Source organism: Bubalus bubalis, chromosome 4, assembly GCF_019923935.1.
Source record: "Bubalus bubalis isolate 160015118507 breed Murrah chromosome 4, NDDB_SH_1, whole genome shotgun sequence".
NCBI classification, from domain to species: Eukaryota; Metazoa; Chordata; class Mammalia; order Artiodactyla; family Bovidae; genus Bubalus; species Bubalus bubalis.
In genome coordinates this window covers 26146451-26290629 of record NC_059160.1, presented here as the reverse complement: position 1 = coordinate 26290629, position 144179 = coordinate 26146451, and the positions used below count along the sequence as shown (strand labels likewise).

Genomic DNA, 144179 nt, shown 5'->3' with positions numbered 1-144179 from the left:
AAAGCTCTACCAGACTTCATGCCATTCAACAAATATCTCCTTTTTCCTGCATCTTTTTTCTATCTCCTGTACATTCTTATTTAGTCAATATCCTCACCAAATCCTTTGGCCCCACCTTCTGTCCCTGTCCAGCCATAAGGACTCTTGCCTCTCCATCTGATTAGGCAAACCCCAGCTCAGCAGGAAGATAGGGTCCATCTGTCTAAACTTGCAGTTACTGCTACAACGATGCTTATTCCATTCTACTATCGTACATGTTTGCATGTCTCTCTCTTTCCCATTTGACCATGCTCTTCTGAAGGGCAATGGTAATGATTTATGCATGTGCCTAGGGCCTAGCCAGGCACCTGGCACACGCCAGCTGCCCCATAAATATAATTCCATAAATAAAATTTCTACCATTTCAACTTAGGGGGAAAGTGGTTGCTATATTAAAATTTTTCATGACCTACAACTTAACATTCTCAATAGCATGCCAAGAGTTTCTGAACCTATAGCTTGGGTTTTCTGGGATATCCCCAAACCAAGATAGTTGATATAATTTTCTGAAATAATTTAATCCCTATGATATCATTTCAGAGAGCCATATTTAATGCATTTTTTTTCAATTTTCCTTAGGGTTTATCAACTGCAATTTTGGTCACACATTGGTGCCCAAAATTCTGAAACATTTCAGAAATTTTAATTATCAATCAACTAACTAAGTCAGTTTATTTTTCAGACCATATGTCCTACTTTGGTGTCAAAAACAAGTATTATACTTATTCTATATAAATAAGAACTTAGATATCTAGTGGCATGTTTCTTTCAACATTCTTGAAATGTGAATGCAACCAGTTCTAGATCTTAAGACCAGTCTAAGCCTTGTTTGCAAATCTCAACAAATTTGACTCCAAAACTTTGATGAGAGATAATTTTACTGAAAGTTTGCTTGAAAAACAAGATTTGTTACTTTACATATTACAGAGCAGGAGTTTCTGAAAAACTTCTTTGGGGGGTTCAAGATCCACCCCTTAAAGCCACTTCTCTCTTTTCTACCTACCCTCAACCTTCTCATACAAGATTCAGTCATTGTGGGTTTTCTCACTCCATTCTCAGGCCATTTTTCTCAGCCTCCTACCCTGTGTTTAGAAACTTTTCCTACAGTTTTCCCTCTTATTTGTTCCCTATTTTTATATCATTTTATATAACTCATAAAACAGTGCTTGTATAAAACTTCACACAAAATTGCTAGAGAGCATACCACTTCCAAAAACGTCCTGGGTTTTTGTTACATTGAGTTTTCTAAGGATGCACTCGGAGAAGGCAATGGCACAATGGCACCCCACTCCAGTACTCTTGCTTGGAAAATCCCATGGATGGAGGAGCCTGGTAGGCTGCAGTTCATGGGGTCGCAAAGAGTCAGACATGACTGAGCGACTTCACTTTCACTTTTCACTTTCATGCACTGGAGAAAGAAATGGCAACCCACTCCAGTGTTCTTGCCTGGAGAATCCCAGGGACGGGGGAGCCTGGTGGGTTGCCTTCTATGTGGTTGCACAGAGTTGGACACAACTGAAGCGACTTAGCAGCAGCAGCAAGGATGCACTTAAATCAATGGTAAAATGCAGACATTATGCAATATTTCATTATCTCTGGTAAAACTTTTCTCATTACCTTGTCTCCTCACAGTATTAACTCTGATAGCCACTTTGCACACTAGGATGTCAGAAAAACATTAAGCTTGAATCTGCGAGAGCCAAGTATCTCCAAATGACATTAAGAGCCCGTTGTCCCCCCAACACCCACTTCTTCTTCTTTCTTTTCTTTTTTTGCCCTACAGCATGTGGGATATTAGGATCCCACATCTTAGGACACAGAGATTGAACCTGTGTCCCCTACAGTAGAAGCAAGGGATCATAACAACTGGACCACCAGGAAAGTCCCACCACTTCCGTCATCTATCTACATGGTGAGGCAGAGTGAGAGCTCAATGGCTTCCAATCCAAGGCCTTGAGACCCTCCTCAGTCAGGCGAGAAGTAAACATTTGGGACAAAAGTGGAAACTGAGGCCATCTCTGCAGGAACCCAAGTGGCCATGCTGTGCTGTGGTCAGGCCTGTGACCCTTGGCATTTAAACTGCTAATCCATTTACCACCATGTAGAGCCACTGGGGGGCTTTCCTAGTGGCTAAGATGGTAAAGACTCTACCTGCAATATGGAAGACCCGGTTCAATCCCTGGATCAGGAAGATACCCTAGAGAAGGAAATGGCAACCCACTCGTTGCCTGGAGAATCCCATGGACAGAGGAGCCTGGTGGGCTATAGTCCACATGGTCACAAAGAGTTGGACATGACTGAGCAACTGACCATTCAATATCACAGTAATCCAAGTCTATGCCCCAAGCAGTAATGCTGAAGAAGCTGAAGTTGAATGGTTCTATGAAGACCTACAAGACCTTTTAGAAATAACACCCCGAAAAGATGTCTTTTTCATTATAGGGGACTGGAATGCAAAAGTATGAAGTCAAGAAACACCTGGAGTAACAGGCAAATTTGGCCTTGGTATACGGAATGAAGCAGGGCAAAGGCTAATAAAGTTTTGCTAAGAGAACGCACTGGTCATAGCAAATACTCTCTTCCAACAATGCAAGAGAAGACTCTACACATGGACATCACCAGATGGTCAACACCGAAATCAGATTGATTATATTCTCTGCAGCCAAAGATGGAGAAGCTCTATACAGTCAGCAAAAACAAGACTGGGAGCTGATTGTGGCTCAGATCATGAACTCCTTATTGCCAAATTCAGACTTAAATTGAAGAAAGTAGGGAAAACCACCAGACCATTCATATGACCTAAATTAAATCCCTTATGATTATACAGTGGAAGTGAGAAATAGATTTAAGGGACTAGATCTGATAGACAGAGTGCCTGATGAACCATGGACAGAGCTTCGACATTGTACAGGAGACAGGGATGAAGACCATCCCCATGTAAAGGAAATGCAAAAAAGCAAAACGGCTGTCTGGGGAGGCCTTACAAATAGCTGTGAAAAGAAGAGAAGTGAAAGGCAAAGGAGAAACGGAAAGATATAAGTATCTGAATGCAGAGTTCCAAAGAATAGCAAGGAGAGATAAGAAAGCCTTCCTCAGTGATCAATGCAAAGAAATAGAGGAAAACAACAGAATGGGAAAGACTAGAGATCTCTTCAAGAAAATTAGAGATACCAAGGGAACATTTCATGCAAAGATGGACTCGATAAAGGACAGAAATGGTATGGACCTAACAGAAGCAGAAGATATTAAGAAGAGGTGGCAAGACTACACAAAAGAACTTTACAAAAAAGATCTTCACGACCCAGATAAGCATGATGGTGTGATCACTGACCTAGAGCTGGACTTCCTGGAATGTGAAGTCAGGTGGGCCTGAGAAAACATCACTACAAACAAAGCTAGTGGAGGTGATGGAATTCCAGTTGAGCTATTTCAAATCCTGAAAGATGATGCTGTGAAAGTGCTGCACTCAATATGCCAGCAAATTTGGAAAACTCAGCAGTGACCACAGGACTGGAAAAGGTCAGTTTTCATTCCAATCCCAAAGAAAGGCAATGCCAAAGAATGCTCAAACTACCGCACAGTTGCACTCATCTCACACTCTAGTAAAGTAATGCTCAAAATTCTCCAAGCCAGGCTTCAGCAATACATGAGCCATGAACTTCCAGATGTTCAAGCTGGCTTTAGAGAAGGCAGAGGAACCAGAGAGCAAATTACCAACATCCGCTGGATCATGGAAAAAGCAAGAGACTTCCAGAAAAACATGTATTTCTGCTTTATTGACTATGCCAAAGACTTTGACTGTGTGGATCACAATAAACTGTGGAAAATTCTGAAAGAAATGGGAATACCAGACCACCTGACCTGCCTCTTGAGAAACCTATATGCAGGTCAGGAATCAACAGTTAGAACTGGACATGGGACAACAGACTGGTTCCAAATAGCAAAAGGAGTACATCAAGGCTATATATTGTCATCCTGGTTATTTAACTTTTATGCAGAGTACATCATGAGAAACACTGGACTGGAGGAAGCACAAGCTGGAATCAAGATTTCCAGGAGAAATATCAATAACCTCAGATATGCAGATGATACCACCCTTATGGCAGAAAGTGAAGAGGAAATAAAGAGCCTCTGGATGAAAGTAAAAGAGGAGAGTGAAAAAGTTGGCTTAAAGCTCAACATTCAGAAAACGAAGATCATGGCATCTGGTCCCATCACTTCATGGGAAATAGATGGGGAAACAGTGGAAACAGTGTCAGACTTTATTTTTCTGAGCTCCAAAATCACTGCAGATGGTGACTGCAGCCATGAAAATAAAAGACACTTATTCCTTGGAAGGAAAGTTATGACCAACCTAGATAGCATATTGAAAAGCAGAGACATTACTTTGCCAGCAAAGGTCTATCTAGTCAAGGCTATGGTTTTTCCAGTGGTCATGTATGGATGTGAGAGTTGGACTGTGAAGAAGGCTGAGCGCCGAAGAATTGATGTTTTTGAACTGTGGTGTTGGAGAAGACTCTTGAGAGTCCCTTGGACTGGAAGGAGATCCAACCAGTCCATTCTAAAGGAGATCAGTCCTGGGTATTCTTTGGAAGGTCTGATGTTAAAGCTGAAACTCCAATACTTTGGCCACCTTATGCGAAGAGTTGATTAATTGGAAAAGATCCTGATGCTGGGAGGGATTGGGGGCAGGAGGAGAAGGGGACGACAGAGGATGAGATGGCTGGATGGCATCACCGACTCGATGGACATGAGTTTGAGTACACTCTGGGAGTTGGTGATGGACAGGGAGGCCTGGCGTGCTGCAATTCATGGGGTCGCAAAGAGTCAGACACGATTGAGCAACTGAACTGAACTGAACTGAGCAACTATCTCACACACACACACACACATCCCGTTTGTGGTTTGATGATTGCTGCTGATGGGATGTCCCCTGTCCCCCAAACTTAAAAAGCAAGGCAGGTTTGGAGCCAACACTGAAGAGGGAGGGGCACACTAATACCCATGACACTGGACATGATGTTATTCCCTGTCAAATGTATGTTGTCATGTTCAGTTCAGTTCAGTCACCCAGTCATGTCTGACTCTTTGCGACCCCATGAACCACGGCACACCAGGCCTCCCTGTCCATCACCAACTCCTGGAGTCCACCCAAACCCATGTCCATTGAGTCAGTGATGCCATCCAACCATCTCATCCTCTGTCATTCCCTTCTCCTCCTGCCCTCAATCTTTCCCAGCACCAGGGTCTTTTCAAATGAGTCAGCTGGCCAACATCAGGTGGCCAGAATATTGTAGTTTCAGCTTCAACATCAATCCTTCCGATGAACACTCAGGACTGATCTCCTTTAGGATGGACTGGATGGATCTCCTTGCAGTCCAAGGGACTCTCAAGAGTCTTCTCCAACACCACAGGTCAAAAGCATCAATTCTTCAGCGCTCAGCTTTCTTTATAGTCCAACTCTCACATCCATGCATGACCACTGGAAAAACCATAGCCTTGACTAGACAGACCTTTGTTGGCAAAATAATGTCTCTGCTTTTTAATATGCTGTCTAGATTGGTCATCAGTCAGTTCAGTTCAGTCACTCAGTCGTGTCCGACTCTTTGCGACCCCATGAATCACAGAACTCCAGGCCTCCCTGTCCATCACCAACTCCCGGAGTTCACTCAGACTCACGTCCGTCAAGTGAGTGACGCCATCCAACCATCTCATCCTCTGTTGTCCCCTTCTCCTCCTGCCCCCAATCCCTGTCAGCATCAGAGTCTTTTCCAATGAGTCAACTCTTCACATGAGGTGGCCAAAGTACTGGAGTTTTAGCTTTAGCATCATTCCTTCCAAAGAAATCCCAGGGCTCATCTCCTTCAGAATGGACTGGTTGGATCTCCTTGCAGTCCAAGGGACTCTCAAGAGTCTTCTCCAACACCACAGTTCAAAAGCATCAATTCTTCGGCGCTCAGCCTTCTTCACAGTCCAACTCTCACATCTATACATGACCACTGGAAAAACCATAGCCTTGACTAGACAGACCTTTGCTGGCAAAGTAATGTCTCTGCTTTTCAATATGCTATCTAGGTTGGTCATAACTTTCCTTCCAAGGAATAAGCGTCTTTTAATTTCATGGCTGCAGTCACCATCTGCAGTGATTTTGGAGCCCAAAAAAATAAAGTCTGACACTGTTTCCACTGTTTCCCCATCTATTTCCCATGAAGTGATGGGACCAGATGCCATGATCTTCGTTTTCTGAATGTTGAGCTTTAAGCCAAGTTTTTCACTCTCCATTTTCACTTTCATCAAGAGGCTTTTGAGTTCCTCTTCACTTTCTGCCATAAGGGTGGTATCATCTGCATATCTGAGGTTATTGATATTTCTCTGGGCAATTTTGATTCCAGCTTAGTCACAGCCAAAATGAACTGAAGTAGTTCAGTATCTTCAAACCCTCTTTTTAAACTAACAGGAAAATGAGGGATAGTACCACCTATTGTAATGTATTAGTTTACTCAATATCAGAATATATCTGTGTTGTTTCTAGGTATGATGGGGAAAAAATTCCAAAAGAAAAAAAACAAGTAAAAATCAAAGAATTTAGATGGGAAGGGAGAAGGGGTTTTGCCAACAGATTTTATGGAAAACATTAAATTTTGAAAAAAAAATTTAGTATTTTGTAATTCTATTGCTTCATTAAAAAAAAAAAAAAAAAAAAGCCGCCTCTTGAGCCCATCTGTATGGCTGGATCGCGGAGGACACCACACAGATGAACGCAGGACCTGCAGGTGTTCCCGGTGAGTCGGTCTAGAGAGGCAAGAAACAGCTCACAGAGTGCGTCCACCTCTCTTCACTGGTTGTTGTTATTGTTGTTCAGTCACTCAGTTGCATCCAACTCTTTGGGACCCCACAGACTGCAGTAAGCCAGGCTTCCCTATCCCTAACCATCTCCTGGAGTTTGCCCAAAGACAAGCTAAAATTGGGGAGAAGGAGCTCCACACAAGAAAGGTATTAAACAGACCATCAAAACACGGTTTCCAAAAACTGAACATGCTCTAGATTATAAAGCGATGTATTTCATTCCTAGAACCTTTTGATGTCTCTATTGTGGGCATTGGAGAAGGAAATGGCAACCCACTCCAGTGTTCTTGCCTGGAGAATCCCAGGGATGGGGCAGCCTGGTGGCTGCCGTCTATGGGGTCACACAGAGTCAGACACGGATGAAGTGACTTAGCAGCAGCAGCAGTGGTGTTTAGTCACTAACTTATTCCCAATTCTTGCGACCTCATGGACTGTAGCCTGCCAGGCTTGTCTGTCCATGGAATTCTCCAGGCAAGAATACTTCCTTCTCCAGGGGATTTTCCTGACCCAGGGATTGATCCCAAGTCTCCTCCATTGCAGGTGGATTCTTTACTGACTGAGCCACCAGGAAAGCTTGTTGTGGGTAGACAGGATACTTTTGTAAAAATCATTAAATGATTGTGCTTCTGAAGTTGCAGGGTCACATTCCACCCTCTAGAAAGCAGAGCAATTTTCACAAGGCTTGGAATCCTCTTGGATACCTCCTAGAGACCAGAACAAATTCCACGGCACATTTCTGTCCCTCTTCTTAAGTAAAGTAACTCAGCCACTCAGCTTACCCAATATTTGTTTCCAAAACCAGCTAAGCAAAAAAGATACTTCCTCCAGGTGTGGATGGGAGTAAATATGAGAATTTCAGAGACATTATTTAATGTTTCCCTTATGATCTGTCTCCTAGAAGAACATTTAATGCATCTTTTATTTTTATTAACTTTTATTGGTATATAGTTACTTTACAATGTTGTATTAGTTTCTGCTGTACAATAAAGTGAAGTAGCTATTTATATGGCAACCCACTCCAGCATTCTTCCCTGGAAAATTCTATGGACAGAGGAGCCTGGCGAGCTACAGTCCATGGGGTTGCAAAGAGATGGACAGGACTGAAGCAGCTTACATACGCACATACATATATCCCCTCTTTTTTGGATTTCCTTCCCATTTGGGTCACCATAGAGCACTAAGTAGAGTTCCCTTATACAGTAAATTCTCTGTTAGTTACCTATTTTATACATAGTATCAATAGCATGTTTGTATGGAAATCCCAATCTCTCAATTCATCCTGCCCACCTCTCCTTCCGCCTTGGCATCCCAACATTTGTTCTGTGTCTCTATTTCTAATGCATCTTTTAAATTTTCCTTAAAGCTGACCAGACACAATACTGGGCACATATAGGTAATCAATAAATATGTGTTTATTGATTTAAGTGCACATTTCAAAAATTTTAATTATAGGCCTCTCAGAAGCATTGTACAGCATTGATCTAATAGTCATTGGACACGTACTGTGTGAGGCACTTTATGGATGTCCAGGGAACTGAGGATGGAGTATGCCAGAATCTCAGAAGTTCCCACAGCATCAGCCTGTCTGTCCCACTAATCAAATAAAACTCAGAAACTGACCTGAAGAGGTGATCTAAAAGTCTCTTTAAACTGATCATTTTCAGGCTCGTTACACAATTTCTCATTAGAGTTTTCAGCTCTTTAGATTAAAAAGTCATAGACCCAGAACAAGCTAAGCACATAAGCAATATTTGGACCACCCGAGGAAGGCTCCTGCCTCTGTCAGCTCACTGACTGAACCAGACAGCCTAATGCCCATTCCCATCCCATTGCTCTGGAAGGCATCCACTGTGCATTAGGGCAACCTGGTGGTAACCAACACTGTCCATTAAACCTAGATCATGTTCACTAGCAAGGAAATCATTTTTAATGGAAAGAATTCCATTTTAACGTTCTATAACAGGCCATTTAGTAGTATACAAAAGGGTCAGAAGGGCTAATTAGGGACTATTTGAGCAAGTGTAAGTAATGTGGTTTTCCCAGGTTGTCAGTTGGGAACTCCAAATCCCTGAGCTTCAGAATACTTACATGCAGATATAGTATCTGATTTTATATACCTGTGGGATTATTTCAGTATCCCATAGCTCAGTTGAAATGTCAGGTTGTGAAATTTTGCTTCAGTAAAGCAAGTTTAAGTCACATCCATCCTTTTGATTTTTATAGGATCTGAGTGGCTAAAAGCCTGCTTCGTTTTTTGTTTTTTGTTTTTAATTAGCTTCATGAAATTCTTTTTTTTTTTTTTTTTCACTCTATGTACTTCAGTATAAACACTGAAAAGCAGAATCTCTTCTTTTCTACACAAGCCAGCATTCAGGACAGTAATTATCCGAATTGTTTAATTCTTGCTCCCTTCCTGTTTGCATGTAACACACTTTACCAAAATTTCCTCAACGTGAGACCTTTCTAATAGTTTCTTTTTTTTTCAGCAGTTGTGAAGGAAGCTGTCTGAGGAGAGGGAGTAATTTTGGAATTTGATAGCAAGGCCCCTGAGGATATGAAAACTCTCTCAAAATGCATTGTACTACCACCTGAGGCAAGGAAGGTATACTAGTTCTGAACATCTGGCTTGAAACTATTATTTACATAATGAACTCATTCTTTCCCACCCTCAATATTTACCTCTGGATCCTCTGCTGTCTCCCTCAGGGAATGCTCCAGAAAGCAGCGGAGCCATCCTAAGCCAGCCTGGGCCAGCTGGTAGCAAGCCTGGCCTCCACATCCACCCCCCCACCCCCCACACATCCACCACCCCACCCCCCACACATCCACCCCCCCCACCCCACCCCCACATTCACCCCCCCCCAACCTCTGCTTCATTCTTCAAGTTCACGTACAAGGTTTGTTCTCATGCTTACCCTTTTATGACTTTCACTTTCATTGTTTCCATCTAAGGTATTTTTTTCTGAATGTATGCATTTTTCCTTTGAACCACAACAAAAACTCTTTAGTTTCTTTTTTAAACAATTCTTTACCGAGGACCTCTTTTCTTTCCTTGTTTAATTTTGAACCAGAAGGGCAACTCTAGATAGAAAACAAGAAAGTTTAAAAGTTAAGCTTATGGGAAACTCACATAAAAGAATTGTTTAAGTCAACTGAAAAACAAATAAAGAACTAAAGCCAAAATTCTCTCCTAGATTAATTGATAAAAACAAGAGAATGCACAAATACAATGGAAAAACATGAAATTTTTCTGAAGTTAAGATTTAGCAACCAAAAAAATAGGACTCCCCAAGATAATCTTGGATAAAAAGAGCAAGGAGGAGTGGGAGATTTGTCCAACATTTTTATTAAAGTTCTAATATGACAATGTGGCATGTGAATTAGACTAGATAAGCAAAATAATGAAAAAGAGCAAAGAGCCCTAAAATAGTCCCACACAAATAATACTGAGCAGAAATTTGAGGTCAGTAAGCTGAGTAATAATTATTCAATGGGTCTAGAAAAATTGGTTATCTACAAGGAAATTGAATATTTTCTTTTTAACCTAGATCATATCCAGAAATCAGTTGCTAGTTGTAGAATTTTTAAATATGAAAAGTGAAAACTATAGATATTATGGAATAATGTATATGATATCTTTACAGTCTGAGAGCAGAGAATTTCTTAAACTAGAATAAAACTGGCATACCATACAGTTAAAGATAGGTACATCACTACATTGAAACTAAAAACTTCCATTCATTGAAAGACCACAAAGTGGGAGACTTTTGCTATATTCTTAACAAAGGATTTGTATGTAGAATCAGTAAGAAAAAGATAACACAACAGAGAAATAAGCAAAAATGTAAATGGACATTTTTTGGCCAAGGCAACACAAATAGCCCTAAGCATATGAGAAGATGCCTGTTCTTACTGGCAATCAAGAAAATACAAATTAAAGTCACAGTGAGAAATGAGTAATTAATATTGTAAAAATTAGAACAATGATATTTAAATTTTTTAATTAAAATTCAATCAAAACAAGGTGAAACTCTAACATATTGTAGGTTTAACTTGTTACAGCCATTTGGAAAGAATTTTATCCAGATTGTACTAAGGAAAATAGAACATAGAGATAGCCTCTGATTCAGCGATTTAATTCCTATGCTGTGGACTGAATGTTTTTGTCCCCCCTCCCAAAATGTATGAAATGTATGATGAAAGCCCAACCCCTAAGATTAGGAGTTGGGGGTCTTTGATAGGTGATTCGGTCATGGGGGTGGAGCCCTCAGGGATTCAGTTCAATTCATTTCAGTCACTCAGTCATGTCTCTTTGTGACCCCATGGACTGTAGCACACCACGCTTCCCTATCCATCACCAACTCCCAAAGCTTGCTCAAACTCATGTCCATCAAGTCCGTGATGCCATCTAACCTTCTCATCCTCTGTTGCCCCCTTCTCCTCCTGCCTTCAATGTTTCCCAGCACCAGGGTCTTTTCAAATGAGTCAGTTCTTTGCATCAGGTGGCCAAAGTATTGGAGTTTCAGCTTCAGCATCAGTCCTTCCAATGAATATTCAGGACTGATTTCCTTTAGGATGGACTGGTTGGATCTCCTTGCAGTCCAAGGGACTCTCAAGAATCTTCTTCAACACCATAGTTCAAAAGCATCAGTTCTTAGGCACTCAGCTTTCTTTACAGTCCAACTCTCACATCCATACATGACTACTGAAAAACCATAGCTTTGAGTAGACGGACCTTCGTTGGCAAAGTAACATCTCTGCTTTTTAATATGCTGTCTAGGTTTGTCATAGCTTTTCTTCCAAGGAGCAAGTGTCTTTTAATTTCATGGCTGCAGTCACCATCTACAGTGATTTTGGAGTCCCCCAGAATAAAATCTCTCACTGTTTCCATTGTTTCCCCATCTATTTGCCATAAGTGATGGGACTAGATGCTCTGATCTTAGTTTCCTGAATGTTGAGTTTTAAGACAGCTTTTTCCCTCTCTTCTTTCACTTTCATCAAGAGGCTCTTTAGTTCTTCTTCACTTTCTGCCATAAGGGTGGTGTCATCTGTGCATCTGAGGTTATTGATATTTCTCCCAGCTATCTTGATTCCGGCCTGTGCTTCATCCAGCCTGGCATTTTGCATTACGTACTCTGCATATAAGTTAAATAAGCAAGGTATGATATACAGCCTTGGCGTACTTATTTTCCTTATCCCATCTGCCATGTAAGAACATAGAGAAAACATGGCCATCTAGGAGTGGGTCTTCATATGCCACTTCATCAGTCATCTCTTGCTGCCTTAATCTTGGGCCTCAGAACAGTGAGAAATAAATATTTATAAGCCAGTCAGTTTATTGTATTTTTGTTGTTGTTGTTGTTATAGTGGCCCAAACGGACTAAGACAGAAAATACCATAGAGAAACTCTAACCTGTAAGGTAAGGAAAATTGTATAATAATATTCTTTACAGCCCCAAAAAAGAAGTGATCTTAATGTCCATCAATAAGACCATGGATGAACCATTGGGTATTTACACAGTAAGACACAGGAGTGAAAGTTATGAATTACTGTTATATATATCACACGAGACCACTGCCCCAAGGCCCATGATACCTACCCCCAGAGTACCATACATGTCCTCCAGTTTAGACTGGAATAGCAGTTATTGCACCATATTCCAGCATGCAGAAAAGGAGAAGGGGAAAAAACAAGCCATTTCCTCTAAGGAAGTGACAAAATAACACACATCAATTCTAGTCACACTACCTTGGCAAGAATTTAGTCACATGACTATACAACCGCTGCAAGAGTGAAAAACATAATCTCTAGCTAGACAACCATGTGCCCTTTTAAACTCAGGTGAAAGTTCTATTCCGACGGCAAAGAAAGGGAGTAATGTAATATTGCAGATAGAGGTGTAGCGCCCCATATCAACGTCTACCTAATACCATTCTCTTCACTCTCTCCCTAGAGATAACCTCTGTTGTGAATTTACTCTTTATCATCCCCATCCCTATGTGTGTATCCACAGCAATTACTAATTTTTTAGTTTTTAACCCTTAGAGGCATGCTGCCATCCTGGATGTATGGTTTTGAATGTTTTCTCATACATCTGTATATTTCTGAGATTTTCCTTTGTTAATAAGCGTAGCTCTAGTTCACTCAGTTTACCTACTCTTCAGTGGTCATATGTGAATGTAATACAAGCTATTTATTTATTCTCCTGTTGGTGAAAATTAGGTGGCTTTCGATTTTTCTTTAAAGTGCAAACTCAAAGATTTCTTCAAAGTCCAAAGGTGTTAATGTTAATGGAGATACCCATGCCCTAAGCTATGTGCTGTGTCTGTACTATAAAAATTAAGAAGACAGAAAAGATTTAGATTTATCTCCTCTAAGCATGACTCTGCACTGATTGGTTTAAATATCTGTTGTGTGTTTCAGTTACTTCCTGCTTTGAATTATGCTCTTGAATATAGTTGGTAAAGATAACACTAATGAATTAATGCTACTTGATTTTGCATACCTGGAGTAAGGTCTCTTTGATAGTAATGCAGATTTGTGTAAAAATAACCGGTGCTCAGTTGTAAAGAATCCACCTGCAGTGCATGAGATGCAGGAGACATCAGTTTGATCCCTGGGTCAGAAAGACCTCCTGGAGGAAGAAATGGTAACCTGCCCCAGTATTCTTGTCTGGGAAATTCCATGAGTAGTAGAGCCTGGTGGGTTATAGTTTATGGGATTGCAAAGAGTCGGACACAACTGAGCAACTGAACACACACACAACCAAATCAACACTGCTCTGGCACTTCTTTTAATGGGACCAGAGCCTAGCTTTGGATACAAATAAGTTAAACATCTGCCTTTCAGAACTATTTTTTTCAACTAGGTTTGATTTTGATCTGTCTCATAGAGTTGTTTTTAAAAGTTGGAAAATCTCTCTAAATATAATATACAACTTAAATGCTAAGATGACAAAGAATTTAAAAAAAAAAATCAGAGAGCAAAACATAGATTATTTTTACTGAATCATAGCATAGCTTGAAATACTATTTTTACAGCTGATCTGCTCAAGACTGCAAGCCATGCGGCACCCAGTCTTCCCACATGTTTCCTACAGGTTTAACCAGGACTAGCAAGAAATCCACCTGGTGGTGTGAGGCAGGCACCCTCCTGCTCAACCCTCATGTCACATCTACATCCAAAGACTCTACGGCCTTTGTTATTGATACATAGGCAGCAAAGGAGAATGTGCAGTAATACAAGACAAATGATAAAGGTTTGGAACCTCAAAAGTTAGCCTGGAAGAAGATGGAAGCTTGGGAGACTGGATCTATTCAAATGACATAAAGCTTCTTTCAGTTTTTGCTCAACACTCCTGCCCACCCCCAACATACACATAAATACACACATCATACTTTGCTTGCTCTAAGAAGTTCATTAATATTATTAATCAATTGATTGTAAACAAGAGGAAGAAAAAAAGTTTCCAGAATATGAATAAATTTGGGGATTTACCTAGTGGTCCCAGTGGTTAAGAATCCACCTGCCAATGGAGGGGACACGAGTTTGACCCCTGGTCTGGAAATATCCCACATACTGTAGAATAACTAAGCCCACATACCACAAATACTGAGCCTGCTTGCCTAGAACCTGTGCTTCACAGCAAAAGGAGATACCGCAGTGAGAAGCCCACACACCACAACTGGAGAGTAGTCCCCACCTGTCACAACCAGAGAAAGCCTATATAGAGCAATGAAGACCCAGCACAGCCAAAGTAAAGAAATAAATGTTTAAAAAAAGAAAGAAAGAACTTCTTTGTATGATGCATTTACTTAATATTGACACAAGTAGGCAAGACTGAGGTGTCCCAAATAATATTTGAGGATACAGAAAGATGCTTTGGGAAAAAAAAAGTTTAAAGTGTTTTATAGGTCAAGAAAGAGCTATTAAGGGATGTGACCTATCACTAAGTGGATAAAAATACTAGCAGTGGCAGTAGTATCTTGAACTTACATGGAATTTTTTATTCAATGTCTTTGTGGCACTTTATTAATAACTAAACATAAAGTACACCTTGATTTCCTATCTCCACGGAATGCACACTAAATTCATACCAGATATTTACCTATGTTTTCCAACACACCCTCATTGATTTATGTAGTAGAATATTCTTCTTACAGAAAGAGAAGGGGAATTTCACTGAGCGTCTACCATATGCCAACATATTACATACTTTTTTTCATTTCATCCCCACAGCAATTATATGAGTATCATATTCCTATTCTTAATTTATAAATGAGAAATCAGAGATTTAGAAATGCAAACAACTTTTTAAACATTCCGCAGCTAGAAGGTAGAAGAATCAGCATTTGAATGGAAGTCCATCTGGCTTCAGATCCCAACAAGCTTTCTTCCCCTATTAAAATCCTTCTTAATGAATGTAGTATGTATTTGTGAAGAGGTAGAACGAGAGAAATTTCCCCTATGTCCATTCACTGTAAGGGAGCAAAATTTACCACCCCAAATTGCATAGTTCTGGCATCAGGAATAATTTTAATTTGATTAATTTTAAGACCCCAAACTGCAAGGAGATCCAACCAGTCCATTCTAAAGGAGATCAGCCCTAGAATTTCTTTGGAAGGAATGATGCTGAGGCTGAAACTCCAGTACTTTGGTGAAGTACACCTCATGCGAAGGGTTGACTCATTGGAAAAGACTCTGATGCTGGGAGGGATTGGGGGCAGGAAGAAAAGGGGACGACAGAGGATGAGATGGCTGGATGGCATCACTGACTCGATGGACGTGAGTCTCAGTGAACTCCAGGAGTTGGTGATGGACAGGGAGGCCTGGCGTGCTGCGATTCATGGGGTCACAAAGAGTCGGACATGACTGAGCGACTGAACTGAACTGAAGACCCAAAAAACTCAAAAAGAACTGTTGACCTTCCCCCTAAGTGCCTAAAAGGATGCAGAGGACATGTTCCAGGAAGGGAGTATCTGCTTAGATCACTATAATATGAACTCGGTGTGGAGACAGGGAAGAACATAGCAAAGTCTGTTAAAATTCCTCTCTGTGTCCCACAGTCTGAGTGGCCCATGGAACATTTGTTTATCAAATGCTTACTTTTCCATATCCATGTCAATTGCCTTCCTCCCCTTTGAAATCCCACTACTCCCAACATCTTCTTTTGTCTTTAACTGAAGATAGTATTTAAGTTTACCCCCAAACTGAAGTTTCAGTTTGGGGGTAAAGAATCTGCTTGCTGTGCAGGAGACATGGGTTTGATCCCTGGGTCGGGAAGATCCCCTGGAAGAGGAAAATGGCAACCCACTCCAGCATTCTTTTCTGAAAAATCCCAGTGACAGAGAGGAACCTACAGGCTGCAGACCAAAGGGTCACAAAGAGTTGGTTAGGACTGAGTGACTAAGCACTTCTGCCTCTTTGGTGAGTTACTCAGTTTTCTTGAGTCTTTCTCAGGTATTGTTGCTGTTTGTAGTTGTCTAGTCGCTAAGTCATGTCCATTAGCAACTCTTTGGACTGCCAGGCTCCTCTATCCATGGGATTTTTTAAACAAGAATACTGGAGTGGTTTGCCATTTCCTTCTCCAGGAGATCTCCCCAACCCACAGATCAAACCTGTGTCTCCAGTTTGGCAAGAAGATTCTTTACCACTGAGCCACCTGGGAAGTTCCTCTTAGGTATAAATGTTATTAAACTTTTGACAGATTTTCTCCTATTAATCTGTCTTATGTCAATTTAATTCTTAGACCAATTAGAAGAACTGAGAAGGGTGGAGGAAATTTTCTTCCTCCCTCATACCATAATCTAATAAAAAGGATGCATTTAATGGAGAAACTGACATCACGTCTCATAGCAAATCCTGCCAGTAGTGGAATGCTTTGGGAAAACTTGTTGGAAACCAGTCCCTAGGGTAGTTAGACAATGTGGCTTTGCCTCCTCCTACTAAGTCATTCGCAGTCTCAGCTTTTCACTAAAATGCTACTGATTGCAAGTGACTTCCAAATCCAAACAAGCATTTTAGGTCTATTTAATAGATCAATACAGTAATTCGCTCCTGGGCCCCTGACATCATTTGTTTAGACCTGAAGTCTATGTAGTCAGATTGAGATGTATACATTAGCATGGGCAGGAAATTACACAAATAACTTGCACTGAAAGATGTTAAACCAATTTAGATTGTGTGAAGGAGGCAGTATTTAACTCATTTCCAAGTGACTGGGATTAAATGGGTCATTATAAAGGCAATGCCTTCAACTAGCATCACAGAAGAAAATAAACCTTTCGGCCAAAAGGATACACTCCATCAGGTATAGATGCTTCGGAATTCCACTGAGCAAAGGCTAGAAAGAAAACAGTCAAGAAAACCTAATATAAGTGAAAGAGGTTTTTTCCCTTGTTTTTTTCCCCTTCTTTTTTTTTTTTTAATCACTTCTATTTGACAGTGAAAGAATCTCCCAAGGGAAATAGCAGAAAACCTGTTGCTTGATTCACTTAAACTCAGTGGACAAAACACCAGAGGGGAGCAATTTTGCCTTAACTCCCCAGAGGATCAGAGTCTATGTGGAACTAATAATAATTTTCCATCTCTAATTTTGACAACACGAAAACCAGAGTTACGTGCTTATTTGATCCAGTGTTGGGTTGGATTCCAGCAGCAACATTTCATACCAACTGAAGTCTGTTAATTATAAGTGCTGGGACACCAGCCAAAAGACCATTACAATAGTCTGAAGGGAATAAAATAAAAAGTTTTAACATGGATCCTTCCATCAGGAACAGAGAATTGGCAGTGGAAGGAAAATTTCATTACAGTTGAGGTGTGACTCATTTGTCAGGTGTCGAAGGAAAAGAGGGTTCTCCATAAGAGAAACAAGAGATACCTTGAAAAAAGAGTTTAAAGGAAGTCCTTTGCTGACCAATAAATGACTTGAGTGTAAACATCAATTCAGTGCTGGTAACAGTGAAGCCATATAAGCATTCATTCATTCACTTATTCACTCTTTCAACAAGCAGCTGTTTCATCACCAAGTACTTTGCTGGATGCTGTCAATCTGAAAAGGAATAAGACTTCATCCATATCTGCTAGATGGAAGGACAAAATGGGGAAAAGAGATAAAAATAGATAATGGTAATGTGATATCTTAAAGCACAGTGTTGGAGCAGCACAGAGACAGGACATGTCACCTTCCATGGACTGAAACGTGGGTACAGCTTCTGAGAGGACAGGAAATTTTACATAAATCTTGAAATACGAATGAAACTTAGCCAACTGGAGAGGATAGTATTCATGAAAGAGGACACAGCATGGGCCAAAATAAATTAAGGCCAGAGTCGTGGTGGGAAATATTGATGGGTTTCCCAGGTGGTACTAGTGGTAAAGAACTTGCCTGCCTATGCAAGAGACTTGAGAGAGGTTCAAGGGTTCGATCCCCAAATCGGGAAGATTCCCCTGGAGGAGGGCATGGCAACCCACTCCAATATTCTTGCCTGGAGAATCCCATGGACAGAGGAGCCGGGTGGGCTACAGTCCATGGGGCTGCAGAGTCAGACATGACCGAAGCAACTGAGCATACACACATGGGTAGTTTGATGTTGACGAAGCAGAAAGAGTTGCTGAAGAATGAAAAACAGAGGTCAGAGGATGGTGAGCACAACGTCTTCCCAAGGAGCGAGTGCTTTATTCGGGAGAGTGACACAGTAAATTGAGGATTATGGCAGCTGGATAGAGAAGGAATTGTAATATCACTAAAGTGGAGAGAGTCTTTTACAATAATTATGGCAAGGGGTTAGGAGGGAACACCAAATAAGGAGACAAGCTGAAAAGTATCTGAAAATAAAACAAGTGCAGTCGTGTGATTGGATGTAAGGCTAGGAAAGAGGAGACAAATCTCCAAAAACTCAGAAGCTTAAATGAGAAAGGAGAAGGAGGGATAATGGAAGGTAACAAGACTTAGCCATCAGTCAGGGCATAGGCTGAAAGAAACCATTATAAAGTCTTGTAGGGACTCATCCTGAGTACCTGAGTGATTCTGTAAACAGTGCCATTTTTCTGGGCTAATATCCTCATTTCTACTTAAGATATTGGTTTAATGTCATTTAAACACATCCAGATCTATTATAGGCTTTCCTGGTAGCTCAGCTGGTAAAGAATCCACACCAGTATTCTTGGGCTTTCCTGGTGGCTCAAACGGTAAAGAATCTGCCTGCAGTGTGGGAGACTTAAGTTCGATCCCTGGGTTGGGAAGATCCCTTGGAGAAGGAAATGGCAACACACTCCACTATTCTTGCCTGGAGAATCCCATGGACAGAGGAGCCTGGTGGGTCACAATCCATGGGGGCACAAAGAGCTGAACATGACTGAGTGACTAAGCACAGCACCAGGTCTGTTATATTTGGCTTTTGGTTTGGGATTTTTTTTCCCATCAGATACATATATCTATATACAACATGTAAAAGCACCCACACACATTTTGGTAGACTGAATTTGAATCTGAATCTGCTTGTACCCTTGCCTTCTTTCAAAAAAAGATGCCAAGTTAGTTCTAGAATGTTCTTTCAGGCTCACCATTGCCTCCTCTTTATTTTCTATCAGTGTCTCTCTCTAACGGACTGAAACATAGCTGAAAGTTACTATCCAGTCTTATCATCCAGCAGTACAATTCTGATATGAATATTTTCATTACTTAAATCTCAATTTCCCATTCAAATGATCAGGATATAAAGCATTACCTTTCCTGCCATTTGCAATCTCTGAGTCATGCAGCATTTACCTATAAGTATGAGTGAGAAAAGAGAAGGAAATGGCAACCCACTCCAGTATTCTTGCCTGGAGAATCCCGTGGACAGAGGAGCCTTGGTGGGCTGCTTTCCATGGGGTCATACAGAGTCGGACCCAACTGGAGTGACTTAGCATGCATGCATACATTGGAGAAGGAAATGGCAACCCACTCCAGTATTCTTGCCTGGAGAATCCCAGGGACAGAACAGCCTGGTGGGCTGCCATCTATGGGGTCACACAGAGTCAGACACAAATGAAGTGAGTTAGCAGCAGCAGCAGCAGCAGTGAGAAAAATGATAAAAATCAAAACACCAATTTGATAGGTGGGACATCAGCATGGCCTTTCTATTCTAATTTTTGCTAATCTGCCTTGACATATAAATTTTTTTCATTTGTTTAATGAGTATTTATTGAGCACTGCTTTGAGGCCTTTGGATGTTTCTGTGGGGATGGGGTTGGGGGGTGGCGACTGTGAAAAGTCCTGCTGCTGTAACAATTCTTCTATAGGGAAACATTCAACTAAGTGTGTGTATGTACATGTGTGTGTGTGGTGTATATGAAGATGGATGGATACATACATACATATACACATAAATTAACAACTTGGACAGAGTAAGGGGTACTAGAGGAGGAGCTTTTGGGGATGTGGGACTTGCAGTGTTAAAACAAGGAAAGTTCCAGGCAAAGCAGGACGAGCTGGTTCCCAGAGTGTAGAGTGTGTGCTAGTCATGTCCAACTCTTTGAGACCCCATGGACTGTAGTCCGCCAGCCAGGCTCCTCTGCCCATGGGATTCTCCAGGCAAGAATACTGGAGTGGGTTGCCATGTCCTCCTCCAGGGGATCTTCCCGACTCAGGGATCCAACCTGCTGCATCTTCTGCATTAGCAGGCAGACTCTGCCACTGAGCCACCAGGGAAGCAAGTCCAGTGGGGAGTCAGTGAGCAGTTTTAAAGAGGAAGCTCCATGTAGGCCTAATTGAGAAAATGGTAACTGAGCAAAGTCTTGATGGAGGTGAAGAAGATGGATATGTGGTTATCTGGGAGAAAATCCTTCTATTTAGACAGAGGAAAGGGCTGAGGAAAAGGCTCTTCCATGAAGACATGTTTGGTGTACATGGACATAGTAAAAATATGTATTCCAGACAGCAAAATTTTAAAAGTGAAGTTTAATTCCAACAAACAGTACTCAAATGCAGTATCTTCTACTTCTTAACTCTCTGATAGTGGACCTCTCCAAACTCTCTAGGAAAATATTTCACACTATTGGAGATATAAACAAAGTAGTTTTAAATAGCTAGTGAATAAATAAACTTTATTTGTGCTGAATCAACAAGCCAGAAGAGCTTGAACCCCCAATTCATTATAGCTGTTCTTTAATATCCTTACAGTCATTTAGTGTTTGTCAATATAAATAAACCCAACATGAAAATAATCAACATAATAATTTTCCTTCTGCATATTTCAGCTTTGCCTTAATAATAAAATGTGGTTGTGGGAATCCTCAAACATTCAATAAATATCTGGTTGTTGTCATTGTTTAGTTGCTAAGTCGTGTCTGACTCTTTGCGACCCCATGGACTGCGGTGCGCCAGGCTTCCCCATCCTCCACTATCTCCCGAAGTTTGCTCAACTTCATATCCATTGAGTTGGTGATGCTATCCAACCATCTCATCCTCTGCCGCTCCCTTCTCCTTTTGGTATGGCCGTAATAATCCCAGATTTAATCCATACCAAGACTCAATCCGCATTTCACAAGAAAAATAGGAATTTGCATGTTCTCCTTATTTTCATTCTTATTGACAGTATCTGAATAATCACACTCAAGAACATTTTTGCTCAGAAGTACTTTAAATGGATTCATTAGAACTACTGTTTCAGTAAACCATGCAGTTGCATCCAATTTCATCTTCATTTTGCATGTTGTGGGCAGAATTTACTTGTTCAGGCAGAGTGAACCCTTCAAATAAAACTGAATTTACAGAGAGAGCCCAAATCCTTCCCCCCAGGTCATTTTCTACTCAAGGATACATTTTGGCCTAACACCACATCACAACAGAAGTCCCTTTCTTTTCATTTTTTTACCACATCCTAAGCAATTTCTCCAAGGACTTCCTCAGAGTTATCTGCAGATGGGAAAGGCAATTCACAATGCAATAAAATTTATAGCTCATAAAATTATGAATAAGCCAAACGTTAAAAAAGAAAAGTTAAACTAGGTTTAAAATGATTTTTATAATATCAACCACATGAATTGACACAGAGTATGAATTGCAAATGTAAGGGAAGGCAACAGCTAAATGTTCTGTGCTCTCTGGGTGTTAAATGAAGACCATCAGCACCGCACAAAGAGATTCAGGAAATAGTTGCTGATTTCTCTTAGTAGAGATGGCTAGAGTAAGGCACCAAGTAGATTTTTTTTTTAAAAAAGCAGATTAATTGGGTATGGCTATAAGTAAAATCCCAAAAAAAAAAGGAATCTGAAAATTAAAAGATAAAATGAAATGAGTCAATCCAAATAACCAGTGTGGTTTTTTTTTTTATGGTGTTGTTAAAAAGAGTAAAAATGCAGGCAAATAAAGACTGAAACAATCTTTATTCCTCTGAGTGGTAGATGTTCTTTTAAAAAGAAATATTGAAATACTTTCCAATATTTAGAATAACCTCAATTTTCCATTTTACTTACCTACTTACCATAGATACCTTTGGAGAAAATGACATCAGGATCTAGGAGGATGAGTGAAAAAAACAAATATTATCAAGTCTAATCCAGAATTGTCAAGTCCTCACAGGACTGAGTCCTTGGTGGTCTTCTCATCTTGCTATACACCCCTTATGAACTAATCTATTTTATTGGCTCTAATGATTATCTATACATTGATGAATCCCAGGTCAACTTCATTATGGCTCACATTCTTATGTCCCAGGTCCAAATTTCTATATCTGAATATCCTTACGTTTCTTGGGAACTTCAATCATACACCTAAATTCAAGCTAAATGAGCTTTTTCTTCTGTATCTTCCACTCCAGTTAAATGTCATTCATTCACCCAAATGTGTATGGGGACCCGGGTGGGGCAGGGATGCAGTCGACTTCCATAATCTCTCTGGGACCAGTATCCCTGACCCATTCCATACAATGAGTACAGTTAGGCATCAATGTATGCTCAGTTATGTCTGACTCTGCAACCCCATGGACTGTAGTCCTCTGGGCTCCTCCACTCTCCACGGGATTTTTCAGACAAGAATACTGGAGAGGGTTGCCATTTCCTCCTCCAGGGTGTCTTTTTGCCCCAGGGACTGAATGCGTGTCTCCTGCATTGCAAGGCAGATTCTTTACCTGCTGAGTCACTGGGGAAGCCCATAGGCATAAATACCTAAGACTTCTTTATTCCCTTTATCTCTTCCAGTCCATTTCCAGTATTATTTTTTCTCAGGTTCATTCTGGGCCTTTTGCTTAGTTTGTTCTGTATCACTGGAGATTGACCTCTGAAAACTGTTTCTGAAGCTCTCTTACCAATTGGATTCTATGTCAGTTTGATCAATAGATGGGGGGTGTGCACAAGTGGAAACTTGGAGGCCTGGAGAAGGGGGACCATCAGGAACATGCAGTCACATAGGGACCCAAATATTCTATGTTTACCAGGCTGCAGGATTTTGTTCATAGTGTTGCCCTAAATAGAATTCACTTTCTCACCTTTTCCATAAGGCAAATTCCCATTTTCTTCATGGTCAGTTCAAATATTATCTGATGGTCTCCTCAACTCAGGGGAATTAGTCCCACCCTTTCATACAGGCATCTTACATAAGAATCCAGGAACATGCTCTGAGCGCTTTGAAAACACGTTCAGTGCAGCATTTAGTGTGCCAATGAAATTGGCCCCTTATCAAAGATAGCAATGTGTATGTGTGTGCTCAGTCGCTCAGTCACGTCTGACTCTTTGAGACCCCATGGACTGTAGCCCTCCAGATTCCTTTGTCCATGGAATTTTCCAGGCTAGAACACTGGGGTTGGTTGCCATTTCCTCTTTCAGGGGATCTTCCTGACCAAGGGATTGAAACTGCATCTCCTGCACTGGCAGGTGGATTCTTTACCACTGAAGCACCTGAGAAGCCCAAAGATATTAATACTTTATTTATTATTAAATTATTTAAATACATTTTATTTGACTATTCAGTTCTTCTAAAATCTACTGGGCAATCCCACCCCGGCCACCACTCCCTTTTCCATCCTTCATTCCCACATACACAACTCTTTTTCTGACTTAAATATTGAAATCCCCCACCAGGCCTTGTTTTGCCTCTCCCCACCCTCTTCGAATGGCTTCAACCACTCCTATGGTACTCTTGCCTGGAAAATGCCATGGATGGAGGAGCCTGGTGGGCTGCAGTCCATGGGGTCGCTAAGAGTCAGACACAACTGAGCGACTTCACTTTCACTTTTCACTTCCATGCATTGGAGAAGGAAATGGCAACCCACTCCAGTGTTCTTACCTGGAGAATCCCAGGGACGGGGGAGCCTGGTGGGCTGCCGTCTATGGGGTCACACAGAGTCGGACACGACTGAAGCGACACAGCAGCAGCAGCAGCATGGTTCTATTGAGCATCAGTAAGCAGGTGACTCAATTTGTATTTCTGATCCAGGTTGTATCCTCAACTTCAGATACGGATATTCTGGACATCTATTTCAGTATGTTCCTCAGGCTTCTCAAAAGCAATATATCAAAATTGAGTCCATGATGTTCCTCATCCCCACATACACTCCTACTTCAAAACCCTCCCACGCAACTGTGTCTCAGCAAATAGTGCTATGAAATCTCTCCAGTCAGAAACCTGGGAGTCAAGATTGATTTCCCCTTCGCTATCATCTATATTTAAATCAGTCAGAAATTTTCATCATGTTTTCCTCCTTCATGACTCACTAACCCCTGCCTTCTACCCTCATTAAAACACCCACAAATAGGCTGTGATCACTTATCTCCCAGGTTACATTTTCGCTAGCTGGTTTCTATGGCCTCCTAGCCATTCTTCCCATTGATGCTGGAAGGATACTCCTTCTGCCTGTTTAGAATATAGTTCTGACTCCATCAACCCACAATTAGAAAATTTCATGGCTTTCTCATGAGTTCAGCATAAAACCTAGCATGAAACAAGACCCTCCACAATCTTGCCCCATCTTGCTTGTCTCTCACCACTCTTTCTCTTCATACTGTGCTCTAGAATTATCAAAATGAGGTTTCCCAGGTGGCACTAGTGGTAAAGAACCCGCCTGCCAATGCAGGAGACTTAAGAGATGTGGGTTCGATTCCAGATCTGGAAGATCCCCTGGATGAGGGCATGGCAACCCACTCCAGTATTCTTATCTGGAGAATGCCATGGACAGAGGAGCCTGGGAGGCTACAGTCCATGGGGTTGCAAAGAGTCAGACACAACTGAGCACACACACACACACACACATAGCACACACTTTGGGCAGAGCACTGTGAAAACTTAAAAGGTTTGATTTTTGTTCTCTCGGAATTTTTACAATCTAAACATATAGGTAGATATATATGTAAGGTTAATATCAGAGTCTATCACATGGACAAGATAGGCAGGATCTTACCAGCCTTATAAAACAGCTCACCACTGCCCCTGGATTCTGTGGGTTCAGAAATAACATTGTTCCCATTTGTATATGTAGCTTCACAATACAACTTTCTAAAATCCATGTCAAGAGCTCGGAAATGAGTCAGAAAAAGACATCTAACTCTATGAGATAACTCGCTCTAATTTCCTCATTAGTGAAAACGACATCATCATAAAGAATATCTGCCAACAATCTGATATAAAAATGTACATGCATCATGAAAAATAATTGCTGTTCAATTACTACTGAATTATAAAGCCGTCGTACAGGTGCAATAACACAAGAGCTTTGAAAGTATGAAAAACTGCTTAGCTTAGGTAATTACATGTGTTTGAATAAAGTCCCGAGAATAAAATTTGCAGAGTTTGAAGAAACAATGAAATCAGTATCAAAGTGCTATTTATAACTATATATTTTTAAATTTTCTGTTTTTTCTCCTGCATAAATTTTGAAAGGACAGGGACGATTTTCTAACTCTGGGGTCCAGGGAGTGAGAGATGAGGAGCTCTTCCTTTGCTTTTTACCTTCTCACCTCTCAAATTGGATCCACAGGGACAGTACTACAAAGATAGAAATCTAGCTATAACCATGGTAATTGCATCTTTTAAAATAGTTAAATCTTACTTATGCCCTGTTCAGAGTTTACATATATGAAAAGTAAAATTTATAGGAAGGCAACTCTATTACTACTGTGAAAAGGATATATTTCTTGTAAATTTCCAGGATCTTTAGCAAGGGAAATTAGGATCTAAAACTAGAAAGGGCTTTAAATATCATGTAATCCAAGGGCATTAGTCACCATGAAAGGAAACCGAGGTCCTGAGAAGTTAAGTTTATTGTACAAATGTGTGTAGATAACAGAACTGAGTCTAAAAGCATTTCTACAATGTTATGAACTTGATTAACTATAAACTTTATTGGTCTGGGTCAATTTCTAGTTTTCAAGGTACTCAACCTTCAGAGCTCTAAAACAGATTATTTTACCCAACTACAATGCTATAGAAATAAAATTGGATTGGCAAAAAAGTGGCATGAATTTTATCACAGGACAAGCTTTCAATTAGTTAAGTAAGCTTAGACAAATCACTTCACCTTTCAGCCCCTTCAGTTGTAAAACATTGTAAAACAAGGTGATGGTGGTGGTTTAGCAACTAAGTCGTGTCTGACACTTGCTTCCCCATGGACTGTAACCCACCAGGCTCTTCTGTCCACTGGGCACAAATACCCTCTTGCAGATTTAAGACTGTATAATTTTGATGTTAGGTGCCAGTCTATCTAAAATTATAAATTTTAAAAACCAGATGCCACCAGTCTTACTCCTGTATCTATATTTCCAATCCTTCTTCCCCCTATGGTAAGATGCTTTCCTTAAGCAAGGCATCATTCTTTCAAAACATGTCTATTAACGACCAAACCCTTACTCTAAGCAAATGATTAGATTAAAACTGGGGGTTGGGACTTCCCTGGCAGTTCAGTGGTTAAGACTCTGCACTTCCAATATAGGAGGCATAGATTCAATCTCAGGTTGAGAAACTGAGATTCCACATGACTTGCGGCGTGGCCAAAGAAAATTTGTTTTTAATGTTTTTTAAGTGGGGGCCTTAACATTCATCAACATTTTAAGTTTTCAAGGTCAGTACCATAGAGAGTAGTAATTTCCTCCTACAGATCTTCTCTAAAATTGGCAAAACCCAAATCTGAGGTGAATGACAAGAAATTAGTTTTACCTTCATACTGATTAACATAGTACATGATTCAACTGCTTCCTTTTTTCTTTTAGTGAAGATATAATCTACTATTAAAAATAACAAATTGTTTAGTAGACTTGGCAAAATTTTAAAAATAGTGACTCAAAAAATTAGAATTTTAAAATAGATTACATCTTGTGATGAATTTTGAAACAACTAAAACAAATCCATTTTCTTTCTTGAATAAAAATGTTAACTTTTTCTTAAGGTTATCATCCTGGCATATGCTTAGCAGAGGCTATAGTCTCTAGGTGCTTTTCAAAGATATGACATGGTGCTCCATAAATTCCCATGAAATATACGTATTATTCAGTAGAGGGGATTAAACAGCAATGTTCTGAAATACTTTTTCTTTGGAATATTTAACATCATTACAAAATGTCACTGGGGTTATGTTTCACTTCCACTCAAAGCAGGAAGTAACTCTTCCCACATATACACAAAGGGAACTCCATTTCCCTGTTTCATCATTGATTGGATATTCTGCAGGTGCCCCAATATGTCAAATGGTAGAGATAGTTTGACTCCAGCTCTGTTCCTTAGTGGGCTTCCCTGATAGCTCAGTTGGTAAAGAATTTGCCTGGTTCAATTCCTGGCTCAGGAAGATCTGCTGGAGAAGGGATAGGATACCCACTCCAGTATTCTTGAGCTTCCCTTGTGGCTCAGCTGGTAAAGAATCCACCTGCAATGTGGGAGACCTGGGTCCCATCCCTGGGTTGGGAAGATCCCCTGAAGAAGGGAAAAGCTACCCACACCAGTATTCTGGCCTAGAGAATTCCATGGACTGTATAGTCCATGGGGCTGCAAAGAGTTGGACATGACTGAGCTACTTTCAATTTCACTTAACTTTTTTCTGTTCCTTAGTGTTGAACAGTACGGCTATCCACAGCAATGTCTGCATTGTAATGTACTCATCATCCTTGACACTCTTACTTCATCATGCTGCTGCTGCTGCTGTTAAGTTGCTTCAGTCGTGTCCGACTCTGTGTGACCCCATAGATGGCAGCCCCCAGATTCCCCCTTCCCTGGGATTCTCCAGACAAGAACACGGGCAGGACACATATCCAATTAGTACTAAAGACTTTACCTTTAATTTTCTAGCAAATCCTGGCATTTCTTTTTTTCATTCATTTTTGCCTAGATTACTATGCTAGTATTCTAGGTAGTGGTTAGTAAAAGAGGTAGTTAGGAATTATTGAGTTTTGTCAATACCTCTTAACTGGGGTCCATACTTCTGATCGTGAGTGGAAGAAAAATGATTTGGTATGAAAGATTTTAGCCTTCTGTATCCTGCTTTATTGTAGAAATTTGTTCTACTCAATGGGTTCAACATATAAAAGAGGGATGACTTCAGGACCCAGTCCAAATTCAATATTATAAAGCCATTTATGATCTAGATTTTTTCTTATCCCTTAGCTTCCTGACTCTTTTCTCCCCGACCTTGGAGCTCCCCAATCTAAGCCTTTTGAATCCTTAAAAAACTAAAAACAGAGCTATCCTATAATCCAGCAATCCCACTCCTGGGCATATACCTTGAGAAAACCATAATTCAAAAAGATACATGCACCCCAATGTTCATTGCAGCACTGTTTACAATAGCCAAGACATGGAAGCAATCTAAATGTCTATCAATGGATGAATGGATAAAGAAGATGTGGTATATATATACAACGGAATATTCCTCAGTCATAAAATAAGAATGAAATAATGCCATTTGCCGTGACAAAGATGGACCTAGAGATTGTCATACTGAGTGAGGTAAGTCAGACAGGGAAAGATAAATATCATATATCACATATGGAATCTAAAAAAATAGTACAAATAAACTTGTTTACAAAACAAAAATAGAGTCACAGATGTAGAAAGCAAACTTACGGTTACCAAGGGGAAAAAGGGAGAGGGGACTCTTTTCTACCCTCAGCCACTAGACACAAACTGAAATAATATTCCAGGCATTGTTCTAGGAAAAGGCATATAAAGATAAATATGAAACTGCCTCTATTCTCAACACATGGCCAGTGAAGAAAATGGGGAGATTGTGATTGACATATACAAACTACTATTAATATATATAAAATAGGTAACTAACAAGGACCTACTGTATAGCACAAGGAACTCTACTCAATACTTTGTAATGACCTGTATGGGAAAAGAATTCAAAGAAGAGTGGATATATATATATATATATATATATATATATATACATACACACACACACACACACACACAACTGATTCACTTTGCTGCACAGCAAAAAGTAACACAACCTTGTAAAAATTAATTTTAAAAAAAGTAAAGTGATCTGTATTGTGGAGAGTATGTCCTCTGTTAGGAACAAGCCTCATCTTATACATTTCCCAAGGGTGAATTGTATCCTTCTAAGGACAGTTAGGACTTCCCTGGTGGCTCATACGGTAAAGCGTCTGTCTACAATGTGGGAGACCCGGCTTCGAGCCCTGGGTTGGGAACATCCCCCGGAGAAGGAAATGGCAATCCACTCCAGTACTATTGCCTGGAAAATCCCATGGACGGAGGAGCCTGGTAGGCTACAGTCTATGTAGTCGCAAAGAGTCAGACATAACTGAACGACTTCACTTTCACGTTCAAGGGATTTCAAGGACTTCCCAGATGGTGCTAGTGGTAAAGAATCCACCTGCAATGCAGGAGACATAGAAGACACGGGTTGGATCCCTGAATAGGGACGATCCCCTGGAGGAGGAAATGGCAATCCATTCCAGTATTCTTGCCTGAAGAATCCCATGGACAGAGGAGCCTGGCAGGCTACAGTACAGAGTCATAAAGAGTTGGACCCAACTCAAGCGACTGAGCATGCACACAGGGGATTCAAGCATAGGTATCACTTCCATGGAAATATTTCTGTGGACTTTATTTTTATTGGAGTATAATTGCTTTACAATGTTGTTAGTTTCTGCTGTACAGCAAAGTGAATCAACCATATGCATACATATCTTGCCCCCCTGCTCCCTCACAGCTAGCACTGCTATAAGCTCTACTGCACTCTCTTCTTCCTCCACCACAGCACATAACTCTCTGGAGTGTAGTTCTTGCTTAATTGTTGATATTCCTCACTCTATGGTTACCCCTACCCAGCCAAGTTTGCTATTTTGTCATCATGGGCTCCCCAGGGCCTGGTAGCTACCCGGTGCTCAGTAAATATTGCTAGTGGTCAGATAGGGTTCATTAGGTGCATAACAATGCCTTTGTTTCCTTCAAAACGTCCTAAAAATATCTCATCTTAAACTGTTTTTTCATTTATTCACTCAGGAAATCAACTAGTCATGTATTCATATATAGACATCAAGTGGATTCTACCCAATTACTAGAGTCAAGATCTGGTAGCAGATTTTAAAAAACAAATAAATAAGCAGCACTTCTTGTAGAACTCTGCATGAGTAAATGTTATTTCTGTCAGGTATGTCACGCTCACTCTTAGCCACTAGACACAAAGTGAAATAACATTCCATGCACTGTTCTAGGCAGTGAGGTATAAAGATAAACATGAAACTGCCCCTATTCTCAACACACGGTCGGTGAAGAAAATGCAGACTAATTAAAAACTATTTTTTAAGAAAGATGTACACAGTGTTCTAAGAACACAGAGAAAACTATCTTTGAGAATCAAAGGAGTATTTGTTATTGAAGCATAGTTGATTCATAATGCTGTATCAGTTTCTGATGTACAGCAAAGTGATTCAGTTATACCTTTCCATATTCTTTTCTATTATGATTTATTATAGGATATTAAATATAGTTTCTTGTGCTATGCAGTAGGACCTTGTTGTTTATCTATTTTATACATAGTAATTTGTATCTGCTAATCTCAAACACCTAATTTATCCCTCTCTCTTTGCCCTTTGACAACCATAAATTGTTTTTTATGTCTATTAATTTGTTTCTATCTTGTAAATAAGTTCATTTGTATCGTATTTTAGATTCCACATGTGAGAGATATCATATGGTATTTGTCTTTCTCTTTCTGACTTACTTCACTTAGTATGATAATCTCTGGTTACATTCATGTTGCTGCAAATGGCATTATTTTTGTTTTTTATGGCCAAGTAGTATTTCACTGTGTGTGTGTGTGCATATATGTATTTTATATATATATATATGTATATATATATCAGAGAAGGCAATGGCAACCCACTCCAGTACTCTTGCCTGGAAAATCCCATGGACAGAGGAGCCTGGTAGGCTGCAGTCCATGGGGTCGCAAAGAGTCGGACACTACTGATCAAATTCACTTTGACTTTTCACTTTCATGCATTGGAGAAGGAAATGGCAACCCACTTCAGTGTTCTTGCCTGGAGAATCCCAGGGACGGCAGAGCCTGGTGGGCTGCCGTCTGTGGGGTCCCACAGAGTTGGACACGACTGAAGCAACTTAGTAATATATATATATATATATATATATATATATATATATATATATATAATAGATACATATGTGGCTTCCCAGGTGGCACTATTGATAAACAACTGGTTTGCCAATTCAGGAGATACAAGAGATTGGGTCCCATTCCTGGGTCAGGAAGATCCCTTGGAGGAGGGCATGGCAACCCACTCCAGTATTCTTGCCTGGAGATTCCCCTGGACAGAGGAGCCTGGTGGGCCATAGTCCATAGAGTCTCAAAGAGTCGGACACGACAGAAGAAACTTAGCACCCATGCATGCATATATATATATATCACAGCTTTATTTATTCGTCTGTCAATGAACATTTAATTTGCTTCCATGTCTTGGTTACTGTAAATAGTACTTCTATAAACATTGGGGGTACATGTGTCTTTTTGAATTATGGTTTTCCCAGGGTATACATCCAGTAGTAGGATCAGTGAGTCATATGATAGGTTTATTCTTAGTTTTTTAAAGGCAATTTTGTACTGTCCTCCATAGTGGTTGTACCAATTTACATTCCCACCATTCCCTTAAAAATGCTTATTCTAACACAACATTGTAAAGCAATTATCTTTCAATTAAAAAAAATTTTTTAATGCTTAGAGAGGACTTATGAAAAATTATTCCATAAGTACATATCAAATTTGAAATGATTACACCAACATACTGTAAAATCATTTTGAAAGACAATACAGTTTTCTCAGAATTTATAATCAACTTTGGGATATTTTATAGAAATGCTTTTTAAATTATTAAAAATTTAAAATTGTTAAAAATATTCTCCTTAAAAGTAGGGCTTACATTTCTGGTACATTTCCAATGAAACCCTTGTGGAATCTGATACATTCAGGCTCTGGGTGCTCAGTAAAAATCATGGGTGGTCATTAGGTTATCAAATAGGCCTTTGACTAATTTCCTCTATTAGATATGATACATTAAATATGCATAATATGTATAATATATTATAAATATATAATATAAATAATATATATAATAAATATGCATTATAATAAATTTCCTCTACTAAATACGATAAGTAAAATTTTGCATTCCAAAAAATGATACAGGCTCTTTAATTTTAAAACATGCCTGATTTGTATTATAATTTGACATTAAATATCAAGATGTCTAAAAACTTTCCCACACTTTAACCCAGTGATGTTATTTCTGAGAACTAGCCTAAGGTTGTAATCAGGAAATGAGAACTTTTATGCACAAATATTCATTAAATTTTTGCTTATAAGGTGCCTTCTCTTTTAAATGTGGGCTCAGGGTCCAGAGTTAAAGAAAGATTGACATAACTAATCTGAGACAAATGTAACTAATCCCAAGTGGAGGAATAGTTAAGTAAGCCATGTATCTGTCTATTAATGCAACCATAAAAATTCATGTTTACAAGGAGTTCCCAATGGCATGTTAAACTGCTTATAACACTACCTACAAAAGGGGTAGAAAACATATTATACAATAATTGTATACAATTATACAACCGAAATATTTAAACCTTGCTAATAAAAACTAGCCATGAAGGGACAACATCAAAGGAAATGTTTCAAAAAGATTCACTGTTTTTTTCTTCTACTTTTAGACATTTTACAAATTGTATCTAATGTGTGTACCTATTTCTATAATGGGGGGGGAGAAATATCCCTTTATTAAGGGTGGCATGGAGGGGGAAGGACAGAAAACAAGCCTGAGGGTGTTGGTGTTAGGATAGGGTTGTATAAAGCCAAAGTATGCCTAAATTTCCACTTAAGGACTCAAGTGTATTCATAATGACAGTCTTCAGTATTTCTGGCCAAGTGTTATTCTCAAGTGGAGTTGAGACTTGTCCTTTAAGTTCATTCTGAGCTCAGTATTGAGAAATGCTTTCCTATTGTTTCAACTCTACTCAGCAAATACTGTTGCTTTGGGGAAGCCCAGGTGGTTCAGTGGTAAATAATCCACCTGCCAATGCAGGAGACAAGGATTCAATCCCTGGAGAAGGAATGGCAACCCGCTCCAGAGTTCTAACCTGGAGAATCCCATGGACTGAAGAGTCTGGTGGGCTACCGTCCATGGGGTCACCAAGAGTCAGACACGACTTAGTGACAGAGCACACACTGCACACTCCCTGGTAACCATCCCCTGATGACAGGTTCCCACCACCTGAGTCATGTCCTTGGGCAAGAATGCACACAGGAGCCAAAGAATTCAAACACAGTCATCGCCAGGCCCCGGTAAGAGGTGGTACTCCCCTGCTTGTGAAATCACACTGCAGGAGTTCTTTGTCAGGTACTGGCTAAGTATTAATATATCAACCAGTGGCTGGGGACGATCTTTCCCTTCCATCTGGGGTGGAAAAAAACAAAAACAAAAACAGTATCACTGAGGGTTCTTTGTAAGCCACAGAAATCAAAGGGGGCTAATTTAAACCAAAATTAATTGTAAATTGAGTCCTGGGACTTCCTTGGTGGTCCAGTGGTTAAGACTTTGCCTTCAATGCAGAGAGTGTGGATTTAAGCCCTGGTCAGAGAGCTAAGACCCCACATGGCACTCAAAAGAATCAAAGCATGAAACAGAAGCAGTATGGTAACAAATATAATAAAGATTTGTCTTAAGAAAAGAAATTGAATCCTTTACAGAAGGAAAAACTAACCATGTCCCCCTGAAGAATGTGAACCAGAACAGTCCTAAGCTCTCCATCAGGGGCACATGGACAATCCCTATTGGGTAGTACCATCAGACTCGGCTTCCACCAGGTCTAATCTTATCAGTCCACTTATGACTAAAATTCCTTGTGGAGAAACAGCAAAACGACCATCTTAGACCTGTGCTGATCTCCCTTGGCCAGAAGAAAGCCCCACCAGGATCTCGTGGAACAGAAGGAAGTCATTCCTCAAAGGTAGGAGGACCACACATTGGGGTTTGCCCTACACAATCCCAGTGTGTACCTGTTTTTCAGGAATAACTATAAATAGCATCACTTTCGCTCACAAATATGTGTAAGTTTGGATAAGAAATTGCATGATTACTCCACACAAAGGAAAAACAGGGCATTGTTAACCAAAGCGGGAGAAGCAGTGCTGAGCTAGTGAAGATAGCCACCATTCCAATCAGACCCTTAGAGGAGGCCAACACAAAGTGTTTTGCACCCAATCTCTCAGGTCAAAGAATCACAGTCAAAAGTCTTTGTCAGTCTTCTGCTTTCGACTCCAATATGAAAATAACATTTCTGTACTCACCCCCTATGTTTTGAATTATTATGACTTTGACCCAATAATTCTACTCCCTTGTCTTCCTATGTCCTTCCGCTAAACTCCTAACTGTTAAAATGTTCTCTTTTTACTGCTGCTTTTTTAGCTTAATTTGTGCTCTCCTGCTTTCCAAAATAGAATGTTAACATCCATTCACCCAGCTGGAGGGTCAGGATGATACCAGAGTCGATATTCCCCAAAGCATGTGTAGGATAGCTGCTGTACCCCTCTTGCTGACTAATAATGAATCAAATAGCACCTTTTCATTCTGATTTCCTCTGAGAGGCTGTTCTACAAGCATGGGGTCAACTTAAAGGAACACGGTTTTTGTTTAAAAATTTCTCCTTTCATTAGTGCACTTAAATTACTTTCTTGCAAACTCTGCTTGTTACCTAAATGTACTAGCACTTTTGTTACCTAATTAGCTTTCTTATCAGAATTCCAACCAAAAATAACAAGAAATGTAATAATGATAAGGTATCCTGCCCCCTCCAAACAGATTTCCTTTCGTGCTTTATCTCTAGGTACTGTTCTGGCTTCTTTTAATTAAAGTATCAGAAATTATTAGGCTCAAATTATTTCTTGATCTAGTGCTCAAATTCTCCTGAAAAACTGCTTCTTCTGCCTCCGTATTTAAACCTTTATCAGTGTGAGGCAGATGAGTTTCCACATGTATGAAACTGGATTCATGTAATTCAATATAAATTTTGGAGGAAAAGCCTAATTTAGCCTCTAAGTAATTAGACAAACAAATCAGATTTGGCCACACTGAGCTACCATGGTTTAAATACTCATGTCTCTTCTCATGTTCTCTTGGATCATCAAAATGAACATTAACATGTAAAAAAAGCCTTATGAAACTTCAGCATGGAGTTGTGAAATTCAAAGCAAAGATCTTATTTATTTTTTCATTAGATGGATGGGGGCAAAAATCACCAAGTTCAAACCACTAACTTAAGTAGTATTCAAAGAGGGTAGTCATGTCTGTTACAGGCTTTAAAAACACCGATGAGAGGGAACCCTTAAATCACAGCATCGAGAAGGAGAAAACCATAAGACATATTGGTTATTTGTTTTCCTCATACTCCATGAAAAAAATTCAGGTTGGAATCTGTTTACTTCTAGTAGAGCTGTGTGAGAGGTTCACTTTCTTCGAAGTCGTCTGCAATATGATTCCCTTCTGTACTGTCAAGCTTGGTTATGGCAATTATCAGGCCGCCATTTTGAACTTGTGTTTTATAGGAGCGTCAAGCCTTACCCGGGTGTTTGCAGGTTGGCTTGCTGATGTCTGCCTAGGAAGAAACAAGCTGGTCCATATTTGCTTATTTCTGCATTTTCTAGGTGAGTGTCCACTTCTGACTGGATTGTTTTACAACTTATTTTAGTGGATTTTTATTAGAATGTTTGATTTATATTATTCCCACCTTGTTTTTAGCATAAAGTGTAATAAATGAGCCTAGAATGTTGTTTCAATTTATTTTATTCTCTGTATAATTTGAGGGATACTAGTAAGTGTGTATGTATGTATGTGTGTCTCTGTGTGTTAGAAGTTGCTCTGATACCTTTATCATTGCACTGATTATATTTTATACTAATTATCTCTTCAAATGTCTGTCTTCTGTAGAATGCCCTCCTTTTCCCCCTTCTTATCACAAACCCAAATTTGTGACAAATTCTATGTGAAATGTGATGTTTATTTGCTTCACAATTAAAATGAAATGTGCTAAAAAGGTGTTTTGAAGTTCATGTAGAATAACTGAGAAACATTTTCATGAAAAATGATCTTTTAATTAGTCATATAGTAATTAAGACTGCATTTGAATACATGATTTCCATGTTATGAGCTATGGTTACCTGTTAAAAAAAATGAGTGAATTTAACACTATCCTGTGCTACTTTACATAGCAAGAAAAGAAATATATCCTTAAAATTTTTGGAGCAAAGTGATTGCAAGCAATGTTGGTAAAATATCAAGTTTGTTTGATAAGGTATAGAGACCAAGTTGATGAACAGTCTAGAAATTTAGACTGTGAAGTTCAAGGTGGTCTTCTAGACACAAAGCAGTTACTGAAGATGAGATGAACACGTTTGGGAAATCTTCCAATAAACAATCACAGTGAGAGGTTAGAGAGAGAACAGAAAATCTCTGGATGCTGGTCTAGGTGATGGAGAAGTATCAATCCAGGAAAGAACATAAAACCACAAAAAAACTCATTAACTAAATAAGGGCACAAATATGATGGAAGGACAGAAATTAACTCCAAGTTCTGAGCTGAGGAACTTAGGAAGGTAGTTCATCAAAACCAACCAGTGCAGCAGAAATGCAGTTTTGGGTGACAGGGAAGATGATGAGGAAGAGATGGGTAGCAGGTACTCAGCCTGCACACATTTCTATCTGATGGCCAAGTACCATTCACCGAATCGATCCGAGTGTGATTCAAACTTGTAAACTGCTTCAGTTCTGTGAAACATAAACTAAGTCACTGCATGGCAAATATTCATTTACCATTCCACAAATGTTTCTTGTTGACTACTAGGCATTATTCCAGGTTCTGGAATGTAACAGAGAAGAAGGCAGTCTCTTTTCTTATGAAGTTAACTTTCTCAAATGGGACACAAGAAAATCAAGAAATAGCTATTTTGTTGGGTGGTAATGCACAATGATGAAAAATAAAGCTGGGGGAGTGGACAGGACAGACTAGATAGTGACAAGGCGGCTCTTCTGTATCAGGGAGTATTTTCTGATGAGGAGGTATTTAAGCATGATTTACTCTTTTTTACTTGGTAACAGACTACATAGCAGTGTACATATACATCAATGCCAATCACCTTTGTGGATAAGATCATCTATATCATTTTTCTAGATTCCACATATATGTGTTGATATACGGTATTTGTTTCTCTCTTTCTGACTTACTTCACCCTGTATGATAGTCTCTAGGTTCACACGTGCCTCTACAAATGACCCAACTTCCTTCCTTTTTATGGCTGAGTAATACTCCATTGTATATTGTGTACCGCATGTTCTTTATCCGTTCCTCTGTTGATGGACATCAGGAAATTAAAAAAAACAGGGGATATATGTATATGTATGTGTAGACGTAGAGCTGATTCACTTTGCTATACAGTGGAAACTAACACAATATTGTAAAGTAACTACACTCCAACAAAAAATTTAAAAAAGAAAAATATAAGCATTTCATGTTAAAAAAAAAAAAACCCAAAAGTTTTCTTTAACAGGCTTCTGAGTTGCTTAAGATCATAGCATTTTCTGTCTCTATTGATTAGGAACAAATAATCGTTGTGAAAGATGGTTTTCTCTGAGGGGTGGGAGTGCAAACATCTTTATTATCTCACATCAGGTGTTTCTGAATTGTTTTAATTTTGTTTAAATGGACTTGATTTGTTCTCCCCCAAACCCTTCTCCCATACGGGCTGCCACATAACACTGAGCAGAGTTCCATGTGCCATACAATAGGTCCTTGTTGATTATCTGTTTTAAACATAGCAGTGTGTGTATATGTATGGCTGAGTCCCTTTGCTATTCACCTAAAACTATCAGAACATTGTTAATCGGTTATACTCCAATACAAAATAAAAAGTTCCTCCCAAATGGACATGATTTGTTTATATATTCTGAGAGGTGGTTTGAGTTTGAGGGAAAAATAAACTAGGACTCTGGATTCATTAAAAACACATATTGAGGGAAATATTTACTTTTAGGAAAATTATATTGCCTCCAGAATTGCCATGATTAATATTTTAATAAGACTATCACAAGACGAGGCTACATTCAGAAGAAAAACTTTATTTCTGGTGTGCTTTGGTGAGTCAGTGGTCTATGCATATTTATTTCTCTTTTTCTGCATCTACAGGCACTGCCTTATTATCTGTGGCTGCCTTTCCCTTGGAGGATTTCTACATAGGCACTCACCATCTGATTAACAACGTACCCAAAAAAGAGCAGACAAGGCCGTTTCATGTAGCACTGCTGGCCGTCTGCCTCGGCACAGGAGGAATCAGAGCTGTAGTCTGTCCATTGGGTGCTACAGCCTTCAGGAGTGTGGATCCCAGAAACGAACATCCCTTTTTAACTGGTAAGTAGAGCTAGCTAGGAGAGAAAACAGGCTTATAACATCCTTTTCCCTTTGTGCATTTCTCATTGTTTGCTCTCTGGGTCCATTTTGATGGCAGTCATTCAGCCTTTGCCATTGATTGGGCTGGGTGACAGTGAGATAATACCTGTGACAATGATTAAGCCAGTAGTCCCAGGAGCCTATGTGTCAGGTATAGACCAATAACAGCTTAACGGCACCTTCTTGAAACACATTGATGAATTTGTCCTCCATATAAACAAGTGTGAGATGGTGTATCGTATTGAATAGAAGATGGTTTGGAGCCAAACAGGCCTTGGTGGAAATCTCAGCTCTACACAATTGCCTGATCTTAGTAATGTCATTTATTCTTAGTTTAACCATTTCTGAAGGGTTATCATAATACCTCTTCTTGGATTTTCTTAGAAGTAATAATATGTATATTGCTGGTAAAGAACATGGCACATAGCAGTAATCAATAACTTGTTTTTCTTAGTTATGTCTACATTGTAATAGACTAATTTCGGCAGGGATTATAAATTCAGCAAGAAGATGAGAAGGATGGAAGAAGAATTTTACTTCTTAAATATCCATTAAAACATCAACCAACATCTCTATTTCACATTCACTCCACCCCCAGCTGCCGGGAGCCGGCATATTGTATATTGAGTGCAGCACTTTCCACAGCATCATCTTTCAGGATCTGGAATAGCTCAACTAGAATTCTATCACTGCCAGGAGCAGGAGCTCTGCCCATGGCAAAGGTCATGAGGAAGGAGGCTCGGCATACGCAAAGGCGGGATCGAGCCTCAGGAGTCCCCCCCTGGAAATTCTTGAGCATCTACCCCCAAACCAGAGTCTGCCTACTTTCTGCTTTGTGCTCTCAGCAACACCTCTGACTTCACAGGGGGGCTGTCCCCCACTACCTCTCTCTGAAAAAAGAGTTAGCTTACAGCTCCAGTTAATAATTCCTGGGTGTGACAGTGTTTCAACCTACAAACTCCTTTGGAAATCCTCTAGCCTGCCTGAATAGGTTTTTCCGGCCACATGTGATTGTTCAGAGCCTCCCAACTGTGAGAGGCAGGAGATGTTCTAAACTGTCTAAACACAGATTCTTTTGAGTAGTTAAAAGATTGATTAGAAATTGTATTGGTGAACGGTTTTTCACTTATTGGGCCAATGTTTGCTGCTAAGTCTCCATACTCCTTACCTACTGTGTCCTTGGCAGTGTATTGAGTGATATAATGGGTGTATAGAAATGTAAGTAGTAGCCTCAATGTTTGTAACCTTGGACCCTTGAGTTAATTCTATTCTTGATTGAGCCCACCTCACCTTTGCCCTATAGGAATGCAGCTTTGTCCAGTGCTTTTTTGGAGGCTGGTGCCTGACTTTGGAATAATCACCTTTAGAGAAAAATAAGTTTCTTAAAATGTTAACAGGCCTCCTGGCCAGAAGATGATGTAAATCACCTGAACTTTTGCATATGATAAGTTTGAAAGCCTGGCTTCAATTAGAATCAGGAACTGCTGTCCTTGCATGACTCCACCCCTTCCCCCATTATCCTCTATGCATAACTTAAGGTATAAAAACTACTTTGGAAAATAAAGTGCGGGCCTTGTTCACTGAAACTTGGTCTCCCCATGTCGCTCTCTCTCGCAAATTCTGGCTGAGTCTCCACCTGGAGCGCGGAACCCACCATGCTTGCTAATTATGCCTGGGCTTCTAAGATCCGACCGGGGAGGCCTCAGTGTCTCCTCTCCTTCGGGAGAACGGAAGGACGCCTGCGGCCTACGTAAGTGGTGCAAACTTCTTGTCTTGAAGTTTTATTGGTCTTCCGCGTAAACCAAGCTACTCAGCCTCTTTTCTCCACTGAATTTTCCTACTGAGCTATCCTTATTTCAGCCGCTTTTCTCCACTGAATTTCCTCACTGAGCTATCCTCATTCTATTACTCTTTATATCTTTGATAAATATTTAAATAAATAGGTCGCCTATGCTGTCTCTCCTTCAAATACCCTGGATCAGCCGGGGGCTGGACCCCGGCACCCAGCACCTGACAGAATTTCTAGTCCATAGAAATCAAACCACATTTCTATGAGTCTTTCTCTCCCAGTGAGTTCTTTTACAGTGTTATGTGTTTCTAAAGAACCAATTTTAATTATCAAATGCAAATTCAAGAAAAGAATGGAAATTTTGATCTTAAGAAAATGTAGTTCAACACTTAGTAGAGAACTTTGTTGTTGTTGTCATTCATCGATGGATATCAGATATATCTGAGATATGTTGTCTTTCTTCCTCTTCTCTGTGAAACGAGTTAGCAACACTTTCTAAAATATTGCCTTTTCCACCAGTGTTAGCGATAGATAAAAGCAAAGCAGAAATAGCATCAGACAAAATGTCTAAAGAGAACTCATATTTAAAGCATTAAATGAAAAAATTATAATAAATATTATTTAGGTATTATTACATGTAGCTATCTGAGACATTTCCTTTTTTCTTTCTGTCTTTCTTTCTTCCTTCCTTTTCTTTTCCCCACCCTCCTGCCATATTATATTAATATTACAAAGCACTCAGGCCTATTTTGGATTAAGTCCAGTTGAAAGAGAATTATGCTATTTTGCCAAAGGTGGAAGGAACTCTTTACTTCTTACAGCAAATTCTGCCTCCTTGACCTGCCCAAAGGAGAAAGAAAAATCTTTCTTTTTTATTCTGTTCGGAGGTTTTAATCCTTAATTAGCAACATCATTTTGATTAAATAAGACTCTGGAGGATTAAGACTAGAGAGCAATCAGTTGTTCTGAAAGATAGCTCTGGAGAATTTATTGTACTGTGGTCTTAGTCATTCAGAATTGTGTTTAATCAAAGTGACATTTCTCAGCGTTGATTACAAAGGAGACATTATATAAATGAAATATTTCCTCGGGGAAACGGAGGGGACACCCAATGGGTTTGTGCTTTAGGACATTGGAAAGGGGGATGAGGAATAGGGTGAAAATGAATTTCTGGAGCCGGGCCACATTTAAGATGAACACCTTTAGATTGGGTTACTTATTATTTTCTGATTTCATTAAAATCTCCAATAAAGGGATCATGCAACATTTTTTTTTAAATTAAGGGTTCTGAGAAAGGGATATAAAGAATCAGAGTGTTATTCTTTAACATGATGAAAGACTGTAGAAATAATAAGCTCCTTGAAGGCTGAAGACGGTTGTTTTTTCTTTCTCAGTTCAAATACTAAACTATGGAAAAACTTTTATGAACAGCTGCTTGTTGCAGTTTATAGAAATGAATGTTCATTCTATTCTTGTACGTACTGCAGGGGCTGGTAGCAAGATGGATAGAACCCCTGCTGGGCAGCCAGGCAGCTGGCGGGAACCCAGCTGTGTCACTTAGGTGTCTTAGGTTTTCAGCAAGTTTCTTCACCTCTCAAAGCCCCAGGTCCCTCAACCACAGAATGTGGATGCCTTGGAGGGCTGTTGTGGAGTTTTTACGCAAAGTACCAGGGCACATTATAGGTTTTCAAATCAGGGTAGCTATGACCAATGCTATTCAATGATGAATAAGTCATCAGCTAAAGTCATTGTCCAACTTCTGGGAAAGAGGAAGGCCATTTAGGAGAAGGTCATCTTTAAAATGAGCCACCCCTTGATTTATCATCTATTTCTTCAAGTCAAAAATGCCCCTAGAAATGACAAGCCTAGTTAATATAATGAATTTCAGTAGTGGCTTTTGAAAAAGCAACATGCCACTTGAATCCATAACCACTTGAAGGTTGCATCCAGTTCCGGTTTCAGCACAGATGTCAGATGTTCATAGTTACGGGACCCTTAATGAGATGTGTCATTGCATCTCTACCACCTAACGATCATGTGAAATAGTGTAGACTGGAAGTCTCAGGCATTGAAAGCACCACTTCCGAGTGGAGCTGCCAAATGTAGGTGAGAAAACCTCTCCCAGCCAACATCACCATCTGGTACTGGATTATCCTCAAATATGTACCTCACTGAAAGAATAAAGCTAAGCTCCCTGAAATCAAGAGGCACAGTAATCTGCCAACTTCTGCTTGTGCCATCACCCAGAACTGAACCTGGCTCTTTCAGTATTTTCCAAACTCTGAGGTGTACAATTAAGAGTTACCATCCTGGAGATCATATGAGTAAATACACCTGTGCAGAATCTTTTCCGGAAGCAAACTGAATGGTGAATAATTAAGCCTGTTCATGGCTGTAATTTTAAATCCTCCCACAGTTAAACTTAAATCTTGCTCCCTCACGTCTCTACTTTGGGTTTCCCTGGTGGCTCAGATGGTAAAGAATCTGTCCACAATGCAAGAGACCTAGGTTCTATCTCTGGGTTGGGAAGATCCCCTGGAGAAGGGACTAGCAGCCAACTCCAGTATTCTTGCCTGGAGAATTCCACGGACAGAGAAGCCTGGTGAGCTACAGTTTATGAGATCGCAGTCGGACATGACTGAGCGACTAACACTCACTCATATCTTTGCTTACTTCACCTGATAATTTGCATCCCGTCTGCATATCATAGTCTGTTGTGAACCAGTTACCAGAGTGAATTCTACATGCTGTAAAGGCTCAAATAGGATATTGGTAAATTTCTTGTAGAAGTCTAGAGACTGAATTATTCCATCCCTGAAGTTTTGATTATCTGGTACTAAGTTTGACTCTACATAATATATGTCTCCTACTAAACTGTTCTGATTTAAAATACTTGCTCAAATTTAATATTTTTTATCTTAGGAAAATACTAGAGGTAAAATATTATTATCCCACAGCCTTTTTTTTCAAACCTGTTGTAATATTTTACTAAAGTATTGTCTGAGAGAAAGTGAAAGTTAGTCACTTAGTCGTGTCTGACTCTTTGTAACCCCATGGGCTGTAGCCCACCAGACTCTTCTGTCCATGGGATTCTCCAGGCAAGAATACTGGAGTGGGTTGCCATTCCCTTCTCCAGGGCATCTTCCCAACCCAGGGATCGAACCTGGGTCTCCTGCATTTCAGGTGGATTCTTTACCAGCTAAGCCACCAGGGAGTGTTAGAGTATTGCCTGAGAGAAGTGATTCTCAAACCTAGATGTCCTGGAAAGCTTAAAAATACTGATGCCTGGACCCTGCCACCAGAAATTCTGATCATGTTAATTTGAGATGGGAACCAGAGGCTTTTTTTTTAAGCTGCCTAAGTAGTTAGGTTTGAGAACCACTGCTCTCAAGCAGTGTTGCCTGATTTTAAGAATCATTTGAGGTTTTGTTAAAAAATGTTCCCCATAACTCTACTTAATGCAGTATGATGACTTGAATGGAAAGGAAATTCAAAAGGGAGAGGGTATATGTATGTGTATGGTTGATTCATTTTGCCGTACAGTAGTAATTAACACAACATTGTAAAGTAATGATATGCCAATAAAAATTAATTAAAAAATGAAACAAACAAAAAACATTGCCAATGTCCCTACCTCCAACTTCTCAGATCAGAATTTCCTGGGAGCATAGCTGGGGAATGTGCATTTTTACCAAGTGCTTCAGAATTTTTATAACAGTTCGAGAGACTTAAGAAAAGAGAATTCCACACATGGTCTGGATTTTTTAAAAGAAATGGAGCTAAACACTAATGGAAGCAATTATTTTGTACGAAGATGCTTCAGAAAATTTTGATAATTCATAACAGTTTTTCTTTACCACTCCAGAAATCTACCTGATTGAGAAATCCTACCTAATCCTTTAGGAGAAAAACAAAATATGAAATTACACAATTCTGCAATGGTAAAATCATAATTTACAAGATACATTTCAGCTAACAAAATCAAAACAGTTCTTGGCATAGTCTTATTAGAACTCATTTCTTATTAGTACTCATTAACATGGACATAACTCTTTTTATTGCTTTGCTTTATTGTGCTTCACAGGGAATGGAATTTTTAAGTTCATAAATTTATAAATTTTTATGAAATGTAAATTTCGTAAAATTTACAAATTGCAAGTTAATGACAGCCTTGTGTGTAGCGAGTCTATTGGTGCCATTTTTTCCAACAGCCTTTGCTGACTTTGTGTCTCTGAAGCATCTGATAATTCTAATAGTATGTAAACTTCATCATTATTATTTTATTTATTATGGTGATCTGTGGTCAGTGATCCTTGATGTTACTACCACCATGCAGTCAAGGCTCAGATGATGGTTAGTATTTTTTAGCAATAAAATATTTTTAAATTAAGGTAAACACATTATTTTTTTTAGGCATAATGCTATAGCACATTTAATGCATTATAGCGCAGTGTAAACATAACTTTTATATACACTGGGAAACCCAAAAGTTTTTGCACCAAAAACTTCATGCCCCCTGTTATATCTTGGTGGTCTGAAACCAGACCCATAGTGTTGATATCTTCAAGGTATGCTTGCACTCAGAATATCTTCTAAGTTGAATACTGAGGAATAGCTTGTAAACAGTTTTTTAAAAAACCACTAGACCTTCCAAAATTCTATTTGCCTGGACTCCAGCCAAGTGTAACAAATGTGCCCACTCAATGTAGTAACAACAGGCACCTCCTCTGTTATCTTTGCCAAAATTGTCAGCATTCAGAAAATACTCAGAATTTCTCTCTGACATACAATGATAAACTAAAAAATATTGAGAAAAAAAAAAAAAAAGAAATTTCTTACATTTCTTACTGATCCTGCAGCCTCCTGCTTTTTCTTAAGGCCTGTGTGGTGGCTTTTAACCTGTAGGTGTGTCAATAGTAATTAACACAACATTATCATTATTATCATCATTATTACTATCATCAATAAACATGCAGTGGTTCAAAGATCTTAAACTCAGAAAATGAGAAAATGATACACCTTTTTTTAAAAAAAGCAACAGAGTAAATTTGAAGACCTAGTGGGCTTTATCAGGTCATTCATGAATTGGGGAGCATCTCTTCTAACAACCAGAATGGTGCTTTGAGGGGTTGTACGAAGTGGAAGCCTTTTGTAGAAAGAAGGGTAGGGCAAGGGAGCTATTAGCAAAAGAAAAGAAAGCATTATTTTGGGGTCAGAATATCTTCTTTTGGGAGTGGGTATTGGGAAGGGAATGGCAAGGGTTGCACCACATAGATTGCTGCTTTTTCTCCTGAGGGATGGAGAGGTTCACAAGACAGATGACTTCATTGATGCTGACCAGAAAATTCCAGACTGGTTGATTACATTTCTGGGGAGGCTCAAAACTTCAAGTAAGTCATGTATCTAAGTCTAGGTTTGGTATCATGGACTTTAGCCCAAGTGACATCATTTTAGGCCTGGTTTTCTCTTCAACAGCATTAACAACTGTTAAAATTGGGATGTTGACAGAAGAAAGGGAAATAAAGACAGAAAAGGAATGAGAGCAAGTTAGAAGAGTGAGAGGCAGGGAGAGCAAAGAAAGAGAATGGAGCAGTCCCCCGAATTTCTTAATTAAAAATAAACCTTTTATTTAAATTGTGCTGCCTGTCCACCAAAATCAATGATCTTATTTTATTAAGCTGTCTTTTCTTTAATAGCATTGTTGAAAAATACTTATAGATGAAAAGTAGGAAAAAATTATATAAATGAATTTATTTACAAAACAAAAACAGACTCACTAATTTTGGAAACAAACTTATGGTTAAAGAGAAGAAACTTAGCAGGGAGGGATAAATTAGGAGCTTGGGATGAACACACAGATACTACTATATTACTATTGTTTAATTGTTCAGTCATGTCCTATTCTTCTGCAACCCCATGGACTGTAGCCCTCCAGGCTCCTCTGTTCATGGGATTTCCCAAGCAAGAATACTGGAATGGGTTGCCATTTCCTTCTCCAGGGGATCTCCCTGACCCAAGGCTCGAATCTGGATCCTGCATTGGCAGGCGGGTTCTTTAACACTGAGCCACCTGGGAAGCCCACACAACTATATTTATATAATAGATAATCAACAAGGACCTATTGTACAGGACAGGGAACTCTACTCAGTATTCTGTAATAACCCAATGTGGGAAAAGAATCTGAAAAAGAATGAATATATGTACTATTTAACTAATTCACTATGCTGTATACTTGAAACCAAAACAAACATTGTAAATCAACTATACTCCAATAATTTTAAGTAGAAACTGCAAAACTTCCTCTGGTCTCTCTTTCTCCAAGTTCATGTCAGCTAGGTTATTCTTTGAAGTATTTCAGTGGGCCAGTGGTCATGCTGAAAGAAGCAGTGGCTGACAACAGCTGCTGCTGCTGCTAAGTCGCTTCAGTCGTGTCCGACTCTGTGTGACCCCATAGACGGCAGCCCACCAGGCTCCCCCATCTCTGGGATTCTCTAGGCAAGAACACTGGAGTGGGTTGCCATTTCCTTCTCCAATGCATGAAAGTGAAAAGTGAAAGGGAAGTCGCTCAGTTGTGTCCGACTCTTCGCGATCCCATGGACTGCAGCCTACCAGGCTCCTCCGTCCATGGGATTTGCCAGGCAAGAGTACTGGCGTGGGGTGCCATCGCTTTCTCCGATTGACAACAGCATCCACCATGAAATCAGTGCCCCACTGTTACATTGACTCTTCTAAACAGTTCAATTTTAACCCATTGAAGAGCCACAAATCCAGATGAAGAGCCACCATAATCCTGGTGAATTATCTCAGTATCATTCCATGAAGAATAACATATTCTCTCTGAACTCTTAAAATTATCCACTAAGGCTTGGGAGACCTGGAAGTTTTCCTCCCCTCTTTCATTATGTTCTCAAATAGGATGGAAAGCCCATTTCAAACTGTTTCTCTTATAATCACTTAAAATAAGTTTGAAGCATGTCAAAATTGGTCAGTCTAAAAAATGACAAAACATGTGAGTGACTTTAAAAACTATTACTAAATAAATTATGGCGAATTTTAAAAATTATTAATCCCAAAAGGTTTGCTAAATTTTGCAGCAATAAGGTTTTTCCCCTTTATTTGTATTCAACACTGTGGAATCATGAAGACCAAAAAAAAAATTACCATTTATATATACTCCCAATTATTTGCAGTTCCCAGTCTGTGTTTAAAAGTAGACTAAAGAAACATATTTTTACTGCTGCTTTCAATTTTCCTTAATCACTGGTATTTATTTTGCTTTAGTGCTTTGCTCTCTGACTTTCTGTGCGAGAGGTGCTTTATATATTCAATTTGCTAGTGAGCTATGAGATGAAAGGAGTCTTAATGGTGAGTTTGAAGACTGTGGATTTTTATTTCTTTTATTTTTTTTTACAGTTGATACATATATAATTTTACCCTTAATTATCTATGGCTTGTCCTGTCCACGGGTCAACAAAGACATATATAAAACGTGATTGTACTAAGCAATTCTTTTAGAAAATTACACAATCAAATAGGTCGGGTGACATTTGTTAAAATACACTTAGTACTTTATGTGAAATCTCTTCCTATACAGAGATATTCAGCACTATAATTCTTTGGTTTATAACTATATTTCACAAGATGTAAGTCTTGGAAGAATTGTAATTTTCCTTGACCCTCTTTAAAGTAATTCCATTTACATTCCCCAGTGGGTGTACTGAAGAGTCTCAGGGAGTCCTCTTGGATTTCTCTGCAATACTTAGCATTTGAAACAGGGTTTCTTAAAAATTAAAAGGACTATAGCATTGCTTGCAGCTCCAGCTTCTCTTTGTTATTACCAGCCACAGTTCAAGTGTCCGGCTTGAAGAAGCATTAAAGATGACCTGAGGTAGAGCCAAGGGACTCTATCCCATTGTCCTAGAAAATTCTAACGTTGTACCTCCCCTGCATGGTGATATATAAATCACTATTAGTAGATTATAGTCAGTCAGCTTGCTGGGCATGACCATGCTTGACATTTGATTACTTTTCCAGGTCAGTTATGGAGAGTAGATGTTCAAGATTTTGAATGGGGTGATCATTTCATGGGTGCATACATATTCAAAACTTAAATTGACAAGATGACATTGGTCAGACCACCATATGACCAATTTCAAGATGACTCTCAGATTCACTGTACTGTTTCTATATGTACCCCCCTTCTTCTGCTGATAAAAGCTCTTGACCATTGATTGTCAGTGGAGGGGAGTCAGCCTTTGGACAGGAGTCTGCTCTCCCCCTTCCCTGGTTGTTGTGTCCGGGGTCTTTGTGACCCCATGGACTTAGCCTGCCAGACTCCTCTGTCTATGGGAATTCCCAGGCAAGAATACTGGAGTGGGTTGCCGTTTCCATCTCCAGGTAATCTTCCCTACCCAGGGATCAAACCCAGGTCTCCTGCACTGCAGGCAGATTCTTTACCAACTGAGCCAGCAGGGAAGCCCCCTGCCCTAGTTGGTGGCACCCAAAACAAAGCAATTTTTCCTTTCTACCAACTTTGCCTCTTTATTGGCTGTTGAGCAGTAAGCAACCAGACCCCGCTTAATAAGTTTGTACTTAATAAGAAAGCTAATAAACAAAGATGCAGATGGCCAACAGGCATATGAAAAGATGCTCAACATATCTAATCATCAAGGAAATGCAAATCAAAACCACAATGAGATATTAATATCACTTCACACCCCTCAGAACATCTATCATCAAACAGAACACAAATAACAAATGTTGGTAGGGATGTGGAAGAAAGGGAACCCTTGGGCACTATGGGTGGGAATGTAAATTGGTACAGCCACTGTGGAAAACAGCATGGAGGTTTCTCAAAAAATCAAAAATAGAACTACCATATAACCCAGCAATTCCACTTCTGGGTAGATATATCTGAAAAAAAAAAAAAAAAAAAAAAAAACAAACCACTAATTTTGAAAAGAATCATGCACCCCAATATTCATAGAAACATTATTTACAGTTTCCAAGTTATGGAAACAGCCTGTGTCCATCAACAGATGAATGAATAAAGGAGATGTGGTATATACATACAATGGAATACTACTTGGCATAAAAAAGAAAGAAATTTTGCCATTTGCAGCAACATGGATGGAATTGGAGGGTATTTTGTCAAGTGAAATAAGTCAGATAGAGAAAGACAAAACTGTATGATTTCACTTATATATAGAATCTAAAAAATGCAACAAACTAGTGAATATGACAAAAGAGAAGCAGACTCACAGATGCAGAGAATGAACTAGTGGTTATGGGGCAGGGGAATATAGAGGCTGGGGGAGTGGGAGGTACAGACTGTTGTATGTAAGATAGGCTACAAGGATGTATTTGTACAACATGGGGAATAGAGCCACTGTTTTGTAACAACTATAGATGGAGAATAACCTTGAAAATTTTTATAAAAATTTAAAAAATGGAATTTGAAAAAAGAAAGCTAATAAACAATATTTGCAAAATCTAGCTTGCCTCATATGCTACTACTTTATAGCTTATGTTTATTGAAAGAATTAGCAATTATTATATGAAGTTACTCAATAGCAATTTTATTTTTGTTTTTGATTCCCAGGTTTTATTGCATCATGAACCTGAATGCAACTGTGGTCTTTCTGGGAATATCTTATATCCAATACTCAGGGGCCTGGGCCCTGGTTTTACTTATTCCTTTTATGTCTACACTTATGGCTCTGATAACTCTTTATATGATGCACTATAACCTGATTTACCAGCCAGAAAAATGTAAGTAAATCTCACTTTACATTTTTTTGTTTGTTTGTTTTTATGGTTTTCTTGATGCATCTTCTTCCTCTTAGGTTCCGTATAATTTCACTTTCAACTCACAGAATTTATAGAGTCTGTCACTTACTTCATAAACAAAAGTAGAAAAAATCATATATGAACCCTTCTATCTAGCTCTCAGCTTCAACAATTCTCAATTCATTTCTGCTCATTTTTTCCCCATCCCTATTGGTAGTTCTGAAGCAAGAACTAAATATTACAGTGCTTCATATGTGTGTGTATAAAAAGCTAATTATATGCTCAATACTTTAAAAATATAATCACAATGTCATTAACGCACACAGAGAATTTCTTAAGATGATCAAGTATCTGTTAAAAAAATCTATTTCTCTTTTAAAATCTGTTTATTTTGTTTTGTTTTATAATTTATTCAAATGAAATCCAAATAAGGCCCATATATTCCAAATGGCAGCTATGTCCCTTAAACCATATATATTCCCCCTTCATCTCTATTTCTCTCCTTTCTATATTTTTTTCCTTAAGAAATCTGAACATTTTGCATAATCTGAATTTTGCTGATTTCATCCATTTAATGTCATCGAAAAGGTTTTCCCTTTTTATTTCCCCTAAAATGTCTGACAGACATAGATCCTTGATCAGATTCAGATTTTTCATTTTTGGCAAAATTCCTTCACAGATGGTGTTAGGTACTTCACACTGTCTCATTATCTGCTTTTGCAGGGTCAATACCCATTGTTAATTTTTGTCTAAATCTATGATCCCATTGGGGGTTGCAGTTTGGTGATATTTTATATTTCTTCCTCTTTTATTAGCTGAAATAATTCTATAAAGAGAAATTTTATTAGCTGAAATATATTCTCAATAAATATTTCATTACACAGAAGTAGTTTGTGTAAGGAAAAGAAGATAAATGTCTAATTCTTTCCCTCTCATTTTAGATTTTTAAATTAATGAGGTGAACTTCAGTGTCTTCCAAAGATGACCTGCTAGTTGTTTTTAACCTATTGTTAAAAACAACTAGCAGGTCATCTATTAGTGACCCTGTGGACTGGACTGTAGCCCACCAGTCTTCTCTGTCCACAGGATTCACCCAGCAAGAATACTGGAGAGGGTTGCCATGCCCTCCTCCAGGGGATCCTCCCAACCCAGGAATTGAACCCTCATCTCTTATGTCTCCTGCATTGGCAGGCAGGTTCTTTACCACTAGTGCCACCTGGGAAGCCCATAGATTCCATATATATGCATTAATATATAATATTTCTGTCTTACTTCACTCTTTATAATAGGCTTCAGGTTCATCCACTGCATTAGAACTGACTCAAATTCATATCTTCTTGTAGCTGAGTAATAGTCCATTTTATATATGTACTACAATTTCTTCATCCATTCATGTGTCGATGGACATCTAGGTTGCTTCCATGGTCTACTGCTGTAAATAGTGCTGTGATGAACAGCACTACAAGGTTGCTGTTGTTGAGTTGCTAAGTCATGTCTGACTCTTTGTGACCCTGTGGACTGTAGCCCACCAGGCTCCTCTGTCCATGGGATTTCCCAGGCAAGAATACTAGAGTGAGTTGCCATTTCCTTCTCCAGGAGATGGTCCCAACCCAGGGATTGAACCCGCACCTCCTGCGTTTCAGGTGGATTCTTTGCCCTTGAGCCACTGGTAGAGCCCTTCCATGCACAAGACTTTTGTCCTTATGCTTTGTCTTTTGCATAGTTTATGTTTGAAATAAAATTTACCTATCTTCTTTATGTTTCTAGATTTTGAACTTTGGTGAAAAAGTTTTCCTCACTCCCAAATTATAAAAGAATTCATTCATATTTCTTTTGGCATATATATATATATATATATTTACCTTTATATCTGTGACCCATTTGGAAATTGTATTAGAATAAGTTTTAAGAGTGAACTCAATTTTATCTTTTTCCGTATGACTGTCGTATTACCCGGCCTCTTATTAGAAAGCATATTTTTTCCCACTGCTTTGAGATGCCACCTTCCTGTATACCACCACTTGCATTTCTGGAATTTCTGTTCTCTTCCTTTGATCAGTCACTCTGTTCATATTATCTCTCTTGTTTAAAAAAACTCTGATCTTAATTTCTAACACATTTTACTTTCAGTAGTACCTTGACTGTTACCCCTACTTCTACCCCTTATCTATACAGCTACCACTAATGGCAATGCAAGAAGTTATATTTTTTAAAATTAAGCACATTCACCACTGGTACTTCCTTTCACCCCATATCAGTGAAGTGAGCAAGAAGGGCACAGTGTTTCATTTTACAGACTATACTCCATGGGCTTTGTTTCTGCTCTTGTACCATCCCGAGCTTTACTTTTCCACTTAGCACGTTGTGTTGAAATGATCTATTTCTGAATACAGTTAAAAACTCATGTGTCAGTTTGGCAGAAACCAACACAGTACTGTAAAGCAATTTTCCTTCAATTAAAAATCAGTGAAAGTCGCTCAGTCGTGTCCGACCCTGTGAACCCACAGACCATACAGTCTATGGAACTCTCCAGGCCAGAATACTGGAGCGGGTAGCCTTTTCCTTCCCCAAGGGATCTTCCCAACCCAGGGATCAAACCCAGGTCTCCAGCACGTCAGGCAGATTCTTTACCAGGTGAACCACAAGGGAAGCCCTCAATTAAAAATAAATAAATTTAATTATAAAAGAAAATTCCTGTGTCGTATACATACTTGGAATATAGTAAATGTTCAGCATTTATTATTGTTAAACTGAGTGCAGAAGATGAGACATAATTGAATTCAATGAGTTGCCAAGACGTCACAGGCAATGGCTGATGTGGAACCAGAACCCAGATCTTACTTTTCTCAGGCTAGAGCTTGTTTTTTTTTACAGTACGTACTGACGCAGTGAGACAGGGGAAGCATTACCCTGGAAGCCTCTGCCTTGTTTCTCAGAGCTCTGTGCTCTGTCAGTCACAGCTGGGCAGTACACAGCCTCCTGGCAGTCTGTGGAATGGGTTCATTATGCAAAAAGATGTCTGAGAGATCCTCTCAGCTCCAAAAGGCAAAAAAGAGGAAAATGTAAAGGAAGTATAAACTTTTGTCAAAAGACCACTTTGGCATATTCTGGAGTATGTAACTGTCAAGTAATTCTGCTTTTGTGAATGTGTTAGTCACTCAGTAGAGTCTGACTGTTTGCAACACATGGACTGCAGCCTACTAGGCTCTTATGTCCATGGAATTTTCCAGGCAAGAATACTGGAGCAGGTTGCCATTTCCTACTCCAGGGCTTCTTCCCAAGCCAAGGATCAAACATGGGTCTCCTGCACTGCAGGCAGATTCTTTACTTACTAAGCCAACAGGGAAGCTTATACATAATTTTTACATTCAGATTTTCTAAACAACTATTCAGCATCCAACCATTTGCTTCATAATCTCCTATTGGAAAGTATATATTCATCTGAATAAAGAACTACTTCTTCATGTAATACAAATTTGATCAGCTCTGTTTACTGCCAGACTACTGTATTTCACATCCTACATATTTTAACATGTGATAAGGTAAACTTTCTTTGGCCAGTTACAAGAAAAAATTGTATTCGTTGCAGGTAAAGTTACAAAATGTTCACCAGCGGTTTACTTTACATAATACTCTATAAAATGAATATTTTGGAGTTGCTTTGCTTTGTTTTGTTTTATTTTTCAAAGTTATACAATCACCCAACTATGGTAAAGTAAAACTCTGTCTTCCCTTTAGAAAAGTATATCATCCTTATTTTGGCTTCTTCCTCTCTGATGACTAAATTGGAACTTCCTCAAAGCTGTAATTCAAAGCCATAGGTGACCTTAAAGAAATGATTTTTTATATGCTACCTTTTATTTTAAGGTAACTTTTCAAATGTGGACCATGCATTCCATTATGTTTAGCTGTCAAGCACAGTCTTCATTTGCATTTCTTCCCACTGCTGTAATTTTGAGAACTGGCAGGTGACCAAAGAAGAAGAAGAAGGAAAAAAAGTGCATCTACCATCTAGAGTGCAATGTAGGATTTTTTATTATAATTAAGTAGCGTAGATATTCATGATTAGATCAAGGTCAGAGGAGCAGACCATCAGAGCCAAGGACTTAAAGGTACAAAGAATTAAAAAATTGCTTTCTAAAGTTTTTTTTTTTTTAATAGTAATGGTTACAATCTTTTAAGTTTGGCAATAAGCATTTAAAATAGCTCATCTGTTTTATTTTAAAATGTGCACACTGGTGGGTTTGCCATGCACGTTCAAACTGGGGCTTGAAGTTTCGGTTGCATTTTCATTTCAGGTTTTTTTTTCAACTTCCCGTTTCTGCTCCTGGTGTAGAAAAGCAATTTGAGGATTATAATGACAATGGATTTTTCTAAAGGCTGAGTCTACACGACACACAATATTATTTTTACAGAAGGCTTGAGTTTCCTATTAAGCGTAATAGATTAATCCAAGAATGTGGTATGATGTTTAGGTATAGATGTTTTCAGTGGAACTTCCCTCCTGACACTCAGGGATAGTTACAGTTTGAATGGATAATGGATGCTCCCTCTGCATAGACAGATGACAGCATAGTTCCTTTTCCTGCCTCCTTACTGGCTCCCTCTCAGTTCACCTTATCAATTAGGTTTATTACTTCCTCTTTCCTCTGACTAACAGTCCATCTGGTTCATTGTCCACTCTTTCTCCTTGGCCACCTTTTCTCATTCTTATAGTCTCCTAATGGAGTTGTTGTTGTTCGGTCACTCAGTTGTGTCCAACTCTTTGCAACCCCATGGACTGCAGCATTCCAGGTTTCCCTGTCCTTTACTATCTCTCAAAGTTTGCTCAAACTTATGTCCATGGATGCCATCCAACCATCTCGTCCTCTGTCGTCCCCTTCTCTTCCTGCCCTCAGTCTTTCCCAGCATCAGGGTCTTGAGTCAGCTCTTCACATCAGATGGCCAAAGTATTGGAACAGAGCCCTGGAATTTATTCCATCCCATTCGGTTCACTTCTCTTCTTCCTGGTCTCTGGTCAAGTCATCACTACCTGTTAACCATCTTCCATCTTTGTCTCTTGTTCCGTAAAATCCATTATGCACGCAACTATCAGAGCTCCAGAGTAACTTTTTAAAAACGTACATCATATCTTATGTCTACTCTGTGTAAAATTTCTTAATGGTTTCTCATAACATGAAAAATAAACTCCAGGTTCCTTACTTTGGCCTATTCTTATCCCATTCTTCTCTCTTTACCCTCTTTCCTTAAGTGACCCACACCAAACACTCCGTTTCATTTAACCTCTCCTCATCTTGAATCTCACATTCCTGACTTCCTATTCACCATTTTCATTTGGTTATCTAGGGGTCATCTCAAATTTAAGATGACCAAACCTCAACTCTTAATTCATCCAACTGCAAATGTGCTTGCCTTTTCCATCTTCATGTAAGGGGAATAGAAATAGAATCTTCAGATCTTCTCATTTCTTCACCCTCTCCCCATGTCAAAATATCCTGTTGATTCTTCAACAACACTTCTCATTCTTTTTTTAACTTTTTATTTTATATTGAAGTATAGGTGATTAGATGATAGGTGATTAACAATGTTGTGTTACAGATGTACAGTGAAGTGATTCAGTTGTACATATATCTATTCTTTTTCAAATTCTTTTCACATTTAGGTAGTTATACAATACTGAGTAGAGTTCCCTGTGCTATACAGTAGGTCTTTATTGTTTATCCACTTTAAATATAGCAGTGTGTACATTATAAAAACTCAGCCATTAAGAAGAATGAAATAATGCCATTTATGGCAGCATGGATGGACTTAGTGATTGTCAGTATATACTGAGTGAAATAAGTCAGAAGAGAAAGACAAATATCATAATGGTATCACTTATATGAATCTAAAAAAAGATACAAATGAACTTATTTATAAAACTGAAACAGACTAATAAACTTAGAGAGTGAATTTATGGTTCCCAGGGAGGCAGAATTGAGGAGGGGCATAGTTAGGGCTTTGGCATTAATAAAACTGAAAAAGATTTATAAACTTAGTTAATTTATGGTTCCCAGGGAGGCAGGATTGGGGAGGGGCATAGTTAGGGGTTTGGCATTGACATGTAAACACATCCCATTCGGTTCACTTCTCTTCTTTCTGGTCTCTGGTCAAGTCATCACTACCTGTTAACCGTCTTCCATCTTTGTCTCTTGTTCCGTAAAATCCATTATGCACGCAACTATCAGAGCTCCAGAGTAACTTTTTAAAAACGTACATCATATCTTATATCTACTCTGTGTAAAATTTCTTAATGGTTTCTCATAACATGAAAAATAAACTCCAGGTTCCTTACTTTGGCCTGTAAAGTCTGACCCTGACCAATTCTTAGACTTTATTTCCTTCCATCATTCTGAACTACAGCTTCATTGACCTTTACTGTTTCTGAGCTACTCCCAGCTAATTTCTACTTCATGACATGCTTGGTATATGCTTCCTCTGGGTCATTTTGCCTATTTCCAATCTATTCAACTCTCAATTCAAATTTCAACTCTTTAGGTGTTGTCTACACCCTACCCCAGGCTTCCCAGGTAGAGCAGTGATATAGTATCCACTTGTCAATTGAGGAGACACTGGAGATGAAGGTTTGACTCTTGGGTTGAAAAGATGTCCTGGAGTAGGAAATGGCAAATCACTCCAGTATTCTTGCCTAGGAAATGCCATGAATGGAAGAGCCTGGCGGTCTACAGTCATGGGATCACGAAGAGTTTGACATGACTGAGCACGGACATGCACACCTTATTTCTACAGTCTCTATCTTTTCACTTCACTTTGTTTTCATCACTGAACTCACCTAATATTTCCCAGCTTGTTTAGTGTTTTCTCAGGGACCTATAGATCTTCTTCACTACTATATTCTTAAGGACCATAAAAGTTACTGGAACATAGTAGGTATGTAATAAAACATGTTGAATGAATGAATGAATGTTGGCATTCATATTTGTTTGGCATCACTTATGCACAATCACTGCAGATGGCGACTGCAGCCATGAAATTAAAAGACGCTTACTCCTTGGAAGGAAAGTTATGACCAACCTAGATAGCATATTCAAAAGCAGAGACATTACTTTGCCAACAAAGGCCTGTCTAGTCAAGGCTATGGTTTTTCCAGTGGTCATGTATGGATGTGAGAGTTGGCCTGTGAAGAAAACCGAGAGCCGAAAATTGATGCTTTTGAACTGTGGTGTCAGAAAAGACTCTTGAGAGTCCCTTGGACTGCAAGGAGATCCAACCAGTCCATTCTAAAGGAGATTAGCCCTGGGTGTTCTTTGGAAGGAATGATGTTGAAGCTGAAACTCCAGTACTTTGGCCACCTGATGCGAAGAGTTGACTCATTGGAAAAGACTGATGCTGGGAGGGATTGGGGGCAGGAGAAGGGGACAACAGAGGATGAGATGGCTGGATGGCGTCACCGACTTGATGGACGTGAGTTTGAGTGAACTCTGGGAGTTGGTGATGGACAGGGAGGCCTGGCGTGCTGCAATTCATGGGGTCGCAAAGAGTCGGACACGACTGAGTGACTGAACTGAACTGATGCACACTTGAAGAGCTAGCTAAAATTTTAGATCTTGTTCATACTTAATCATTTCTTGTTCTTAATCATTTTGTTTTCATTGTTACATATCACCATATCAGATACACTTTTACTTGTCTAAATAAATTCATTTTTCAAAGTGTGTATTTAAGGTAGGCTACTGAAAACTTGGTCCATCAAGCAATGCTTATCATAAATTGTTACTAAGGTGTAACAAAGAAAATAAAGTCACTAGGAGAAAACACAGTAGAAGTATTATGGAAAGTTACATCATATATCTGTTGAATTTAATCATCAGATAATCAGGTTTTATATTTTGTATCTTTGTTTTTATGTTATTTCTTAGGTATTTCATTTTATCATACTTCACAAATATATTGACTATTATAGTTGAGAAATTTTTTAAAAAAACTTTTATCTTTTAACACAGCTAATTTCAGAAGCACTAATTCAAACTCCCTTTCTTTAGAAATAATAAGATAGCAATATTAATTATTTAATAAGATTGGAGATATCAATTTATCACACATAAAAGCAGATCCCAATTTTCCTTGAGACATAGTGATTTGTTTATGTGAAGAAGAAATAGTGAGTTTAAAACATTATATTCAATAAAGTCCTGAATTTAAAACATAGGAAGGAAATTAGGGAAAATTCCTCTGGAAATAGTCTTTTATCCTTCAAACAGTTATCATTTAATAATAAAGCCTATTTGAAAGCACAGAGTAAGTTGGATCAATGCCAGTAATGACCCTTCTGACTACTGGGTACTGTTTCACGAGTTGAGCAGAGAACAGGTTGAAGAGCAACTGAAGCAGGATCAGAAGGAAATGTCAGGAAGTTAAGTCTCCAAGCCCAGACCTGTTCAAATTCAGTCTCTAGACTGTTCATCAAGACATTTTTAGTTCTCATCTTACCAAAACCTTAAGTAAACTAATTGAAATAGCTGAGAAAGTTTCCTAATAGAGCAGTTCTTCGTCCAATAGTAAAGAGATGTCCCAATTATTTCATTGTTAAGGGACACAAACCTTGGCCACTCACAGGGACGTCTGTCTCCTTTGGACTTCTCAGTTCTGGGGGCCTTTCATCCAAGTCTGGCCACAGTGACTACAAGGCAAGAGTGACAGTAGATATGAGCCTGTCTCCTGTCAGCAATTATCCCGACATACTTCCACTTGACCTCAACACACTTCACAGAGGCAGCCAAAGAGCCTCTGCTGTAATCATTCTTGGTCACTACCAATTTGGGCTGGATTTGATTCAGTGACTTAGAGATGAAAGGCTCCATATTCAATTACCAGGCCCCCAGCTTCCTCAATTAATCAAAGACTGACATAATAGGTCTATTACAACTCTTAAAGAAAAGACCAGATCCAATCAATATCATCACTCTATAACCATAAAAAGAAATTAATATTCTTTATTTAAATCTGAAAACCAACACTGTGGCATTTAAATGAACTTGGTTACAATCAATGCATTTCCTCTAGAATTTTATTATGGGAAACTTGAACATATTTAAAATGATGATCAAACTATATACTCTGAGTTTCTAAAGCAGCCTTCTTTGGAGAAACTCAAGCATGTTCCTATTTATTTCACTGTTTATCCTACAACCATGGTTTGGTGTCTTTGTAATTTGAGGCAGGGTTTATCTGGTCTAAGGGAGTGCTATGAAACATTGAAACATTCATGATGGCACCTCTGAACTGCTAACTAAACCAGGATCTCTTATCTGTCATTGGATTAGGAAGTCCTAATAGAGTCAATCGGAGAAGGCAATGGCACCCCACTCCAGTACTCTTGCCTGGAAAATCCCATGGACGGAAGAGCCTGGTAGGCTGCGGTCTATGGGGTCGCTCAGAGTCGGACACGACTGAGCAACTTCACTTTCACTTTTCACTTTCATGCATTGGAGAAGGAAATGGCAACCCACTCCAGTGTTCTTGCCTGGAGAATCCCAGGGATGGGGGATCCTGGTGGGCTGCCGTCTCAAGGGTCGCACAGAGTCGGACACGACTGAAGCAATTTAGCAGTCAATGAAAAGGTGAAATTTGAAAGATCATAAAAGAAGCAACAATGAGGTTGCAAATCACTAGCAGTTAAGTGATTGCAAATATCTAAAACAATAAAATGCTTCTGATGCTAAGCAACAGCCATATAAACCCAGAGGAAACTACTGGAAAAGTCAAAAGCCAGCTAATCTAATCTGAACTTTTGGTGACACTATCAACATATATAAAGTCATTTGAAGAGTTCAAAGTTTAACCTTATGTCTGAAATTCAAGGATAAAGCCAAAGCAGAGAATATATTTCCTTTCATCTACATGTCAAAATAAGAAACCACCTTCTACCTGACAAGGAAAGTGAGGATTATTTATATGGCAATTTATATTTAAAAAAAAATAGTACCAGTTCTTTGTGTTAAGGCTGTAAAAGAAAGTTCAGGTTGTCTCATTCATTAATGTGTTAAAGTTAGAGGCTTCTGAGAGATTCTGAAATCTTTTACTTTGGTGCTATATTTTGTCACCTTTCTTCCCTTTTTAATATGCTCCCGTTGATCTTACCTTTTTCATTTTTTACATCGGCTGTCAGGCACCACCTTGGGCTGGTCACCAGGATGCCAGAACCCTCGTCAGAAGCTTGTTCCTTTGAATTCAGCCCCTTGGGTGCTAAAATCTTCTCACTTTACTGCCCTTCATCTTTACCATTGTTATCTTTCTGATAGATATTTTGGAAAACTGAAAAATATTCCTTTACTAAATATATAATATTTCCAATTATTTGCAGGTTGCTCCCTCCTGACAATATTTAGGGTGTTTATTAATGCACTGAAAACATGTTGTCTGCAGTATCCCACCTTGGTGGAGGTGTGACAAGCTGGTTGGACCATGCCAAGGACAAAAATGGCGGTCGCTACAGTGAGCTCCTTGTGGAAGACATAAAATTTTTCTTCAACCTTCTGCCACTCTTTATTTTTCAGCTCCTCTACAAAATGTGCATTATGCAGGTGAGGAAAGATAACTAATACTACCCACAGAAACAGTAAAATGATTGCATGATAACATTACAAGTAGACATTTCTTTTCACCCCAATAAGTGCTTCCCATACACTTCTTTAGGATGTTAACCTATAAATGCTTCTAATCATTACAGGTTCTAGCTTTTAAGGACTAAGTGGAGTCAGGTATAAGCATTCCAGAGGAGGATATGAGTGTGGCATTTTTCCTGTAGAACTGCAAGTGTCTTGCAGTAGGTGCAGACATGGCAGACAATACTTTACAGAATTTCCAAGGCCTGTGAGTAACTCAGAAAAAATGAGATCTATGGGCAATTATGGGCTTCTCAGGTGGTGCTGCTGCTGCTAAGTCACTTCAGTCGTGTCCGACTCTTAGCGACCCCATGGTCTGCAGCCTACCAGCCTCCTCCATCCAAGGGATTTTCTAGGCAAGAGTACTGGAGTGGGGTGCCATTGCCTTCTCTGCAGGTGGTGCTATTGGTAAAGAATTCACCTGCCAATGTGGGAGATGTAAGCGATAAAGAGTTCGATCCCTGGGTCAGGAAGTTCCCCTGGAGAAGGACATGGCCTCCCTCCCTAGTATTCTTACCTGGAGAATCCCATGGACAGAGGAGCCTGGTGGGCTATAGTCCATGGGGTCACAAAGAGTCGGACATGACTGAGCATCTGAGCAACAAAATTGGAGATAAATTAACTTTGCTTTCCTCCTTGACCAAGCCTTTAAAAATTGGTATTAACAAGTAGCTAAATTGGCTGATTCAGTTATGAAGAAATATAAATGATTATAAAAATCTTTGAAGAAATTTGAAACTCTTCATTGCTAACATCTAACTTGGAATTAGATGGCTAATGAGTGTTTCACAGAATAGTAGATTCTATGATCTATAGATCTAGAAAAAAATCTTAGAGATTAAAATACTCAATTCCTTCATTTGTTGAAGAGGAAACTGAGACTTGAAAAAAAATAAGTGATTTGGGGTAAGTAGGTCAAACAGTGAGTAGTAGTGAAAGAAAAGGCAGAATCTTATCTTCTGACTCTTAGTACAATGCTTGCTCTAAACCAGGGGTCAGCAAATAACTACCTGCAAACCTTATCCAGCCCACTGCCTTTTTCACATATCCTATTAGGTAAGAAGCTTTTTGCATTTTCATATGATTTTTAAAAATAAAAAAGAATAATATTTTGCAGCACATTTTAATTATAATTGGGTGCACAATTATAATTATAAATTGTATGAAATTTAAAATGAGGTGTCCATAGAAAACAAACAACAAATTTATGATTACCAAAGGGAAAGGGCAGTAAGGATAAATTAGGAGCTTGGGATTAACATATACACTTTACTGGGTGGCACTAGTGGTAAAGAACCTGCCTGCCAGTGCAGGAGATGTAAGAGACACAGGTTCAATCCCTGGCCCAGGAAGATCCCCTACAGGAGAGCATGGCAACCCACTCAAGTATTCTTACCTGGGAAATCCCAGGGACAGTGGAGCCAGGCAGGGTACAGTCCATAGGGTCACACAGAGTCAGACACTGCTGAAGCGACTTAGCATGCATGCAGTACTATAGATAACCAACAAGGCCTTATCTAACACAAGGAACTACATTCAGTATTTTGTAATAACCTATAAGGGAAAAGAATCTGAACGAGTGTTGGGTTGGCCAAAAAGTTCATTTGGGTTTTTTATAACATCTTATGGGAAAACCTGAATGAACTTTGGCTAATCCTATATATATATATTGAGTATGAAGTGAAGTGAAAGTTGCTCAGTCAAGTCTGACTCTTTGCAACCCCATGATATATATATATATATATATATATAGAGAGAGAGAGAGAGAGAGAGAGAGAGAGAGAGAGAGTTTGAAGTGAAGTGAAAGTTGCTCAGTCATGTCTGACTCTTTGCAACCCCATGATATATATATATATATATAGAGAGAGAGAGAGAGAGTTTGAAGTGAAGTGAAAGTCGCTCAGTCATGTCTGACTCTTTGCAACCCCATGGACTATACAGTCCATGGAATTCTCCAGGCTGGAATACTGGAGTGGGTAGCCTTTCCCTTCTCCACGGGATCTTCCCAACCCAGGGATCGAACCCAGATCCCCCGTATTACAGGCAGATTCTTTACCTGCTGAGCCACAAGAGAAGCCCAAGAATACTGGAGTGGGTAGCCTGTCCCTTCTCCAGCGAATCTTCCTGACCCAGGAATCGAACTGAGGTCTCCTGCATTGCAGGCAGATTCTTTACCAACTGAGCTATCAGAGAGCCCCTATATATTGAGTGTATATATATTGAATCACTTTGCTGTATACCTGAAAGTAGCACAATGCTATAAATCAACTCTACTTCGATTAAAAAAAAAATAAAGTACAATTGTTAGAAAAGAATAAGTATAGGATTTCTCCTTGTTTAGAAGGATCCTGCCAGCAACTAGAATAAAAGCCTCTTCTTTTAAAAGAAAAAAAAATTCAGTGTTCATAAATACAGTTTTATTGGAACACAGTCTTATGTTTGTTTGTAATAGTATGTCTGTTTATGCATGCAAACAGCAGAGTTGAGTAGTTGCAACAGAATCCACACATGGAAATATTGTCTATCTGGCCTTTTACAGAAAAGCTTGTTGACCCTTGTTCTAAACAATGCATGAAAACTAGGCTAATTTAGTAGATTCAACCTCTCTCTTGACTCCACAATAATAGATGGTGCAAAAATACAAAAATACCACCTCTATATATGAACATTAATATTATAAAAAATCTTAGAATGAAGAAATTAATCATGAGTACAAAATCGCTAACTGACCCATGGGTGGCCTTGAACCTTCTGTGCAAATAGCACAAATTTTTGATTCTTACCCTCATAATGTAGTGACTCCTACTGTTTCTTTTGACTAAATTCAGCCCTTCTCTGAAAACTGTCATATATTTTAAAATTTGACATAAATTATAATAAACTTTGATAAACTAATTTTTAAGCATATCACCAAATCTAGATGCCTACTCTGTTGCAAAGAACAAACACTAATATCATTGATCACCTATATGTGGCATAGCCTCTAAAAGATGACTTCACAGTGTCTTAAATCAACCCCCACAGCGTGCCTCAGGACTGATTTAGTTATCCTAAATATGAGTCTCAGAGACATTAAGTGACTTGCTATTTGCTCTTGGTTGCCCTACTTGCAATATGGCAGCATGGCTGTCCCAACCCATGGTGGGTATCAGTGCCCACACTTTGCTGTTACCAACTATGCCTCTCTTGTATCTGGGTTAAAAACCCTTATACAGGGCTTCCCTGATGGTTCAGTAGTGAAGAATCTGCCTGCCAATGCAGGAGACATGGATTCAACCTCTGATCAGGGAAGATCCCACATGCCTCAGGGCAACTAAGCCCATGCACCACAACTATTGAGCCTGTTCTCTAGAGCCCGGGAGCCGCAGCTACTGAGCCCACGTGCCTCAACTGCTGAAGCCTGGGTGCCTTAGAGCCCATGCTCTACAACAAGAGAAGCCACTGCAACGAGAAGCCCGAGCACCGCAACTAGAGAGTAGCCCCTGCTCGTGGCAACTAGAGAAAAGCAACAAAGCAATGAAGACCCAGAGCAGCCAAAAATATAGTAAGTAAATAGATAAAATTATATTTTTAAAAATCCCTGTACAATGAACTCCCTGGGCAGTCCAGTGGTTAAGACTCTGTGCTTCAACTGCAGGAGTCATGGGTTTGATTCCTGGTCAAGGAACTAAGATTCTGTATGCCAGGCGTTGCAGCCAAAAATTTATTAAAAAAAAAAAAAAAAAAAAAAAAACCCTCTTACAGACTATACAGGTTCCAAAATCATGTACAGTAATGTTATACCAGAAACTCCAGAGAAAATGGTTAGAATATACTTCTCAAGGGAGGCAGATGAAACTTCCGCTGGGATAGGCTGGTGTTAGATTTTTGCCTCCAGATGAAATAATCACCAGCATAAAGGAGATCAAAGCACCAAGAATAAAACATCATAGCATGCCATATTTTAAATTTAGTAGCAATTATTGACCTTCAGTTCCAAGACATACATTTAAAATATGTTGATATTAAGGCCGATGATGTTGCCATTTGACATTACCGGCCATTCAGAGGTGAAAATGAATCTCTATTGACAGCAATTATTCCTGAATACTCAGAGGCTTGTATGAAATAAGAGTATTTAAAATTTTAAAAGGAGATGATTTCAGAACTTGAGGCAGAAGCAGAAATGATTTCAAGCTTTCAAGACATCGGAGCCTTTTCTTAGATTAGGCAATATATGAATATTGCTTCACTAAAGATTAATCATACATTTGCCACATTATTAAGTTAACAGGTTTCTGTGTCTGTGATTCATGCTGATAATAACTCTATTCCTATTAACAATAATTCTCGTTTGAAATCAGTAACAGAAACTTCCAAGTTGTGCTGTGAGCCTCTCAGTCTTCGAGGAGCTCTGCTGCCAGCACTTTTTCTTAAAAAAATCATTCATTTTCCTCTGATTAAGGAAGGAACTTAATGTTTTGATGGAACTAGGGCAAAACTAGCTAATGTTCCCTTCTCTCTTGCTGTCTTTAACCAACTATAACAATCCTGTTTACTATCCCAAGGGTCAAATTCAAGATTGGAAGATAAATTATCACCAGGACATATTTTATATAGATAAAAAAAAAAAAAAAACTCAGTGAAAATGTAGTCCATCCCTGGATGGAGGCAGTTAACAGAGCAAAAGGCTCATTTTATAATCGGTGGACTTGTTAGCAACTGTACTGACTTATGACTCTGCTTCTCCTTATGCTTCTCAAGTTGCACACCTGATAATTAGAGAAGGAGATAGTGAAGGTTTAAAACAAGAAGCTATCATCTGGATGTTTGAGCCAGGTTGCTCTCCCAGGATGGGGGTAAAGCAGGAATCCTAATGAAGTTCACACACTGTAAGAAAAAAAAAAAAAAAAAAAAAATATATATATATATATATATGGAGACTCCATCCCTTAAGGACAAAACTTGGGTTGACTTTCTCACCAAGCCAATTAATAGCTTTGTGTGCCACTGAGAATTCAAGAAATACTCTGTGCTGCTAATGATAATGACAAAGATGTGATTATTGCAACAAAGCTCATGAACTGTAAAAGTGAGAAGATACACCTTTCCTGTGACACTGAGCTTTAGTTCTAACCTAACAGTTATAACCTAACAAAAGGTTTGGAGCACATGAAGAGACTCCAAGTTAATGTCAGAGTTTTAGTTAGTATTAGGATTTATTTTAAAAATGAAATTCCTACACTATGTTGAGGGTTTGCAGTAGAGCAGAGGTATTGTCAATTGTTGTAGGTTTTTTTGTATGTTTGTTTTTAATTTCTTCTACTTTATTGTGCAACATTTTTCATGGAATTCCCTTTTTGGTCCCCTAGTGCTTCACAATTAGTTTAAAAGGAGAGTATAGACACAAGTCTGTTTTCTCTCTTTTTTTTTCTCATTTTACTTGACATATTAAAAATGAGACCAATCCAGGGAGCCTAATAAATATAGCCTACATCAAGTAATGGGTTTCTACACTGGGCCCCTCTCCTTAGGGAAAAATCATTCTTACTTACTTTGCTACCAAACTCAATGCTATTTAAAGGATATACTAGCCACAATCCATTGTTTATGAGTGAAAAGAAAGTCTTAATACTTTCTGCTGGCTTTTGCTTTATTGTTGGGAAAAACAAAAACTTTACTTGCTGATATGCAATATTTGTTACCTGATTTCTTATGTGTCATCTGAAGCACAAAATTAGGGTCTTTGTTACTTTTCCAAGGAAAACTAAGAAGAAAGACTAGATGACAAAAGATTCATCATAAAGAATCAGTAGCATTGTCAACAGACTAAACAGAGCTCCTACTGACCTTTGTCAGCTCATAATCCTGACCTCAAAGACATGGGGAATGTCCAACTTATCTGTCACAGGTACAGGCAAGGGACAAGGCATCTGCCACAGGAATCTTCCTCTAAAGTTAAACCACCGTCTTTTTTTTCTTTTTTGAAATCATTTTATTTATTTTGGCCTCACCATGGGGCACGTGGGATCCTAGCTCCCCAACCAGAGACCAAGCCCGCACACACCCCCTGCATTGGAAGCTCAGAGTATTAACCACTGGACCACCAGGGAAGTCTTAAACCACTGTCTTAATGCATGGCTCTTTCCCTGTTGAAAAGCAGATTCCTTCAGGATATTATCTGCAGACCGTGAACTCCAGTCTTAATCTGCGTGGATCGCTTCTGCCAGTTTCAGTCATGAATGTCATCAGTATCCTACCACTACTCATTCTGGCTCCTTTTATGGAATATTTCAGCACCTGCCTGCTTCCCTCTAAGAGAGATGGCTCTTTTCTGTCAGCATGCATTGGTAAGTACAACTTACCATTTCTAGTAAGTGGTTTGTAACTTTTTTTTAATTGGAGGGCAATTACTTTACGATATTGTGCTGATTTCTGCCATACATCATCATGAATCAGCTACAGGCATACATATGTCCCCTCCCTCTTAATCCTCCATGCCACCTTCCACACCACTGTAGGTGGTCACAGAGCGCTGGGTTGAACTCCCTGTGTCGCACAGCAAATTCCCACTGGCTGTCTGTTTTACATATGGTAAAGTGAATGTTTCCATGCTACTCTCTCAATTCATCCCACCCTCTCCATCCCATACTAAAATAAGAAACACTGTACAAGGCTCTAAGTTAGCTATGTGCTCTGGAGTGGAGTCTGATTTTGACAAATTAGGAAGAAGGTACATTCAAGAGTATCGATGTCCAGTTTCTCAAGTCTCTACATGGACATCAGTGTTCCATTTTCTTCCTATCCTTTTATGCTTCTCAGAAGACACACCTGATATAAAGACGTGGCGAAATTTTCAGTGCCACCAAATGGCCTCTCCTTCTTCATGTAAAACAGTCTCTACTCCTAAGTTGACGCTGAGAATGTTTTAAAAAATTAACACAGGTAAGCCATAATACTTGGGAGGAATTAAATTCTGAACCAGCAGAAAAAAAATTATTACAAGTTAGTACAGTGATTCAGTTTCAGTACAGTATTTCTTCCAATAGTAAGGTGCGCAACAATAATTTTCAAACACTTTTTCCACCTTGAGATATAATTGACATTGTTGTTCAGTTGCTAAGTCATGTCCAACTCTTTGGGATTTCATGGACTGCAGCACGCCAAGCTTCCCTGTCCTTCATTTAAAATTTTAATTTTTTAAAAATCATAAATAGTTTCATGGATCTAAAATTTCATGTACAAATAAGAAAAAAAGTGAAGTCGCTCAGTCGTGTCCGACTATTTGGGACCCCATGCACTGTAGCCTACCAGGGTCCTCAGTCCATGGGATTTTCCAGGCAAGAATACTGGAGTGGGTTGCCATTTCCTTCTCCAGGGGATCTTCAACCCAGGGATCAAACCCGGGTCTCCCGCATTGTAGGCAGACGCTTTACCATCTGAGCTACCAGGAAACCCATGTACAAATAAGGTCTACTTATATTTGTATCGGAGAAGGCAATGGCACCCCACTTCAGTACTCTTGCCTGGAAAATCCCATGGATGGAGGAGCTTGGTAGGCTGCAGTCCATGGGGTCGCGACAAGTCGGACATGACTGAGAGACTTCACTTTCACTTTTCACTTTCATGCACTGGAGAAGGAAATGGCAACCCACTCCAGTGTTCTTGCCTGGAGAATCCCAGGGACGGGGGAGCCTGGTGGGCTGCCGTCTATGGGGTCGCACAGAGTCGGACACTACTGAAGTGACTTAGCAGTAGCAGTATATTTGTATATTCTCTGTATTCCTTTGGGTGTCTATTTACATATTCTTAAAGAATTATCCTTCCATTTTTAAAATAAAGATTCAGTCTCTCAGTCGTGTCCAACTCTTTGCAAGCCCATAGACTGGAGCACACCAGGCTTCCCTGTCCTTCACTATATTCCAGAGTTTGCTCAAACTCATATCTGTAGAATAGGCCATGTGATCCAACCATCTCATCTTCTGTCATCCCTTCTCCTCCTGCTCTCAGTCTCTCCCAGCATCAGGGCCTTTTCCAATCAGTCGGCTCTTCGTATAGGGAGGCCAAAGTATTGAGCTTCGGCTTCAGCATCAGTCTTTCCAGTGAATATTGAGGGTTGATTTCCTTTAGGATTGACTGGTTTGATCTCCTTGCTGTGCAAGGGACTCTCAAGAGTCTTCTCCAGCACCATAATTCAAAAGCATCAAATGTGTGAGTTTAAGGTACACAATGTTATAAATTGATACCATTCTATATTGCAAAATATTTATGACAATAAGGTTAGTTAACACATCCTTGACCTCATATAATTGCTACTTTGTTGTTGTTATGGTCCCTTCTTAATTTTTAAAGTGAAAAAAATGTAGGACATCTTACACAGATTCTATCCCTGGATCAGGCAGATCCCCTGGAGAAGGAAATGGCAACCCACTCCAGCATTCTTGCCTGGAAAATTCCATGGACAAAGAAGCCTGGTGGGCTGCAGTTCATAGGGCGTCAAAGAGTTGGACACGACTGAACACTGACCTCATATTATTACCATGTTGTTGTTGATATGGTCTACTCTCGATTTTTTAAAGTGAAAAAAATGTAGGACTTCTTACTCAGAACACAATCTATAGACGGTAAAGCAAAATTTCTGCCAATGAAATGGGAGAGGAGGAGCATTCTGGTGACATTCTCCTCTGCCTCGCTGTGGTCCCCCAGGCACTGCCATGGAACAGGAAGATAAGAAACAGGAAAACCAAGCTCATCTGATGACCAGAGACTGGGGTCTCAGCCCCTGCTCTGCTGCTGAGCTGTTCCTGGGTGACTTGGGAAAGCCACTTAATTTTGTCTTCTAGTTCACTTTTTTAATTGAGGGCCATGCCCGAGATAAATGTTGGAACCCTTTGTTCTGTAAAATGTTTGAAATCATTCAAGGTGATAATAGCGCCTAGAGCACAGTTGGGGCACAGTGTGGAAGCTCTACAAATATTAGCTAATACTAAGTCATCATTTGCAGGGGCAGGTCTAATTGTTTGGTGAGGATAAACAGAAAGCAGAGGAAGTTTGAAACTCTTAAGAATAGCATGCAATGGCAACATTATGTCTTATCATCTACTTGAGAAATAATTTCATTGAGAGTCAAGGCCAGGCATCTGGAAGTTTCTTTTCTCTTGGTTCACTTCAGTTCAGTTCAGTCACTCAGTCGTGTCCAACTCTTTGCGACCCCATGAACTGCAGCACGCCAGGCCTCCCTGTCCATCACCAGCTCCTAGAGTTCACCCAAACCCATGTCCATTGAGTCGGTGATGCCATCCAACCATCTCATCCTCTGTTGTTCCCTTCTCCTCCTGCCCTCAATCTTTCCCAGCATCAGGGTCTTTTCAAATGAGTCATCTCTTCGCATCAGGTGGCCAGAGTATTGGAGTTTCAGCTTCAACATTAGTCCTTCCAATGAACACCCAGGACTGATCTCCTTTAGGATGGACTGGTTGGATCTCCTTGCAGTTCAAGGGCCTCTCAAGAGTCTTCTTCAACACCACAGTTCAAAAGCATCAATTCTTTGGTGCTCCTGTTGTTATTCTTAAAACCTCCTTTGTATAAATCTGTAAAGACAACGCAGTCTTCTGGCAACCCATTATTATATATATATATATATATATATATATATATATATATATATATATTTTGCTGTTTCTCTTTTTATAGAAGTTACTGTTATTTACCAGAGCCATCAACAAGATCACTCTAGACCACATCACAGAGTAGATTTGTTTTTAGAAAGAACTCAAAGTGACTAAACTCAGTTTATTTTATCTTCAATTGTAGAGGTCTTCAGCACAAAATATTTTTTGATTTATTCTGTAAGCCAGTAACCCTGACATTATTTATTGTTATAGGTTTAGACAAACTATAAAACTTAATAGGTTTTAACAATCCTTAAATCTTACAAACTGCTTTTTTTTTTTGTCTGCTAGTATAGAAATCCAACCCAGTATTTAGTGAATGTCCAGCACTATTTGAGGATACAAAAGAAAAGTAAGACTTTGTACATACCCTCAGCAAGTGTACTATTAAAATATAATGAATGCAGAACAACGTGGGGGTAAATTTATATGGCAAAATGCCAGAACTCTTGGCAGTCCTGTACAAAATCATGAAAATTCATTCTAAGCTTCTGAATTATGCTTTATTACTAAAAAATTTTTTAAATTGGGTTACTTTAGAGAAATATGATATACAATATGGATGAAAGAACTACTTTTTAAAATCCTTTCTGTGAATTCCCTGGCAGTCCAATGGTTAGCTTTCACTAATGAGGGCCCGGGTGAGGACTCAGGTACATTCTCTGGTTGGGGTACTAAGATCTTGCAGGCCACATGGCGTGGCCAAAAAAATAAAATAAAATCCTTCTTGAGTGTAAGAAATCTTAAATTCACTTGAAATATGAGCACTTTCTCTTGGACAGTTCTCCAGTCTCACCTATTTGAAAGCATGTCTATTCTTAAAGAAGTGTATGTGTTTTTCTGGAGGGAGGAAAGTTAGCTAGAATTATCTGATATATTATTTGATGTTAATGAACTAAATATTCCCTGTGAAGGTTGGTAACAGACTTAGTGGGCAGGAAGAAAAGGAAAAAAACCAGATTCATCTAAAAAATCTGAGCTATATCCTTCTGAGTACAAATTACTGAATTCAATTGTTTCTAAGCCAGACTCCATTCATTTGTTCATTTACATACTTGCTCACTTATTTGCATAATATTTTGCTCTGGGGAAATAAAGAGGTGTGATGATATGTATCTTTTTAACTAGATGTTTGCTTAAGTTTTCCATATCCTGCTTGTGATTATGGAAGATTAATAAGTTTTATCAGGACATAGAAGCATAAACCTAGGGTACTTTTTGATAGTGATTTACATAACTGAATTAATCTAACATTAAAATTCACTTTTGCTTTGAACCTAAGTGCCTTGAAAATGTGAGTGAAGTATGTAAGTATATAAATTATGAACAAACAAATATTTATGAATTCCTCATTTGAACCTAGGCACCTTCCTATGCATATTCCACTTAATCTCATGATAAATCATCATTTACTAGGTCAAGGATCTCAAAGATAATGTCTTATTTGAATTCAGACCTTCTAATTGTAAGGCCATTGTTTCATTATTTGTTATTATTATTCCACTTACTAGCTATCTATAGTTCCTTTTTACTGGAGTATAATTGTTTTACAACGTTGTGTTAGTTTCAGCTGTACAATAACGTGAATCAGTCATATGTATACATATATACTCTCTCTCGAGTCTCCCTCCCATACCCCAATTCCTACCCTGATTCCACCCCTCTAGGTCATCACAGAGCACCAAGCTGAGCTCCCTGTGCTATATAGCAGCTTCCTACTAGTTATCTGTTTCACACATGGTAGTGTATATATGGGAGAAGAAAATGGCAACCCACTCCAGTGTTCTTCCCTGGAGAATCCCAGGGATGAGGGAGCCTGGTGGGCTGCCGTCTCTGGGGTCGCACAGAGTCGGACATGACTGAAGTGACTTAGCAGCAGCAGCAGGAGTGTATATATGTCGATGCCACTCTCTCAATTCATCACCCCCATTCCTTCCCCCACTGTGTCCACAAGTCTGTCTTCTACTTTTGTACCTCTATTCCTTCCCTGTAAATCGATTAATCAGAACCATTTTTCTAGATTCTATATATATATACATTAATACACAATATTGGTTTTTCTCTTTCGCACTTACTTTACTGTGTATGACAGGCTCTAGGTTCATTCACATCACCACAACTGATTCAATTTCGTTCGTTTTTATGGTTGAGTAGTATTCCATTGTTGGAGAAGGCAATGGCACCCCACTCCAGTACTCTTGCCTGGAAAATCCCATGGACGGAGGGGCCTGGTGGGCTGCAGTCCATGGGATCGCTAAGAGTCGGACACGACTGAGAGACTTCACTTTCACTTTTCACTTTCATGCATTGGAGAAGGAAATGGCAGCCCACTCCAGTGTTCTTGCCTGGAGAATCCCAGGGACGGGGGAGCCTGGTGGGCTGCTGTCTATTGGGTCGCACAGAGTCGGACACGACTGAAGCGACTTAGCAGTGGCAGCAGCAGCAGCAGTATTCCATTGTATATACGTACCATATGTTCTTTATCCATTCATCTGTCAATGGTCATCTAGGTTGCTTCCATGTCCTGGCTATTGTAAATAGTGCTGTTTTGAACATTTAAATTATAGACATTATCAGTGTTAATTTGGAATCCTTACTGCTATTTCTAATCAAGGCTATGAAGTAAATGAAAAATCCTTCTGCCATCACAATGAGTTGGTCTTTAAGGTTCCCCCACTCCCTTCCGGAGAAGGCAATGGCACCCCACTCCAGTACTCTTGCCTGGAAAATCCCATGGATGGAGGAGCCTGGAAGGCTGCAGTCCATGGGGTCGCTGAGGGTCGGACACGACTGAGCAACCTCATTTTCACTCTTCACTTTCATGCATTGGAGAAGGAAATGGCAACCCCCTCCAGTGTTCTTGCCTGGAGAATCCCAGGGACGGGGGAGCCTGGTGGACTGCCATCTATGGGGTCGCACAGAGTCAGACACGACTGAAGTGACTTAGCAGCAGCTTAGCAGCAGCACTCCCTTTCACAGTCAGTCACTCCCTGTCCAAGGGCTGTCATGTTTAAGGAGGCAGATGGTGCCAACGCTGAGATGCCTAGGGTTTGACAAGGATAATGACAGCCCAGGCGAAGAGTGAGGGGTAGAGAAATCTCATTTGGTTGGTCAAAGTAGAAATTTAACACAGGAAAAAAAAATGAGCTTGCTTTTCTTTATCTAGCTCATAACAATGCAAGGAAAGAGGGGTTTCTGATTGAAGATAGGACATTCTTGAGTTTATCAGCTAAAGAAATTAACAAGTATATGACCGTACCAATGATAAAAAAAAATCTCCGAATCTTTTAGAACTTGGATGACAAAGGTTTGATACACACAGAGTGTTTCATCAAGACTGTATTTTCCTAACATTACATGAGACAGATGTATCTATGTATTTATCTATTTAAGTCAGCCTTAATACACCAAGAATCTAGAATCAGTGATATTATGATGTATCCTCTGTCATAGTTGGATATACTTTGTTTTAGCTTTTTTTGGTTCAAAACTGTTTACACCATGAGTATTTCCTTTCCTACCATTAGTTAAGATCCAGTATGTGACATTTAGTAGCTAGTGCTGACACACACCAGTATTAATCTGACTAAAATTAGCTTAATTAAGATGTTATTAAGCCTTATACAAAGCAGAAGTGCACAAAGCAGTAGGTAGCTGTTATCTTGGCTTTTAAGTAACATTGATATTGAAATGCAGATGAAGTATATCCAAATATCTTCCAGGCCTTCCTCTTTAAAATAAAACTTGAAAATTCAAATCCTAATTCAAAGTTCTTTATGATTCAGGTACAACCAAGGTGCTGGTCCCTTTATATATATATACCTTCTACTGGTTTATATATAGTACCTTCTACTGCTGCTGCTGCTGCTGCTAAGTCACTTCAGTCGTGTCCGACTCTGTGCAACCCCATAGACAGCAGCCCACCAGGCTCCCCTGTCCCTGGGATTCTCCAGGCAAGAACACTGGAGTGGGTTGCCATTTCCTTCTCCAATGCATGAAGGTGAAATGTGAAAGTGAAGTCGCTCAGTCCTGTCCAACTCTGAACGACCCCATGGACTGCAGCCTACCAGGCTCCTCCGTCCATGGGATTTTCCAGGCAAGAGTACTGGAGTGGGGTGCCATTGCCTTCTCTGAGTACCTTCTACTAGTTCTAATAATTGACAGAGTTTCTTTTTGGTTGGAATCAAAGTGCTTGATAAATTAAAAACCAAGCCAGGGATCCAGTTAAATTCACTGAAAGTAGGAGTATTTCATCAAAACTACTTTTTCTCTAATATAGTTTTCAGAACTGTGACACCAAGAAACATCATGGTGTATACCTTCTGCAAAATACCTGGCAGGAAGTTTTGTAAACACTAAAAAAAGTAACATGCAAATATCTAGCCTGAATAACTCATTCATTCAGTTATTCATTTGTTTAAGAAAAGCACATCGATGTTCTTAGGTTCTTACTTTTAAAGTTGACATCAACACTGGAATTAAATTTGAGGTAAAGTAGACCAGAAGGAAAATAGATTTTTTTCAGGGAAAATAATTTTTCCATGGGTTGCAGGGGGGAATGGTTTCTGAATGATTCAAGAGTGTTGCATTTATTGTGCACTTTATTTCTATTATTGTTGTATCAATTCCATCTCAGATCATCAGACATTGGATCTCGGAGGTTGGGGACCCCTAAATTAGACCATCTAGTAAGTGAGCTGAAGCAATATTTTATGCCTTACAGATATGTTTGTGTAACTGATCTCCATGCAAATGAATGACCTGTTTCAGATTCAGAAGTTAAAACACAAACTGAAGCTGAACCTCCTGAAATGAGTTCCCAGTGGTCTAAAGAGAAACAAAAGACAGAATATGGCTGCTGCTGCTGCTAAGTCGCTTCAGTAGTGTCCGACTCTGTGCGACCCCATAGACGGCAGCCCACCAGGTTCCCCCGTCCCTGGGATTCTCCAGGCAAGAACAACTGGAGTGGGTTGCCATTTCCTTCTCCAATACATGAAAGTGAAAAGTGAAAGTGAAGTCGCTCAGTCATGTCGGACTCTTAGCAACCCCATGGACTGCAACCTACCAGGCTCCTCCATCCATGGGATTTTCCAGGCAAGAGTACTGGAGTGGGGTGCCATTGCCCAGGAGCATACCACTAACAGGAGAAACAAAGTAAAAAACATACGCCAAGTAGCAGGTGAGAAAGAGCTTCCACAAAGGCAGAAATATATACGATGATAAAATCATAGCTATCTTTATAAGAGTGTTTTATGGACACCAGTGTGTTCTTACATTAGCCAGTTTCCTGTTTTTGGAATTTGCCAAAATCATGGATCTGAGGACAATTTCTCAAGGACTCAGTAGATTTTCATCCTTTCAGTTGTGTTACATATCAGAGACTTAGACATCAAATGACACGTTAAAAAAAAATCCATAGTTTTCTCAGTGAGGCAAATTTATCCAATGTTGGAAGCATCTTTACATATTTATATTGTAGTGTTAGATTTTGCTTCAACAGGAAACAGCAAGTACAACCAAAATGTCTGAATAAATTCTGACTTAAAAAATTTATTGTGGTCTCATTTGAAAAATTATCACACGGTGGGATAATAGAATAAACTCTAAGTGATTTAAGACTTTTAGAGAGTTGTCTACAACCATGTGTGTGTTCAGCCTCTTTGGTCATGTCCAAATCTTTGCAATCCTATGGACTATAGCCCACCAGGCTCCTTTGTCCATGGGATTCTCCAGGCAAGAATACTGGGGTGGGTTGCTGGTCCCTCCTCCAGGGGATCTTCCCGACACAGGGTCAGACTCAGGTTTCCCGCATTGCAGGCAGATTCTTTACCATTTGAGCCACCAGTGAAGCCCCTACAATGACATAGCCAATATTAAAGCATACATTATTTATCTAAATATAAGATCTCCTTTGGAACCGTGTGCTTTATCTTGTAAATACAGATCTGCTAGAGGTTTAAAATGTGTACTTTCTGATAAACTACACTCTGCTTTGGACAAGTTATGATCTCATAGGTGTTAAGGATAAAATTGGAGCAGATTTAATTTAGGTCGGAATGCAGCTTTGTTTTGAATTTTTAAAAAAGCCATTTTTCATCTGCGCCAGAGTGCAGTAGCAAATAAAAAGCAAATGCAGTTAGTTTGATGTTTCAGGTAAAATATGCTTTGCCCTAAAATATCTAGGTAGATGAACTAAATATTTGTGCTTTGCTTGAAATTGTTTGGAGAACTGTCTTTCGTTGGATTTTCCTAGAACAGGTCTCAGAGCTTCTTGGATCTGGTTGAATGTAGGTCTGATCAAACCTTCTAGGATGGAGCTTGAAATTCTGTCTAGCAAGCTGCCAGGTGATTCCTATGCTGTTGATCAAAGACTAGACTTTAAGTTTCAAGGACAGAGCAAAAACCCAAGAGACTGCTCTCTCACATTTCATGCTTGTATACTGCCAGCAGAGGCTTAGGTAAAAAAATGCTACAATTTCTCGTCAGGTCAGAGCTAAAATTCTGCAGTAGGCAATAAAAGCTGACAAGTCAACCAAAATTTGGCCAACCACTACACTCATGGGCCAAATCTGGCCTGCCATTTGCTTTTACATTATCTGCAAGCTAAAAGTTGTTTTCACTGATGAACATTTGCAATTGATTTGATAAGAAATGATAACTTTGAATACCAATTAAGTGAAATTACATTATACCCTCAAAAAAGCATTATTAGTTTGAATCTTATCAATAAAAAATTTGTAGAAAATATATTCTATTTCTTGTTATATAATAGTTACATAGCTTCAAAATGTTGCCTTTTGTCACATAAAACCAAAAATACTTACCACTGGTTTTTTACAAAAAATATTTGCCCATCTCTTGTCTAATCTATTGCCTTTAAAGCTATAAACTTTCCTGGATAAAATACAATATAAGCCTTTTTATATACAACAGGGGATAACAAAAAAAAAAGGTGGTGGGGGGGAGTGGACATGATATCTTTGTCTAAATTATACTAAATTAGTTAGAATGAGACGTACTGTAGAAGATACACAGAGAATTCAAATTTTAAAATAAGAAAGCCAAGAAAATTTAAAAATCTATCCTATCTACTTTGATCCTTTCTTTGAGGTTCATGGGAATATCTTACAATTTAATTGCATAATATTTGAACAACTTAATTTTTTGCATGAAGGATCTTAGTTCCCTAACCAGGGATTGAACCCATGCCCCCTGCATTGGGGAGCTCCGAGTCCTAACCCCTGGACTGCCAAGGAAATTCTTGAACAATTTAATTTTCATGTAATTCCTGAACATACCTGTAATCAGTTGGCTAGTGCTACCAGAACAAGATATCATACACTAGGTGGCTTTCACAACAAGTTTATTTCTTACAGTTCTGGAGGCTAGAAATCCAAGATCAACGTGTTAGCAGGTTTAATTTCCCCTAAGTCCTCTATCCTTGGATTGTAGATGGCCAACTTCTTGTTGTCTTCACCCTTCCTTTCCTCTGTGTCTGTATAGACATGGTATCTTTTCTTCTTCCTACAAAGATAACAGTCATACAGAGCTTCCCTGGTGGCTCAGGCAGTAAAGAATTTGCTGGCCAATGTAGGAGACCCAGGTTCAATTGCTTGGTTGGGAAGATTCCCTGGAGAAGGAAATGACAACCCACTCCAGTATTCTTGCCTGGGAGATCCCATGGACAGGGGAGTCTGGCAGGCTTCAGTCCCGCAGTATTGCAAGTGTTGAAGATGACTGAAGCAACTGAGCACCATATTAGGTTACTCTCCCACTCTTATGACCTCATTTAACCTTAATTGCCTCTTTAAAGGCTCTGTCTTCAAGTGATGACTTTGGAGGTTATGGCTTCAAATGTATGAATTTTGAAGGAACACAATTCAGTCCATTGTATGTGTGTGTGAAATTGGGTTGCATATTATGCTAGATTGGCAGCATTTTTTTCATTTCTCAGCGGTATGAAAGAATGTTTCCTCATATAGTTAAATTAATCTTAGATTCAGGGAAGCATGGTAGGTGAGAAAATCAATCGTTCTGAGAGTTTTTTAACAGTAAGTAACAGTCTCCAACTGTTGCTTTCTTTACATTCAGTCAGTCATAATTCCCAGAGGCAAATCATTTTTTTAAATCTTTAGGTGTCATTTGTCTAATATTGTTGAATAATATGATTATAAAAAACATTTTTAAACAATAATAATATGTATGTCATTGCAAAACCAAAGAAATAATTTATTTTTCTGTACTTAATAAATAGGTCGGTTTCTGTACAGTTGCTCAGTCATGTCCAACTCTTTGTGACCCCATGGACTGTAGCCCACCAGGCTCCTTTGTCCAAGAATTTTCAAGACAAGAATACTGGAGTGGGGTGCCATTTCCTTCTCCAGAGGATCCTCCCGACCCAGAGATCAAACCCACGACTATCTCTTGCCTTAGAAGACGAATTCTTTACATCTAGCGCCACCTGGGAAGCCCGTACTTTAGCCTTTAACTTCCTAGCTATCTTCCTACCTTCAGTATCACTCCCATTCTATCAAACAGCACCTGGCTCTTAGAGTTCTCATCCTAAATGCCAATTCTAATCTTTTCACTTGTGTTTAATATCTTCAATGATTCCATTTTCTTCAGAGTAATTTGAAAATTCCTTAAAAATTTATGAAATGCCTCTTATGATCTGACCTCAATCTGTCTTCTCCCCTGATACCTAAATAACTTGAGTTTCTCACCATTCTGAAAATTTGTCTGATACTCTCATGACTTTGCGCTTTTGCTCAGGCCATTAATGCTGCCCTCACCTCTTCCTACTGAAACCCTTCTTTCTTTCTTTTTTAGTATTTATTTATTTATTGGCTGCACTTGGTCTTAATTGCTGCATGAAGGCTTTTTCTAGTTGCAGCAACCAGGGGCTACCCCAGTTGCGCTTCGAGGGCTTCTCATTTTGGTGGCTTCTCTTGTTGCAGAGCACAGGCTCTATGGCATGAGCTCAGTAGTTATGGCACATGGGCTTAGTTGCTCCAAGGCATGTGAGATTTTCCCTGACCAGGGATTGAACCATGTCTCCTGAATTGGCAGGAGGATTCTTAACTACTGGACCACCAAGGAAGTTCAGTCTTTCTTTAAATCATAGAAGGATTTCTCTCATTTTTCCAGCTGGAAGTAAATTCTTCTCCTTTTAGAATAGCATTATAAGTCCACAAAAACTGAGAACAATTTTTTTTTTAATCTTACCTCCCCAACTGCTCTAACAGACAACTTTACGCATAGCAGTAATAGAGTAAATATTAAATCAAATTGACATTTTAGGTCTCTTTCTAGTGAGTTTTAGTGTGCTAAGTATAGATAAATTCTGTGATGAATTTTATCTTCAAGGTGTATGCGTGTTAGTCACTCAGTTGTGTCCAACTCTGCAACTCCATGGACTGTAGCCCTTCAGGCTCCTCCGTCCATGGGATTTTCCAGGCAAGAATACTGGAGTGGGTTGCCATTCCCTTCTCCAGGGGATCTTCTTGACCTAGGGATCGAACCCAGGTCTCCTGCATCAAAAGCTGATTCTTTACCCTCTGAGCCACCAGGGAAGTCATATCTTCAAGATAGGTAATATTAAAATTCCTTTTTTCAATCTGAGCTGTTAACAGAACCAAAATCTCTACTTCATTATAAATGGACCCTCATGGAATCTAATTTAAAGTAATAATATATTTTAAAATTCCTTAAATTTTCTGTTATTCAGATTTCCTCCTTTTTTATACCTTCTGTTTTTTGAGGTCTCAGAAAGAGCAGACATTATGGATACATTTAAATGTTGAGATACAATCAAAAAATTTACCTACCAGTTTCTCTATCAACTAAAACAAACACTAAGCTATTTAAACATTAGATTGATTTTTCTGAATTGAAAGTTTGCTTATCTGAAATTTTATGCAAGTTAGCAAAAGGTGACTATCTCTAAATTTCAAGTAAATTCCATCAAGCTAAAGTTTGCCTCTGCTCTAACAATGGGATTAAGTCCAGCAATATGAATGATAACTTGAGAAATGAAATGGGTGCAGTAGATATCAGTTCAGTTCAGTTCAGTTGCTCAGTCATGTCCTACTCTTTGCAACCCCATGAATTGCAGCACGCCAGGCCTCCCTGTCCATCACCAACCCCTGGAGTTTACCCAAACTCTTGTCCATTGAGTCAGTGATGCCATCCAGCCATCTCATCCTATGCCATCCCCTTCTCCTCCTGCCCCCAATCCCTCCTAGCATCAGAGTCTTTTCCAATGAGTCAACTCTTAGCATGATGTGACCAAAGTATTGGAGTTTCAGCTTTAGCATCTGTCCTTCCAAAGAACACCCAGGACTGATCTCCTTTAGAATGGACTGGTTGGATCTCCTTGCAGTCCAAGGGACTCTCAAGAGTCTTCTCCAACACCACAGTTCAAAAGCATCAATTCTTTGGCACTCAGCTTTCTTCATAGTCCAACTCTTACATCCATACATGACCACTGGAAAAACCATAGCCTTGACTAGATGGACCTTTGTTGAAAAAGTAATGTCTCTGCTTTTGAATATGCTATCTAGGTTGGTCATAACTTTCCTTCCAAGGAGTAAGTGTCTTTTAATTTCATGGCTGCAATCACCATCTGCAGTGATTTTGGAACCCCCAAAAATAAAGTCTGACACTGTTTCCACTATTTCCCCATCTATTTGCCATGAAGTGATGGGACCAGATGCCATGATCTTCATTTTCTGAATGTTGAGCTTTAAGCCAACTTTCTCACTCTCCTCTTTCACTTTCACCAAGAGGCTTTTGAGTTCCTCTTCGCTTTCTGCCATAAGAGTGGTGTCATCTGCATATCTGAGGTTATTGATATTTCTCCCAACAATCTTTATTCCAACTGTGCTTCTTCCAGCCCAGCGTTTCTCATGATATACTCTGCATATAGGTTAAATAAACAGGGTGACAATATACAGCCTTGACATACTCCTTTTCCTATTTGGAACCAGTCTGTTGTTCCCAGTTCTAACTGTTGCTTCCTGAACTGCATATAGGTTTCTCAAGAGGCAGGTCAGGTGGTCTGGTATTCCCATCTCTTTCAGAATTTTCCACAGTTTATTGTGATGCACACAGTCAAAGGCTTTGGCATAGTCAATAAAGCAGAAATAGATGTTTTTCTGGAACTCTCTTGCTTTTTCCATGATCCAGCGGATGTTGGCAATTTGATCTCTGTTCCCTCTGTCTTTCCTAAAACCAGCTTGAACATCTGGAATTTCACGGTTCACGTATTGCTGAAGCCTGGCTTGGAGAATTTTGAGCATTACTTTACTAGTGTGTGAGATGAGTGCGATTCTGTGGTAGTTTGAGCATTCTTTGGCATCGCCTTTCTTTGGGATTGGAATGAAAACTGACCTTTTCCAGTCCTGTGGCCACTGCTGAGTTTTCCAAATTTGCTGGCATATTGAGTACAGCACTTTCACAGTAGATATAAACTGTAACAAAATCTCTTCTCATTTTCAACCAAAATGTCCTAGGTAATTCCTTAAAAATAAGAGAAGAGTTGAACTGCTATCTGAATAATTCCTTCCATTTATATTCTCTACCCATTTAATTACATTTAATATTTTTTCCTAAGAAAAAGTTCCTAATCTTTAATTCTGTAATAGCTACTTTACTTTTTCTGCAAGGATTAGAGAAATGTAAGAAAACCAAGGACTGATAATGCTTACAGTTTGTTTCATAACCTTTTTTAAAATAGTAATTACAATCTTTTGAAGAGATCATTTATTTTAAATTTTCCCAAATCATTTTTTATTCAGACATAGATTTTAAATTTTTTCAGAATAATGTATTTTATCTGAGGATAAAAGTTCAAAATCATTGCCTTAGCTTCAACAATTGCTACTAGTTGCTACCAGGAAGTGTTACAATAATACCTGGGCATGCTCAGTCACTTCAGTTATGTCTAACATTTTGCCACCCCATGGACTGTAGCCCACCAGGCTCCTCTGTCCATGGGATTCTCTAGGCAAGAATACTGGAGCGGATTCCCATCCCCTTCTCCAGGGGATCTTCCCAACCCAAGGATTGAACCCATGTCACCTGCATCTTCTGCATTGCAGGTGGATTCTTTTCCTCTGAGCCACCAAGGAAGCCCAATATTACCTGTATGTGATCTTATTTAAATCTCATAGGCATCCTACAAAATAACCACCTTTTAGCTCCAAGGAAGGGCTTCCCTGGTGGCTCAGATGGTAAAGAATGTGCCTGTAATGTGGGAGACCTGGGTTCAATCCTGGGTTGGGAGGATCCCCTGGAGCAGGGCATGGCAACCAACTCCAGTATTCTTGCCTGGAGAATCCCCACAGACAGGGGAGTCTGGTGGGCTATAGTCCATAGGTTGCAGAGTCAGACATGACTGAGAGACTAAGCCCACACACACAGAGCCAAGGAAAATGATAGTGAGCTTAAATAACTTAGGCCATCTGGATAGTCAATCAGTAAGTTCAGTTCAGTTCAGGTCAGTCGCTCAGTCGTGTCCGACTCTTTGCGACCCCATGAATTGTGGCATGCAAGGCCTCCCTGTCCATCACCAACTCCCAGAGTTCACCCAAACTCATGTCCATCAAGTCAGTGATGCCATCCAGCCATCTCATCCTCTGTCGTCCCCTTTTCCTTCTGCCCTCAATCCCTCCCAGCATCAGAGTCTTTTCCAATGAGTCAACTCTTCGCAGGAAGTGGCCAAAGTATTGGAGTTTCAGCTTTAGCATCATTCCTTCCAAAGAACACCCAGGACTGATCTCTTTTAGAATGGATTGGTTGGATCTCCTTGCAGTCCAAGGGACTCTCAAGAGTCTTCTCCAACACCACAGTTCAAAAGCATCAATTCTTCAGCACTCAGCTTTCTTCACAGTCCAACTCTCACATCCATACATGACCACTGGAAAAACCATGGCCTTGATTAAATGGACCTTTTTTGGCAAAGTAATGTCTCTGCTTTTCAATATGTTATCTAGGTTGGTCATAACTTTCCTTCCAAGGAGTAAGTGTCTTTTAATTTCATGGCTGCAATCACCATCTGCAGTGATTTTGGAACCCCCAAAAAGAGTCTGACACTGTTTCCACTATTTCGCCATCTATTTCCCATGAAGTAACAGGACCAGATGCCATGATCTTGTGAATGTTGAGCTTTAAGCCAACTTTTTCACTCTCCTCTTTCACTTTCACCAAGAGGCTTTTGAGTTCTTCTTCACTTTCTGCCATAAGGGTGGTGTCATCTGCATATCTGAGGTTATCGATATTTCTCCCAGCAATCTTGATTCCAGCTTGGGCTTCTTCCAGCCCAGCGTTTCTCATGATGTACTCTGCATATAAGTTAAATAAGCAGGATGACAATATACAGCCTTGATGTACTCCTTTTCCTATTTGGAACCAGTCTGTTGTTCCATGTCCAGTTCTAACTGTTGCTTCCTGACCTGCATATAGGTTTCTCTAGAGGCAGGTCAGGTAGTCTGGTATTCCCATCTCTTAAAGAATTTTCCACAGTTTGTTGTGATCCACACAGTCAAAGGCTTTGGCATAGTCAGTAAAGCAGAAATAGATGTTTCTCTGGAACTCTCTTGCTTTTTCCATGATCCAGCGGATAATGGCAATTTGATCTCTGGTTCCTCTGCCTTTTCTAAAACCACCTTGAACAGTAAACAGGGAACTCTAGCAGCCATTTCTGAGAGACCAAAGCCTAAGCATAGGAAAATCATACTACACAGTCCGCTGACATCTGGACATCCCCAGAATAACAATAACAAAATGTTGAGGATACATCCTCTAGTGTCAGTGTGTAAGAAATATTACACTGATTGGGGGTGTTGACTAAAAAACTATGCTCACAACCTGAAAGTAGAGAGCTGTTCCATTCGATGGGAATTTTGAGGACTTCCAGCCAGGGAGGCAGCATCTCAAGTAGCCCTGAGAAACTGCTCTGAGAGGTGCAGGATGGAGTCAGATTCTATAGAAGTTTGCAACAAAGGGAGAAGATAGTCTGAACATCGAAGATTACTGGTAGTTAAGGAAAACTAGATATCTCACGGTAAGGAATTTAGCTCTCTTCTATGTATGGGAGAAGAGGGCATGACAGCCCACTGCAGTATTCTTGCCTGGAGAATCCCATGGACAGAGGACCCTTGGCAGGCTACAGTCCATGGAGTTGCAAAGAGTCGGACATGACTGATGTGACTTAGCAGGCACACATGCATGTCTGGGAAGATGCAAGTGTCTGGACTCACTGAATTCATTCCTTTCACATGCACCTCAGCTATCTGGGGCCAGTAATCCTGCATTTTCACATCCCCAGCTGCCCACCCCCTCACTCCTGTCTGTAAGGAGTGTCGTGTCGGCAGCTATATCACAGGGATTGTTCTTCCTTTTGGGGGCCCTCCGGGTTGAGAAATTCCCATTTGGAGGGCCAGAACCATAGATGGCTGTGAAATCCTTGTTTATAGATATGGTAGGAAATATTCCATTTCAGTGACTTTTTAAAATTTGGTTTTTTCCTTTGCATTCTTCTTCAGTCGCTGGCAATCTTTGTGCTGCTTTGTCTATGTTGGTAGCTGGCTTCTTTGAAATACACAGAAAGTATTTCCCTCCAGTGGAGCAACCTCTTTCAGGCAAGGCTGTCACCGTCTCCTCCATGCCCTGGTCCCACCTCGTTCTTCAATACGTTTTACTTAGAGTGGCTGAAACCCTGGTCAACCCAGCCTGTGAGTAATAATTTTTTTCACCTCCTGTTGGAACATACTGAGTCTTTACTCGGAGTACATTGACTCAAGTGGTTGGAAATCTGATCCTGCCCCAGAAATTTCCCACAATGCTTCACAACAAGCTTATGCATCATCCTCATTTAAAAAGAAATTACAATTTCTCTTCGTTCTTTTACCACATACAGACAATGATTAATTCTACCTGAAGTTGATAGGATGGAATGGAAGATTTACTAATCTGGTTAAAGGTAGCAATCATTTGGTCAGAAACAGGAGAAAATTCTGCTAAAACTTAGAAGATAAGACCGATATGTAACCTTTCCTCTGATCTTCTCCCTTCCCTCTTCCCACCCTCTCCCTCTCATTCATAAACTCACTTATATACTCCCTCCAAAAATGACAATTGTAGTGTACGTTGAGAGTATCAGATCAGATCAGATCAGATCAGTTGCTCAGTCGTGTCCGACTCTTTGCGACCCCATGAATCGCAGCACGCCAGGCCTCCCTGTCCATCACCAACTCCTGGAGTTCACTCAGACTCATGTCCATCGAGTCAGTGATGCCATCCAGATATCTCATCCTCTGTCGTCCCCTTCTCCTCCTGCCCCCAATCCCTCCCAGCATCAGAGTCTTTTCCAATGAGTCAACTCTTCGCATCAGGTGGCCAAAGTACTGGAGTTTCAGCTTTAGCATCATTCCTTCCAAAGAAATCCCAGGGCTGATCTCCTTCAGAATGGACTGGTTGGATCTCCTTGCAGTCCAAGGGACTCTCAAGAGTCTTCTCCAACACCACAGTTCAAAAGCATCATTCTTTGGTGTTCAGCCTTCTTCACAGTCCAACTCTCACATCCATACATGACCACAGGAAAAACCATAGCCTTGACTAGCCAGAACTTTGTTGGCAAAGTAATGTCTCTGCTTTTGAATATGCTGTCTAGGTTGCTCATAACTTTCCTTCCAAGCAGTAAGTGTCTTTTAATTTCATGGCTGCAATCACCATCTGCAGTGATTTTGGAACCCAGAAACATAAAGTCTGACACTGTTTCCCCATCTATTTCCCATGAAGTGATGGGACCGGATGCCATGATCTTCGTTTTCTGAATGTTGAGCTTTAAGCCAACTTTTTCACTCTCCACTTTCACTTTCATCAAGAGCCTTTTTAGTTCCTCTTCACTTTCTGCCATAAGGGTGGTGTCATCTGCATATCTGAGGTTTTTGATATTTCTCCCAGCAATCTTGATTCCAGCTTGGGCTTCTTCCAGCCCAGCGTTTCTCATGATGTACTCTGCATAGAAGTTAAATAAACAGGGTGACAATATACAGCCTTGACGAACTCCTTTTCCTATTTGGAACCAGTGTGTTGTTCCATGTCCAGTTCTAACTGTTGCTTCCTGTCCTGCATACAAATTTCTCAAGAGGCAGATCAGGTGGTCTGGTATTTCCATCTCTTTCAGAATTTTCCACAGTTTATTGTGATCCACACAGTCAAAGGCTTTGGCATAGTCAATAAAGCAGAAATAGATGTTTTTCTGGAACTCTCTTGCTGTTTCCATGATCCAGCAGATGTTGGCAATTTGATCTCTGGTTCCTCTGCCTTTTCTAAAACCAGCTTGAACATCAGGAAGTTCACGGTTCACATATTGCTGAAGCCTGGCTTGGAGAGATGAGTACAACTGTGCGGTAGTTTGAGCATTCTTTGGCATTGCCTTTCTTTGGGATTGGAATGAAAACTGACCTTTTCCAGTCCTGCGGCCACTGCTGAGTTTTCCAAATTTGCTGGCATATTGACTGCAGTACTTTCACAGCATCATCTCTTAGGATTTGAAATAGCTCAACTGGAATTCCATCACCTCCACTAGCTTTGTTCATAGTGATGCTTTCTAAGGCCCACTTGACTTTACATTCCAGGATGCCTGGCTCTAGGTGAGTGATCACACTATCGTGATTATCTGGGTCGTGAAGATCTTTTTTGTACAGTTCTTCTGTGTATTCTTGCCATCTCTTCTTAATATCTTCTGCTTCTGTTAGGTCCATACCATTTCTGTCCTTTATCGAGCCCATCTTTGCATGAAATGTTCCTTTGGTATCTCTGATTTTCTTGAAGAGATCTCTAGTCTTTCCCATTCTGTTGTTTTCCTCTATTTCTTTGCATTGATTGCTGAAGAAGGCTTTCTTATCTCTGCTTGCTGTTCTTTGGAACTCTGCATTCAGATGTTTCTATCTTTCCTTTTTTCATTTGCTTTTCGCTTCTCTTCTTTTTCACACATTGAGAGTATATAAGCATGCAAAAGAAATGAAAGTTTAAGCCAGTTTTCCAGACAACTCAGTGTCTTTAAATTAAATGACACTAAAATTAAGTGTGATCACTAATGTTTCATAAGACAGGTTCAAAATAACTTTATTAACTATCAAGGGTTTTCTGTATCATCTAGATGCGGATACTAATTAAACTAGCCACTTCAAAATTCATCAAAGTATTTCAATGACTTCTTACAAAACTGCAGTATGGATGTGTGAGTGTGTGTGTGTGTATACTTATCAGTGTGATCTATTGCATCTTACATTTCTGTCTTCCTTATAAGTTCCCCACACAGAGAATCCTGATTGTAACTCAAGCCAATTATACTTTACCAAAATTACTTTTATAACTTCCTGACTCTCTTCTTGCCTCTAATGTCTCTCCCATTCTATCTGCTCAACTCAACCTTTTGAGCAATTTTCATAGATGACAATTCTAATTCTCTCGTCTAAAATCTTCAATTATTCTATTATCTTCAATTATTCTTAAATTCCTCAAAGCAATATACATATACATATATGTATTTAATATATATGCACATATACCTATATATGACATCAGGGTAATTCTTGTAAAAAAAATCAAAATTAAATTAAATGTGTAATTACAGCCATATATGTATGTTAGACTTCTTTTTTCTAATTTTAAGTCATTTCATTCACATGAAATAAATAATTTTATGAGATTCTAAGATGTGGCTATCACTGTTTGACACTAGAGGGAATACAAAAAAAGTATAAAAGAATGTCACCACACAAATGTTTGTGACTTCCCTGATGTTTCCAGAAAATTGTTGGAAGTAGTCAGCTGACATTTTATAGGTAATGAATGAAGGTGATGAGTGAATGCTCATGTGCTCAGTTGTTAAGTCATGTCCAGCTCTTTTGCGATCCAGTGGACTATAGCTTGCCAGGTTCCTCTGTCCATGGGGTTTTCCAAGCAAGAATACTGGAGTGGGTTGCTATTTCCTCCAGGGGATCTTCCTGACCGAGGGATCAAACCCGAATCTCCTGTCTCCTGCAGTGCAGTTGAACTCATTACTGCTTGAGTCATCAAGGAATCAATGAAGGTGATGAGTGAATACAGTTAGGAAATTTCCAGCCAGCTAAGCAACTGTGGTTCAGCATTTGAAAGCCAGAGAGGTACTTTTAACCAGGGAGTTAAAAAGGCAGATGATGTCATATTAAGCACTTAGTCCATCCATCCCTGATTTCCCATCTGAAAACTGAGGTCCAACTAAGTCCACTGACTTTTCCTCTATAGAGCTCATGGGACAGGGAGCGGAAGATTTCATTTTAATTTCCAGCCTTGTTATTAACTACACATGTGACCTTAAAAATCCACTTAACCACTAAGCTTCACCTTTTAGACCTTTAAAATGGAAATACTTATAATTCTTCCTCATATCACAGCATCGGTGTAACAGTCAATGGGAATGAAACCTACTCCTGAGAATTAAATGACATAAAATGTGAGCGGATGTTTTGAACTATGAAATCAAGAATCATTCTTCTGGAAGGCAGTATGGCATAGTTGTTAATATCCATGAATCTTAAAGTCGGGCAGAACTGAATTCAAACCCAGTTCAGCCACTGACTTAGTTGTGTGACCTTGGCAAAATTAGTCTGCATTTCTGAGCCTTTCTCATCATCTGTAAAGTGAGGAAGGGATGTTGGAAGGACTAAGTGAAGTATTTCATGTAAAGGAAAAAGCAGCATGTACATAGACAATATATAGGATAGACCACACTCACCATTAACAATTGTATAGCTTCCCTGGTGGCTCAGACAGGTAAGAATCTGCCTGCAGTGGGGTAATCTGGATTTGATCCTTGGGTTGGGAAGATCCCCTGGTGGAGGGCATGGCAACTCACTCCAGTATTCTTGCCTGGAGAATCCCCAAGGACAGAGGAGCCTGGTGGGCTACCGTCCACGAGGTCGCAAAGAGTTGGACACGATTGAGTGCCTAAGCAGAGTACAGCACATGTGTGCTGTTATTATTGTTACTATGCTTCAGGGAAATTAATAGTCCAAGACTCAGGGCTCAAGCACAGATGTCCGGCTCACAGGTCATAGTAGAAAACCACACCTCCCACAACTTGAACACCAGGAGATCTGATAGTGGGAGCAGTATGGTGTCTTTGTCACCAGTCATCCAAAGTCCCTTTTTTCTTCTTACTTCTCACCTCCAATCCAACAGCAAGTCAGTCTTTACTCTGAAATATAATTTAAATCTGGTCCTGTCTCATCTCTCCTTTTTCTATTCACCTGGTATTTCCCCATGTACACTTCTTATTTTTAAAAAATAAAAGATTTAATATTCCAGGGATATAGTGGACTTAAGTGTGAGCTGTTTAAAATATTTTTAATAAACATCACTGCTGGAAAAGTGGCATGTAAATGCACATGTGGGAGTGTGTCTGGCAAGAAAATGCAAGGGGTCTCATGCAGTTGGAAGAGTGAGGAAGAGATAAACTGGTCAAACTCTCAAACTTATTTTTGCTCCAGGAGGGGCCCAGGTTCAATCATTTGTTTGGAAAACTAGATCCCACATGCCACAACTAAGAATTCACATGCGACAACTAAAAACTCCTGCATGCCACAACTGGAGAAGGAAATGGCAGCCTACTCCAGTATTCTTGCCTGGGAAATCCCGTGGACAGATGAGTCTGGCAGGCTACAGCCCTTGGGGTCGCAAAGAGTCGGACACAACTTAGAGACTGAACCGCCACCACCATGCTGCAGCTGAGACCTGACACAGCCAAATAAATAAATAAAATAAAATAAAATTTTTTAAAATGAATTGGTCAGCAGGGTTATGTGGTTTTCTCTAGCTATGTCAGACTGCATGGATCTAAGAGCAGATAGTGAATTGTCTTGCCAGTCAATTTCCAGAAGGCAAGAGACAGGCAAAGAAATGGGGGAATGTGGAAGAATATGATTCTAATAGTTGACTGTGGAACTTAGCTTGGATAAAAAGAGTAGTGAGAACACGTAGGGCATGAAAAGAGGTGAAAATAAGGAAAGCAGTAATGGAGTGGAATCCCTGAAGGAGGACAGGCATTTTGATGGTTGGGTCATTGAGAGTAAGCTGGGAAGATGGAAGGTGGTAGTCAGAGGCCAGTGCACAAAGTTGAGATTATAGATCAGTGACAATCACTACTCTGGGGCATGCATTGACAAACTTTTTCTTAAAATTTTCAGATAGTAAGTGGTTTGGTTTTGCACTCATTTCTGGTGCAACTACTGAACTCTGTCATTGTGATGTATAAGCAGTCAGACATGATATACAATGAATGGGCATGGCTGTGTCCCAGTAAAACTCTATTTATAAATAGGTCGCAACTGGACCTTACCTGATGGTAGTTCACCAACCCCTGGTCTGAGGTACAAGATTCAGCATGTGTCCATAGGTGTGAGTGGCTAAGGTCAAGTGGGGAACAAGGATATTGGAAAGGGGGCCATGGAACTGAAAAACCAAGATATGACAGAATGGAAGGTTGGAAAGATGATCTGTATGTATGTGTGTGTTAAAATTGCAGGGGACTTATCTGGAGGTCCAGTGGTTAAGACTTCACTTTCCAATTCAGGAGGGTTGAGTTCACTGGGGGACTAAAATCCCACATGTATTGAGCCCCCAGAATAAAAATAAAACAGAAGCAATATTGTATAACAAATTCAATAAAGACAGAAATAGTACACATCAAAAAATATATGTTTTTTAAAAACTGCCAAGAATTAAGGCAGAAGTGGAACCAGAGAGTGTAACCATGAGACGGGAGCTGATGACTTTGAAAAATATAAGAAAATGTCACGGAGATTGGCAGCTCATAGCAAAGACAAGAAATATTAGGTGATCTAACCAGGTAACATGAAATTCAAAGTTGAAGATTTTATAGAGATGAGGGAGGAATAACGATCTGAAAATGGTAATAGCATAAAGTTCCATTTTCTAGTTCTGCCATACTTCTCCACATGTTCAAAACAAACCCCTCATCAAATGCAATAAACACATTTTAACTGTTTAAGAACAAGTGAAGTAAAAGAAATTTCCAGGAATGAGTCTCCAGTACCAGCTGCCTGAGGAAGGCGGTTATGGCTCTATAGTTTGTAGATTCCACATAAACTGTGATGGGGCATCTCTGCAAACACTACAGTCTCTACCTGGAGACACATTTCAACTTGCTCTTTGGCAACAAGACCAGCTTTCCCGTACACTGTATATTTTTTTACTATTTCTTCACAGTAAAATGATCTTCCCTGATGGCTCAAGCAGTAAAAAATCTGCCTGCAATGCTGGTGACTCAGGTTTGATCCCTGGATCTGGAAGATCCCCTGGAGAAGGGAATGGCTACTTTTCCAAGTATTCTTGCCTGGAGAATTCCATGGACAGAGGAGCCTGTTGGGCTCAGACAAGACTGAGCGACTAAAACTTTTCACAGTAAAATTAGGATTTTAGAATAGTGGCAGACTTGTTGATTACATCTATACTACAGTATGCTAAAAGAAATATCATGGAACCTAAAAAAATCAAGTCGATGATCACCAAAGTCAAAAAAGATCAGAACATGCAAGTAGATGCCTGAAATTGGAGATCGGAGGACTTGAAAAGTGAAGTCCTATAAAAGGGAACCAGAGGTTTTCAAAAACGAGGAAAATGACACCAAAGAGAGATTAACCAGCAGGCAGAGAGCTGGCAAAGTGTGCTCATGAATTATATACCGCACCAGAAGTTCTAGCAAGAGAAAAGCACGGGATTAATAATTAACTAGCAAAGTAATAATGGGCCCGAATGTTCTGCTTTTTCTCACTGAAAGAAATCGTCCTACTTCATCTTCCTGCCCATTGTTTGTCTCCTTGTATTTAGAAAGAGGAAAGTTCACCAGCCAAATCCTTTTTGTAACTGAGTCATTCCTGCCCAAAGCCTCTTCAGCGTTTCTCTTGCACTTTCCTTTGGCTCTTCCTGAGAAAACTTGCAAGCTTGGCCTCAAACTCCTGCAGGTAATTTGCAGGGCACAAGACAGCTCTGGAACCCATGTCTCCTGCTGCCGATATTTGAAGCCTTTCTTCACAGCATTTTACTTCTCATCATCATTACCTTAATCTCCAATAACAATATTTGTGATATTAAGCACCTGGTTAGTGCTGCCCTTAGTATTATGCATATCTCTGCTCTCTGCCCTCCCAGAGTTCAAAATCCAGGGAAGATGTACTGATACTTTCTCCCACCCTCAGCCTTAGCACTTCAGCACATCTGAAGCACAGAGATTCCTTTAAATATTTATTGAATGATAAATAAAAACACATGGAGAACACAGAGAGTGAAACTAAAAGTTTAGTGTTCATGGCATATCAGTTTTCTATCACCACCTTTCTTTTTAAAACGAGCTTCAATATTTATTTACAATCTCTCATTGCAGAAAAATTTGCTAAGTACAAAAGAGTAGGAAAAAAAATTTTTAAATCCAATCATTCAGCCACTCAGAGCTAAAACCATTCATATTATTTAAAGTGTTTCTTTACACTTTTTTGCCACTTATATACAAAAGAGAGAGATTAGTACAATAAACTCTCATGTATTCACATTCCAGCTCTAATAATTTTCTACACATGCCCCAAACTGTCTCATCTCTACCTTCATTTACATAATGTCTTGCTCTTCATGATATAATTATGAAGCAAACCACAGGTATCAAATTATAATAAATACTGTAAAGATTTTAGTTTGTATCCCTAAGATGGCTATTCACAGTTATGTTGATATGGAATGCATACAGTTATATATGCTTACTTCATTTATTTCTGATATCAAAAAATTATGTTTAATTGAAATTTAAAATAAAAACTTTCCTCCATAATTTTCTTTTCACCCCTTACCACCATCATTACTAGTATTCAAACAATGACTTGGGAGGGAAAAGATAACCATTCTGGAGACCCAGTGCTTAAGCTACTGCCTCTCCTTAAATGGGATATTTAAATGCATATAAAAATAAATAAAAGGGAATTCTCTGGCAATCCAGTGGTTTAGACTCCACACTTTCACAGATGAGGATCTGGGTTCAATCCCTGGTTAGGGAACTGCTGCTGCTGCTGCTAAGTCGCTTCAGTCATGTCCGACTCAGTGTGACCCCATAGACGGCAGCCCACCAGGCTCCCCCGTCCCTGGGATTCTCCAGGCAAGAACACTGGAGTGGGTTGCCATACTAGGATCCCACAACCCATGAGGTGCAGCCAAAAAACAAATTTTGTAATGCATATAAAAGGATTTGCACAGTGCCTTGCACAAATAGGGGATATTTGATTTGGTAAAATTAATATTGTTACAAATAGCTAACCCTATTCAGTTCTTATATACATCATAGCAAGTAACAGTCATACACCTCCAACAAGTACATAATGAATGATCTTACTACCATTTCATAGAGAAGAAGGCTGAGGCTTGAGAAGTTTAAGTATAGAATCTGCCTACCAAGCAGGAGACATGGGTTTGATCCCTGGGTTGAAAATATCACCTGGAGAAAGAAACGGCAACCCACTCCAGTATTCTTGCCTGGAGAATCCCATGGACAGAGGAGCCTGGCGGGCTACAGTCCATAGGGTTGCAAAGAGTTGGACATGACTTAGGGATTAAACAACAACCTAAAATCACAGAAGTAATAAACATCTGACCCAGGATTTTATCATAAGCTTATCTAAGTCAGAGCTCACACTGTCCACCGCCATGCTAGTTTTCTATGATAGATTGAGTTTTCCATGGGGAATCTAATGATGTATATAGACAACAGAATCATAGAACTTACTGATATCACCATGATACTATCCAGTACAAGTCTTCCCAGGTGGTGCTAGTGGTAAAGAATTCACCTGCCAATGCAGGAGATGTAAGAGGCACAGGATGGATCAATCCCTAGGTCAGGAAGATCCTCTAGAGGCAGGCACAGAAACCCACTCCAGTATTCTTATTTGGAGAATCCCATGGACAGAGGAGCCTGGTGGACTTCAGTCCATGGGGTCACAAAGGGTCTAATACAACTGAAGCAACTTAGCATGCATGCATGATACTCTCCAGTATTTTGGGACACTCAACCACCTAGCAGTTAAATTTTCCTTATAGCTACAAAGGAGTGTATTTTGCCACATTTTATTCCTTGTAGATATCTGTAAACTGTAACATTGTATCAGCTCAGTTCAGTCACTCAATCCTGTCTGACTCTTTGTGACACCATGGACTGCCGCACTCCAGGCTTCCCTGTCCATCACCAACTCCCGGAGCTTGCTCAAACTCATATCCATCGAGTTGGTGATGCCATCCAACCATCTCATCCTCTGTCGTCCCCTTCTTCTCCTGCCTTCAGTCTTTCCCAGCATCAGGGTCAGTCAGTTCTTTGCATCAGGTGGCCAAAGTTTTGGAGTTTCAGCTTCAGCATCGGTCCTTCCAATGAATATTCAGGACTGTTTTCCTTTAGGATTGACTGATTGGATCTCCTTGCAGTCCAAGGGACTTTCAAGAGTCTCTCCAACACCACAATTCAAAAGCATCAGTTCTTTGGCACTCAGCTTTCTTTATGGTCCAACTCTCACATCCATACATGACTACTGGAAAAACCATAGCTTTGACTCAACGGACCTTTGTCAGCAAAGTAATGTCTCTGCTTTTTAATACACTGTCTAGGTTTGTCATAACTTTTCTTCCAAGGAGCAAGCATTTTTTAACATCATAATATATCTTACTCTAGTAATGTTAACAAAAGTGAAGTGAAAGTCTGTCAGTCATGTCTGACTCTTTGCAATCCATGGACTATACAGTCCATGCAGTTCTCCAGGTCAGAATATTGGAGTGGGCAGCCTTTCCCTTCTCCAGGGGATCTTCCCAACCCAGGGATCAAACCCAGGCCTCCTGCATTGCAGGTGGGCCACAAGGGAAGCCCAGTGTTAACAAGGCCCAAAAGAAATTTTACCTGCATCAGTAAACTTTCTTGAAGGTATGATCAATACTGATTTGAAGAGTACCTATACTTTTACTTTAGAGAGAATTTTCTATGAATTTATGGTTGCTGGGAGGAAGAATGGAGGGAAGGGATAGTTAGGGAGTTCGGGATCAATATATACACACTCCTGTATTTAAAATAGATAAACAACAAGAACCTACTGGTTAGCACAGGGAACTTGGCCCAATGTTATGTGGCAGCCTGGATGGGAGGGGAATTTAGAGGAGAATTGATGCATGTATATGTATGGCTGAGTCCCTTTGCTATTCATCTAAAGCTATCATTACACTTCTAATTGGCTATACTCCAATATAAAATAAAAAGTTTTAAAAAAGGAATAATGTTCTAAATTCTGAACTTTTGTCTTCTCAGTCTCTGTAATACACAGATTTGTTCCAAGTACCATCAGAGGAACCTTTATGAATTGCTTGACACTGATCAATGGATTTGCTTGTTTCATGGGGGCACTGCTTTTCTAGTTGGTCTACCTCATCTCAGAAGGTAAAAAATAGTTCCATGGTTTGCTTATATATATATATTGATTTGATGACTAGAGAATTGAGAGACAAAACCTTAAGAGAGGCTTTGCCAGCGTAGTCTTTTTTTTAATTGATCCACTTTTGCAATTAAGATAGAATTAAGATAGGAAATAGACTCTTGCTGTATTCATTAATTTCTGGGAATTGTTTTTCTTTTGATAGGAGGAGGTAATTACAGAATGTCACTTCTCATGAGATCCTGTCTGCTGTCTTTCTTTATTGTACTTTAACGCAAACTGGTCATTATATTCTTATTAGGTTTTTCAACAGGGCTGTATTCAATAATGGGTCATAGACAACCCTCAGAAAATGTAAGTCCTGTGTAAATATAGGAGGATGGGGGTATCTGGATGATCCTTTATCCAGAAATATAGTCTGCAACCAAAGAGAAATTGTGAGTTGAATTGGAAAATTTTCCCAATAGATATTTTGGTCAGAAAGCGAAAGCGAAGTTATTGAGTCGTGCCCGACTCTTAGCGACCCCATGGACTGCAGCCTACCAGGCTCTTCCATCCATGGGATTTTCCAGGCAAGAGTACTGTAGTGGGGTGCCATTGCCTTCTCCGGACTGGTCACTAACTCTAACAGAAATTTCTCTAGTTCCTCCAAGGAATTAGAATAGCTTAGTTATGCACAAACTCTCTCTCCAGCTGCTGCTGCTGCTAAGTTGTTTCAGTCGTGTCCAACTCTATGCGACCCTATAGATGGCAGCCCACCAGACTGCACTGTCCCTGGGATTCTCCATGCAAGAACACCGGAGTGGGTTGCCATTTCCTTCTCCAATGCATGAAAGTGAAAGGTGAAAGTGAAGTCGCTCAGTCATGTCCGACTCTTCGAGACCCCATGGACTGCAGCCTATCAGGCTACTCTGTCCATGGAATTTTCCAGGCAAGAGTACTGGAGTGGGGTGCCATTGTCTTCTCCGATTTTGGTCAGAAGAAACAACCAATCTGAAAAAGTCACATGCTACATAAAAAGTACTACTGTTACATGGACTGGTAGAAAAATCAAACAGAATAACATTAAAGATTAGCTGTCATGACAAATGTCTTTGGCTGGATTTTAAATCAACAGACTTTTTCCTTTATTTGTTCTGAGATGTTAATACAGCTTAAAATTTATTAAATTTGCTTGTGCTTATTTTATGGGAAATACTGAAAGCTTATTGTTATCTCCTTTCAAAAATAAAATACATTTTAAAACTGTAAACAAATATTCATATTCTTTACAAATAAATTTAATTTACCTACCTTCCAACTATGGAAAAAAAAATTCTATGAAAGAGAAACTCCTTTTAACACTAGGTATCCATTCAAAAAATATTTATGAGGATCCACTCTGTTCCAGATACCATATTGGGTACTAGAGATACCATGCCAAGAAAAATTAACTTACAGATCCTCACAAAATTTCCAGGGGTGTAGGGAAGCAATAAAATTGAGTAATAAATTAAATGATAGGCACAGTAGAGTTCAAGGAACAAATCTACAGTCTTTGATTGTTAAGATCAAACCCTGTTCTTAGTTAACTGAGAAAGTTAAGCCAAAGTATATAATGAGTATTTACCATGTGCCAGGCTCTATATTATTAATACATGGAATTATGTGAGACGTGGTTCCAGTTCTTATGAGCTCACATTCAAACTGTCATAACTAAGTGTGAACAACAGAATTTGATCTCTGATGATCGGAGTCTTTAAAAGTAAACAAAGCCTAGAACACCAGTATTAGGATTTTATAAGATAGCTTGGAAAAATCTTACCAATACCTCTACCTAAACATCTCTTGACAAGCTGCCTATAATGTGGAGATTCCCCACAAACTGCCCCTTAGAACTGATAATTTGCTAGGAAGCACAATACTTGTGATTACAGCTTTATTATAGCAAAAACGTACAAATCGGAATGAGATAAAGGCAGAAATGCATGAAACAAAGTCTGGGAGGGTTCCAGAAACAAAGCTTGTTTCATCCTCAGAGATGTGGTACCCAACTGTCACATCAGTGTGTGACAATACACAGAGCACTCTCACCCAGGAGAGCTTACCTGAGCTTCAGTATGCAGAGTTTTGATTGAGGTAGGGGATTCACTGGTGTCTCAGACTGTAAAGAATCTGCCTGCAATGCAAGAAGACCCAGGTTCGATCCCTGGGTCCGGAAGATGCTCTGGAGAAGAGAATGGCTACCCACTCCAGTATTCTTGCCTAGAGAGTCCCATGGACAGAGGAGCGTGGCGGGCTACAGTCCTTGGGTTCACAAAGAGTTGGACACGACTGAGCAACTAACACTTCTGTCTTATGTGGGCAGGATTGACTGAACCATTGGCCATGTAGTTGAACTCAGTCTCCAGCCTATCTTCTCTCCCCAGAGACTGGGCTGATACCTACTCTGTGGCTCAAAATCCCAACCCTCTAACCCTATGGTTGGTCTTCCAGGCTTGCCAGCTCCCATTCTGAGTCATGCCATTAACAAAAACCATCAGGTGGAGCTTAATGAGCCAACCATGAATAACAAAGACACTTCAGTCACTTGGGAAATTCACAGATTTTAGAGTTTACCTCCCAGGAACCAGGAAGAAAGGCCAGACAATTTCCTTATTACACATAACTGTTCTTGCAAATATATTTTACTGAAAATCTATTTTTACTGAGAATCTGCATTGTATGGTAGGATCTGTTATATAACATTACTGGGTCTATTACAACAGTTTTATAAAGTTGACCAAGCGTCTACTCTCTAGTTGCAGTGGGCAGGCTTCTCATTGCAGTGGCTTCTCTCCTGGCAGAACACGGGCTCCAGGGTGCATGGGCTTCAGTAGTTGCAGCACATGGGCTCAGTAGTTGTGGCTCCCTGGCTCTAGAGCTCAGGCTCAATAGTTGTGGCACATGGGCTTAGATGCTCTACAGCACGTGACATCTTCCCGGATCAGGGATGGAACTACGTTTCCTGCAGTGGCAGGCTGATTCTTTACCACTGAGCCACCATGAAAGCCCAAAAGTTTATATAGTTTTGGCAGAGTTTGGTGCCCATTGAAGGAGGTCTACCAAGAACACACAGTGAGTACATCTTGCTGCTGCTGCTGCTGCTAAGTCGCTTCAGTCGTGTCTGACTCTGTGCGACCCCATAGACGGCAGCCCACCAGGCTCCCCTGTCCCTGGGATTCTCCAGGCAAGAACGCTGGAGTGGGTTGCCATTTCCTTCTCCAATGCATGAAAGTGAAAAGTGAAAGTGAAGTCACTCAGTCGTGTCTGACTCTTAGCGACCCCACGGACTGCAGCCTACCAGGCTTTTCCGTCCATGGGATTTTCCAGGCAAGAGTACTGGAGTGGGGTGCCATTGCCTTCTCCGGAGTACATCTTAGCATCATGCAATGTGAGGCAGAGGGGAGGAGCAGTCCCTAAACTTATATTTAAAAGAACATCAATTTTTTTAATATAAATTTATTTATTTTAATTGGAGGCTAATTACTTTACAATATTGTATTGGTTTTTGCCATACATCAACATAAATCCGCCACAGGTATACATGTGTTCCCCATCCCAAACCCCCCTCCCACCTCTCTCCCCATACCATCCCTCTGGGTCATCCCAGTGCACCAGCCCCAAGCATCCTGCATCCTGCATCGAACCTGGACTAGCGATTCATTTCTTATATGATATTATACATGTTTCAATGCCATTCTCCCAAATCATCCCACCCTCTCCCTCTCCCACAGAGTCCAAAAGACTGTTCTATACATCTGTGTCTCTAGAACATCATTTAAATTACTGCTAATTGATTTAATTTACTTCTTTAAAATATTTTTCTATTCATACTAATACTGTATTACATCAAGTCATATCCTAATCAGTTAGAATCTTGCAATGGGGTGTCACTGTAGAGGTCATCTAATCTAACACTGTACCAAAAACTAGAAGACGCACAATCTTCTTCTAGCACCCAGGGAATGTTCTCTACTTTGAGAAGTAACCCATCTGTTGATAAATATATTTCCCAGAATAAACCTAGTTTTTCTGTCCACATAGCAACTCTTCAAAACATTCAATAAATATTTGGGGCAATAATGTACAATGTTAAAAGAGTAGGTTCTATAGTCAAACTCCACAGATTCCAATCCAGGTAGTCTAGCTGTGTGTCTTCAGTTTTCATGTCAATAGCAACAAAAAATAATTCATTATGTTGCTTAGAGGATTAAGTACTTAATATGCCTAATAAGTATTCAATAAAGATAGCTATTTTGACCCCCTTCTAATATATATACAAACCACTCCAATTTTTTTCATGGTACATGATTCCCTGATTTTTCATTATCAAAACCCCTCTATCTTGATGGATAGATAACAATTTGTCAGTATCGTTCTTAAAATATGATTTCCAGACTCAATCACAAGGCTCAAAATGGGTACATCCAAGATAGATATGTTACTTTTATCAACCTTCTCAATCTCTCTTTCTCTTGGCATTTTTAATAGAATGCCAACAGAGATTGTAGTTACTTTTTCAGCAGTTGCATCACACCTATATTCAATTAAAACCTGAGGCTTCTTTTTTTATTTTTAGCAGTTTCTCTCAGTTCAGTTCCAATCATCTTATCACAATTTCTTTGTCTAATTAAATGCAGGACTTTATCTCTTATCCTTAATAAATGTCAGCCCATCATTCTAAATAACAGACAGTTTAAAAACTTGATTCTGTCATCTGGTGAATTACTGGTCTTTACTTCTTTACCAGCTTTGTGTCACTGGCAAATTTAGTAAGCAAGGTCCTAGATTTCTTTCAGGTAATTGATAAAATTGTTGAGTTGGACAGGACCAAAAGCAGAGCCTTGTGGAAAATTCCTAGAGACCTCACTGTAAGTTAATTGTAATCAACTAATCCTCCCCTTTTGGATATAATCAGCTGCCTCTTCACCTAATTACTATCATTGAGCCCACAAGATTCTCCATCATTCCCAGAATGACATCACAGACTTTTGTCACATAGTTTTTTCTGGGAGTAGATATATCTGAGTTTGTGATAGTCACTTTAGCCATCAGATTAGCATTCATCAAGAAAGGCAATGAAGTTCATTTAGATGATTTGATTTTAGTGACCCTAAACTGGCTTATGGTGACTAATTAGGGCCTCTAAAAGAGAGTGATCCTTAGACTATCTGCATGATTTCAGGTAGGACACCATCTCGTTAAGAATGTTTAAAAAAAGGAAACACTGCCCTTCTCTGTTCTCAGAGATGATGAGAAGATAAAGTTAAATAATGTATTTGAGCATTTTAATGTTAGAAATTATTTTAAATATAGAATAAAGCCATAGTGGCCCATTCAGTTAGAAATAAGATCAGTCTGTTTAATCAAACAACCAGACCAATTTCTTTGACAGAACTGAGCATCATGAAAAAGAACTCTATAGCTCTATGTTTAAGCATCCCACAAGCCTCCACATTCCATTTAGCATATAGGATATTTTAAATCTTTAAGGATTCATGTCAGCAGAGCATGTGTGTATGTGAGTGTGTGTGTGTGAGTGTTAGTGTATGATTGGAAAAGATGATCAGTTATCACAGTCTCCAAGCTGCATTAGTCATTTTTAGCACCGTGATGGAGAATGGTGTGAATGCGGTAAATTCAAAAGATTTCTCAAAACTCGACGGTGCAGACAGATAGCTGTTAGAGTGACATTTTCAGTACAAGTGAGAAAACTGATGCTTCTGGGATCTCTAACTCTAAGTGCCTTAAAGGAGAAGATACAAGACTAAACCCATCCTCCTACACTAATCATTTCAGGAATAGTTTATCTAAAAGTAGCAATGCTAATAAAAAGGGAGTGAAGAAGTCAGTCAAACTGCTTATTTCGACTCTGTGCCATTAGCAACCAGATCAATTTTCTCACATGCGTGAGCACAAGCTTACCTTCTGACAAAAATAACAAAATGGGAATTCAGTGAAAAGTGACATCTTAGTTATGGACGTGGAGGTGATTGAAAGATCCAAAGCAGAATGTCTCAGAGAAAAAAAGGATAATTGGGCAGAATCAAGAGGTCAAGGTATACATCTTCCTGTCCCTCTTAGTCCTTCCTCTTCGGAGTTCAGCAAAGGGGCAGAGAACGTAGCAGTTTAACGCCCATGAAGAGCCATTTTAAAATAAAACTGTGATCTTTTAAAATTCTCAAATAAATATCTCTGATGATTGAGACCACTGACAGCCTTGTCGGCATGAATCACTGAATTGTTCTTGAAATGGGAATTTGCAGTTGCAGTAAACTTGAAAGAAGAAAATATTTATGCATCTGGAAAGCTATTCAGCTGGATTTCACAGGTCCGCGCCTATTTTCTTAGAGATGGGTTTCTTCAAACTCAGGTCAGTGCCTAAGGTCCAACTTCATATGGGTTTTAAAATGACAGACCCAGAGGGGAAAAGCAGCTCACTACGCAGTAATTCACCTATGTTGTTGTTATTCAGAAGCTAAGTCATGTCCAACTGTTGCCTGCCAGGCTCCTCTGTCCCTGGGATTTTCTAGTAAGAATGCTGGAGTGGGCTGTCATTTCCTTCTCAGGGGATCTTCCTGACCCAGGGATCGAACCTGTGCCCCTTGCATCTCCCGCATTGGCGGGCAGATTCTTTACCACTAGCACCACCTGGGAAGCTAGGCCATATTCTACATTTGATAGGAGTTTAGTGCCCCCATTCCCATGGATAATATGGCAGGTCCCCAGTGCTCCACAAGCAAGCCCTGCTCTTCCTCAGTCAGAATCAGGTGCAGAGACCCCCTCATCCAGTGGTTTTATAGGTCCCAGAAACAATTTATTCTACATCCTCAACGTTTGGCTCCACAGAGACCCTCAGCGTGTCCCTGAGACCTTAAGTTTTCACAACAGTATCAGGTCAAAGCTCAAAATACCTTTCCAACATGGACAGCAAGTATCCAGTGCTGTTGGCTGATGAGAGGTAGAAAGGGCAGAATTTGAAGCCAGAGCACTTGAGTTCAAACTCAACTCTGCCCTTAATAAGCTGTGAAGTTTTTAGCTCTAGGGGTTCAGAACAGGTCTCAAGATGAGTTCCTTTTGCATGTGGATTATTTTGAGTGAAAGGCAGTGGGGACCCTATTGCCTCTCTCTTAGCTTCCTAGAAAAAATTTAGAATGGAAAGTTTTCCCCAGAAAAAAAAGAGTTTTCATCAGAGATACATTGTATCTAAGATGGCAGGGCAAACATCTGATTACCGAAGGTCTATATTTATCTAGGCCTATGTGCCCAGTCTGTCAGTTGTGTCAACTTTTTGTAACCCTCTAGACTTCAGCCCACCAGACTTCTCTGTCCATGGGATTCTCCTGGCAAAAATACTGGCATGGGTAGCCATTCCCTTCTCCAGGGGATCTTCCTGACCCAGGGATCAAACCCACATCTCCCACAATGGCAGGCAGATTCTTTACCACTGAGCCACCTAGGAAGCCACAAGGTTCTTATACTATTACGTTATTATATTTATCTACATGGCAGGGCAGACATCTAGTTATCAAACATCTGCTGTCTTTCTTATCATCCTATGAATGACCCTCCTTTTTTGGAAGCTCCAGGTCCCTATCCCATTTCTTACATCATGATGGCATATATACCTCATTGTATCTTTCTCTCTTTGAACCTGTCATGAGTGTGTGTGTGTGTGGGGGGGGGGGGGGGGGCAGGTTGCGGGGCGGGTCCTTGTAAGGACAAGATTCAGTTTTATTTTCTCCTGTCAATCTGTCTCAGGTCAGTTTCATTCTTAGTTAGACCAGCCAGAAGAACCGAGAGGGACAGAAGAAAGAATTTTGCACTCCTGACTGCACATTACTTAATTTTTCTGAGTCTCAATTTCTCCTTCTCTAAAATGGTGTCACTAACAACTTCTAAGATATCTTGGATGACCAGAGGAAATAGATATAAAGCACCAAAACAGTAAAAGCACATAAAAAATAATGATTTGTGTTGTTGGGTGGCTGTTATTGTAATTTGAGTGGGATCTCAACATTTCCCAAGTGGGCTAGGATTATCATGGATATGATGTTCTAGTTTGGCACTTTTATAATTCTTCAGGAAAGAATATGTTCCATAAACGCAGAGCACAGGTGTCCTAGTCAGCTTCAATTCTAGGACTGGATTGGGATGAGATGAAATAAAGCTATGTTCTGAGATTTTTCTTGGCCCTCCTGGACCCATGTCATTAGTGGTACACCCTTTGCAAGGCAAACTTACACATCTAAATAGAGTTAGACACACACCTGTGTTCCAGCCTGCAGTGTTGAAGTTGATTCTAGAAAGATGAATGGTATTTGCCTTGGTAAGAATAAGGGTGAAGAATTTCTGGTAGAGAGAATATATAACAAGTGAAAGTGTTAGTCTCTCAGTCATGTCCAACTCCTTTTGACCCCATGGACAATAGCCTGCCAGGCTCCTCTGTCCATGGAATTCTCCAGGCAAGAGTACTGGAGTGAGTAGCCATGCCTTTCTCCAAGGGATCTTCTCAACCCAGGAACCCACATCTCTTGCATTGGTGGATTCTTTACCACTGAGCCACCAGGGAAGCAGGCGTATATCAAAGCCTAGAAGTAAGGCGTCACCTGGTGCATCAGAGGAGCTCAGAGAAGATCAGTAGCCTGAAAATATTCATGGAGAATCACGTGAAGTCAGGTCAAGAAAGTAGGAGTAAAATCATGCAGGAACTTTGGCTTACAGATTTAAAAAAAAAAAAAAAAAAAAGCTGTATGCAATATATATGGAATCTAGAAAAATGGTGTTGATGAACCTATTTACAGGGCAGGAATAGAGACACATAGAAACAGATACAGACATAGAAAATGGTCTTGTGAACACAGTGGGGGAAGGATAGGGTGGGACAATTGAGAGTGTAGCATTGACATATATACACTACCACGTGTAAAACAGATAGTGGGAAGCTGATGTATAGCACAGGAAACTCAGCTCAGTGCTCTGTGATGACCTACAGGGATGGGATGGGGTGGGTGGGAGGGAGGCTTAAGAGGGAGGGGATCTATGTATACTTATGACTGATTCACCTTGTTGTACAGCAGAAACCAACACAACAATGTAAAACAGTTTCCCTCTAATTTTAAAAAATCTGTATGCAATAAGAATTTATAAAGGCATTAAGCAAGTCACATCTATTTGTGTTTTAAGATCACTGTGGATGCAGTGTAATTTGAAAAGGAAAGAAGCATGGCTTGGGAGAAGCAGGATGGGTTCAACTGAAGTAAAACTCAGGCAAGTCTAGTAATGATGAACTAGTGACAAAGTAGGCAGATGGAGAGAAATGGATGAAGTAAGCTTGATTTTAGAGGTAGGGAGAACAGTATTTAGTGATGGTTTTGAGTTAGGAGGTGGTAGCATGCAGGAGACAGAAGTGGGGTCAAGGAAGTATTCCAGATTCTGCCAAGAGATAACTGGGTGGGCAAAGATTCTATATACCAAATGGAGAACATTAGAAGACAGATAGGTTGAAAAACTTATCACCTGTTCATTTTTTAACACATTAAGTTTGACCTATCTATGAGACATCCAAAGGGAAATACCTGGAGCTCAGAAAAAGGATCTGGGTTAGATATATAAATATGACAATCTGTGGCAAAAAAAATAGCATTTGAATCCAAGGAAGTGGACAAAATTATCTAGTGTGAGTATTAAGAATGAGAAGAAAAGGAGAGAAGGACCTAGATATTAGAGGTTGGGTGGAGGAGAAATGGCCGGCTAGAGAAGGAAGAGGACAGCCAGAGAGGTAGGGGGAAATATATGCATTCATGCATGTATATGTATGTGCGTGCATGTGTGTTTGCATGCTGTGTGTTCATTGAAAATAGGAAATGGTAAATTGTGTTAAATGCTACTAAGAGATCCGAAACTATCACCACATTGATAATCGGCTATACTCCAATACAAAATAAAACGTCTAACAAAAAACAAGGATCAGTAGGAAATGAAAAAGAAAATTCTAAAGATGCTCTGAGGGTGAAATAGCTCAAACAAGTAATGTAAGGAATGGTCAAAAAAAGAAGAAATAGAAAGTATAAAACTCGGAAAATTCGTCAATCTTTTAGTTTCAGAAATGCTGCTCGATGAAGTAAATGAAGTCAGATATTAAATATGTGCATAGAACACATTTCTATTTAACAGCAGCAAAATAGTCATTAACATCATTTGATAATGAGCAATCCTTTCCGTTATATTCCCTATATTTTATATAAACAATATGTTTATGTATAAAAAAATGCTACTGTGAGATCAAATAATAGAATGAAGAATGGAAAGTATTCTTAGATTTGCAACATTATGATCCCTAACAACTGTAGCAAGAGTCATTTCAGCAGTGAAAAGGGAAAGAAAACCAGATTGGAGCAGGGTCAAAAATATCTACTAAGTGAGGAAATAAACGCGTCACATTTAAAACAACTTTTTTTTTTTACTTCACAATATTGTGTTGCTTCATCTAGTCAAGGCTATGGTTTTTCCTGTGGTCATGTATGATGTGAGAGTTGGACTGTGAAGAAGGCTGAGCACTGAAGAATTGATGCTTTTGACTGTGGTGTTGGAGAAGACTCTTGAGAGTCCCTTGGACTGCAAGGAGATCCAACCAGTCCATTCTGAAGGAGATCAGCCCTGGGATTTCTTTGGAAGGAATGATGCTAAAGCTGAAACTCCAGTACTTTGGCCACCTCATGCGAAGAGTTGACTCATTGGAAAAGACTCTGATGCTGGGAGGGATTGGGGGCAAGAGGAGAAGGGGACGATAGAGGATGAGATGGCTGGATGGCATCACTGACTCGATGGACGTGAATCTGAATGAACTCCGGGAGTTGGTGATGGACAGGGAGGCCTGGTGTGCTGCGATTCATGGGGTCGCAAAGAGTCGGACACAACTGAGCGACTAATCTGATCTGATCTGATTGTATTGGTTCTGCCACACATCAACATGAATCCGCATGGGCGTACACGTGTTCCCCATCCTGACTCCCCCTCCCACCTCCCTCCCCATACCATCCCTCCTGGTCATCCCAGTGCATCAGCCCCAAGGATCCTATATCAAACCTGGACTGGCGATTCGTTTCTTATATGATATTATACATGTTTCCATGCCATTCCCCCAAATCATCCCACCCTCTCCCTCTCCCACAGAGTCCAAAAGACTGTTCTATACATCTGTGTCTCTCTTGAAGAACTTTCTCTGAAGATTTAAAAAATAAAGTGGTGGCTGGAGGAAGCTGTGAGTAGATTTGCCAACTTTAGCAGATACAAATACATGACACCCAGTTACATCTGAATTTCAAGTAAACTAAAATTTTTTTAGAATAAATATATCCCATGCAATATTATGGATGTACTTTGCATAAATTATACTTTATAAAGTTACCAGTGCAATATTCAAGACATGCTCCTTCTAAAAATTATTTCAAGGTTGTTCTCAAAATCAGATTTAACTATGGGTCCTGTGTTTTATCTGGGAAACTGAGATGTGAGTTCAAGATACTTTTTTTTAATCTTGAAAGATACTTGAGCATGTTTAACAGATGAAAATATCTGGTACAAGTGGAGAAATTAAAAACGCAAGAGAATGGGGGAGAATGGATACACGTATGCGTATGGCTGAGTCACTTTGTTGTGCATCTGAAATTATCTGAACGTTATCAATGGGCTATACTCCAATAAAAAATAAAAAGTTTTTAAAAAAAGAAAGAAATATATGTGAGCAAAAAAAAAAGATGCACGAAAGAAAGGGAGATTGACTTCTTATCAGAGGGTGGATATTTCTTTCCTCTACTAAAACAGAAGAAAGGAGAGTGGGTGCGCAGGTGCAAGCAGATGTGTAGTTCTCGTATTAGAAATATACGGGAGTCTTCCTTTCAAGGGTCCCAACTTTCTTCATAAAGTAGGCAGCAAACCATTCCTGAGAGCAAAAAGGAAATAGGATGAGAATGAAGAATAAGAAGAACGGGAGATAGGAGAATGTTATTTCGAGAGCTATAAAAGATGATTTAGAAGAGAAGTGTTGGACTTCCCTGGTGGTCCAGTGGTTAAGAATCTGCCCCCCAATGCAGGGGACACAGGTTCAGTCCCTGGTCCAGACAGATTCCACATGCCACAGGGCATCTAAGTGCATGCACCACAATTGCTGAACCCATGTGCCTAGAACCTGTGCTCTGCAACAAGAGACACCACCACAATGAGAATCCCATGCACCACAACTAGAGAAAGCTCATGTGCATCAATGAAGACCCAGCACAGCCAAAAAGTAAATAAAAAGAAGAAAAGTGTTAAGATGGGCGGTAGTGTTGAAGACGTAGTTGACACTGGTGATCATGAAGGGCAATTTCAAACCTCCTAAAGCATGATTCTACCCAGTAATATTCAGGTGCTCAAGGCAGTCATGAAACTGTCCAGTAGATTTTAAAATGGTCTAAAGACCACAACTGGCAACCCACTCCAGTGTTCTTGCCTGGAGAATCCCAGGGACAGGGGAGCCTGGTGGGCTTCCGTCTATGGGGTCGCACAGAGTCCGACACAACTGAAGCGATTTACCAGCAGCAGCAGCAGCAGCAAAGACCACAAGACACAGGGAGAAAGGCACAAACTCTATTCATGACTTTAAGTACTCTGGGGTAAATCTTATAGGCTATTTTCTTATAAATATGCAAAAAAGTGAGAAAGCTTTCTTCTCAAATTCTGAAATTAATGTCTGCACCATTAGCTAATTGAAGCTGCAAATGAGTGAACAGACTGTACAAGCAGGCAGATTTGGGACAAAAATCAGTTCCTGCTATAGGCATGATGCTATTTAAACTCAATATTTCACTCTTTGAAATAGCTCCACTTAGAGATGGATTTATTAAATCAGTCCACAAAAACATATTAGGTTCCTACTATGTGCAAGTACTGGCTAGATACTGAATTAATAATACCAAGGCTGATGTTTAATTAACAAGAAGAATCTTATAGAAATATTTGACACTCAAATTAATATCAGATATATTCATTTGACTAATGCTATTACAATTAGAGTTCATAGCTAATGGCATTATCGGGCTATTATCACAAAGCATTACCTCTTTTCTAAAACTCATTTCCATGATAATTCATTGAAATCATCATGAGAACACACTATCTTGATGGGTTTTTACCTCCCAATGCTCTTCAAAAGAATGAACTCACCCTTCTAAGAAAGCTTGTTATCCCAAGTAGTACCCAGGCCTGTTCTCCTGCAGTTCAAGTGAACAATGCATAGAGATTTCTCTACAGTTTTGAAAGACACTGTGTCCCTTCCTGGAAACAGCAAGCTGATTTCATTTTTATCCACAATTCCCAAGAAGTAGAAATGCAAATTTAAGTCTCCATGCAGACATTGTTATGAGAAAAAAGTATGGAGCATGTATAGATTCAGGACCCAAGCTCCAACCACCCCTTCATTCAACAAATACTTATTCTATCTCCTTTACATGACTTTAGGCAAACAGTTCAGCCTCTCTGTGCCTCTGTTTCCTTGTCTGTAAATTGAGGGTAATAATAATTTGAGTAGTTATTAGATAAATATGAAAAAAATGGTAGAAAAGCCAAAGTTAGAATATAGTTGTTAGGTATTATTTCCTTCAGGTATCATGAAAATTAATGTGTTTTAAAAATTAACTCAGGTAGGAGAGCTATGAATCTCAAATGAAGCATTTAAATCAGGTTACTGAAAGGAGGAAGGAAAGAAATTAACATTTATTAAGTGTCAGTTATATGCAGACCTTGCTACATGCATTTCACAAGGATATTATTTCATTAAATCTTCACAACAATTCTTTGGGGGTAGGTATTTGTAGCCCCATCACGGATAAGAAGGAAATGAGCTCAGAAAGCTATACAAGTTGCCCAAACTCTATAGTGGTGGATTCCTGATTGGAAAGCTCTTTTTACTGCATAGGGTTTATTTCTCGAGATGCAGAAGCACATACACCCTGGAGAATGATAGTTACATCTTTTTAATTGCCTACTTCTTGGCTCCAAAGCCAAAAGCAGACAGTGAAGTGATAGATGTGCCTAAAATAAAGTAAGGTGTAAAACCCATTTCAGTTTTGCCTCAACCATTTTGGATGTTTGCTAAACCATTCCCATTATAAAATAACTTTTTAAAAAATCTAACAAAGTTTGAAGGAAATAATTGCTCCCTGTGCCCAACTGAAGTCTTTGAAAAATTTCAAAAGGCATTGCTGCTGCTGCTGCTAAGTCGCTTCAGTCATGTCCGACACTGTGCGACCCCATAGACGGCAGCCCAACAGGCTCCCCCGTCCCTGGAAGGTTTTTGACTTTTCAGTTCAGTTCAGTTCAGTTGTACAGTCGTGTCCAACTCTTTCTTACCCTATGAATTGCAGCACACCAAGCCTCCCTGTCCATCACCAACTCCCGGAGTCTACCCAAACCCATGTCCATCAAGTCCATGATGCCATCCAGCCATCTCATCCTCTGTCGTCCCCTTCTCCTCCTGCCCTCAATCTTTCCCAGCGACAGGGTCTTTTCAAATAAGTCAGCTCTTCTCATGAGGTGGCCAAGTATTGGAGTTTCAGCTTCAACAACAGTCCTTCCAATGAACACCCAGGACTGATCTCCTGATCTTTTGACTTTTAAATAAAGACAAAAATAAACAAATAGGACCTAATCAAACTTACAAGCTTTTGCACCCTAGAGGAAACCCTAAACAAAATGAAAATACAACCAACAGAATGGGAGAAAATATTTGCAAATGATATGATCGACAAGGGCTTAATTTCCAAAATATATATAAACAGCTCATACAACTCAACAACAACAAAATAAACAACCCTATCCAAAATTGGGCAGGAGATCTAAATAGACATTTCTCCAAAGAAGATATACAGATGGCCAGTAGTTACTTGAAAAGATGCTCAACACTGCTAATTGTTAGAGTGACGCAAATCAAAACTACAATGAAGTACCACCTCACACCAGTCAGAATGGCCATCATTTAAAAGTCCACAAATAATAAATGCTGGAGGCAGGGTAGAGAAAAGGGAACCCTCCTGCACGGTTGATGGGAATGTTAGTTGGTGCAGCCACTATGGAAAACAGTGTGGAGATTCCTCAGAAAACTAAAAATAAAATTGCCACATGATCCAGCGATCCCACTCCTGGATACATACCCAGACAAAACTGTAATTCAAAAAGATGGATGTGCCCCTAGGTTCACAATAGCTAAGACATGGAAACAACCTAAATGTTCATTGACAGATGAATGGATAAAGAAGATGTGGTGTGTATATATATATATATATATATAATGAAATATTGTGTATGTGAGTCACTCAGTCATGTCTGACTCTTTGTGACCACATGGACTGTAGCCCACCAGGTTCCTCTGTCCGTGGAATTCTCCAGGCAAGAATACTGGAGTGGGTTCCCATGTTGTTCCCTCCTCCAGGGTATCTTCCTGACCCAAGTATCGAACCCAGGTCTCCTGCATTGCAGGTGGATTCTTACCATCTGAGGCACCAGGGAAGCTGGCAGTAATTACTGAACATCTGTGTGTGATAGAATGAAATATTACTTAGTCATAAAGAAGAATGAAATAATGCCTTTTGGAACAACATGGATGTAAATAGAGATTATCATACTAAATGAAGTAAGTCAGAAAGAAAGATAAATACCATATAAAATTACTTATGTGGAGTCTGAAATATGACACAAATGAATCTATGAAACAGAAACAGAATCACAGACATAGAGAACAGACTTCTGGCTGCCAAGGAGGAGAGGGCTTAGGGGAGGGATGGAGCGGGAGATTGGGGTTAGCAGATATAGGCTTTTATATGTGGAATGGGTAAGCAGCAAGTCCTGTTGTATGGCACAAAAAACTATGCTCAATATCCTATGATAAATCATAATGAAAAAGAATATTTTAAAAACAGTGTATATTTACATGTACAACTGAATCACTTTGCTGTACATCGGTAATTAACACAACATTGTAAATCAACTATACTTCAGTAAAAAATTTTAAATATTTTCACAGCTCCATAACATTCAGAATGAAATGTTAGTAAAAAGAGAAAATACTACCTCTTCCTCCAAAAAGAGATAGTTGAAATCTGCCTTAAATCAAAAACAATATTCTTGTCATTATATATATATATATATATTATATATAGTGTGTGTTGTACTGCAGAAACCAACACAAAATTGTAAAGCTCTTTTCCCCCAATTAAAAAATAAATAAAATTTAAAAAACACCCAATATGCTTTAGCACTTAAAATAATGTCATGTATACCTGAGGCATTGGGTAAACCTAGGATTTCAATACAGAACATAGTGAAATGTCACTGAAGGGTTCAGACTCGACTGGTTATTGTCACTTGGGGTATTATAATTTCCAAAATAAAATCTTAGGATAGGTTCATAAATAGCACATAACTTGCAACTTACAATGTCGAGGCTGTCATCCAGACTTTGACTGCTGAAAAAGAGTTGATTGTAGTGGAAAACCAGCCATTTTTGGTCTTTTATAATAAATCAGAAACGATTTTTAGAAGTCAAATACCCTCAAAAGTATGTTTGATGAAGTGGTTTAAAAATATTTTTCTCCCATAAAGGTGCCCATATATGTTTTAAAATATTATTATTCTGCCATATATGATGAAATAAATTCAAAGTATAAAGGAATGGAGAAAAAGCTGTGGCCCATGGGCTCAGGAGTTGTGGTTCCCATGCTCTAGAGCACAGGCTCAATAGTTGTGGCACTCAGGCTTAATTACTCCACAGCATGTGGGATCTTCCCGGATCAGGGATCAAACCCATTTCTCTTGAATTGGCAGGCAAATTCTTTACCACTGAGCCACCAGGGAAGCCCTATGGTTATTTATTTTAAACAAAATTAGTGCCTGAATTAATCCTGCTGAAAGCTCAATAAACAAATTTGTATCAAGTACCTGCCTTTTGTTCTTTCCTTAAAAATATTGAGAGATAGTCCAATGTCATTTGAAATTCTTCTCTGAAAGAAAAAAGAAAGCTTACTTTTAACAATTACTTGATATGTTTTATTGCATGGATGGGGATATATATTGATTTAATTTTAATATATATCATATATATGTATAATATATATTAATTTGCCTTTTCCTTCTTGAGGAATGTTTTATATTATAAAATTTCCCATTTTCTAATGCTATAAATATTACCAAGGTGTGCATATTTTATATAATCTTAAAGTACATGAGATAAGGATTGTCCCCTTAGACTAGAATCTTGGAAATGTGATTGCTCTTTCAATGAAGTTAAATATTTTAAAGACTCTTGAGAAGTAAAGCCAAATTGTTTTCTAAAAGGCTAATCAATTATGCCACCAGTATGATAGGATAATACTTGTCTCAATGTATTAATTTCAGCCCTGAGCATATTACTATTTTAATCTTCATCAATCTGATTAGCAAAAAATTATATTCCATTGTTACTTTAATTTGTATTTTTAAGAACAGGAAATTGAAATTTTTAATGTGATGAACATTGCTTTTTTTCTTCATAAAATGACATATCATATTCTTTGCCCATTTTTCTTTTAGTCTATCTGTGTTTTTTCTTATTGCTTTCCATGTTCTTTAAACTTAAGGGATATTATTATATCATTGCCATTTATTGCTAATATTTTCCCAGTTTTAACTAAACATTTAATTTTATAGATGAGTGTTTTACATGTGTTTTGTTGATATATATTAATAATCAAATCTATCAACCTTTTTCATTGTGATTAACTTCATCACATTTATCTATGGTCATGGAATTTTGCATGCTCAGTCACTCCAGTCGTGTCCAACTCTTTGCAACCCCATGGACTGTAGCCCGCCAGGCTCCACTGTCCATGGGATTTTCCAGGCAAGAATACTGGAGCTGGTTGCCATTTCTTACTCCAGGGGATGTGAACCCAACCTGGGTCTCCTGCATTGCAGGCAGATTCTTTACCACTGAGCTACCAGGGAAGCCCTATGGAATTCTAGTAGAATAGACTTATTCATGTGGACTTAATTTTTGTATTAAGTGAAGATAACACTTATTTGATTCAAATAAACAAGTTTCACAACATAATTTGATATATATTGAGAAAAATTAGTTAAACCCAAAATATTCCACAACTACAGGATAAATGAACCAGACTTAGTTCTCAGGTGGTCTTAGCATTGTTTCAAGGATCTCTTTCCATCTTGTTCCTTTCCAATCCCTCTTGAGTTTAGCTTAGTATCACTCTCTTTTTAATTATATGGTTTTATGATATATAATGCATCCAGTGGCTCAATGGGTAAAGAACCTGCCTACAAATTCAGAAGACACAGGAGATGCAGGTTCGATCCCTAGGTCAGGAAAATCCCTGGAGGAGAAAATGGCAACCCACTCCAGTATTCTTGCCTGAAAAATCCCATGAACAGAAGAGCCTGACAGGCTACAGTCCATGGGGTTGCAAAGATTCAAACATGACTGAGCAACTAATCATGCATGTATGCAGTGCATATCAGGTATTACTAATCATACTTCTTGTGGTGATTCACTTATAAAAATATAATAAATGTAAAAATTATATTCACTATGGTTTATACCTCCATATGAATTTTGAAGTCATTTTATTAGTTTTACCCAAATCCTGTTATTTAAAAAAATAAGTAGAAGTCAATAGCAAATTTTAGGGGAGAAAGTTTTTACTATAATTAGTGTTCCATCTAAGTGTGTAACATTTTTCATTTATTAGTGTTCAAAAATTCAGTTTAGTAAGAATTTTTCTTTGCATATATCCTGAACATTTCTTAGAGTTATTGTTGGCATTTTATCCTCTTTTTCTTTTTGCTGTTATGAACTGAATCATTTTCCCTCATTACAACTCACTGAGATAATCACTATTATATAGGGAGATTATTTATGTTTATGTCTTCATCTTGCATCTAACTTTTTAAACTTTCTTAGTAAATTTATGAGGGCATTTTAGTTGATCCTTTTAAGTTTACAGCTGAATTCTCTAATCTTAAGATAAATATAATTTTCATCCTTATTTTCAATATTAACTCCTCTGCTTTGCATCCTCATCAGGACGCAGAACTTCAGGGCAATGTTAATACCAGAATACAGTCACATTTTATCTTTCTCATTACCTTAATAGGAATTTTTCTTAATTTTCTATTAAGCATATTTATAGGTTTATAAAGAGAATCTTAAAGGATGTTATCATAAGAACATTTCTGTTTCTTGTTCTCTAAGATTTAAATGAAGCAGGCTAAATTTTATTGAATGCTTCTTAAGCAGTTCTTGAGATCACCTTTTGATTTTTCTTACTGCTCCTGACATTACAGTATATTTAATTAATAGATTTTTCAATATTAAATCATCTTAACTACATGGGATAAACAATCCTCAGTAGCATCAATACTTGATGATCTTTTGCTCTGTAAGATCCGGAGGAAAGACACTTCTTCCATGAAAATGAAAAGGTACATTCAGACCTAATGTGTCTTTGAGTATCATTCTTTGCAATGTTTCTTTCCCTGCTATTTCTTGCCCATTAAGATTTTTCATTTCTTCTAGGTTCTATTTTGGCAAATAACGTTTTCCTAGATAATCATCCTGTTTCCAGAACATTTTTTGACACTAACCTAGCATACTCGTAACTTAACACTGTTATATCGTCTGATTCTTTTGTTGTATATTTTGATTGGATTTGTCAAGTTTTTGTTGTTGTTGTTACATTTTCCTGCAATGAATCAGCTCTTAGAACTGTTTAATATACTTTAAGATATTGACTTTATATTCTATTTCCTTCCTCTCCTACTTTCCTTAGATTTGTTTTATTTTCTGATTTTTCATGTTCAGTGTTTAATTCACATATGCTTATTCTTACTCTAAAAGTGAAAACAGTGTGCCTTTAAATGTCTCTTAATAGGATTTAAATCTGTATGCTTAAATTTGTAAATGCAATTTTCTCATTTTCTTTATGTTCTAAATACATTGTGATTGTAAATTTCATTTCCTCTTTGACCAGCTAGTTATTTAGGAGCAGAATCTTCAATTTACAGGAATTTGGGTTGTCATTAATGTTATCTAAACTTCTATAAGTCCTCTAACATTTTTCTTTGTACTCAACAATATTGTAATCTTAATTAAACTCTCACCAATCATATTATTCCTTTTTATTGAAGTATAGTTGATTTACAGTATTGCATTAATTTCAGGTGTACAGCAAAGTGCCAATTACATTATTCTAATTCTCTACATTATTTTCCTTTTTGCCTACTCTATCAAAAAATGAATCAAACTATGATGTAATCATTCAGCAGAATTATTTATCTGTGTTTTTCTTTGCATTTCCAACAGATTTTTTAATGTTTCATTACCTTATTATATTTCATTGACATATCTGCCATTTGAATTGAGCTTTCTATCAATATAAAAAGATCCTCGATGTCCCTTTAACATGGTTTTGCCTTTGAATTCAGTTTTTCCTGAAATTAGTTTTTCCGCTATTTTATTTTTACATTTGCTGTATGAGTTTCTCATTTTATCATTATTATTTTAACCTTTGTCATTTTGTGTTGGGGTATTTTGTAAACAACAGTCATAATATGTATTATCATCACATTTCTTCCCTCATATGGATTTTTTTCTATTTACTCATCTCAGTGAAAGTGTGTTACTCACTCAATTGTGTCTGACTTTTTGTGAACCCATGGACTGTAGCCCACCAGGCTCCTGTGTCCATGGCATTCTCCAGGCAAGAGTACTGGAGTGAGTTGCCATTTCCTTCTCCAGGGGATCTTCCCCACCCAGGGATCGATACTGGGTCTCCTGCATTGCAGGCAGAGTCTTTACCATCTGATTTACTGAGGAACAGATTTACTGAGGAAAGCTCAAGGAACAGATTTACTGAGAGGCAGTATCTACTAACTGAGAATGTATATGGATTTCCTTACCTCCAGTCACATTCCCAGGTGGCGCTAGTGATAAAGAACCTGACTGCCAGTGCAGGAGACATGAGAGACACGAGTTCAATCCCTGGGTCAGGAAGATCTTCTGGAGGAGGGCATGGCAACCCCACTCCAGTATCCCTGCCTGGAGAATCCCATGAACAGAGGAGCCTGGCTGGCTACAGTCCATGGTGTTGCAAAGAGTTGGACATGACTGAAACAACTGAGCACAGTACAGTTACATTCCATATTTTTGCCAAAGTCTTTTGTTAAAGAGCCCCATTAAAACCCAAGTTACGATGAGAAGCAGACTGACATGAGAACGTTCTCTACCTCCATTTTCTAGTTCTTCAACACTCTGATCATACAGTGTGATTATAACCTTCAGTCTCAAGCGTACTTGACTTTCGGGTGCTCCCAGAACTCGTGTTCACCTATAATACTTCTGAAGACTACACTTCTGGGATGCAAAGTCCCCTGACTATGCTGTGCCCCCATTACTTCTTGCCTGATGGTTTATGCAAGTTCCACTCCCTGATATAGTAGTTTAGAAGCAGAGGTACCTGGTGCTGGGTGCTGGCTAGAGGGGTATAGGGAAGGGCTTTCCCCACCATCACCCCCCCCAAAAAAAAACAAAACAGTAACTGTGCATTAGCTCAACAACAAATACCATCTTTCTGTCTAGGACTGACCTTGATTTTTGGGATGGGGGCATATCCCAGTCACCCCTTATTCACCATGTTGGTGAGAGAGGGATCCTGCTACCTAAATAGCATAAGATGAACATGTGGGCAGATGAGACTGAAGGCAATTTATCCATCACCTGTGCTCATGTTAGGGTACAAGAGCATGCTGTGCCCGGCCCTATGGGGCTGCCCCCAGGAAGAGAGAATACAAGCAGGGTCTGTGAGGAACAGACTTAGAGCAACAAACAGTGATGTGATCTCTGCTTCCCATACGAGGATGTGACTGCTGGGCTGAATAATGGTGAAGGCCTGGTAAGAAGTGAAATCTGTTGAGGACCAGTTGGAGTGTAGCTGGTCTGGCTGATAGTGAACTAGCTGGAGGGGACACTATCCCCCTGGGTTGGGAACATATCTGATGAAGCAGGGAAAGGTGTGGTCAGGCCTTTAGGGCTCTGTGACACTCAAGACACAAAGGCATTACATGAAATGTTAGGCTTCACATCACAGGGCATAACATGCAATAGGAATAAAGTGTTTTCTTTCACATCAGCAGTTTTGTGCTGTTTACAGCATCATAGCATGTGTGGGTCACTATATGTATTTCTCAAGCCCAGCCCTAAAACCTTAAATTTAGTGTAAATTATTTTAAGTCTCATAATAAGTTGAATATCAATCCCAGGATTTAGGTGGAGATACCATCTTAGATATTTTGGATGTTATTTGGAGCAAGCTATTTCAAAGACTGCTGCCCAGATGTTTTTAGACTGTTGACAAGATGCTAAGGAAAATCGTAATTAATCATTACATTAGCACCAATAGGGAGCTGTAGTTGTGCAGTTTTAAGAGTAAGAAATGAAGGTTCTGGAAATTCCCTCCTGGTCCAGTGGTTAAGAATCTGCCTTGCAATGCAGGGGGCACAGATTTGATCCCTAGTTAGAGAAGTAAGATCCCACAGGCTGCAGGGCAACTAGACCCACAGGCCACAACTAAGACCGATGCAGTCAAACAAATAAATATTTAAGAAAAAGAGAAACAAAAAGCTCAAAATAAAAAAGAAAATGAGGGTTCTACTGAGTGAAGTTTCCCTTTACCTCTCTGTGCCTTCATCTTTTCATTAATAAAATACAAGAACTAGTTTAGATAAGTCTATGGTCCTTTTATCTCTAAAGTGACCATGATAATTTAAGATAAACAGAAACATTTTATTTAGTGCCTATAAAGTCGAATGTTCGAGAATAATTACTGGCATACCTCAGAGACACTGTAGGTTTGTAAAGCAACTATAGCCATAAAGCAAGTCACGTGAATGTTTTTCCTTTCCCAGTGTATATAAGAGTGCTCTTTACACTATACAGTCTATTAAGACAGTATGTATAAAAGACATTGTATATTAAGATACTATATTGTCTATTAAGATGGTATAGCATAAAACATGTTTACACTGTAAGTCTACTAAGTGCCCAGTAACATATGTCTAAAAAAAACAATGTACATACCTTAATTTAAAAAGGATTCTGTTTGGGGGAAGTTTCCTGGTAGTCCACTGGTTAGGACTCTGCATTTCCACGGCTGGGGGCCCGTAGTTCCCGTGGTTGGGGAACTAAGATCCCACACACCACATAGTGTGGCCAAAAAAAAAAAAAAATCTGTTGGAAAAATGGCACCGGTAGTCTTGCTTGACAAGAGTTGCCACAAACCTTCAGTTTGTAAAAAATGCAAGATCTGTGAAGTGCAATAAAACAAGGTATGTGGTGTATCTGTTTGTATGTTTCATGTTACTAATCCATGAGCTCCTTTGCTTAAGCGATGGAATGCCCATTTCCTGGTACATAAAAATTTCTTAAATGATTTTCAAATGAACAATTAAATCTAGCTGAGTGAGAGATGATTTAGGGGGATGGTGAATAATGCCAAATATTTTGTGAGTGTTCTTCTAGTCAGTAGTCTAACACTCATTACTAACAAGCTGGTTACAATATCAAAATACGTCACCAAGGCTTAACTGTCAGCATTAACAAACAGCACTTTGTCATCCCCCAGACTCTTCATGTGGCTATTTTTTTCTCATGTTGTTAACCTTCCTGTCCACCCCAACTAAGACCTAGAGAAGTCTCGTTAGTTCCATTCGAGACCTAAAGCCTTCACTTTGTCTCCTTTTGCAAGGATGCTCCTGATTTCAATCAGCTACTAGAAATGTCAGATGAAAAATGGCACAAATGTGAATTACGACAATAAAAGTTTATAAGCTACTAAAATAAAGTTATAGTACCTAAGAGCTGAGTCAACTGACAATGTTAAATGGAACATTTTACAACCAGTCCTGGGATAATGATAAAAAAAAAAAAAAAGGCACACAGAACATGAAGAAATATCTGACAGGAGATGGGCTCAAGATCAGGCTCAGGCTCCATGAGTTTGTATGAGCACCTCTCAAGTGAGGTGCAAGAAAGGATAGCCTAATGCTTATGGGGTTACCCTCTCTGTGTCCAACCCTCAACATCTATTATCTCTTTTTTTTTCATGCCAGCTCAGTGAGAGGGGGTACTGCTATCATTTTAGAGAGGAGAAACCAAGGCTGAAGCCATCCATTTGGGCAAATCCTCAACAATCAAACTATTAAATAATAGACTTCAAAAGTCTCTCTGATTCCAGCAATGCTTTTCTGTATTTTTTTCTATATCTTTCTATAGGCAATGCTACCTTTAAAGAGGAGAAGGCAATGGCACCCCACTCCAGTACTCTTGCCTGGATAATCCCATGGACATGGATGGAGGAGCCTGGTAGGCTGCAGTCCATGAGGTCTCTAAGAGTCAGACACGACTGAGCGACTTCACTTTAACTTTTCACTTTCATGCATTGGAGAAGGAAATGGCAACCCACTCCAGTGTTCTTGCCTGGAGAATCCCAGGGACGGGGGAGCCTGGTGGGCTACCGTCTATGGGGTTGCACAGAATCGGACACAATTGAAGTGACTTAGCAGCATCTAAAGAGCACACATAGACATGTAATCTCATATATAAAGCAAAGTTAAGCTTCACAAAGAATCTCTCTCTCCAACTTGATGCTAGTGCTTGTTCCATGTAATCAATTCAGGTGATGGTTTTCTTGACCATGAAGTGCACCATGTAAATTAGCTACACAATCAAAGGCTTCCCTAGGGACTCAGGTAAAGAATCTGCCTGCAATGCAGGAGACCCGGGTTCCATCTCAGAGTTGGGAAGATCCCCTAGAGAAGGAAAGGCAAAACTATGGAACCAGAATGAGATCAGCATTAGGAAGAAAGATGAACATTAAAAATCATATTTTAGAAAGAATACTCCTATATATAAAATAGAAAAGTAATAAGAACCTACTGTATAGCACAGGGAAGTCTACTCAATACTCTGTAATGGCCTGTTTGGGAAGAGAATCTAAAAACCGAGTAGATATATGCATATGTATAACCGATTCACTTTCCTGTTCAGCAGAAGCTAAGAAACATTGTAAATCAACTATACCCCAATAAAAATTTTAAAAGAATAAAGGAGTATTATCAGGAGCTTGACTAGGCGGTGTGGTTCTCTTTTATTTTTTAAATAATTCCAGTCACAAAATATCTTGTGTTATTTGTAAATTTCCACTGCCTTTCTCTAACTTTTCAAGTACTACATCCTCCTGTCAGCCCCATGCATATAATACCAGGTGACGCTGTTTCTCTTGTGTGCCCACCCCAGCACCCCCAATGAGAGAGATGCACGCACACTAACCCCACACCAGGCGCGTGTGGGCATGCTCAGTCTCTCAGTTGTGTCGAACTCTTTGTGACCTTATGAACTATAGCCCGCCAGGCACCTCTGTCCATGGGATTCTCCAGGCAAGAATACTGGAGTAGGTTCCCATGCCCTTCTTTCTCCAGGGGATCTTCCTGACCCAGGGATCAAACCCCTGTCTCTTATCTCTCCTGTACTGGCAGGCAGATTCTTTACCATTAGCGCCACCTAGGAAGCCCTGATAGTCTGGTATTTGCTGTAATTGCACAATTTCTTAGAAATATTATGTTTTACCTTTACAGATCTTACAAAATTTGTATTCTTCTCCCTCATCTGACTTTGTTATGGAATAAAGATAGTCTTTTCAATTACTTATTATGGAGTAAAATTCATGCTCCAAGAAGAATTAATGTCATGTTAATTCTGAGGCTTTGCCTACTCTGTGCAAACTCCTCTTACTCTAGCCAGAGAAACACGGTGATAAAATGGTATAATCGCATGACATGCAAAGTGCAGATGTGAAATGAAAAGGACAGAAATATGATTGGGATGTTAATTCATGAGAAATAAGGAAATGGGGCTGTTTGAATAGGCTTAGCAGGATGGTTTAGTTCTTCCTGAAAATAAGTGTGATGCTATCTCAACTTACCTTGGCCTCTACCCTGACTCCCCCATTCAGGTACAATCAAATGTTTAGTTTCTAAACACACACACACACACACGCATTAAAAGGGTTACAAAATACCCAATAGACAGACACAGACATTCAGTGAAACTTCTCCTAAATATCAGATAAAGGCAGCATGCCAATGTAGCAATAAAACCATAAATTTCTATTGTAATGGAACACAAATTAATAAAATGGGGAAGTAGAACTTACAAAATAGCTTTAAACTCAATACCAGATTTCATTATAGGTCCTAGACTATAATGGACACAAGATAATTTTCATGGTTGATCCATAATAATAGTCATTGGGAAGTTAAATGACAGAAGAGCAGCAGCTTTAAGTGGGAAATGGCACAATTCTTCACAGCTGTCATGCTTGTGCACTTGCTGACTATCAACCTTGAACAAAGCATTTAATTCAAACCCCATTTAAAAGTATACACTGTCAAGAGAGAGCCAAAAACCATATACTAGTTAAGGAAGCAACTTATAACCCATGTGCCAGAGATGACACTGAAGATCAAGTCAGTTGGAACGTAAACGGATTGCTCACAACCCAGTGTAGGAGCTGACTATTCAGAGATGATTTCTTCCTAGTCTCATAATGCATAATATTTTGTGGGGTGGCCACCTGATGGGAAGAACTGACTCATTGGAAAAGACCCTGATGCTGGGAAAGATTGAAGGCAGGAGGAGAAGGGAACAACAGAGGATGAGATGGTTGGATGGCATCACTGACTGGATGGACATAAGTTTGAGCAAGCCCTGGGAGTTGGTGACAGACAGGGAAGTCTGGTGTGCTGCTGTCCATGGAGTCGCAAACAGTCGAACATGACTGAGTGACTGAACTGAATTGACTATTTTGCCCATTCAGAACTGCAATTGAATTTAAATTCTCTCTCTGAAGGTAGATTTTGCCTTTTAAGCAATCTTTTAAACTTCCATAATACTATATATCTATGATATATTATTACTACTAAGATCCTACTGCTGTTTTTAAAAGTAGGGCATAAAAATAAGTGCTACATGTATAATGTATACGATAGAATACATTATATTTCATAGAATATATTCAATATTAAATTTAAACACCCACTGAAGAAAAATTGAGTGTGTGTGTAAGTCATAGTGATAATATGGATACAGATATATAGATTTAGGTATGAAAATAGAGTTCTAGCAAAGATCCAAAGCAAAAGTCACAACTTAGGAGCGTAGTAAAAGCAATGACCTTGAACTCTAATTAATTTCCTATATACTCAGTTTGGGGCTTCCCAGATGATGCTAGTGGTAAAGAACCTGCCTGCCAGTGCAGGAGATATAAGAGATGCGGGTTCGTTCCCTGCATCAGGAAGATCCCCTGGAGGAGGAAATGGCAACCCACTCCAGTATTCTTGCCTGCAGAATTCCATGGACAAAGGAGCCTGGAGGACTACAGTCTGACTCTGCGATCCCATGGACTGTAGTCCGCCAGGCTCCTCTATCCATGGGGTTACAGAGTCAAACATGACTGAAGCAACTTAGCACAGCACAGCACATACTCAGTGTGACATCAGAAGGAGGTGAAGATTCCTTACTTAAGGGTATTTTTTTTTTTTAATTTTATTTTATTTTTAAACTTTACACAACTGTATTAGATTTGCCAAATATCAAAATCAATCCGCCACAGGTATACATGTGTTCCCCATCCCGAACCCTCCTCCCTCCTCCCTCCTCCCTCCTCCCTCCCCATTCCATCCCTCTGGGTCGTCCCAGTGCACCAGCCCCAAGCATCCAGTATCGTGCATCGAACCTGGACTGGCAACTCATTTCATACATGATATTTTACATGTTTCAATGCCATTCTCCCCAATCTTCCCACCCTCTCCCTCTCCCACAGAGTCCATAAGACTGTTCTATACATCAGTGTCTCTTTTGCTGTCTCGTACACAGGGTTCTTGTTACCATCTTTCTAAATTCCATATATATGCGTTAGTATACTGTATTGGTGTTTTTCTTTCTGGCTTACTTCACTCTGTATAATAGGCTCCAGTTTCATCCACCTCATTAGAACTGATTCAAATGTATAAAGAACAGTGTGGAGATTCCTTAAAAAACTGGAAATAGAACTGCCTTATGATCCAGCAATCCCACTGCTGGGCATACACACTGAGGAAACCAGAAGGGAAAGAGACACATGTACCCCAATGTTCATCGCAGCACTGTTTATAATAGCCAGGACATGGAAGCAACCTAGATGTCCATCAGCAGATGAATGGATAAGAAAGCTATGGTACATATACACAATGGAGTATTATTCAGCCATTAAAAAGAATACACTTAAGGGTATTAAATTGAGGAATTCTCATCAGGTTAAAAGAAAATCTTCACATGAACCACAGACTGCAATATGACCAATAGGGTCTGTGGTATTAAAGTAACACTGGATTTATTCTATCTCGGTTATCAAAATAAAGTAACATCTGGCATCTACATGTATTATCTCACTAACCTTACAATTGGGCTTCCCTGGTAGCTTAGCTGGTAAAGAATCCTCCTGCAATGCAGGAGATCCCAGTTTAATCCCTGGGTCGAGAAGATCCCCTGGAAAAGGGATAGTCTACCCACTCCAGTATTCTTGGGCTTCCCTTCTGGCTAAGACAGTAAAGAATCCACCTACAATGCAAGAGACCTGGGTTCAAGCCCTGGGTTGGGAAGATCCCCAGAAGAAGGGAATGGCTACCCACTCCAGTATTCTTGGCTGAAGAAGTGCGTGGACAGAGGAGCTTGGCAGGCTACAGTCCATGGGATCACAGGGTCAGACACAAGTGAGTGACTTTCACATTCACAACCTTACAATTAGCACATGCAATGGGCTATCTGGTGATGACAAATATTTTTAATACATTCAATGTATTTTACCAAACAATCCCTGTGGGGGTGCAAAGCACTGCTCTATATATTAAACATATAAGAATAAATAAAACATGTGATTCTTGCAAATTAGAAGCATAATCAGGTTCTTCTGATACCTATATTGTGCTATAGAAATCAAGTTTTTTGACCTTCAAAACATTTGGCATGCTTTGCTTATTATTTTACTGTTAATTACAGAATTAAATGAATTTTAACTCTGAGTTTCAGATGTGCTTTTTTGCTCTGTAGATATCATTCAAGCGAATAAAACTCTATGAATTGTGGAATGATAAAATATTCACAGAAACTTACAACTCTGCAGTTGAATAACAATTACATTTGTTCCAAACAGGCAATTGGTTTCCAAACACATTAAACAAAGGCAATTTAGAAAACTTCTTCTTCTTCTTGGCATCATTAACATTGTTGAACGTCCTGGGATTCTGGAGTGTTTCACAAAGGTAAGTAAGTGTGTGGTAAGATGAACAATTTCTGAGTCCATGAAATATTGATCTGGGAGCCATCACTGAGCCAATGGGAATCTTGTATTCCATGACTGGACAAATTAGCATATTAGAGAAATTTAACAGATATTCAGAGCAAGAAATTTCCATTTAGACTTCACTTTTTCCATCAGTCCTTATAATAAAAAGTTCTTTGCTCAACTCTAAAACAAGATATTTTTCCTCCAACATACAGTGCCATTTTAGAATTAGAAATAACCATATCGATAATAAGAATGAATGAGTCATTATCATTAAAAGCAAATATCATTAAACAAATAGCTAGAAATCTAATGAGGCTTAAGATTTGGATTCCATTCAGGCCTTTAAATCAGCAGTGACCATTTCAAGGTCAATAACAAACTGTGCAAAATCATTTAGCCAGTCACCTGAGACCATTCAAGTGGCTTAATATGTATCATCTACCATCCATCCATTGCCAGCCTGTCTCTCTCTCTCAGTGATGTCTTCTTGGATGGCTGTGTGCTTTTGAGCAAAGTGCCTCACCTCTCTGAGCCTCTGTCTTCACGCATGTAAAATAAGGACAATAATTCCAACCTTTTGTGGGCTTTCTGGGGAGGTGAATTTTGATAAAAGACCAAGCACAATGTCTTCCATGTTGCAGGAACTAAATATGTCTATTTTCCTCATTTCTTTCTATTCATTTATCTATTTAGTCATTTAGTCTCTCATCTAGTGCCACTTATTCCTTGCCTGAATCATTCTTTTATTCCTCTAATAAATCTCTTTTGGAGCATCAGTCATGGGATGTGGACATGAAGGACATGAAGTCAGTCAATGTTCCTTGCCACCTATGCCCTCACTATCATGGGGCCTATGGTCCAGCATAAGAGAAGCACTGAGACCTCATGCAAGACAGAATTAATGACAAAAATAAAAAAACAAACAAAAATTAAAAGTCTTAAGGGCTTCCTGAATTTTAAAATTTCTTACCTTCCAAAGTATATGTTATCAAAGTGACCCTCTGTACTGTAAAATCTCCTTAAAAATGCCTGCCTGGTTCTTAGATTGACCACCACATTAGAAAGTCAGATTCTTGCAGAAGGATTCAACAGCAATGTCCCTGTCTTTGCAGCAAAACAGAGTCGGCAATAAAAACTGAAACTGAAGGCAAGGCTTCGTTCCCCTCTGGCCACTGCCTCCAAATACATGAGTGCCGCCCATCAGCTAATTCTCACAAACCTGTTTTGGGTCTCAATTTCACGTACTCTCCCACTGTAAGATTTGACCTGTGTTTCAAAAAGTAGTTTGGGTCATTTGTCGAGATGTGCACGGACCTCAAGTTTGTCATACAGAGTGGAGTAAGTCAGAAAGAGAAACAAAATCGTATCTTAACACATAAATGTGGAATCTAGAAAAATGGTAGAGATGAACCTATTTGCAGGGCAAGAATAGAGACAGACATAGAGAATGGACAAGCAGACACACGGTGAGGAAGGCAAGGGCAGGCTGAATCGAGAGAATGGAATTTACATATATACACCACCATGTGTAGAATAGATAGCTAGTGGGAACCTGTTGTATAGCACAGGGAGCTCAGCGCGGTGCTCTGTGATGACCTAGAGGGGTGGGACGGGTTGGGGTGGGAGGGGATATATATATATACATATAACTGATTCACTTTTTTGTACCACAGAAACTAACACAACATTGTAAAGCAACTATATCTTAATTTAAAAAATATATGTCAATAAAGTTGAAAAAAAACACCAATCTTTAGATTCAGCCCAGTTGAATCCAGTCCCACAGCTTAGCTGCACAAACCTCGGCAAGTTGCTTAACCTTGCCAAGCCTCAGTTACTTCTTCGTCAAAAGGAAACCACAAGAATGGTAACTGTGCCATAAGGTTATTGTGAGGATAAGTAAATACTCAAAAATGTTAGCAATAATAATAATAATGGCCTCATGTGTTGCCTTATTCTCTCTTCTTTCTCCTGTTTATTTTTCACCTAGACTCATAGTGAGATATGGCCAAGATGACCATGACTGTGGGCTAAATTCAAGTAGCACTAGCATGGGAACCAAAACTCTATTAGCTCTGGGACTGACTCACACATTTATTCATTCATCCATTCATTCAACCAATGTGTTAAGCATTGTTCCAAGCACTTGAAAAATAAAATTGAAGAAAGCAAAGTACTGGTCTACATGGAGCTAGCATCTAGCACTCAAAATATTTAAGTGTGATTATTCTTCTGTGATTGTTGAGCAAGTGAGTTACTATAAAGTGAGAGATGCTACAGCAGGGTTCAGAGAAGGAGGCAGGAATAAAAATATACAAAGCACCAGAGATCGGAGGAACCAGAGATGAAAAGGACTAAGAGATAATGTAGGCAGGGCTTGTGCATGTGTGCTAAGTCACTTCAGTCATGTCTGACTCTTTGCAACACTATGGACTATAGCCTGCCAGGCTCCTCTGTCCATGGCATTCTCCAGGCAAGAATACTGGAGTGAGTTGCCATACCCTCCTCCAGGGATCTCCCCAATCCCACGTATGTCTCCTGCGGCTCCTGCATTGCAGGTAGAGTCTTTACCACTGAGCCATCGAGGAAGCCCCAATGTAGGGCTTATTTAGAAAGAAATCGGATTCTTACCAAATCTTCTCCATCTCCTGTATGCTTTATTTTATCTTGCATCCTTTATGAGGGAAGGAAACAAAGAGAGGATGAAACAAACCAGGATGAGAAGAAATTAATTTTCCATATGTTGAGCATTTCTGTCTTAAGCAGCATGTTTGTTCACCTCTCTGATCTTATCACTCTATACATGAGAACTGTGGTGTTGGATAAGACTCTTGAGAGTCCCTTGGGCTGCAAGGAGATCTAACCAGTCCATCCTAAAGGAAATCAGTCCTGAATATTCATTGGAAGGACTGATGCTGAAGCTGAAACTCCAATACTTTGGCCACCGGATGTGAAGAACTGACTCATTGGAAAAGATCCTGATGCTGGGAAAGATTAAAGGCAGGAGGAGAAGGGGACAACAGAGGATGAGATGATTGGATGGCATCACCAACTCAATGGACTTAAGTTTGAGCAAGCCCCGGGAGTTGGTGATAGACAGGAAAGCCTGACGTGCTGCAGTCCATGGGGTCACAAAGAGCAACTGAGTGTCAGTCCATGGACATGATTGATTGACTGAACTGAACTGAATACATGAGAACACTGAAGTGAAAACCTAATTGAGTAAATTATGCTGCTTCTGAGTGCCATGGAGGAGCCCTCTTCCTGCTCTGATGACCCCTTAACTCTATGGGAATGGAGACTGTCCCTTCAGCTCAGGTAACTGTACTCAGCACCACCTGTTGATCAGCCTCCACAAGAAAACAATGCTTGTCTCATTTCAAAAGAAAGGAGAGTCTGAGAAATTTGCCCATAGAGATTAAATAGCTAGAACCAACTACATTAGTTCAAAGGAACACATTGCCTTGGGTATCTATTCCCAGTTGGGACTGGAGAGGCCAAACCAAAAGCATTAAGCGAGAAACGGTATGGAATATAAGTGATTAGATCAGTGTCTGCAGTGAGAAGTGCAGGATTCCAGCTTATTTCTATACTGATTGCTTTTGTCAAACACTGGCAAAAAATAAGGGACTTCCCTGGTGGCTTGGTGGTAAAGAACCCACCTGCCAAAAAGGAAACAAGGGTTCGATCCCTGGGTCAGAAAGACCCCCCTGGAGTAGGAAATGGCAACCTACTTTAGTATTCTTGCCTGGACAGTCCTATGGACAGAGGAGCCTGGTGGGCTACAGTTTACGGGGTTGCAAAAGGATCAGACATGACTTAGCAACTAAACAACAACAAACAATAAGGATGGAAACAGGAGAAAACACAGATATCCCAGGGATGGTATTATTGAAGCATTATTTATGAGAGAGATGATGTTTTATCTCAATACACTTCCAAACACAATCTAGCTCTTACCAAACCCAAAGGTATATCTGGTCAGAGCCAGATATTGGTGATAAATCTATCAATGTCAGTCCCAAGTATCAAGGAGGGTCCCAAGCTATTCTTGTCCCAAAGATTCTGAGGCCAGTGGATTAATGATGAAACAGCACCCTCACTAACATACAAGTGGAATTAGGTCTGTGTTAGCATACAAGGGCACCCCATCATCAAGTTTATATTACTGTGCTACAATCCTAGTGTAAGTCCTAGAACCAAACTAATCTTGTTGAGGTCAGTGGAAAATCACTTAACTGGGTATGCTGCTGTTTAGTCGCTAAGTCATGTCCAACTCTTGCAATTCCATGGACTATAGCCCACCAGGCTCCTCAGTCTGTGGGATTTCCCGGGCAAGAATACTGGAGTGGGTTGCTATTTCCCTCTACAGAGGATCTTCCCAACCCAAGGAGATCGAACCCGTATCTTCTGCATTGGCAGAGGAATTCTTTACCTCTGAGATACCAGGGAAGCCCTAGCTAAGTATAGTTAGGAATATTCCAGAGTGCCAGACCAGGTGTACCTTCTGTTTCTAAGAAGAAACAAAAGCAAACAGTTTCCTGCCTCTGTCTGTATTAGAGTCCTCTTCAATCACATCTGAAATAGTGACATGAACACCTGAGGCTCTCCAGGTTGGGGCTGAAGGAAGTAGGTGGATGAAAGGTTTTCCCTTGCTGGAAAGTATTATAGGAATATCACTATAGACCTTAATATAAATATGCATCCTACATCAGATGCTAAGATATTAATAAAGGATATTATAGATGTTTATTGGGCTTCCCAGGTGGAACTAGTGGTAAAGAACTCCCCTGCCAATGCAGGAGACATAAAAGACACGGGTTCAATCCCTGGGTTGAGAAGATCCCCTGGAGGAGGGCATGGTAACCCACTCCAGTATTCTTGCCTGGAGAATCCCATGGACAGAGGAGCCTGGCGGGCTACAGTCCATGGGGTTGCAGAGTTGGACATGACTGAACTGACTTAGAGTGCACACACACATGTTTATAGCAGGGGAAAATAGAAGGGTAATTATTATTACAACTTGACACCATCATCCCTCTAATATTGTAAAACACATAAAGTTAATATCATTGTGCTTAATTTTTAATGATACCAGTAATCTTTTGTATATAACCTGTAACAATTAGCAAAAGAGACCTAAATCAGAGACAAAGGACTAGTTATTCAAAGCATATCCTTTTCTTACAGGTATTTTTAGCAATGTTGAGAAGGGAAAGAAGGCAAAGTTAGCATTAGAAACCTTCACAAATTAAAAAAAAGCCTAACCTCAGAGACTTATGTGTCTTTGATAAAATTGAACTTATAGTTCTTATTCATTTGTTCATTCAACCAATATTTATTGGACATCTGATATGTACCCTGGAGGAGGAAATGGCAGCCCACTCCAATATTCTTGCCTGGGAAATCCCATAGACAGGAGCCTGGCTGGCTACGGTCCATGGGTTCGCAAAAGGATCGAGCATGACTTAGCAACTAAACAACAACATGTACCAGGCACTGGTCAAAGCAGTAGGCATACAGCAGTGAATAAAACAGCCTGAAATTCCTCTCCTCCTAGAGCTTCTTCAAAATGTTGACGAAACAATTGGTCTTCAGAGGCAGCATGCTATAGAGGAAAACGGTCAGGACTCAGAGAGTTCTGGTTTCAAACCTAAGCTCTGTCAACTCTTACTCATGTGAACCTAAGCAAGTTATGTAACCTCTTAAAACATCAGTCTTTTTTGCCTGTGAAATGGGAATGGTTCCATCCTTCCCAGGTTGTAGTGAGAATTTGGTAAGTTAGGGTGAGTACTGGGCCCTGGCTTACTGTCTGGCATTTAGAAGATGGGGAATCCAGATTTTGCATAAGTCAGGGATAAGGGGACATAGTTTAGAAACACATTTGTAGATTTTTTTCTTCAATAGTGGTGTTTTCCACACAGTCTCAGTGCTAAATTTAAAAACCCCTAGTGCATCTGACCACTCTCAAGTGGCACTAGTGGTAAAGAACCCACCTGCCAATGCAGGAGACATAAGAGACATGAGTTCAATCCTTGGTCAGAAAGATCCCCTGGAGAAGGAAATGGCAACCCACTCCAGGATTCTTGCCTGAGAAATCTCACGGACAGAGGAGCCTAGTGGACTACAGACCGTAAGGTTGCAGAGAGTCGGACACGACTGAAGTAAATCTTTCCAATCCTGCCGCCATTAAATCTACAAAGTTGATAATTCCAGACTTCCACGTTTCTCACCATCAGACTCATGGCAGACTGTAAAACAGCACCACCTAAAGGTCCTTGTGAGACACCGTCACATGTCCTAAAACTCCCTTTGTCGTTTTATCCAGACTCTTCTGGGGAGCAGGGCTCTTAAATAATCATCACCGTTGTGCCAGTATCTATGGGACTGTAATAAAAGGGAGACAAGCACGGAGAGAAAGCAAATGATTTATCAAGTCATCTACATCTGGCCTTAAAAAAAAACCTTTCTTTCTTTCTTTTTTAGGTATTGTAATCTAAATCATTTTAATGCCCAGAACACCAGTGGAAGTAATCTCAAAGAAACCCTTCCCCTCCAGGAAAAGTCTTTGAAATTTTACGGCAGTACACAGGAATTTTCTTCAAGTATTGATCTTTAGGAAACAGCCCTGTGAAACTATTCGACTCAACCCATCATATGAGTGGAGTATTCACTGTCTTCTTCAGCTGGACGCTATGCCTTTTAGTTTAAGAGCTAATATGTATTGGTATGAGAGTGGCCTTATGGACGTTATCTGTGTACTTTAATGGTTCAGCCGTTTAAAGCAATGTATATGACATTTCTTAGTTGTCATAGTTTTAAGTCCTTAGAATTGAAATAATGGTATGTCAATATTCTTCCCTTCAGTACATTTATTGAGCCCTTATTACATGCCAGGCATAATAATCAGACACAGTTTATGTCAGAGTAAATAACAAATCTAAACACAAATAACCTATATCTTATACATAAATAATAAGCCTGTATAGTTTTACTGTACTTCATCTTGCTCTTACACTATCAAGTTATGAGTGAAGGAACTTGCTCTGAATTAAACAGCAGCATTACTGGGTCAAGTGATTAAGACTTTGCCTTCCATTGCAGGGGGTGCAGGTTTGATCCCTGGTTGAGGAGCTAAGTAAGATCCCAGCCACAGCCAAAAAGCCAAAAACACAAGCAATATTGTAACAAATTTAATAAAGACTTTTAAAAAATGGTCCACATTAAAAAAAAAATCTTAAAAAAATTTTTTTTTAAAAAACAGCATTACTAAAATAGAGATCCTTTGCCCAAAAGTGAATATTCACATACTGAAAAAATTGTAAAATAAATATAAGTGGTGGAATTATTGAGATTAAAGGAAAGAAGAAAATTAAGGAGGTTAAATGAGTGTTGGGGGAAGGGCAAGTGATCAAATCAAAGAGATACTTAGATTCCCTAACCTGGCCTCCACTGGTACCAGTTCAGATGCATTCAGAAAACTGTTTTCCAAAAGAGATTTTACCATTATAAGCAAATAAATGTGAAAAAAATTCATTAAAAAAATACAACTAGGGTCCCAAATCTTTGTAGCAGTGTTTATCAACATTTTGCTGAGGACCCCCAGTTTTAGGCAGATCTTTTTGGTCCCAACCACAGACTGCTTTAAGGCAAAACTTTTCCCAGGAATTGGCAGCTCTGATAAACCCACCCAAATCATTCTTATGCTCTCTAAAATCTGAGCACCACTCTTTTCTGGGACAGTTCAAGCTGGATAGGAGAGGTGGGTTTTATCAGTTGATTGGAAATGATTCTACAATTAAAGCACCTCCCTTGTGTATATCTAAAATATTTTAGATCTGCAGAATAAAAGATTTATACATCTTGATGAGGTGTGATATGCATTTTTAATTGCAAAAGAGCAGCTGTAAAGCACCAGGTGTTTCTCTTACTCAAACTATTTTTCATTTGTTTGTTCTGAGGACAGTGAAAAGACAAACCCTTACAGACAAAAATTCTTGCCCTGTAACTTTTTCGAATCCCTCTTTTTTTTTTTTTTTTTTTTTTTTTTTGGCATTTGTTCTCTGATGAAACAGTGAGGCTGATCCCTGATCTGCCTTAGAATCTTTCTTTGTTGTAAAAGGTTAAATGCTGAGTTTGTGATTTGGGTTTAATCAATGCTCCAAAGATCAAAAAACCTTTAAACACACCTCATCTCAGAACAAGTCAGAAGCTCCAACAGTCCCTCTCACTGTTAGAAATAGGGTTTGCTTTATTTTGTTGTCCACCCCTCCCAAATTTGCCTTTGTCTCCTTAATTTCTACATCATGATAGGAAAAAGTGCTCATTATGCTTTCCCTCATCATTAGAGATAAAAAAAGATCTACAGAATTATAAAGATGACCCCAAGCAAACACCAAAAGAGCTTAGAATTCTCACACTGGGGATGACACTCGTGATTAGCTAAATTGCAGGGACTACACACACTTGCATTGGAAACAGGAGGCATTCACACACTAGTTTCTTGTCTAGTGCTTAGCAACATTATCACTGAGCACCTGGAATAGTTAAGGCATTAAGTGTAATTGGTTTTGCTTTACATAAATCTGTAGCTTTGTAAATAAGCAGAGCATTTCAGCTTCTCTATAACACCAATTAACTTAAAGGGATGTGTTGTTTGCAGAAGCCTGCTGGGTTCTGTACAGTATTTCTCCAGTAATATGCTCAGTGGCAGGCAAAGTTCTGTGTCCCCACAGTGTTGCATTGACTCCCAGTCACTTGTTGCCAAGGGTCTGAACCCAGACACTCGTTTGCTCCATTTTTCAGCTGTAAAAGATCGGGAAGATGAAGTCTTTCCTAAGAATCACCTTCTGTGCTCTATTTCTGTCCACAACCGAGACCTGAAAGGTGAGGTACTTGAAAATGTTTCCTGTGACCTGCAGAGCACACATCTGACACCAGCTGACTCTGTCCACAACTGACGGCTACATCTCTTTCCTCCTTCTTTTCTTCTTGTAACACTTCAATCCAGTGCAGCCAAAAGTCCCTGCGTTGAACTGTATACAAAATTAAGAAAACCACTTTCTTATGATGTGAATCTGCCAGTGAAAATGTTCCCATCAGAGTGACCTTTTAAATAACAGTTAGAAATCTGCTCCTGGAAGTTGGTAAATTTTTTCAAGCTTCTTGGATATTTCCCCTCATTGTCTCTCTCTTTTTTATTAATTAATTGTTAATTAATTAATCAATCAGGTATTAGTTGCTTCACCTGTGATGTTTTAAGTTGCATCATGCCAGATTTTTAGTTGCGGTATGTGGAATCTAGTTGCCCTGCCAGGGATTGAACCTGGGCCCCTTAAGTCTTAGCCACTGGACTACCAGGGAAGTCCCTCCCCTCATTATCTCTTGGACTCAGCTTAATCCTTTCTCATATCCCTTTCAGGTAATCTTGATGTATAGCATTCATTCCACCCTGGCCAAAATCTAATTCTCTTGGTTTCTGAAAGCATTTTATCAACTATCGGAGTAACAGTATCACCAAAAAACACCTCATGATTCCAAAATGCCTCCTATTAATATTACATGATTTACAAATTGAAGGAGGGAGACTCCTAAAAACCACAGGATCCCTTTGCTGTATGACAAAAGAGCTTCAGCCTTAGCACCTTGAACCAGGCCGGTGGTGGGCATAGCCCATCACCACTGCTAGAAAAGCTGACATACAATCACCAGCCACAGACTTATAAACAAGGTCCTTAAATGAAATCAACAGCTGAGTGACGGCAGCACGCAGGTGCTGCTAACATTCAGGTCTGCTTGTACAGAACAGGGAAATTAGAGGAACCACTCGTAATAACAACTCATATCTGTGTCGCCCTTTATAGTTTACAAGCTGCTGTCACATGTATCATCACATTTGGTTGGCAGCACCCTGGGAAATAGACACATTTTGGCAAGCCCGTTTCGTACAGGAGACATTGGAGCTCTGAGACATTGCGAATAATCGAGAGTCACAGAGACAGTGGATGTCTCAAGATGCTCACTTGGTCTGTCTGTTTTTAAAGTGCCAGCCCCTTCTACAAAAGACACTCGCAATAGTCACCAACACCAGATGATTCCCAGCCACTTGGGTGAAACACTCTCCCCATCATCCCAAAGGGAACAAGAATGAAAGGAAAGACCACATAGGGGTCCGCTGTTGTGTAGTGGCTAAGTCGTGTCCAACTCTTTTGTGACCCCGTGGACTGTAGCCCTCCAGGCTCCTCTATCTATGGGATTTTCCAAGCAGGAATACTGGATTGTGTTGCCATTTCCTTCTCCAGGGGATCTTCCTGACCCAGGGATTGAACTCATGTCTCCTGTATTGGCAGACAGATTCTTTACCATGGAGCCACCTGGGAAGCCCCACTGGGGTTAGATACTCTGACAGAATGGTTACCCAGAACAGCATTGTTCTAACATCTCTTCCCCAGACCTTAGCTCCCTCTGCGGAGCCAGCCACTGTCTTTGTGTGGATCTTAGGCTTTCAGGAGCATTGCACTGAAAAGACGCCCCCAGACTGAACACCCTGGGGTTTGGAAAGAGGATCTTGGGCTAAAAACATCCTTTCCTTCCCTTTGCAACAAAATGCCCCCAAATGTGCTATAGTCAATTCCAAACTGCCTTAGGAAAGAACAGGTTAAGGAAAGCAAATTTACCCTCCAAAATATTATTAATAATGATGAAGACTCCTGTAGTACTGCTAAATACAAGGCTCTGTTGTGTGTATGTGTGTTTTTTAATATTAATTCATTTAATCATTAGCTTCCCAGGTAGTGTTAGTGGTAAAGAACCTACCTGCCAATGCAGGAGATATAAGAGAGGTAGGTTCAATCCCTAGGTTGGGATGATCCCCTGGAGGAAGGCGTGGTAACCCATTCCAGTATTCCTGCCTGGAGAATCTCATGGACAGAGAAGTCTGGAAGGCTTCCATCCAAAGGATCACAAAGAATCAGACAGGACTGAAGCGACTGAACATGTGCACAAGCATTTGGTCATCACAATAAATACTCTGTAAGTACAATGGTAAATCCCCTTTTACAGATACAAAACATGAAACACAGAGGAGTTAATAAGTTTACAAAGGTTATACAAGCAGCAAGGACTGAGTGAAAATTTGGACATAGGGAGCCTGATTACAAATTCCAGGGGCAAGCCCTTTATATAGAACTGCCCCTCACTAGAGTTGTTGCCTACAATAGATTTTTATATATTATCAGGGCAATTCCAGGGAAGACAGTGCCTTGGCCAAAGGCATTTCAGTATCTTCTGTCCCAGCACAAAAGAATAGGACTTCTTCCATCAGTAATTGTTGCATGCAAACAATATCAACTCTTAACAATCCCAGGGACTGCCCCTCCCTCTCTTTTGTGAAAAATTATTGCTCTTCTGCTTAAACCCAAAGGCATGACTCTAAGGGCAGAATTTCAGGCTCTGTGGCAATTGTTGTAGGGGTCCTTTTGGAGTTTTCCTTAATCTATAATTTAAGCTGTCTGTTCCTCAATTGACAGTCATTGCTAGATCAAGATGGAACCTTAGGCCAACTAGTCTCCACTTCCTTAGCCTCTACATGGACATTCCTGGGATTCCTCCAGTAAATTTAGTAAAAGTGTCAAATAATGGAGCACTGTGATGACAAGACCCAGTCTCTCTGTCTCACTCTGCCTATCTCTGTCTCTCATACATACACAAACTCATTCTCTCTCTCCGTATCTATCTTCCTCCCTCTCTCCGGCTGTGTGTTCAACTGAGGTGGACTATGGTCTATGGTCTAGCATCCATTGTCTATGGTCTAATCCATACTATTTGACAGCCAAGATCTTTTCCCCAAGTGATACATTGTCACAAGTCTACTCAGAGACCTTCAGATCAGTTCAGTTCAGCCGCTCAGTCGTGTCTGACTCTTTGCGACCCCATGAATCTCAGTATGCCAGGCCTCCCTGTCCATCACCAACTCCTGGAGTTCACTCAGACTCATGTCCATCGAGTCAGTGATGCCATCCAGCCAACTCATTCTCTGGCGTCCCCTTCTCCTCCTGCCCCCAATCCCTCCCAGCATCAGAGTCTTTTCCAATGAGTCAACTCTTCCCATGAGGTGGCCAAAGTACTGGAGTTTCAGCTTCAGCATCATTCCCTCCAAAGAAATCCCAGGGCTGATCTCCTTCAGAATGGACTGGTTGGATCTCCTTGCAGTCCAAGGGACTCTCAAGAGTCTTCTCCAACACCACAGTTCAAAAGCATCAATTCTTCAGCACTCAGCCTTCTTCACAGTCCAACTCTCACATCCATACATGACCACAGGAAAAACCATAGCCTTGACTAGACGGACCTTCGTTGGCAAAGTAATGTCTCTGCTTTTGAATATGCTATCTAGGTTGATCATAACTTTCCTTCCAAGGAGTAAGCATCTTTTAATTTCATGGCTGCGGTCATCATCTGCAGTGATTCTGGAGCCCCAAAAAAGAAAGTCTGACACTGTTTCCACTGTTTCCCCATCTATTTCCCATGAAATGATGGGACCGGATGCCATGATCTTCGTTTTCTGAATGTTGAGCTTTAAGCCAACTTTTTCACTCTCCTCTTTCACTTTCATCAAGAGGCTTTTGAGTTCCTCTTCCCTTTCTGCCATAAGGGTGGTGTCATCTGCATATCTGAGGTTATTGATATTTGTCCCAGCAATCTTGATTCCAGCTTGTGTTTCTTCCAGCCCAGCGTTTCTCATGATGTACTCTGCGTAGAAGTTAAATAAGCAGGGTGACAATACACAGCCTTGACGAACTCCTTTTGCTATTTGGAACCAGTCTGTTGTTCCATGTCCAGTTCTAACTATTGCTTCCTGACCTGCATACAGATTTCTCAAGAGGCAGGTCAGGTGGTCTGGTATTTCCATCTCTTTCAGAATTATCCACAGTTTATTGTGATCCACACAGTCAAAGGCTTTGGTATAGTCAATAAAGCAGAAATAGATGTTTTTCTGGAACTCTCTTGCTTTTTCCATGATCCAGCAGATGTTGGCAATTTGATCGCTGGTTCCTCTACCTTTTCTAAAACCAGCTTGAACATCAGGAAGTTCACAGTTCACGCATTGCTGAAGCCTGACTTGGAGAATTTTGAGCATTACGTTACTAGCATGTGAGATGAGTGCAATTGTGCGGTAGTTTGAGCATTCTTTGGCATTGCCTTTCTTTGGGATTGGAATGAAAACTGACCTTTTCCAGTCCTGTGGCCACTGCTGAGTTTTCCAAATTTGCTGGCATATTGAGTGCAGCACTTTCACAGCATCATCTTTCAGGATTTGAAATAGCTCCACTGGAATTCCATCACCTCCACTAGCTTTGTTTGTAGTGATGCTTTCTAAGGCCCACTTGACTTCACATTCCAGGATGTCTGGCTCTAGATGAGTGATCACACCATCATGATTATCTGGGTCGTGAAGATCTTTTTTGTACAGTTCTTCTGTGTATTCTTGCCACCTCTTCTTAATATCTTCTGCTTCTGTTAGGTCCATACCATTTCTGTCCTTTAATGAGCCCATCTTTGCATGAAATCTTCCCTTGGTATCTCTAATTTTCTTGAAGAGATCTCTAATCTTTCCCATTCTGTTGTTTTACTCTATTTCTTTGCATTGATCGCTGAGGAAGGCTTTCTTATCTCTTCTTGCTATTCTTTGGAACTCTGCATTCAGATGCTTATATCTTTCCTTTTCTCCTTTGCTTTTCACTTCTCTTCTTTTCATAGCTATTTGTAAGGCCTCTCCAGACAGCCATTTTGCTTTTTTGCATTTCTTTTCCTTGGGGATGGTCTTGATCCCTGTCTCCTGTACAATGTCATGAACCTAATTCCATAGTTCATCAGGCGCTCTATCTATCAGATCTAGACCCTTAAATCTATTTCTCACTTTCACTGTATAATCATAAGGGACTTGATTTAGGTCATACCTGAATGGTCTAGTGGTTTTCCCTACTTTCTTCGATTTCAGTCTGAATTTGGCAATAAGGAGTTCATGATCTGAGCCACAGTCAGCTCCTGGTCTTGTTTTTGTTGACTGTATAGAGCTTCTCCATCTTTGGCTGCAAAGAATATAATCAATCTGATTTTGGTGTTGACCATCTGGTGATGTCCATGTGTAGAGTCTTGTCTTGTGTTGTTGGGAGAGGGTGTTTGCTATGACCAGTGCATTTTTTTGGCAAAATTCTATTAGTCTTTGCCCTGCTTCATTCCATATTCCAAGGCCAAATTTGCCTGTTATTCCAGGTGTTTCTTGATTTCTTACTTTTGCATTCCAGTCCCCTATCAGCACCCAAACTTTAATCTATCATCCACCTTAGACAGGTTAGAATCCATGTACTGGCTGGGAATCAGGTTGTTGTAATACTTAAGCCTGCTAAATCACAAGTGACCAAACCTTGTCTAAACACAATAACAAGTCAATAACTGATGACAAGTGTCTATTACCATGGTAGCAGCAAGTCAGAAGCACATTTCAAGACACTGATGCTAAGAGCAAGACAACACTGCTAACAGGGATAAAAGAAGGCAAAAGAATGGGATCAGTGGGAGGCAGAAATTTGGCAAGAAGCAGGGGGAAGTCACCAGAACATCGAAGAAACTATCAAGAAAGCACACGCACCATCATTATGGACAGTTTTCATTTTCCCAAAGCCATCTCTGGAAACAAAATGAGAGTCAAGAGAATTTTGAATTCTTATGCTGAATTCTCATGCTGAATTTTTAAGGAAGAGAAAGAGCTCTCTGTCAGAAATGCCGGAGAGGAAGGGTGAGCTTTAGAAGCCAGAGCAGAAAGACATCATCTGAAGACACTGATTTCCCGTGTAATAAAATAGGTATCTTCAATGAGGCACATACCCTTTTTTAGCTAGACTAACTCATTAATGTGAAAAATCATTTACGATGTAGCATGGATTAGCAGAGAAAGCTGGAAGGAGAGAAGTCCTTGGATTTTTTTGTACCTGCTTGTCTAGCCAGTGAACTTCATGGACAGTAACGCATGTAAGCTTCTTGGTAATTTACACCTTCTCTTGTGTGCTGCATATGGTGATCTGGGCCGGCCGTCTGGGATGTGACTCCTGCTTTGAGAGTAATGATAAAGTTTCTAGCACTCAGTGTTGTTGTGGGAGGCAGACTGTCGTGGAAATGTTATTATTAATGAGCATTACTACTGGACAACCTGAACTCCCATTTTGGAGTGGGATGCATTGCACAGAGTAAGTGCCTTAATTTCCCTGAATTGATGAGGGATCCCTTGAGCATAACAGAATGCTTCCTAATGCATTCCCACGCCTCACTCACATGGGTTAAACCTTCCTGACTGGATTCTACAGTATCTCCAGAAATGCAGACTTCTGTCTTCGTGCAGCTTGTACAGTTCTGCCTTATTTCTTTGCAGCCAACCATGCCTGAAAGACGGGAACAAACAAGATGGACAAGTGTGGCAGTGAATGAACCATTTTACTGCAATTAGAAGTTCACAGAGAATAAATTATCCCCTCATTCAAGCTGTCCAGTAGTAATGCTCATTAATAATAACACTTCCACGACAGTCTGCCTCCCACAACAACACTGAGTGCTAGAAACTTTATCATTACTCTCAAAGCAGGAGTCACATCCCAGACGGCTGGCCCAGATCACCGTATGCAGCACACAAGAGAAGGCTTAAATTTCCAAGAAGCTTACATGTGTAACTGTCCATGAAGTTCACTGGCTAGATGAGCAGGTGCAAAAAATCCAAGGACTTCTCTCCTTCCAGCTTTCTCTGCTAATCCATGCTACATCGTAAATGATTTTTCACATTAATGAGTTAGTCTAGCTAAAAGGGTATGTGCCTCATTGAAGATACCTGTTTTATTACAGGATCTTTATTTTCTACATGTGGCCATAAGATTATAGAGAATATGTGGTCCATGAAAACAGAACTGTTTGTGGAGAACTGCAACTCCACCTACACATGTACATATACATATTCATACGGGCTTCCCTGGTGGCTCAGTGATAAAGAATCTGCCTGAAGTGCAGGAGCCACAGGAGATGCAGATTCTATCCTTGAGTCAGGAAGATCCCCTAGAGGAAGGCATGGCAACTCACCCCAGCATTCTTGCCTGGAGAGTCCCAAGGACAGAGGAGCCTGGTGGGCTATGGTCCATAGGGTCACAAAGAGTCAGACACAACTGAAGAGACTGAGCATACATTATACATATACATATACATATACATATACATATACATATACATATACTTGCTTCCCAGGTAGCTCAGTGGTAAAGAATCTGCCTGCCAAGCAGGAGACATGGGCTTAGTCCCTAGATTGGGAAGATCCTCTGGAGAAGGAAATGGCAACCCTCCCCAGTATTCTTGCCTGCAAAATCCCATGGACAGAGGAGCCTGGCAGGCTATAGTCCATGGAGTCACGAAGAGTAGGACACAATGCAATTATACACAAATACATATAGTTACATCCATGTACAGAAGGAGCATTCCAGTTAGTAGCTGATGCTACTATGCCTCTCCATGTGGGCTTCTCCATGTCTTTCTACATGGGCTTCTTTGAAACTTGATGGCTGGTGGCCTATGGCAAGTATCCCCAGAAAGACATAAAGCCAGGCAGAAACAATATCATCTTTTGTGTACTAGCCAGGGGCTACACAGCATCACTTCTACTGCTTTCTGTTTGTTGAAGTAATCAGAGAACCCTGTCTAGATGTGAAGAGGGGAAACTGGATCCAACTCTTCATAAGAAGTAGCAAGACTCTAGAAATGCACATGGGACCCCAAATGTCATTATGGACATTTTTTGTCTAAAGAGGAACAGATATCTGTTAGACAAAGGGCAGAAGCAAGAGCATTTCAGGTAACATTGGGAAGTAGCATAAGCAACATGGAAAAGTACAAAACAGCACAGCTTATTCTGAAAACTGCAAGTCATTTGGACTTTTGACAAGAGCAGTTGTTTGGAGCACAGGATTCAAGGACAGAATAACATGACAGATTTGTGCTTCAAAAAGAACACTCAGTCCAAAAATGTAGAGGATCAATTGGTAGGGGCTAGACAAAAGTTAGCTCAGGATAGTCACTATGTGTAAGTGAATGTTGGTAAGAGATAATGAGATCCAGACTTTCCTGGTGGTCCAGTGGTTAAGACTAAATCTGCCAATGCAGGGGACACAGGTTCGATCCCTGGTCTAGGAAGATCCAGCATGCTGCAGAGCAATTAAACCTGTCTGCCACAACTACTGAGTCCATGAGCCTAGAGCAGGAAGCCACAACAAGAAAAGCCACTGCAACGAGAAACCAGTGAACTGCAACAAAACACAGCCCCAGCTCACCACAACTAGAGAAAACTCATGCCCAGAAATGAAGACTCAGAGCAATGAAAGATAAATAAATTAATTTTTTATAAAAGATAAGGAGATCTGAGGTTAGGGTAGAAAGATGTGGATGGGATATGGGGAAAACATCAGAGATTCAAAGGCAGAATAATAAGAAGAAACTATTGGATTTCCACTGGGACTGAATAATCTCATGTAACTCTCACAACCTCTCTATGATCTAGGAATTATTCTTGTCTTCATTTTGTACATAAGGAAAGTGAAACAGAGAGAAGCCAAGCTGCTTGCCCATTTTCCCCACAATTAGGACTTGGATTCTTAGAGTCCAACATGGAAGCACATATATTTAATCACTAAGCTATACTAATTGGATGTGGTGGTGACAAAGGAAAAAGAGTTCAAGATCATCACCAGGTTTCTGATTCAAGCAACAAACTGACTGTTAATGCCACTCATCTAAAGAAAGAAATACAGGAGGATGGGGGACCAGGATAGTGGAAACGATGCAAACATGTTTGTATAAAATGAGTTTGAGGTATCTGTAGGAAACTGACCAACCTAGACAGCATATTAAAAAGCAGAGAGGTTACTTTGCCAACAAAGGTCTATCTAGTCAATGGATGTCAATGTCAATGTCTAGTCAGTGGATGTGGGAGTTGGACCATAAAGAAGGCTAAGTGCCAAAGAATTGATGCTTTTGAACTGTGGTGTTGGAGAAGACTCTTGAGAGTCCCTTGGAATGCAAGGAGATCAAACCAGTCAATCCTAAAGGAAATCAATCCTGAATATTCATCAGAAGGAGTGATGCTGAAGCTGATGCTACAATACTTTGACCACCTGATGCAAAGAACTGACTCACTGGAAAAGACCCTGATGCTCTGCAAGACTGAAGGCAGGAGGAGAAGTGGGCAACAGAGGATGAGATGCTTGGATGGCATCACCAGTTGGGTGGACATGAGTTTGAGCAAGCTCCAGGAATGGTGATGGACAGAGAAGGCTGGTGTGCTGTAGTCTATGGGGTCGCAAAGAGTTGGACATGACTGAGCAACTGAACTGACTGACTGTAGAGAATTGAGTGGAGATTTCTAAA

General features: G+C 39.6%; 1 protein-coding gene across 1 annotated transcript; it reads left to right on the top strand.

The window, feature by feature from the left end:
* The first annotated feature begins 35672 nt into the window (after positions 1-35672).
* Positions 35673-132363, top strand: SLC15A5 (solute carrier family 15 member 5). The gene is given in 11 exon segments (XM_006080571.3): positions 35673-36033; positions 38568-38738; positions 38741-38789; positions 50219-50388; positions 60770-60832; positions 60835-60989; positions 67213-67399; positions 85267-85455; positions 96117-96245; positions 125595-125703; positions 132216-132363. Coding segments are annotated over 11 exon segments (1731 nt in total).
* Positions 132364-144179: the final 11816 nt, after the last annotated feature.